This window comes from Ictidomys tridecemlineatus, chromosome 5, assembly GCF_052094955.1.
Source record: "Ictidomys tridecemlineatus isolate mIctTri1 chromosome 5, mIctTri1.hap1, whole genome shotgun sequence".
In the NCBI taxonomy this organism is placed as follows: Eukaryota; Metazoa; Chordata; class Mammalia; order Rodentia; family Sciuridae; genus Ictidomys; species Ictidomys tridecemlineatus.
Genome location: NC_135481.1, coordinates 170,671,469 through 170,814,648, shown reverse-complemented (window position 1 = coordinate 170,814,648; position 143,180 = coordinate 170,671,469). Strand labels below are relative to the sequence as shown.

Genomic DNA, 143,180 nt, shown 5'->3' with positions numbered 1-143,180 from the left:
CTCTGAGTTTGAACCCAGCACTGCAAAAATAAAAGTACACATTGATAGGGTTCAAGACTATATATATATATATACACATACACACACACACACACACACACACACACACTGCGGATTGAACCCCAGGGACACTCAACCACTGAGCCACATCCTCTATTTTGCATTTATTTAGAGATAGGGTCTCACTGAGTTGCTTGGCACCTCACTGTTGCTGAGGCTGGCTTTGAACTTGAGATGTTCCTGCCTCAGCCTCCAGAGCCGCTGGGATTATGGGTGTATGTCACTGCACCTAGCCAGAATTTATTAATTCTTTTTTTTTTAAGAGAGAGAGAGAGAGAATTTTTAATATTTATTTTTTAGATTTTGGTGGACACAACATCTTTGTTTTGTATGTGGTGCTGAGGATCGAACCCGGGCCGCACTCATGCCAGGCGAGCGGGCTACCGCTTGAGCCACATCCCCAGCCCCCAGAATTTATTAATTCTAACAGTATTTTTGTGAGTGTGAAATCTTGATAGTTTTCAAGATTTCATAAGATCATATCATCAGCCAGATGCAAAGCAACAGGACACAAAAATCAATGCCTAAAATTATGTTATCATTTTATTTATTTATTTTGCAGTACTGGAGATGGATCCCAGGGTTGCTCTACCACTGAGCAACATCCCCAGCCCCCGCCCTTTTTTTTTTTTTTTTTTTTTTTTTAAGAAAGGGCCTTGCTAAATTGCTGAGGCCTAAATTAATGAGATTGGCTTTGAACTTGTGATCCTCCAGCCTCAGCCTCTAAGAGTAACTGGGATTACAGTTGTGCACCATTACACTTGTTTTTATATAATAACAAACAAGAATCTGAAAAAGAAATTTAAAAACCAATTCTATTTATAATAGCATAAAAGGAATAAAATAATTAGGAATTAACCTAACTAAGGAGGCGAAAGATTTGTACAATAAAAACTATAAGATATTGCTGAAAGAAATTTAAAAAGCCATAAATAAATGTATAGACAGCCCAGGTGCCTGGGCTGAAAGGCTTAAAATTGTTAATACTGAAAATGAATAAAGTTATCCCGGCGACTCAGGAGGCTGAGGCAGGAGGATCACAAGTTCAAAGCCAGCCTCAGCAAAAGTGAGATACTAAGCAACTCAGTGAGACCCTGTCTCTAAATGAAATATAAAATAGGGCTGGGATGTGACTCAGTGGTCCAGTGTCCCTGAGTTCAATCCTTGGTACCAAAAAAAAAAAAAAAAAAAAAAGAAAGAAAGTACAAAATGAATAAAGTTGAAGGACTTAACATTTTCTGATTTCAAAAGCTTATCACAAATCTACCATAATTAAAACAGTGTGGTATTGGCCTGAAAGTAGACATATATCTCTGAGCAGAGAGCCCAGAAACAAACCCTTGCCTATATGATAAACGACTTTTGATGAAGTTCTGAAGAACATTTAGTGGGGAGGGACTGTCTTTTGATGTTGAGAAAACTGGGTATCCATGTGTGAAAAAAAATGAAGATGGACCCTTATCTATCACCATACATAAAAATTAAGTCCAAGTGGATCCAAGAACTCTCCAAATGTAAGAGTCACAACTACAAAACTCTTAGAAGAAAACATAAGGGAAAATTTCACATTAGTTGTGGCAATTCTTTCTTGGATATGACACCAAAACCACAGGCAGCAAAAAAAAAAAAAAAAAAAGCAAATTGAACTTCATCAAAATTTAGGGGCTACTGGGCATGGTGGCACATGCCTGTAATCCCAGGGGCTCTGGAGGCTGAGGAAGGAGGATAGGGAGTTCAAAGCCAGTCTCAGCAATGGCAAGACACTAAGCAACTCAATGAGACCCTGTCTCTAAATAAAATACAAAATAGGGCTGGGGATGTGGCTCAGTGGTCAAGTGCCCCTGAGTTTAATCCCTGGTACCAAAAAAAAAAAAAAAAAAAAAAAAAAAATTAGGAGCTGAGGCCAGGTCACACCTGTAATCCCAGTAACTTCAGTGGCTGAGACAGGAGGATTGCAAGTTGGGGCCAGCCCCAACAATTTAGCAAGACCTTGTCTCAAAATGAAAAATTAAAAGGGCTGGGGATGTAGCTCAGTGGTACACTAGCCTTATTTGTCCAAGCCATTAGGCTCCATCCCCAGCACTATAAAAAGAGTTGGTAAGAGCCAGCTCCAATACACTGCTGGTAACCATTTTCTGCCAAAAAGCTGGGAAGCTCGACATGGTGATGTCCGTCTATAATCCTAGTGGAGCCTGAAGTAGGAGAATCACAAGTTCAAGACCAGCCTCAGCAACTTAGTGGGGCCCTAAACAACTTAGTGAAACCGTGTCTCAAAATTTAAAAAAAAAAAATAAAAAGGTGTTGGGGATTGTGGCTCAGTAGTAGAGCGTCTCTGGGCTCCATCCTTGGGTACAAAAAAAAAAAAAAAAGCTGGAGAAACAGAAGAAGCCATTTTACAGAGAGAAAAAGTGAGGGAGAAAGAGGAACAGAAGGATCAAAAGAGGAGGATCAGAAGAAAGCAAGAATACAAAGAAAGGCAAAGACACAGAGACAGAGGGACTGTTGTATGAATTTCTGACTTGTCCAATTTTGGTTCCACTCTGTCTAACAACCTAACTGCATTTTTCCATTTCTGTATTGTAAAGATGTACCCACATCCTTATAAAAAAATTCTACTCTTTTCATCTTGAATACATTTTTATTTTTAATGGATACATAGAAAACTATACATATTTATGGGGTACAATATGACATTTCAAAACATGTATACCATTTATAAGGATCAGATCAAGGTAATGGGCATCTATTTCTGTCCTTTCCTTGTTCAAGCTGTTTGAGTTTGCAAGCAGAAGACCTGGGTGATACAAATGTAGTTTCTTGTGGTAGGCCATTTTGGGTTAGGCCCATTCTGTCTCCTAAATATCCTTTTTCCACTTTTATTTTTCCTTAGTCCTAGTTTTTTTTTTCCTCTTTACTACTTTTTTGAGGGATAGGGGTTGCTGAGAATTTAACCCCAGGGCACTTTACCACTGAGCTACATCCCCAGTCCTTTTTATTTTTTATTTTGGGACAGGGTCTTGATAAATTCTGAGGCTCTTGCTAAATTGCTGAGGCTGACCTCGAATCCTCCTGCCTCAGCCTCTAAAGTCACTGGGATTACAGGTGTGCACCACCACACCCAGATACCTCATTGCTAGTTTCTGTAACCAGGTACAGGGTGATTTCAAAGTCTTTAATTTTACTATCTAAGTAATGTTTTTATATGTGGTACTGGGGATTAACCTACACCCATTTGTGCTCTACCACTGAGCTGCATCCTCAGCCTTTTTTATATATTTTAAGGCAGGGTCTCACTATTGCCCAGGCTAGACTCAAATTTGCCATCCTCCTGCCTCAGCCTCTCAAGTTCCTGGGATTACAGGCAGGAGCCATAATACCCTGCAATATCGGAGTAATTCTTGCCATCTAAGTTTGAAAACTACTGAGGTGGGATGTCTTTAGGTATCTGACCAGACATACAAACTCACCCTCTCACAGCCTTCTGAAAGACTCTTGAAGTTCTTTCTCTCACACTGTCATTATCACATTCAGTCAATTGGCAAATCATCTCAATTCTATCTTCAAAATATATTCAGAATCCAATGTCCTCTCACAATCTCCACTGTTATTCCCTCAATCACCCTACGCCTTGGATGATTGCAGTCATCTATCTCCTGATAGGGCCCTTTCTTCCCCTATCCATTTTCTACAGCCAGACTGACTCTTTAAAAAATGCCAGGTAAGACTTTACAGTCTTTCTTCTGTCTACGGAATTATATCCTCCAAATACACATATTAAAGTTCTAACTCCCAGTACCTCACAATGTGACTATATTTGGAGTTAGAGTCTTCAAAAAGGCAATTAATTTAAAATGAGGTTATTAGGGTGGGGGCCTAATACCATATGACTGGTGCATTTATAAGGAAAAGAAAATTGGACACAGACATTTAAGGTGGGAAGACAAGGGAGAAAGTGACCATCCATAAACCAAGGAGAGCCAGGCACAGCATATACCTATAATCCCAGGATTTAGGAGGTTGAAGCAGGAAGATTGCAAGTTCAAGGCCAGCCTCAGCACAGACCCTGTCTTAAAAAAAAAGAAAGAAAAAGAAAGAAAGAAAGGAAGGAAGGAAGGAAGGAAGGAAGGAAGGAAGGAAGGAAGGAAGGAAGGAAGGAAGGAAGGAAGGAAGGAAAGAAAAGAAAGAAAAGGGCTGGGGATGTGGCTCAGTGGTAAAGCATCCCTGGGTTCAATCCCCAGTAATAAAAACAAAAATTAAGCCAAAGAGAGAGGTCTCAGAACAAACCAACCTTGTTGATACCTCAATCTTGGACTCCAGAATGTTGAGAGAATAAGCTTCAATGCAGTGTTATGGCAGCGTGACTAAACTAAACTAATATTCTCAACAACAGCTCCCGATTTCATCCAGAGAAAAAGCCAAAGTTCTCACTTAATCGTGCAAACTAAAATAAATGAATACATACATAAACTTACCAGACGGTTGAAAACTCATTGTTTCAGCAAATCAGAAGGTTGAAGAATTACCATTGTTAATGGAAACTAGATTAACAAAGTCTTTGTTACAACAGGAAAAAGAAAATCTAGCATTGGAAGGGAAATTTTGTCATCAGTAAATATTAACTTTAATGATTGTCGTATAAATTAAAATCTCTTCTCAGAAAGTCTAGCCAATTTGGACTCCCTCCTTTCTGATTGCTCTGTCCTTCCATGGACATCATGGAAACAATTTTTTTTTAGTACCTTGTAGTTATATATGATAACAGGGTTCATTTTGACATATTCATAAATGCATATGACATAGTTTTCTCCATCATGGAAATAATTCTTAAGCTCTTTGTCGACAAGACAAGTCCACGCAGATCCCCTCGGTCATTAGAACTGGTTATCTATGGTAGGTTAAGAGCTGAAATACAGCAACACATGCAATTACCTGATGATTTATTGCTGAAGGATCATAAACCTCTAGGCGGTTGCACTGTTTCCACTGAGATATCAAAACTGCTGATGGAAGTTGGGAAAGCTGGTTGGCTTCTGTCCAGGGCAGGCAGCTGGTATTCCATCCAGGAAATTAGCTGGTTCTTATAATTGATACTGTAGGTCCCAATGAAGAAAGAGCCAAGACAGATTTAAATGAGCAGAGCGTGAGAGGTATGGTGAAGCAAAGGAGAGCTAGCTGGTTTGGGTGAAGAGCCTCTTTGAAGATATAGTGATGCCTTGTAGATCTTGTGTACCTGCTAGCTAAGTTCACCAAGGATGTTGTAACAAAATACCCACAGTCTGGGTAGGTAGCTTAAATAACAAGCTTATTTTTTCACCATTCTGGAAGCTGGAAGTTCAAGATTAAGGCTTCAGTAGGATTGGTTTCTTCTGAGGCCTCTCTCCTGGGTTTGCAGAGGGCCATCTTCTCTCTGTGTCCTCACGGAGTCCTTCCTCTGTGTGTGCACACCTTGCTGTCTCTCTGTGTGTTCTGGTTTCCTCTCCTTATAAGAAGACCAGTCAGATTGGAGTAGGGGGCCACCCTACTCCATTTTAATGGCCCCATTTTAATTTACTCTCTTCGTTATAGTTCCTATATCTCAATTGAGTCGCATTCTGAGATGCTGGGGTTTGAGCTTCAACATATGAACTTTTCAGGGGGACAAAATTCATCCCCTTCTACCTAGTACATGCTCTCCCAGCTGCTGTGAGTGTTGGTTGCTACAATGACTCACAACTTTTGCCTTCTCCAGAGAATGGATCTTGGCTAACCTGGGGCACCTTGCCTTGGAGGTTAATCATTCTTCAGCAGCCTGTAACCAAGGCTGCCTGGCTCTATGCTACCCAGGCTGGTCCTCTTGCCTCAGGGTGAGACTGACACTGTGGTGCTATTCCTGCTCCTAAGTTCACTGTGGGATCATGCTAAGACTAGATTCCAGAAGAAAATCACATCTTTGCTCAGTTTCTACCTTTGTCCCACCCAGCCTACCTTCTCCCAGGAGCTGTACCCCACCAAAATCATGTGCATCTGAATCCCTGTCTCAGGTTCTACTTCTAGGGAACTTGACTTCAAACAGTGTTACTTTAGAACTCCTTTAGGATTCTCTTTTTTCTTTTTTAATGTAAAGACCACTTCACAAAGTGAACCTGCAAAAACATTTCAAACATTTCAGACAACTCCTTTGTCCCAGAGCTGTGCTAAAAGGGAGGTAAGACAGACCTAAACATAGGCTAAGACTCAAGGACTAACCAATAGCCTTAACACTTTTCCAAGACCTGTTTAGCATAATTTTTTTCCAATAACCCTGGTACGTTTCCAAGACCTGATTAACATAAATTTCAATCAATGGCCATTTAACATAAATTTCAATCAGCGCCCCTATCCAGTGGCTGTAAACTCATAAACTAATACACTTAAATGGCAATTGCCCTGTCAGGTCCCCTTTCCCCTCTGTGGGAGATCTGTCTCTTTTCTTCTCACTTGAATAAATCCTACTGTTTTTCTCTTCCTTGTCCATGGATTTCATTCTTTAAATATGTGAGACAAGAACCTGAAAAGAAGTCACTGGCAGACAGCTGGGGTCTGGCCCACCTTTGAGAGCTGCAGAGTGCTAGTAGGTAGTAGTGGAGAAGAATCTGGCATGGCTGCAACTCTCAGAGCTAATGCCAGCAGGCAGCCCTCTGTTGTGATTATGTGCTAACACTGAAATGGGTTTTCTCTGCTGTAGAAACCTGCAACTCATGCGGACACTCCACCTCCACTCCTACCCCTCACCCCACAAGCAGAAGAGAGAAGCTGGTTTCTCCTGGAACTCTTGTTTCAGTACCCGAGATTGAACCCAGGGGTGCTTTAAGACGGAGCTACATCTGCAGTCCAGGTCTCGCTAAATTGCTAAGGCTGGCCTTGACTTTATGATCCTCCTGCCCCAGCCTCCCAAGTCACTGGGCTAACAGGAATGCACCACTGTGCCTAGTGAATAATTTTAATTTTACCCCTAGAATCTAAGAACAGAAGGTGAAAAGTGATTCTGTCATTATATTTTGTCTCGTCTCTCTTTGAAATAGCCCTCAACTCTCTGCCGTCCTCTCTATTCCTATAAGCCCTGTCTTCACTCAGGGCATTGTCAACTAAAGCCTGAAAATGACCTGTTTTCCTGCCTTCGTTTATATAGGGTGGCTTTATGTAATACTCTTAGGATATATTTTGTTCTGGCTTAAAACCTTCTACCATATTAGTCTATTTTCTTTTGCTGGAACAAGACATAAGGCTTGACACTTTGTAAAGAAAATAGATCTTTAAAAATTTTTTTTAATTTGTTCTTTTTAGTTCTATATGACAGTAGAATGTATTTTGACATACCAAACATACATAGGGTATAACTTCCCATTTTTGTGACTGTACACAATGTGGAGTTAAACTAGTGGTGTATTCATGTATGAACATAGGAAAGCTATGGCAGATTCATTCTACTGTTTTTCTTATTCTCACACCCCTCCCTTCCATTAATTTCCCTTTGTCTAATCCAGTGAACTTCTATTTCCTTCGAGAACATTTGGCCTTTGGTTTTTTGGGATTGGCTTATTTCAGTTAGCATGATAGTCATCAGTTCTATCCATTTACTAGCAAATGCCATAATTTCATTCTTCTTTATGGCTAAGTATTATTCCATTGTGTGTGTGTGTGTGTGTGTGTGTGTGTATCACATTTTCTTTATCCATTCATCTGTTGAAGGGCACCTAGGTTGGTTCTATTACTCAGCTATTGTGAATTGAGCTGCTGTAAACATTGATGTGGTCCTCTCACTATAGTATGCTGAATTTAAGTTCTTTGGGTATATGCTGAGGTGTGGGATAACTAGGTCAAAGGGTGGTTCCATTCCAAGTCTTCTGAGGAATCTCCATACTTCTTTCCAGAGTGGTTGCATCAATTTTCAATCCCACCAGCAATGTATGAGTGTGCCTTTTCCCCCACATTCTCACCAACATTTATTGTTATTTGAATTCTTTTTTTTAATATTTATTTTTTAGTTGTATCTATGTTATGCTCGAATTCGAGACCCCCAAAAGACCACCAGAGACCAAGATTGATGTAAGCAGCAAAGAGGTGTTTATTGTGAGCTAGCTCGGTCCTCCGTGCACACAGCAACTGGTGACACTGAGAGGCCCCAAGCCCAGGGTTTGCAGCAGTTTTATACACTCTTTGGGGAAGGCAGGGACTTCACATACATCATAGCATCTCTTAGCAAATCATCACACACCGCAGGAAAATCATAAAACAACTCTAAAACATGATTAGCACATTCACTGGTGGGAACAAGTTGGGTAGGGGTGATTGGTTAGTACAAGAGGGGAATTTGTTTGAACTGATTGCTTTAAACCATGAGGGGAGTAGTGCTGATCTACATGGTTTCCCACCATGTTATCAACCACCATAAACTACTGGGAGGGTCATCTAGCATCCCAGGTATTTCCCTGTCTCATGCTGATTGGTGGCTGCTGGGGGGTTGCTATGGGTCAGGGATACCTGGTGCAGCAGATCTCTCCTGTTATTTGTAGATAAACAACTCAGCAGGGTGGGTATGTGCCTAGGAGCGCTCTGTGGGTTTTTCCAAGGACAAAGGTCATGCCCTTCCTTGGACAGTCTTTGCTCTGAGGTAGAGGCTGGTTTTTCAGCTGGACACAATACCTTTATTTTATTTATGTATTTTTATGTGGTGCTGAGGATTGAGCCCAGGGCCTTGCACGCACTAGGCAAGCACTCTACCACTGAGCCACAACCCTAGCCCCAGTTACTTGTATTCTTGATAATTGCCATTCTAACTGGAGTGAGATGAAATCTCAATGTACTTGTAATTTGCATTTCTTTAATTTCTAGAGATGTTGAACCTTTTTTCATATATTTGTTGACCAATTGTATTTCTTCTTCTGTGAAGTGTCTGTTCAGTTCCTTTGTCCATTTATTGAGGGTTTTTGTTATTGTTGTTGTTGTTGTTTGGTGTTAAAGTTTTTGAGTTCCTTATATATCCTGGAGATTGATGCTCTGAGGGGCGTGCGGTAAAGATTTTCTCCCATTCTGCAGGTTCTCTCTTCACATCCTTGATTGTTTCCTTTGCTAAGAAAAAGCTTTTTAGTTTGATCCCACCCCATTTATTGATGCTTGATATTGCTTCTTGAGCTTTAGGAGACTTGTTGAGGAATTTGGTTTGTAAAGTGACATGATAGAGATTTGGGCCTACTTTTTCTTCTAGTAGGTACAGGGTCTCTGGTCTAATGCCTAGGTCTTTGACCCAGTTTGAGTTGAGTTTTGTGCAAGGTAAGAGATAGGGGTCTAATTTCATTTTGCTACATGTGAATTTCCAGTTTTCCCAGCACCATTTGTTGAAGAGGCCATCTTTTCTCCAGTGTATGTTTATAGCACCTTTTGGAGGCTGAACATCCAAGATTGGGCAGCACCATTGGTTTGGCCTCTGGTGATGGCCTTGTAGTGGATAGCATCACAGTGGCAGCAGTGTTTGAGAAAGGGAGAGATCATATGATAAGATAGGAAGCCAGAGAGAAGCCCATAACCTTATGTAATATCCTCCTGGTACAAGTCAAATTCTAATTCCCTTGTATGGTGGACTGAATTTGAAATACCCTCATGTATATAATGAAGAATTTGTGTATATATTTTGCTAAAGGAGTCTTCCATTCTCTTTTTAAAAAGTGTCCTATAGGGGACTGTCTTTAACCCTAAACATGTCCTATTCAACATGTTTATCAGTGAATAAACATGTTGAATTAAAACAGGGAAGAAATGTTCATTAAACTATAAAAAGACTCAAAGCTTGAAGGAATAGTTAGTACACTGGATGGTATCATCAGGCTTTGCAGCAATCTCCATAAGCCAGAATGGAAGACTGCACATGGAAAATCATATTTAACAGGAATATGTGAAAAGGCCTATATTCAGATTCACCTACTCAATTATTTAAGTCTTATTAGTCTTCAGTCCACCAGTCCTTCCTATTAGAAAGCACAAATAAATGGTCCTGCTGTTTTTGCTCCTTCTGATACCCCATTTTGGCAGTCATACCCTACTCAAGATCCTCCCTTCAGGATTTGGAGGAGGAGGTTCAGAGAAACCAGGCCAAAAAAAAAAAAAAAAAGAAGCCCACATGTGAGGCAACTGGTCAACCACTGAGCCATATCCCCAACCATCTGGGTGGGTTTCATAATATCCTTTGTCCCTCTCCTAATTTCCACCATTTTTCTCCTCACCAGGAGCCACACTAATCCTCATTTCAGAGTCTATCTGTAGGTAAATGAGCAAGAAAGTCCTCTTCTGTGAAGGACTCAAAGTTTGGATTTTACTTTATTTTTTTTCTTGAAGAAATAAACCACCTAAATGAACGTATTGGTTTCAAAGATACTAGTTAATAAACCCCAAAAGGAAAAATTAAATCATTACTAAAAGCACATGAAAGAATACAAAAAGAAAAAGAAAATGGAGGCAGACATCATGGGCCAGCAATGCTTTATTAAGCACCAGAGGGGCACATCTTTGGGGAGAAAATGGCGGTGGGCCACCACAGGGTCTGGGTTTTATAGGGCCTTAGCAGAGCCAGGTCATGGAGGAGTTTTGGGGCTGGAGTGGGGGGCAGGTAGAGTAACAGGAAGGTAATTTCCTTGGGGCCTATTTTCCATATCCTTCATTCCAGACTCTGTATAATGAGTTGAGGTGACATCATCATATCTGGCTATTTCCTGCTGAGAAGGGGTGGAGTAGGGGATCCCCTCTCAGAGATCTGGAAGAGGATAAGGAGGTAGGAGTTACTTTAGGCTCCTATAAGAGGCCAGTCCAATTTTTGGTTGTGGCTTGAGGGATTATAGACGGAGGGAACTTTGACTTACTGTGGGTGATTCCTTCCTTATGGGGCTCAGGAGAGTCACGTTGTGAATGTAGGAGGAGAATGGCTTTTGCATGCTCTTGGGAAGTGTCCTGGGCTAGATGGGTCACCTGGTCAAGAAGTTGCTTCTGTATAAAGTTAACAAAGCAGGGGGGAAATGTTATTACAAGAAAAAAAATGATTATTAGAAGAGTTAAAAAGGGAGAAGCCAGAAGTTCACCATTTTAGGAATGGGCTAATTCTCATCTCTGCTGTTCCAACTGGTCCTGTAGTATGTATTTATCCCTAACCAGTCCTGATTGATTGACATGAATCCAACATTCTTCCCTGAGGAAGAGGCAGAGGGCACCTTATTCTGCAGTTAGGAGATCTAGGCCTCCAAAATTTTGCAGGATGACAGACACCGGGAATCCAATTGATTTTATAAAGTCAGTACTGAACTGGCGAGCTTTTGGATATCTTTAATAACCTTTACCGACTATTTTTATAGCAGTGAGGAGAGGTTCCCAATCCTGCTATTCCTGTGCCAATCCTGGCAGATATCTCAAGTCCTATGAGTAAAAAAATAAACAAAGGGCTCTCTTGTGTCTGGCGTGCGCTGTTATTGGGACAGGAAAACTTTTGGTTGTTAGGTAAAATGTCAATTTGAGGAGTCAGGAAGATCAAGGACAGAGGCCAGTCCAATTTTTGGTAGGCAGGGGGTAAACATGAGCCTTGCAAAGAGAAAAATGCCTCAGAATTTGGGGGACACCAGGGCTGTGGGTCTAACACAACTGTACATCTTAAGCTCAACTAAAAGAACTAGTATCTTTTTTAAAAAAAAAAAATATTTATTTAGTCGTAGATGAACACACAGTATCTATTTATTTTCATGTAGTGCTGAGGATCGAACCCACTTTACCACTGATCTATAGCTTCAGCCCCACTTTTTTTTTTTTTTAATGCCCAGTTATGGCTGTACTTTGGTTATAACTGTTTTTGTTAGGTGTTCAGGACGAAGCTGGTGAAATTGATCTTGTTCCAATCTATTGTTAAGAGTCAGCTGAGTTCCCTAAGGGGGTCACTCTTGGAGAACTTAAGAAGCCCCTTAGCTCTTTTAGTGCCATCTTCCAGGATGGGTCAGGTCTCCTTGACCATGTGGCTTTCCTTGGAAGCATCAGGGGTGTCTCCCTTCTCCAATGACCCTCTTCTTTTTTGCAGCATGTGTACTGGATGGCTTTCTGTTCTTCGGGGCTCATGGATCCCCTTGATCAGGAGGTCATGTGACCCAGAGTTGCAACCCTTTAGTGAAGTTTCCTTGTTTCCTGGGTTCAAGCTGACTCAGAGGGCAAGAGTCAAATATTGGCTATTTTCTTTCTCAGCCCTTTTACTTCCTTAAACTTTAATCTCTAAACCTTGGTCTTAAACATCCAGCAAGCCAGTTTCATCAGTCTTAAAGTAAAAGTACTGGATTTTGACTTTAATGTCTATAACTTTACAGTCCTCCATACCTTCTATGTAATGGGGGTCACTATTAGTACTGGAAGTTAGGGTTACATCCTGTCTGCCTATATTTGATGGCCTACTATTTCCAATTAGCTCAGGTTGTTATAGTGAAAGTTGTACTTCTTTAAGGCACTAACAGACAACAGTTAAAGTTTATAAGGAGAATACAAAATGAAATTAACAAGAGTAAAAACATGTTGAGTTTGTATGATAACTATGAACTAAGAAACATAATTTTTATAATCTTAAACCTTAGTTATACATTACATCTCCTGTTTATTTTGAGATCACAGCAATCTTTTTTTAAATATTTTTTAGTTGTTGATGGACCTTTATTTTATTTATTTGTAAGTGGTGCTGAGAATCGAAACCTGAGCCTCACGCATGCCAAGCCAAGTGTATTACCATTGAGCCACAATCCCTGCCCTTTTTTCTCCTCCTCCTCCTCCTTCTTCTTCTTTTAATATTTTTTAGTTGTTGATGGATCTTTATTTTATTTATTTGAGATCACAGTAATCTTTATAACAAAAATTTATCCTTTAAACATAACTTCAAATGAGATTAATCTAGCCTACTTTTAAATTATCTTAATATGGAGTAAGGCAAGAGGCAGAGTCTTAACTCAGGTGAGGTAGGGCTCTTGGCAAATCTAAAGTAAAATGTTATATTTCTGAAGCTGATCTTTGCCTCTTTTTTAAATGCCATTGTATAAAGTTTATATACATTGTTTCCTGAGTCTATATGAATGTTAGCTAACATAATATAGTCTTACATCTGAAACATGAATCAAACAAAAGCTAAGAGAGCTTTTTAATTCCTTTTGTGGGAAAGTGGCAAAATGTTTTTGTTTCACAATAATGACCTTTAAACAGATCAGACTCTCATTATCTTTTAAAAACACATTTAAATTTCTACCTCAGTGTAAAAAGTAACATAAAATATTACATATATCTTATTGATAACAGATCCAGTTACAGAACATTAAATGATATAAATAAATCACAAATAAAATTTGTTAATTTTATAAGTCTAAAATTACCATTACAGACAACTTTAGTTTGGAGAACACCAGCTTGATAAAATGCTCTTATAAACCACCTACTTAAAAGACTTGTTTACCTGGAAGATCTGAACACATTTAATATACAAAGAAGATGGTAACAGCACCACAATTACATTGATGTTTTTGTATTAACCAAGTTTAGCTTTTAAAGAAAAATTTAGACGCTGTAATGTAGTGTAATACTCTAAAATAACAGTTGTTGTTTAACCCCAGAGTTGTATAAACCCTAAATTCCTTTAAGACCAATTGCACTAACATATTAAACTTAGTTTATATCAGTTTAATTAATATTTGCATTAATATTTGACCTTAGGGAAAAGCCTTGAATAGCTTTAATTGATTATGCTAATTATATACATGACCAATTTAGTTACACACACTTTTGAAATTTACCTTTCACGAACCCTTTTGTAACTTGGTTAGGCATTCTACAACTTTACCTCACAAAGAGTTTCTCACCCAGAACATTTTTTTTTCTTTGACTTTCCATACCAAAATATATTTCTATACCAGAACCTTCTTATTATTCCACTTTAATAAGATGAAATACTTTTATATCTTTTACAGAACTTTAACTGTAACACAGCTACAACTTTTGGACTCTTTGCACATAGAATTACACCTGTTAGAACTTTAATCTTAGTAAGCTTGTTTTCAGTGAAGACACAGACAAAGCAATCTTAAACCATTTTCCATTTAACAATTTATGAAAAAACACATAATGTCTAAGTACATTACCCTTTGGAATTCAAGAAGTCAAGAGTACTTATTTATATATATTTAGAAGTTAGCACTTTAACTTTGTAAATTAATCAGATGTCTCTAACAAGCACATTTATGATTAATCCCATTTATGTTAAATCTAACTTACTTATTTTTAACTGTAATAACCAGGATATCAGCAAGTGTAGTTAACAGTACTAGCCATCTCTTTCCTGTTAAAGAAAAAATCCTAGAAGCAATGATATTACATTCTAGACATTTTATAGAAATTAACATTCTATTGTCTGACCACCTAGAAAAACTTGTGAGTTAGTAATTTTAAGGACGTCTTTATTCTCATCTCTTCACCTAATTTACCCAAATGAAAGTACATGAAAGAGAATTCAAAAAGAAAAATAAAAATGGAGGCCGACCCCATGGACCAGCAATGCTTTTTTATTCAGCACCAGAGGGGCACACCTTTGGGGGGAAAATGGCAGTGGGCAACCACAGGGTCTGGATTTCATAGGGCCTTAGCAGAGCCAGGTCATGGAGGAGTTAGTTACTTTCAATGGGCCCTTTTGGTGGGCAGGGTCAGGTCATGAAAGGAGTTTGGGGGCTGGGGTGGAAGGACAGGTAGGGTAACAGGAAGGAAGCTTCCTTGGGGCCTATTTTCCGTATCCTTCAATGACTTTTTGCCCATGGTAATGGGAATCTAGAAAATGCAACGGTAAGTCTTTGAGATGTGGAACCATCAAGTTCTATCAAAATTTCAGTTGAGATTATTAGATTTGATGTGAACTTCCCTCAGAAGACTAAGGGTTCTGCAAAGATTTGTTGGTTTGCAGACCACTCCCATTCATGGTCACGGGATGGCTACTGATGACTCCATGCTCCGATCTGGTCTAGTCTACTGTACTTTTTACCTCAGCTAGAAGCATTTTAATGGAATTGTTTGCTTCAAGTTCCCTAGGCAAGCTTTTGGTTGGCTGAAAACTAGAAAAGTGGTCTACATTTTGGTGGAGCACTCTATCCAATTACTGCTGAAAATATGACTTGCCTTGTTCTTAGTAGAATCAGAGTTTTCTGGAAGCATTTCCAGTAGTTCGAGGTTGTTCATTTTCCTCTTCATCAGCCAAAAAAAATTTTGCTCTGGGAGCAAAATGGTGAGGAACCTTGGCTGTCACATCTTATGTTTAAGGGAGGCCAAAGGTTATGGCTGGTGAAACAAAGGCCAGAAGGAAGATCCAGTCCAGGTTGTGGGTAAGCAATGAACCGAATTCTCTGGAGGGCCTGAATCAGGAGGTGACTTGAATAAAGTAGAAAAGGAAGATGTTCCCTTAGAGTTGGAAATTTGTCTGCAGAAATTTTTTTTTTTCCCCTGAGGGAGCTGGCATAGCATCTCCATCCCAGAGATTGGAAACTTCTGCTTGTCCTTCTGACAACCAAGTAGTTGAAGAAATAATGGAAGGAGGTACTGTTGGCAAAAGTGGCTTTGGATCCTCATCATAAAATAGTATCGAGCCTTCTGTTGATTTCCAAGCATGTATCCTGAGTAGTAGAATCTCCTGGGACAGGGCTGGGGATGTGGCTCAAGCAGTAGCGTGTTCGCCTGGCATGCATGCGGCCCGGGTTTGATCGTCAGCACCACATACAAACAAAGATGTTGTGTCCGCCGAAAACTAAAAACTAAAAATAAATAAATAAATAAAAAGTAAAAAATAAATCTCCTGGGACAACACAGTGCCAGCAGGTAACTAACTGCATGTCTTGATGCCGCTCTTATTTTAATCCTGCTTTTTTTTTTTTTTTTTTTTTTTTTTTGCTATGTAGTCTTGCTACCTTAAGAAACTAGTGCTGGAATTATTGTTGTAGGACAGATGAACATGCTGTTGGTGAATTACCTGTACCAGGTAATCCTTTAGGAAATGTCATGGAGTAGGAGGTACATAGTCTAGTCTGCCATGCCACTTCCCTCTTTATACAGCATCTATCTGTTCATCCATTAGCGATGTTATGACTGGCTTAGAGTTTTCCCAGATATGATAACCTTGATCTTTTCCAGATTCATCTATGTGTTGAAAGTCTTTTAGTATTTGAAGATTACAGAACCCCTCTCTGCAATGATGAATAACTTTCTTTGATCCATTCTTGATGAGATAATCTGCTAGGGTAAGGGATTTTTACACATGGCCCAGTTCTTCCTATGGTCACGGAGTCTGCCACAGCATATTCATAATCCCCAAGAGAGAAATTGTGTTGAAAGTCAAATCACTGGTATTCAACATCAGAGGACTAGAGGGACCCCAAGAATCATGAGAACTTCCTTCCCTGACTTTTACTTCAGCATCTGAGTAATTTTTCACGAAGCTTTCCACTTGCCTCCTGAATGCAGGTAGGACACATTTGAAGGTGTAAAGGGGCATGAGAGCAAAGGAACAGGAATTGATGTTTCTGGTTTATAAAACTTGACAGGTAGTTTTCTGCTCCCAAATACAAATGATTAATCTCCATGTTGATAAAGTGTCAATTTCCTGATGGAATGTGCCAGCCATGGCCCAGGGCCTTTTCCCCCTGCTCAAATTCAAACCCTCTGAATTTGTGCTGGGGATGTGGCTCAAGCAGTAGCGCACTTGCCTGGGTTCGATCCTCAGCATCACATACAAACAAAGATGTTGTGTCCGCCGAGAACTAAAAAATAAATATTAAAATTCTCTCTCTCTCTCAAAAACAAAATTCTCTCTCTCTCTCTCTTTCTCTTTAAAAAAAAAACCCTCTGAATTTTTACTTTAATCTGAATTTCATCCTTTGGATGCCTAAAGATCTATCATGATCACTCATGGTTAATTACTTTTTCTTCGAATAGGTTAAGAAGCAGGTATGAACCAGGTGTGCTGGCATATTACTAGGGAAGCTAAAATGGGAGGATCACTTGAGACCAGCCTGGGCAACACAGTGAGACCTCACCTCAATAAACCAAAAACCAAGCTGGGCACAGTGGCACATACCTTTAATCCCAGTTGCTTTGGAGGCTGAGGCAAGAGGATTGCAAGTTCAAAGCCAGCCTCAGAAATTTAGTGAGGCCTTAAACAACTCAATGAGAATCTGTCTCAAAATAAAGGGGTGGGGATATGACTCAGTGGTTAAGTGCCCCTGGGTTCAATCTGTGGTACCAAAAAGCAAACAAACAATGTGGATGGTCATCAAAGGTAAAATTGACTTGGAACTCAAACCCTCATGAATTTGTGTGCTTTGAAAAACAATGTCTTAGTTGGTGTAGGTCTTAATGCTTTAATACCAAACAACTCCAAAATCTAAGTAGCTCCAAACTACGTACATTTATTTATACAGACTGACAGGAGCTTCACACATCAGTTGGCATCACAATGGGAAAGGAAGATGGATAACATGCACTGACAGTTTATAGCTTCTCACCCGATATGACACATGCCACCTCTGTTTATATTGTTAGACAAAATAAGTTACATGGTCATGTAAAACTTCAAAGGAACAAGGGAATTGGAATCCTTTCCTATCCATTAGTCTATTTATATTACTAAAATGAGATTCCTGAGGCCAGATACTTTGTAAAGAAAAGAAGTTAGCTGGATGTGGTGGGCCACACCTGTAATTCCAGAGACTTGGGAGACTGAGGAAGAAGGATGCAAGTTTGAGACCCCCCTCAGCAACTTATCAGAGGCCCTAAGCTAGGGAGATCCTATCTCAAAATACAAAAGAACAGGGGCTGAACTTGTGACCCTTCTGCTTCAGTTTCCTCTCCCCCCCCACCAAAAAAAAAAAGAAAGAAAGAAAGAAAGAAAAGGTTTATTTAGATCACGGTTCTGGAAGTTCAAGGGATTGGCACCAGCATCTGCTCAGCTCTGGTGAAGGCCTCATGAGAGATGGTATCACTTGAGACAGCAGGAGATCATATAGTGAGACAGGAAACCAAATGGCCCAGGAGTTGCCAGGATTGTTCTTTTATAACTCTTGGGAGAACTAGCTTGGGGTCCTATGAAAATTACCACAATGTGTCCCAAGGACAGTGCCTCAAGCAAGACCTAAAGACCACCCACTTGCCCACCTCTTACCATCAGCACACTGAAACCAAGCTTCCAACACAGGGTGGGGACACAAACCACACCCAAATCTCAGCACCCAGGTTGAGGGAATTCAGCTGTCCGTGAATGTCAGTTTTATGTGTGTGTAGTGTATTGTGAGGGTCTGCATACCAACAGAATGACGCTAATTTTAATTTCTGGAACAAGTGTAACATTTTAAAAAATAACTCTTCCTTCCTTCCTTCCTTCCTTCCTTCCTTCCTTCCTTCCTTCCTTTCTTTCTTTCTTTCTTTCTTTCTTTCTTTCTTTCTTTCTTTCTTTCTTTCTTTCTTTCTTTCTTTCTTTCTTTCTTTCTTCTTTCAGATTGAACCTGGGCCCTTGGTGCATGCTAGGCAAGCAATCTGCCATTGAACTCTATCTCCAACCCTGCTCCTTTTATGTAAAAAAACATTTATTCCATTATAAAAGCACTTACTGTTAGTTGTGGAGAGTAACAGACCTACTGGTGAAATAGGTCACCCAAAATGGTGAAGGCATAAAATTGTAGTCAAGGACTAGTCCTAAAATAAGCAAACAACCAAATTAAGTGGTTTTTATCAAGGATTAATTTGAGAACATATATCAATTTGCTCTTCTCAACTTGATAGTCCACCTGCGGTACCACTGTCAGGTAAAAATATCTTTATAACTTGGTGGTCCCAAGTTTAAATAAAAAACACAACAGAAGGGCTGGAGATTGGCTTAAGCGGTAGCACGCTTGCCTGGCATGCGTGCGGCCCGGGTTCGATCCTCAGCACCACATACAAACAAAGGTGTTGTGTCCGCCGAAAAACTAAAAAATAAATATTAAAATATTCTCTCTCTCTCTCTCTCTCTCTCTCTCTCTCTCTCTTAAAAAAATTATTTAAAAAAAACAACAACAGAAAACATTTCACACAAGGAAAGAAATTGCCAGCACAGTGATGCAGCCTGTAATCCCAGATACTCTGGAGGCTGAGGCAGGAGAATCACAAGTTTCAGGACAGCCTCTGCAATTCAGTGAGGAGGCCCTCAGCAACTTAGTGAGACCCTGACTCAAAATTAAAAATTAAGAAAAAAAAAAAAGACTGGGGGTGTCGCTCAGTAGTAAAGTGCTCCTGGGTTCAATCCTCAGTACAAAAGAAAAGGAAAGGTACAAAACGAAAACAGCTCAAGAAATACACTAGTGAGTTGGGTGGTGGCGCACACCTGGAATCCCAGCGACTCAGGAGGCTAAGACAGGAGGACAGTTCCAGGGCAGCCTCAGCAACTTAGTGAGACCCTGTCTCTAAAAAAAAAATAATAATAATAAAAAGGGCTGAGTGAGGATGTAATTCAGTGGTAAAGTGCCCCTGGGTTCAATCCCCAGTAATGAAAGAGAAAGAAGAAGAAGAAAAGAAAAGAAAAAAGAAAAGAAGAAATATACTATATGAGCAAAAATCCATGAGGAAGGAGGAACATATAGTTTTTCACTTAATTGAAGAAACCAAGAGGAAAACGGTCTAGAAAAATGTGCATCCTGGAATGTCAAGTGTGAAGATTTTAGAGAAGAATCTAAATGACTTGAATCTCCCTGAATGAAAATGATATCTTGCAGTATTTATATTTCAGCCCCTCCCCCCTTTTTTAAAGTTTTATTTTGGAATATTCTCACTAAATTGCCCAGTCTGGCCTCCTGCCTCAACCTCCAGAGTAGCAGGGATTATAGGCATGCGCCCTTCCATCCAACTAATTAACTACTTCTAATAGAAAGAATTGGTAAAAATATTCAAACTGCGGAAGTGGGAGTGTAGCTCAGTGGTAGAACACACGCTTAACATGTGTGAGGCCTTAGGTTCAATTCCAGTAAACACACACACACACACACACACATATATACACACAGACAGACACACACACACACATGCACACAATCAAATTGAGCTAGAAAGAAAGAAAGAAAGAAAGAAAGAAAGAAAGAAAGAAAGAAAGAAAGAAAGAAAGAAAGAAAGAAAGAAAGAAAGAAAGAAAGAAAAAACTGGGTGCTGGGCATGGTGACACACACCTATAATCCCAGCTGCTCGAGAGGCTGAGGCAGGAGGATCAGGAGTTCAAAGCCAGCCTCAGCAATGGCGAGGCACTAAGCAACTCAGTGAGGCCCTGTCTCTAAATAAAATACAAAGCAGGGCTGGAGTTGTGGCTCAGTGATGGAGTGCCCCTGGGTTCAATCCCTGGTACAAAAAAAAAAAAAAAAAATTGGAATGTAAATTTTTTCCTTTCCAATGGTGACAAGTTTCCCATAAGAAACATGTTTCCTGCAGAGGATCTCCTTCATCCGTCTCCAGGAGAGAAGAGGAAACTTGTGAAAAAGCCCCTGGCCCAGAGCCCCAGTTCCTCCTCGATGGATGTGAAATCCCCAGGATGTGCTGCAATCATCTCTGTCATTGGCCATGTACAAATGGGGGACCTTTGTTTATTGTCTGCTTTACTGTTCTCTGCCAGGCCTCAGGAGGAAAGTCAAGGCTTCCAGAAGGACACTTCTTTACAGGAGCAACACCAAAAGCACGCTGAATCAAGACGAGTGGAAACCATCCCAACACACAGAGTTTGGATGAAAAAAAAAAGAAAGAAAAAGGAAAGCGTTTGTCCTCTAGATACCTCACTTCCCAGCCTCCTCTATGAAGTTAATCATGATGACCAGTTTCCTGCGTCTCTGCCCCACCAGGGTGGTCTACAACACACACGTTTAGATACCTGAGTTTGTTTTGTTGCATATCATATATGTTGTATATAGTTCATAGAAAATGCAAAAACGGGGCTGGGGTTGTGGCTCAGCGGTAGAGGGCTTGCCTGGCATGTGTGAGGCCCTGGGTTTAACTACATAAAAATATAGGTATTGTGTCCATCTACAACTAAAAATAATAATAATAGAAAAAATCTTGCAGGTAGAATTTTAAAAATAACTCCAGGATTCAGGTTAAGGAATAGAAATGAGAAGCTCCTCCTGCCCATGCTCCCATGTGTGCCTCTCCGATCATGACTGTCTCATTGCTGTAGATGCTCATGATTCTGACTTTTTTTTTTTACTGATTTAAAAAAAATGACAACGGAATACATTACAATTCTTATTACACATATACAGCACAATTTTTCATATTTCTGGTTGTATATAAAGTATGTTGACACCAATTCCTGACTTCATACATGTACTTTGAATAATCATATCTAATCCTTACTAATCCTCTGCCCACTCCCTTTCCCTTCTGCCCTATCTAGAATTCATCTCTTCCTCCTATGCTCCCCCTCCCTACCCCACTATGAGCCAGCCTCTTTATATTAGAGAAAACATTCGGCATTTGTTTTTTGGGATTGGCTAACTTCACTTAGCATTATCTTCTCCATTTAACTGCAAATGCCATGATTTTATTCTCTTTTATTGCTGAGTAATATTCCATTGTGTATATAGGTCACATTTATTTTATCCATTCATCCACTGAAGGGCATCTAGGTTGGCTCCACAGTTTAGCTCTTGTGAATTGTGCTGCTATAAACATTGATGTGGCTGTGTCCCTATAGTCTACTGTTTTTAAGTCTTTTGGGTATAAACAAAGGAGAGGGATAGCTGGGTCAAAAGGTGGTTCCATTCCCAGTTTTCCAAGGAATCTCCATACTGCTTTCCATATTGGCTACACCAATTTGCAGTCCCACCAGCAGTTTATGAGTGTACCTTATGCCCACATCCTCGACAATACTTATTGTTGTTTGTCTTCATAATAGCTGACTGGAGTGAGATGATATCATGATTCTGACTTTTATAATGGTAAATTACTCACCTTTAAAAAAAATAGCTTGGGGCTTGGGGCTCAATCGGTAGCATGCTCGCCTGGCATGCGTGCGGCCCGGGTTCGATCCTCAGCACCACATACTAAAACAAAGATGTTGTGTCCGGCGAAAACTAATAAAATAAAATAAAATTCTCTCTCTCTCTCTCTCTCTCTCTCTCTCTCTCTCTCTCTCTCTGTCTCTCTCTCTTTAAAAAAAATAGCTTTAGCCCTTGCAAATATCCCCACAAATGATATGAAATTTATGGACTTGAATCATAAGTGAATTATCTTCTGTGTATTGCTTCTTTCAATTAACATTTTGTCTCTGAGATTCATCCACACATAGCTATAGTTTTGTCATTTCCATGATTGTATAGTATTTTACCACTAATGTATCATAATTTATTCCATTTCTCTTTGAAGGACATTTGAGTTTTTAATTTATTACATGAAATGCTGCTGTCCACGGGTCTTGGTGCATGTGTGCACAAGTTTCTCTCATATGTGTACCAGGAGGAGAATTACTAGATTATAGAGTATAAATGTTTTTGGTTTTAATAGTAATACCAGACGGTTCTCCACAGTCACATACCAATTTACATTTCCACCAGCAGTGTAAGAATACTCCCATCCGCAATAGTTTTATCAATGCTTGTTTTATCATTGTTAAAGTATATAATTATTGATTATTTTACACAAGTTGGAGAGTAGTGTACATTCTCCTTACCTTTTTTTGTTTTGTTTTGTTTTCCTTTTGGTGCTAGGAACCAGGGACTTGCACATGCTAAGCACACACTCTACCACTGAGCTATACTTCTAGCCCCTCAATCTTACTTTTTTTTTCTTTTTTGAACTCAGGGGTGCCTAACTACTAAACCACACCTCCAGCCCTTTTTCTTTTGAGACAGGTCTCACCAAGTTGCTGAGGCTGGCTTTGAACTTGTGATCTTCCTGCCTTGGCCTCCTGAGTCACTGGAATTATAGATGTGCACCATCATGCCCAGCCAACCTTACCTTTGTAACGACATGACACCTCTTGGAATTTATGTTACTTAGAATATATAGAACATACTGACATTAAATTCTCAGCTTACAAAACATTTCATGGTGTGAAGAATTTATTCTTTTTCTCTGCTGTCTTGAATAGCCCATCATTTTCAACATAAGGAAACACTTGCACGACAACAATGGCATCTGTCCACAGCTCATTTCTTGACCCATAGTAGGTATCATCAATTAATCGGCACTCTTTCCTGCTGAGCACAGATGCAGCCTCAGATTCCTCTCAACACAGTGCTCTAGTACCTTGCTGCTCACAATGGAGTCTCAGGATTGGCAACACGGGCATAATCTGGGAGCTTATGAGAAATGCAGAATCTCAGATCCCACCCCAAACTCACTGAATCTGATTCTGCGTTTTAGTAACATTACATTTCCAGGTGATTTATCTCTGCAAGGAAGTCTGAGAAGTGCTGGTGTAGGCAGCCCCTACCAATCAATCAAGGTCATTCCATGGGATGAAATGCGTGTGTCCTCCCTATTTCAGACGCACATTACAAGACTCTGACCTTCGTCCTGTCCTTTTCCAAGCAGTTATCTGTGCATTGAATGAGGATCAGGGGGCAGGCTGATCTGATTTGGCCAACAGTAAGCATCTCAAAGTGGGCAGCGTGGGCACTGAATTGTAGAACTGGGATACAAAACACTGAAAGGATGGACTGAAGAACTGACTGACAATTGGAGTAAATAATTTTTTTTTTTTTTTTTGGTTCTGGGAATTAAACTCAGGGAGCACTTGACCACTGAGCCACATCCTCAGCCCTATTTTGTATTTTATTTAGAGACAGGGTCTCACTGAGTTGCTTAGTACCTGGCTTTTGCTGAGGCTGCCTTTGAACTCATGATCCTCCTGCCTCAGCCTCCTGAGCTGCTGGGATTACAGGCATGCGCCACTGCATCTGGCATGAGATTAATAAAATCTGACCAAGACAAACAGAATCCTTTTGAAAATAGGATCTTAGAAAGTCTGGCACATGGTCTTACTTCTAGAACACGGACCTTGTGTTCCACAGAAGGGTTCCATTCCAGATTAATTAGGGAAGCCTTCCTTTGCTTTTTCCTCCTCTTTGAAAGTCACTGCATGCCCTAGAAAATATAGATTCTCCTTAGTGTCCAGTAAGGATGCCAGGTTCTCTTTGTTTAATTCAGCAGTTCCCAAACAAATCACTTTCTGTACACTATCTATTAATGTACTACGAGAACACAGCATGGGAAATACTGGCTAGGGACTTTTAGTTTGGGGTGTGGTTCATGAAAAAGACAACACTAGCTTTGAAACACTTTAAGAGAGTGTAGTGTTCATGGCCAAAAGGAGGAGGCACACCACTCCCTGCATCTTGATGGGCACTAAGTTGACTTCATAGGTAACTGTGTGGCAGGGCACGTGGAGATAGTCACAGGTGTGTGGAGACGGACGGAGAAGACAGTCCACACCACGTAGAGAGGCTCTTTCTTTCTTGTCTCAATGCATGATGACAACAATGGGGAGGAAAGGGATGGGAAGGGCATTTCAATCCTGAAGTCCCCAGAGGATTGAAAAGTCTTCTTGGGAGGACTTCACACTCCCCTCCCTCCACAGGGATCATTAAGTCACTGCTATGGAATATTCGTTGGGGGCTGGGAAGATAGCTCAGTTGGTAGAGTACTTGCCTTGCATGCACAAGGCCCTGATTCAATTCCCAGCTCCACCAAAAAAAAAAAAAAAAAAAAAAGTGATAAAATATTTATGGGAACATTCTGGAAGGAGGACCTAAAATTTCTCAGAGGGAGACCACAAAACAGACTTGAAGAAGTGGATTAAAGGCTCAGCGGTAGAGTCCCTGCCACACATGCACAGGCTCACAAAATAATAATACTAATTAACAAAATTTTAAATTAGCTGGGTGTGGTGGTGCACACCATAATCCCAGTGACTTGGAAGGCTGAGGCAGGAGGATTGAAAGTTTGAGGCCAGCCTCACTAATTTAGCAAGATTCTGACTCAAAATAAAAGAAAAACATTTGGGGATGTAGCTCAGTGCTTACCAAGCATGCACAAGGCCCCGGTTGAATACCCAGTACAGCAAAACACATTTCTAACTGAATAAATAAATAAATAAAGTTACAGAGGTAGGAAAAAATCTCATCACAATGCAATAGAATTAAAAATTAATAACAAAAATTTAAACCCCAAGTTTAACCTGAAAATTTTTGTAAAAGCTTTCTAAATAATTTTGGGTTTCAGAAGGAATAACACAAATTATAAACTACTCAGAAATAGGCCATAATTAAAGAATTACGTGTCAAAATCCGGGAGATGAGGTCAAAGATGTACTCAGGAAAATGAACGCTCATATGTGTGTGTGTGTGTGTGTGTGTGTGTGTGTGTGTGTGTGTGTGTGCATGGTGACAGCACGAGAGACTAATGTTAGGTGAATTAGGTTTCCAACCTAAGGAGCTAGCAAGTGAATGGCAAATCAAATCTAAAGCAAGCATATCCAGAGTGACTAGAGGTAAAGGCAGTGATCAAAAAAAGAAAGACAAAACCTAATGATACAGTTGATCAAACCAGTTCATCAAAAGAAAAATAATAAACATTTTTTGAAAAGTGTGATTAAAGAAAAAAAAAGGAAGAAAACAAAAATAATATCCATAGTAAGAAAGAAGACCAAAGCACAAGTATTTGAACATATGTTTTTTTTAAAAACTGTAGGCCCAACTTTATAGCAATAAGTTTTGAAAAGGTTAGGGGAAAAAAAAGGCATGATTTCTTTTTTCCCCTTTCTCCTTCTCCTTCTTCTTCTTTGAGATGGGGTCTTGCAGTGTTGCCCAGACTTGCCATGAACTCCTGGGCTAAAGCAATCCTCCTGCCTCAGACTCCTGAGTAGCTGGGACTATAACACACGGCAACAGCTCAGGTATGATGAGGGTGCGTGTCTGTGGGTGTGAATGGAAAGCAAATGTCCAATAAATGTATGAAAAGATTAAAAACTGGTATAGGAAGATAGGTTTGTTCTCATTATAAGGAAGACTTGGCTAACACATCAGAATGATCCGTGAATGGCATGAATCACAACATGAGAGACACGGCAGGCTCTGCTGCTGGCTGATAAATGGACTGTTTGCAGGAGAAGAGGACTGATTCCTGAGGGATTGGAGCAGAGAAATTCGTTTCTAAGGTTTTCGTGATCCACCTCCCTTAACTGTGTGTTACCTTCTACCGATGGCCCTTGTCATTAGGGTCCATGAAGTTGCTCTAACGATCTCTTCAAGGTCAGCAGGCAGGAGAGAAGCAGCAATGAGCAAGGCTTGCTTTCCTGGACTTGGAAGAGGCCAGGAGACTAGAGCAGAGCCTGTCGCCGCTCCTCGCCTTCACCAGCTTCCCAGATCCCCTGGATAAATGTGAGGCTATTTCTGAAATGATTAGGATAAAGCCAGGGCCTGTTTAATGACTGGGCTCCGGAGCAGAGCTCTGGTTCTGGGGACACACCAAGGTCAGGAAGTGACTAGCCCATGAACCGAATCTGACTCACTGGCTGTGTCGGGTGCAAGTCATGCCCCTGCCATACCAGAGACCACAACTGTAGCTCACATGGGAGCTGCACTGGAGACAGGCAATGCCATCACGGGTGGTGAGTTGTACTGGGGACCCCCGTCCCCATCCCTGGGATGACCAGAGAAGCAGGGGCTGACCTGAGCAAGGCTGGATGGGACCCGCCATGTAGTAGAATTTGCCTACAGAGCTCCCAGCTCGGGCAATCTGCTCCGGCCTCACTTTTCCCTCTGGCTCTCTTCTGCCCACACATCCATGTTGGCGCAGGCTGGAAAACCTCACAGCCTTGCTCAGTCATGGTCAGGCCAGCCAAGGCCAGTAAACCAGTAAGCAGGTGACACATCCTTGCCACACTGGCTTGCCTCCTTCTGGACTGGACTGGGACTGGCCAGCCAAGTCCCATGGCCTGGCCTCGGGCCACTCCACCGGCCAGGCAGGGTGAGTCACTCTTGTTTGGAGGACACTGTCTTTCTCTGATGGAGAACGTGGAGTGCTTCTTTCTCCTCCCAGAGTTCCAGAGCATCCCAGAAAAAAAATATAATAATAAGGCTGGGGAGCAGAGCAAAAAGAGCATTTCTTTTAAGACGCAAACATCGGAACCCCAAACACACTCAGGGGAACTCCTTTGGTGCTACTCACACCTGATTCAGGAGGATAAACCTCGAATGTCTCTGGGAAAAGACAGAATGTCACTGACATGGGTCAGCTCCTGACACCCATCACGGACATGAATATGTTCATCTCCCTGCTGACTTCTTTGTTTCCAATCCTTTGCCTCCATCTCTAGGCCCCGCTGCTGCCAACTCATATACATGCAAGTCCCGATTTAAAAACCTCAAAATGCTTCCATGGACTTCAAGATGAAGCTGATATTGCTCACTGTCCCGGCTTGGGTTTCTGCAAAAGTGTATTCTGGATGCAGGTAGTTTGTTCAGAAGCGATTCCAAGTGGAGAATGAGACAGGGAAGAAGGGGTACTGGTAGATCTAGACTAGCACTGTTCCTGAGCTGGATAAGTGCCTGTGGTGCTAGAGAAAATCTGGAGGTTTTTGAACTGGGGATATGTCAGATGTCTAGAAACTGTCCACCATACTGTGGATGAATTTGCCACAGAGTCAACAGTACTCAGGTTCTTAACATTTTTGCCCCAGCATCCATCATCAAAACTTCTTCATGGGCTGGAGTTGTGGCTCAGTGCTCGTCTAGCATGCGTGAGGCACTGGGCTCGAAGCTCAGCATCACATAACAAATAAAATAGATACTGTGTCCACCTACAACTAAAAAACAAATTTAAAAAATTCTTCATGATTGCAAAACCCATACCACAGCGCCAATGATTACATTTGCATCCCAGGTAGGCAGAAAGGTTAAAAAAAAAAAACAAAAAAAAAACTAGGGATGTAGCTCAGTGATAAAGCTTAGCAAATGTGAGGCCCTGAGTTCCATCCCCAGCACCTGAGGGTGGGCATCTTACAGCTGACAATCTCTTTTTAAGGAACTTTCCCATACAACTTTCACCTACATCCTGTAGGCCAGGACTTAGTCGCGTGACCATACTTACAAGGGATGGTGGGAAACATTTTTATATTGGTGGCCATATTCAGCTAAGATTGGGGATTGGTTCTGTTACTAAGGAAGTGGGGAGAGTAGACGCAGGACTGAGCCTCCAGGCATGTGTACCACATGGCAGTCCTTTTGGGAGACTATAAACATCCTGTTTTCTTCAGCATTCCTGTCAACAGCAAAGATGGTAAGAGGAAGAGACTCACCTGCCCACAGGAACCATGGGGCCTGCAACATTCTCATCATTCATGGGAGAAGATGCATCGGGGTGAGAGGAAAGATGGGAATCCCTTTACCTGCTCTCCAGGCATCTATGACATTCCCTCCACATATCCTGTTCTCAGAAGGGGAAGCTTCTCTGCTACAGTTTCCAACAGAATCATTCGTATTTTATTCAGAGACAGGGTCTCACTGAGTTGCTCAGCGCCTCTCAAATACTTATTCCTAGGACAGTGGTAGGTTAGCCCCTTTAACATAATCGGAGGCACTACCACCCCCAGGCACCACATCAGGTGATGTCCTTGTTCCTCTTCTCTCTGGGAGCCTTGAGCTGAGTCCTCTCTTGGGACTCCTTCCTGTGGGGTATCTAATCATGTGCAGAATGGCCACAGGATCCTGGTAGGTGATATAGCCAGCCTGTAAGTGGCTTTGATCCCTGAGAGAAACTACCTCTTAATTCCACCATAAGATTTGCCTCTTCAACCCACAAGGGAAAATTTTTTTTGGGGGGTGGGTACTGGGGATTTAACTCAAGGGCACTTGACCACTGAGCCACATCCCCAGCCCTATTTTGTATTTTATTTAGAGACAGGGTCTCACTGAGTTGCTTAGTGCCTCTGTGTTGCAGAGACTGGCTTTGAACTTGCAATCCTCCTGCCTCAACCTCTGGAGCCTTTGGGGTTACAGGTATGTGCCACCACTCCTGTCCCCACAAGGGATCTTAATTGTTAGGAAACCATGTCTTATGTATTTGGGTGCCTCCATAGTATCTCCCAAAGTTCTGTATGAGGTAGGAGTTTAAGGTAGATCTACTTGTTTACTGCTTGGTTGCTGATGATCTGTCAATTATCTTTGAAGAGGACTGCTGCTGCCTTTTTCTTCCTTCCCTATATGTTAATGTTGCAATCTGCCTCAAGAGGTACCGTCTAATTCCCCTTCCTTTCAATCAGGGCTGGCTCAGTGATTTAGAGTGGAGGGACATTTTGGATACTCAAGACTCAGTCTCAAGTGTAAGGAAAGAAGTGAATGAAGGAAATAAAGAAGAGAGAAGGGAGGCAGCTCAACAGAGGTTTATTTGGGACAAACCTGTGGAGGGGACCCAGTGGAGACTGAGACCCATCTTCTGCTTACAGCCTGGGTAGCTGAAGGAGCACAAGGGAGTGAGGGGATATTTTATGGTTTAGGCATTGCCAGAGGGTTGTCACGGAAGGATCCTTTTGGTCGTCATTTCTATTCTTTGAGGTTGTCACTGTTCCATGTGGAACCATTCGTTTTCGAGATTTTAGTCCCAGATAGCAATTTCCTTTCTTTGCGTGACAATGGGGTACTGTCTAGAGTTTAAGGTCAGGCTGAGTCAGAGTGAGGCAACTCTTATTCTATTATGGGGTATATTTCAAAATGGTGTTGCCTGTGTCAAGTTCCACCTAATATTAAGATGCCTTACGGCTCTCATGTGGCCATCTTGAAACATTCACTGCTGAGATTCTCCCTCTCAGACCTCAGCCACCATGCCAAGAGGATGCCCACATCACCTGGGAAGGCTTCTCAGTTCATTGCCTTAGCTAAGTTCTCAGTAGAGTTAGCATCAAGTACCAGCCATGTAAGAAGCTCTCTGAAATTTGGATCCCATCAAGTCTTCAGATGACCTGCATCCCTAAACAACATCCGAACACACAAAAGATCCCAAGTGAAATCTGCTAAGCTGAGCTCAGTCAACTCACACAACCATAAGAACAAAACCAATCATTTAGTCACTAAGTGCTAGGGTCATTTGCAATGCAGAAATAGATAACCAGAGGACTGACAAAAAGAGAAGCCCCAAGAAGTTGTCTTGGTCATGGCAGGAATCTTGCTTGAGAGAAAGCATAGCTCAGCTCGCCTTCTGGGCCCCTCTCCTATTTCAGATTGTGCTAAGGACTGTGGCAGATGACATCTGGCACCTTCCACTGCAGTGCTTCCATTCATCCAGATATAAGTGGAAAGCAGTATTTAATTATGGAGTGGGTAAAGATTCAACAAATATTTGCTTGAAACCATTTTTGTTCACTCTGTGCAAATAACCTGGTAGGTTTCATTTATTGGTTGGTTCTCTTTCTTTGTTTTGTTTTTCTTTTTGTCGTTGTTGTTGCTGCTGCTGCTATGGAGCAAATGTGGCAAAAGAAAACAAACAGGCTTCTCAGAAGATGTATGCACTTTTTATTTGTTTTTCCTTGTTTTCCAGGGGCCCCATTTCCAGGTGAATGGCAATGAAGTGGTTGTCGGGAGATACTGGAAAGTCAGATGATCGCATTCTAAATGCCCAGGAAATGATGAAACTTGAGAGTGGGAATATATTTGATCCAGTCATGAGTGAATGCCTCAGCTCAGGAAGTATGCTTTGCTGGCCTATATGTGGCCTAATGCAGGGCAGGGGCAATCAAGAGCACAAAATACACAGGCAGATGCAGAAATGGGTGTGGCTGGGTGCAGCTGGAGAAAGACGGGGACTTGAATGTACATACTGGGAAATCTGTATTGATAATTACAGTGATATAAACATGTACATAGCAAGCCAAATATAGACACCAATATGTGCATTTAGAAAAAGAGATGTACAGAAAATATAGAGATTGTGTGTATGGTTATTTATTTGCCTATGTGTGGTAAATGCAAGTATTTGCATTATAGGTAGATGTTTTTTTCCTAGTGAGACAAAGATGAGACAAAATGTTGAGAGGAACAGTAATTTTTTTAAAAGTATTTATAAAACCTTTTTTATTTATCTTTTCAATAATTATGGTTATGGAAACTGCCAAGCAAACTAGGGATTTCCCCCCCCCCCCAGCCTTTTTGTACTGCGGATTAAACCTGGAGCACTTTACCACTGAGCCACATCCCATCCTTCTTATTTTTTAATTTTATTTTTAAAATAACTTTATTGTTTAGTTGTAGATGAACAATACATTTATTTATCTTTATGTGGTGCTGAGGCTCAAACCCAGTGCCTCACACATGCTAGGTGAGTGCTCTACCACTGAGCCACAGTCCTAACCTTTTTATTTTGAGACAGGATCTTGCTAAGTTGCTGAGTCTGGCCTCAAACTTGTGATCCTCCTGCCTCAACCTCCTGACTGGCTGGGATTATAAGAGTGTACCACCACACCCAGAAATCTGGGATATAATTTTTTGTTGTTGTTTTGTTTTGTTTTTGAGGTGCTGGAAACTGAACATATATCTGAGAATATTCTTAATGTCAAATTTAAAAATTGTTAGGCAGAGCTGGATATGGTAATGCACAACTGTAGTCCTAGTGGCTTCGGAGGCTGAGGCAAGAGAATCATATGCTCAAAACCAGCCTCAACAATTTAGCAACGCTCTAAGCAACTTAGCAAGGCCCTGTCTCAAAATAAAATAGAAAGGGTTGCAGATGTGTTTAGTAGTTAAACACCCCTTGGTTCCATCATTGGTACCAAAAATAAAAGTAAATAAATAAATAAAAAGTATTGTCTAGCACATGGTGAGGCCCAGGGTTCAATCCCCAGGATTGGAAAAAAAAAAATGAGGGCTAGGTAGAGTGCTTGCCCACATGCACAAGGCCCTGGGTTCAATCCCCAGCATCCCCCCCCCCAAAAAAAAAACGATATGCAGAATAGCCTGTGTACTGTGAGTCTGACTATGTTCAAAAAATATGTTCCCGGGCTGGGGATTTGGCTCAAGCGGTAGCGCGCTCGCCTGGCATGCGTGCGGCCCGGGTTCGATCCTTAGTACCACATACCAACAAAGATGTTGTGTCCGCCGAGAACTAAAAAAAATAAATATTAAAAATTCTCTCTCTCTCTCTCTCTCTCTCTCTCTCTCTCCCCTCTCTAACTCTCTCTTTAAAAAAAAAAATGTTCCCATGACAAAAACTAAGATACAATATGTGAAATATGCATCAAATGTGTTAGAAGAGTAAATTTGGGATGATTAATTTTATGTATAAATTTTTATTGTTTTTGCAATGTTTAAGTAAAAGTTGAATTCCAGCTACTTGGGACGCTGATGCAGGAGAATCATTGAGCCCAGGAGTTCCAGGTCAGCCTGGGCAACATATAAGACCCTATCTCTTAAAAAAAAAAAAGTAAAAGTTGGGAAGAAAATGAAGAGAAAATTAAGCACCAAAAATGTAAAAACTGGGTCACCCAAGTAGGGACAGTGGTTTGCCTCAATGCTGTTGTGATTATCTCAAGACCCAGGAAATACTAGGTTTCGCCTCTAAGTTCACTAAAACAACATACAGCATTGGGATGGGGAGATGCTGACCTGGAGGTTTTCAAGTCCCGTCTATAGGAAATCAGGCCAGAAATTAAACACCAGAAAGCACTGACTCATCCATGCTCTTCCTTCCTCATTTAAGAACTGACAGTCCCACGCTTGCGCTGAACAAAGCCAACCGGCCTTGGCCCTCTACTGGTCTGCACTAGAACCACCTACATGCCCAGAATGCCCCTTAGACTACTCATCCTCATGTGGCTCTGTGATATTCTCAAAGACAGCTTAACCCAGGTCCAGCAGTCAGGGAAAGGATCATGGACGATCTAGGGGTTCCCACAGAAATAGTTGTGAATGGAAACTGAGACTAAGAAATAACTGGAGGAAAAAATAATGAGGTATCCACATTGCAGAGACCCTGGAGGGTCCACCTTAATTATAGAATAGATGTTTATTGTCTAAGGTTGTTTTTAAAGGACTGTGACCATACTCACTGACAGGTACTGCCATGCATTTTTTTTAATACCTTTATTTATTTATGTTTAATTTTTACATGGTACCAGGATGGAACCCAGTTCCTCATACATGCTCTGCAGGAGTTCTACCACTGAGCCATGGCCACGGCCTGCCACACGTGTTTTTAAGGTCCCTCCTAACCTGCCAAATATGAAAATGTAAAGAGAACATTTTGACCTCAGCACCACTTGGCTGGTCACTAAAATGACTTTCATTGATTTTGTACATCATCTCTACATTCCCAATCTGTCATACCAACCACTAGAAATAATCTTTCTATAAATTTTAATTTTATTGCTTCCCTGCTCAAAAACCTAAGAATTCCCGAGCGTCTGTTGAATGGTTAGATTTCTTTTCCTAGCCCATCAGCATCTGAAATAAACCAACTCTCCAGCATATTGACTTCAGTCAAATCAATTTAGTCCGCAGCCATGCAGAGGCAGCTCTGTGGCTGCTGTTACTTCCTCCAACACATTTGGGCCCTCCAACACATTTTTTTTTTTTTTTGGGTAGAAACACACTGAAAAAAAAAAAAGACCAAATGTATAGCAGATCCCCTTAGATATAGGAAAACTGCCAAGGCGAGGGCAGGAGAAGGTAACATTTTTAAACTGGTTTTCTGTAAACACTCAGCTAGAAGCTGTCAGTAGGTGTGAATCAATCTGTATCCTACCTAGGAGAGTGTGATGTACACAAATACATTTACAGTTCTGAAAAATTTCATGTTTAAAACAGTTTCTATCTTAAGCTAGTATTATTTTTGGCCTCTGCACATGCAGCTGACCCTATGCAAGTGCAGTCACCATTTACTGTTTTGTCTGATCAGAACCGTGCCGCTATCATTTGGGAAATGCTTACCCACTTTCTAATGGCATAGTGCTTGAGGATTCTGCAGGACCCCATTTCTGCCACAGAAATGTTCTAGGAAAGGACACACAAACCCTGTTGACCTGAAGCTGGTAGGAGAGAGCCTTTGTCCTCATTGGTCACAACACTATAAGAACATAAGCTTAGAGCATCCTGAGGATCTATTCTAGCTTCTTTGCATTGTCTGATGAAAAACAGGGGCAAAGCAGCATAGTAACTTTAACTGGGTTCCCACAAAACAGACTCAGTCCTCTGGCTGTTATGACCAGGAAACCCAAACAGATCCAGCAGAGATCTAAGAAGGCATGTGATTGGGTTTCCAGGGGGGAAAAAAGTCATAGTGGTGGGGGAACTCCTTCATAGAAGCCCCCAAAAGAGAAGTTTGTGAAAGAGGAAGGACCTAGCCCATAGCCACTGGTGCTATTCCCAACTTGCACAGGAAAGGAGAAAACATCTGTAGTCAGCTGAGTCATAATGAGAAGCTGGGCCCGGTGACAACATTTGAGCCCTGGATAGGACTATTCAGGTATAGGAGTCTCCAAATTCTCTTAAACTCTCTAGCTGACTTGAGTGGAATTTTTTTTTTTTAATTTGCACTCTTCAGAGTTCTGAATGATTCATAGGCCCTTTTTGGAAGTGGCCCTATTTTGAGGTCATTTTAAGGAGTTCTTTAAATATCCTGAATGCTCCATTTATAAGGATGAATCAAAAAGAAACTCTTCCTCTGGGGGTGGGGAGAAGAGGGAATTAATGTTTCCTGAGTACAGAGCTTGTTTTGCAAGATTAAAAAGTTTTGAAGATGCTGCACAACAATTTGAATATAGTTAACACTACTGGTCTATATACTAAAAATACTTAAGTTTAATGTTATGTTTTCTTAACAATAATTTTTTTTAAATCATGTGGAATGTAGATTATAAAGGTATCTAAATGCATCAAGTGGTAGAGTTAAATGAATGCATTTTATGGTTACATAAATTGTGCTGGGTAAAGTTGATTTAAAAAATAAAAGAGCTGGGTGCGGTGGCACATGCCTGTAATCCCAGTGGCTCAGGAGGCTGAGACTGTAGGATTGAGAATTCAAAGCCAGCCTCAGCAATTTAGTGAGACTCTCTCTCAAAATAAAAAATAAAAAGGGCTGGGGATGTTGTTCAGTGCCTAACACCCCTGAGTTCAATCCCCAGTATCATATATAAATAAATAAATAAATTATAAATAAATAAAAAGAAAAAGAATACTTTCCTTATGGGGCCCAACTTCATGACATCCTCTGATATCATGTTTCAGAATTGCTGTCAGGATTTCAGGCATTGCCCAAGCTCCCTTTACTGGACAGGGAGTGTCCTGGGGGCAGATCCTGTACTCTGGTTTTTAAACCCCAGAGGGTAGTATGAGGCAATGACTGGGGAGACAACCATGAAATACTGTTGGATGGATGGAACTGCCAATGTGTAGATGCCTGACATATTCTCTGACATTCTTTATTTATTTTTAATAAATTTATTTTGTTTTTATTTTTAATGTGGTGCTGAGGATCAAACCCAGTGCCACATGTGTGCTAGGCAAGAGCTCTACCACTGAGTCACAACCCAAGCCCTATTTTTAATTTTTATTTATTTATTTAGGTGCCAGGGATTGAATCCAAGGATGCCTAACCACTGAGTCACATCCCCAGCCCTTTTTATTTTGAGATAGGGTCTCACTAGCTTGCTTATGGTCTAAGTTGCTGAGGCAGGCTTTGAATCTGTGATCCTCCTGCCTCAGCCTCCCACACCACTGGGATTATAGGTGTGAGCCACTATGCCTCATGCCTGGCTGACTGACGTTCTTTAAATTCATTTATTCATTCTCTCAACAAACATTTACTTATCAGCTGGTGTCTGACAGGCACACACAGTGACCAAACAGGCACAAATCTGTGTCCTTGTGGATTACAATCTAGTAGAGAGAATATTCATAAATAATATAAATGAGGAAGATATGATAGATGTTAGTAGGAATTAGGGAAGAAAAAAATCAGAATCAGGTTAAAGAGATTGGGGGATAATATTTGAGCAATGACATTATGAGGGGACCACAGGCATCAATCAACCTCACCATGCTGGGGAAGGAAAATCTGGGCTGATTAGTAAGGAAATTACTAATCTTTTGACACAGATGAAAAGAAAAGATGCCAACATATCAATTGGTCACAGTCAGGGCCAGTATCAGTACTGTGTGGCCTGTGTAGTCACATAGGGACCTATACTTTGGAGGTTTAATGTTCTGTCGCCATCTTGAAATTTTACCCAATCTTTTAAAAAGAGACCTATTTTTAATTTTTATTTATTTATTGTTTTATTTATTTTTTATTTACTTATTGTTTTATTTATTTATTTATTATATAAGTAAATGTTTGTTGAGAGAATGAATAAATGAATTTAAAGAACGTCAGTCAGCCAGGCATGAGACATGGTGGCACACACCTAAAATCCCAGTGGTGTGGGAGGCTGAGGCAGGAGGATCACAGTTTCAAAGCCTGGTTCTTACCATTTCTTCCTACGGAAGTACATTTTTTCATCAGTTATTCCAACACCACCTATTGAACAATCCACCATTTTCCTGGTGATTTTTTTCCCTAGTGATTTCAATTGTCTAATTATAATATGCTGTTATTATTGATATTTGGGCTTCTTATTGGATACTCTTTCTGTTCCTCTGAATCACTGTTTTGTCTTCTGTGACTTCATAATGCCATTTACTATCAGAGTAACCTTAAGAATCTCCTTTGAGGGGCTGGGGATGTGGCTCAAGCAGTAGCTCGATAGCCTAGCATGCATGCGACCCGGGCTCGATCCTCACCACATACAAACAAAGATGTTGTGTCCACCCAAAACTAAAGAATAAATATTAAAAATTCTCTCTCTCTCTTAAAAAAAATCTCCTTTGAAATCTTTTCTGGCAATTATATTCTTAATCTCTAGGTAGATTCCAGATTCACTTTGTTAAGTCCCTCCTACTCCTCCTATGTGAATTGCTTTAAGTGGAATTGAATTTTAGATGAATTTATATTTCTTTTTTTAAATTATTTTTTGGTTGGACACAATATCTTTATTTTACTTATTTACTTTTATGTGGTATTGAGGATCGAACCCAAGGCCTCACCCATGTTAGGGGAGCGCTCTACCTCTGAGCCACAACCCCAGTGCCAAATTTATATTTTTTTACAATAGAGGCTTACTAGTTCAATAAAATATTTCTTTACATACAAGGTTTTAAGATTTTAATCAAATATATTCAGTAACTTCCTAGTAGTTTAATCCCTAAGTACTTTGTTTTATAGCTATTATGAATGAGATTTTTTTAAACATTAAGATAAATACATGTTAACTAAATGTTATTCTACTATAGTAGAAACATTCAAATTTGATGTTCTTTGTAATGATGCATCCCACTAAATTCTCTTTTTGGTTTTAATAGTAGAAACACTCAAATTTGATGTTCTTTGTAATGATGCATCCCACTAAATTCTCTTTTTGGTTTTAACTGCTTTTAAAAAACATCTTTTTGGAGTTGGGTATGGTGGTGCATACCTGTAATCCCCGCTACTCAGGATTCTGAGGTAGAAGAACCACAAGTTGGAGAACAGTCTGGGCAATTTAGTATGACCTTGTCTCAAAATAAAAAGTAAAAACAGCTGCAGATGTAGTTCAGTAGTAGAATGCCCCTGATTCAATCCTTAGTATCATGAAAAAAGAAAATGGAAAATTAAAAAAAATAAAAGAAAATGAAAAACTGGCTAAAAAATAGAGACCAATAATAATTTGTAAATAGATTGCACCCTGAAATAAATAAGAATTTATTTTGTGATACTATTAAACCCAAGAGCATTCTAGCACTGTTAGATCCCCAGCCTTTTAATTTTTCATTTTGAGACAGGGTCTGCTAAATTGCTGATGCTGACTCGAATTTATGAGCCTTCTGCCTCCTCCTCCTGAGTAGCTGGGATTACAGGCACAAACCACTGAGTGCATGACTTAGTCAATTTTGTACTTCTCATTTCTGTAGTAACAGTGAAACTTGCCATGTTAGCTGATAAGCTTTTCATTTCCACCATTTCCTAGTACTTCATGACTCCTCTCCAGCCTGGCAGCAGCTAGGGTTCTGTGTCTACTGGCTTAGGAACAGGATGACACAGCAGAATGGAGGAAAAGGAGTCAAGTTCCAAAGTCTTTATCAGATTTGGTACAGTAGATGAGGAGGTGACCGAATCCATATACCAGTTTACTCTGTGGACCACTGCTAATCCCTGAACTGTTTGTTAATTATCAAAAATAAACACTTAGATGTTTTTCTAGATGATGCACAATATCCAAGGTCATGATTGGCAAACTCGGGTCACCAAACAGTATATAGGCTAAAAATATTAATCCATGACAACTAGAAGCAAACAGAACTGGTCCATCACCACAGATTGCTTGATAAATGCTACTTTAGTCTAACTAGAAGTCTCAGAGAGAAACAAGCGGGCTCAAAATTACAATGTGAGTCAGGCAAGGTTCTGCACACCTATAATCCCAGCTATTTGGGAGGCTGAGGCAGGAGGATCCCAAATTCTAGGCCAGCCTGGGCAACTTAGCAGATCCCTGCTCAATAAGAGCTAAGCACATAGAAAAATCAGGGGCAGAATGTTCCTGGGTTCAATTTGCAGTATCCCCATGCCCCAAGGAAAAAAAAACAAACCAAAATAACAAGAAACCTGTGCGGTGTCCCTGCATCTTGTCCCTATGCCCTGGAAGTCCAAGCACTGCCATGAATAGGGGTTGGGAGGGCAGAGTTGCAAGCAGGAGGACAAGATATATCCTTGACAGGCTGGGAAACTGGAATCTAAAAAAACCCATACCCTTATTCTAAGTATAATCTGGGAAGCAGCAAGATCCTACCAATTCTTTGGAAAATAAAAAGGGTATGGGCATAACTAGACAGCCCCCACAGCATGGGAACAGCAGAATGATTTAACATGTGTCCATAAGGAGCCCAAAGGCAGTGAACATCTCACATGTCCAAATGGACTGAGACATAGACCTGCAGAAAATTCACAGCTGAGATAAGCAACAACATTACAGGCTGCTATAGTGCAGCTACCTGTATGCACCAACACCTGAGGTCTAGATGAGACAAATTAGCAAATGCCAGTGTGGGCAATTAAGGGTCAGATGTTTTCCCTCTGTAGAGTCCTTGATGCCATGTGACACCATTGTCACCAAATGAGATTGCAAAGCTGTCAGGAAGAGAAACACTCCCATAATGACCAAGAGTAAATTTCCATTACCTGGGAAAATGGTGACTCATGATTCAAATTCAATGGAATTTTTTAAAAAGTATTCACCATTTTTTTCAAACTTGAGTCTGGGATGAGATTCATACCTACTCTGGGTTTCTTTATCCAGAATGATAGATGTATGTCTGAACTTTTACTTTCTTCTGATTTTAATGGGAATGTATATGGTATTTTTTGTTATGATATTTGCTATTAATTCCTCCTATTCTCAATGATGTTAAGGCCTATCAATTTTAAGTTGCCTAGGGCTTTATTTTTTTAATTGATTTTTAAAGTACATGACAGTAGAATGCATTACAATTCTTATTACACATATAGAGCACAATTTTTCATGTGTTTGTATATAAAGTATGTTCACACCAATTCATATCTTTTTTCTTATTTATTTTGCATCACGATTCTTAATACACCATTATATAATAATTTGTCATATCTCTGATTATATATAAGGTATGTTGACACCAAATTCACATCTTCATACATGTATTTTGTATAATGATGAGGGTCTCCTTTCACCATCCATGCTACTCCCCTTCTCCCTCCCTTTCTCTCCCACCAATTCATGTCTTCATACATATACTTTGGATAATGATGTCCATCACATTCCACCATCATTGCTAACCCCCTGCCTAGGGCTTTATTTTTAATAAATATTAGACACTGAATTTCATCTAGATGGTCTTATGATTTTTCTCTGTCACCTATTCAGTAATGAAGTACACAGCAGATTTTCTTTTTACCATAACATCAGGGATTTATTTATAGATTCTAAATTCTGTTCCTTTGATCTATATGATATTCTTATGCCAGTACCACAATGTCTTGATTATTGTTCCTTTGTGAAAGCTTTGAAATCTGGACATGTGAGTCAACTCTGTTCTTCTTAAGATTGTTTTGGCATTGGTGGTCTCTTGCATTTCCATATTTGATTTAAGGTTGGTTTATCAGTTTCCAAAGATACAATAGCAAATGGTGGCACTAGGACTCAGTTCTTTTTATTTCCAATCTATATATTCTGTCTTATATGTGTAGAAAATTTCTTCTGATTAAACAGGATTATTTCAACACAGCTGTTGCTTTCTCTAGATCTATCCTCAGTTTCAGAGGTTCAGTCCATGGTCAGCATAGCTCTGGGTCCAAGATGAGGTTTTATGGCAGAAGGTGTAGCTGAGGAAAGCAGCTCAAGACATGGAAACCAGGAAGCCCAGAAACAGATTTTCTTAATATACCTTTAATTTTGCCTATTTGTTTTAATTCACAGCTAAGTTTTATTGTTTTATTATTTACAATCTTAAAAATCAAAATATATAGGTGTTTGGTGGGTATGTTTTTTGCACACTTATTTGGATAAGCTTTGATATGGGGATTACGCTAGGCTTGTAAAATGAATGATAATGCCACTAAATTTTTTTTCACACTTCAGATTCTAGAATGTAAGACTACTACAAGATTTCTTCAAGGTGTATTAGAAATTTTCCACAATATTTTCCAATTGGGACTGAAAATTTGGGGGCAGTAAAATTTTCAGTGTCCCATTTCCTATCCACCAGAGTTGATCTATCTGAATAGTTGATCTTTTCAGATTTTCCATTTCTTTCTGAGTCAGTTTTATTATTTTATTTTTTGAAAACATACATTTTCTCCTTTTGTACTGGGGATTGAATCCAGGAGTGCACTACCCCTGAGCTACATCCCCAGCACTTGCTTTATGTTTTGAGACAGGGCCTCACTGAATTGCCAAGACTGTCCTGGAACTTGCAATACTCCTGCCTTAGACCCCCAAGTCACTGGGATTACCCTGTACATAGCCAAAAAAGTTTTTTAAAATATAAACTACAAATTGCTAAAATTGACTCATCAGAGGAGTCAGATGTGGTTGTGCATGCCTATAATCCCAGAAACTCAGGAGGCTGAGCAGGAGGATTGCAAATTCGAAGCCAGCCTTGATAACTTAGAGATATTCTCAACAAATTAGCAAGACCCTGTCTCAAAATTCAGCAAATAAAAAAGGACTGGAGATATATCTCAGTGGTAAAAGCACCCCTGAGTTCAATCCTCAGTACCAACAAACAAATGGTAGAACACTTATCCCGAGTGTGTGTGAGGCCCTGGATCCAATGCCCAGAACAACAATAAAAAAATAATTAATTTCAATTTGTAAACACTATCACATGAAGTTATTTTTTTAAAATATTTTTAGTTGTGGATGGACACAATACCTTATTTTTTTTTTTAAATATGGTGCTGAGGATTGAACTCAGTGCCTCACACATGCTAGGCAAGCACTCTACCACTGAGCCACAACCTCAGCTTAACACATAAAGTTATTCTTGATAGTCTGTTATCAGAGCATCTCCCCCTGAATCCTGGAAGTATTCTTTAAGACCAGATTGCCCCCTCCAATGTCCTAATGTCCCACAAATAGCCATCTTCTTTTTGTGCAAGTTTCCCCAGTTATTGGTAGCAACTCTTCTCCAATTATCTTGCTCCACTTCCTTTTGTGCTCCTCCAGTCTTTTCAGGAGCTGCTTCTAATCTTTACCTAAAGGAGCCTGTTTTTGTATAGTGTCAGAAGTCGAGACAGGGGTTTCCTGTTCTAATCTTCTAGTGTTAGAGAAGAAATGTGATACTTTTTCTGGTCTCATTTATTAGATTTAAAGGATGAGCTGAGAGTGAAGAGAAGGGCAGGACCTCCAACTGGGGAAGAGGTCTAGAAGCCAGACTCTTGCCCATGATACAAAGGGCTCTCCAAGATCACACCTGCCTGTATCCTCTCCCAAGATTCCTCCTGTGATAACCTCCCAGCTATAAGGAAGTCAGGCAGTTCTCAGGGCACATTAACTATGTCACCTTTCACTAAGCTGCCAATGCTATTCTATCTGCCCAGGACACTCAAGTTAGATTTCTTGACTTGGACAGTACCTCTTAAGTTTCATGTTTTTTGTTTGTTTTTAATATTAGGAATTGAACCCAGGGGTGTTCTACCACAGGGCTATATCCCTGGCCCCTTTTATTGGTTCTTTTTAGTTATACATGATAGTAGAATCCATTTTGATATAATTATACAAGCATGAAATATATCTTATTCTAATTAAGACCTCATTCTTATGAATAAACATAATGGTGGGATTCACTCTAATGTATTCATATATGCACATAGGAAAATAATGTCAGATTCATTCCACAGTCTTTCCTTTTCCTATACCCCTTCCCTTCCCTTGATTCCCCTTTGTCTGATCCAGTGAACTTCTCTCCCCCTCCTTTATTGTGGTTTAGCTTCCATATATCAGCAAAAACATTCAATCTTTAGCTTGGGGGACTGACTTATTTCACTAAGCATGAGTCTTTAGAGCCATCCATTTGCCAGCAAATGTCATAAAACCATTCTTCTTAATGGCTGAGTAATAATCCACTATGTATATATACCACATTTTCTTTTTTTTTGCAGTTTATTTTTTAATTTTTTTTAAAGAGAGAGAGAAAGAGAGAATTTAATATTTATTTTTTAGTTTTCGGCGGACACAACATCTTTGTTTGTATGTAGTGCTGAGGATCGAACCCGGGCCGCACGCATGCCAGGTGAGTGCGTTACCGCTTGAGCTACAACCCCAGCCCTATATACCACATTTTCTTTATCCATTCATCTGTTGAAGGGCACCTAAGTTTGCTCCATAGCCTAGCTATTGTGAATTGAGCTGCTACAAACCCATGGCCCTTTTTTATCTTTTGAGACGAGGTCTTGCTAAGTTGCTCAGGCTGGCCTCAAACTTGTGATCTTCTTGCTTCAGTCTCCTGTCTGAGATTATAGGCATGCACTACTCTGCCCAGCTAAGAGAAAAAAAATTTTTTAAAAAAAGCCACACAATTTATATTTGTCAGTTATACCTCAATAAAGTCAAAGAAAGACAGAAATGAAGGAAGGGAGAAAGGGAGGGAGGAAGGAAGGGAGGGAGGGAGGAAGGGAACATGTTTGCCCTTGTAAATTCATATTCTAACTGGAGTAAAGATGGAAAAGGAAGTAAGTAAATTAAGTAGTATGTTACAAAGTGACATACTATTAATGGATAAGGAGGAGATGAGCAAAAGGAAGACAGAGTGCTGGTGCTAGGGATGGATGTGATGGATGTGAGGGAAGGTTGCAGTATAAAAGAGGTCAGGGCAGGCCTTAACTGAGAATAAGCAATTTGAACAAAATCTTAAAGAAGGGAAGAATTCTTGAGAGAAGGAACAACTAAAACTGAAGTCCTAGGATGGGAATAGGTCAGAAGTTAGGGATCACAGACGAGGATGGCTAGAACAGAGTGTTGAGGAGGCAGCACAGCAGATAATGCCAGAGAAGTGAGGGTGGAGAGAGCCCAGTGGGCCCTGTCTACCACTGTGGGATGCAGGCTTATCCTCTGAGCTCAGTGTGGAGTCACTGCAAAACTTTTAGAAAAGAATGACATGACATATTTTAAGGGATCACTCTGACTGCTGTGCTGATAAGTGAATATTTTATGTTGATAAGAGAACATACTGAGATAATAAAAGATGTTAAGGTTACAAAGTAAAAACTGATTGGTATAAAATGTAAGAGAGTCCTTGGACATTAGAAGAGTTGGAAGGAAAAACAGAAAAATTTCTCACAAAGAACAAAAATATGGGGAAAAAGACCAAAATATAGAAAACAGGAGATAAAATGACCAACATCTTTTTAAAAATTCCAAAAACAGGAAACAGAGACATGTGAAAGAATAAAATTATCAAAGAAATTAATTTCAAAAAATTCCTTAAAAGTAAACGACATGTTTCCAGCCTGAAATGGACAATAGCATGATGTACAATGGGTGCCAGATAATAACAGGTCAATAAGACACGTTTGTGAAATTTTAGAACACCGAAAACACAATAGAAGCTAAATAACAAAGGAAGAGCCAAAATTCAGAGTGGCTGACTTCTCCACAGAAGTCACACAAGAAGCTGGAAGGCAATGCAAGCACATTCTCACCTCAGGTAAAGGACAGGGCAGCAGGTTTCCTCATGGACAGTTCTTTAAGAGGAAATGGGGGCTGGGGCTGCGGCTCAGTGGCAGAGCGCTTGCCTTGTACATGTGAGGTACTGGGTTCGATCCTCAGCACCACATTAAAATAAAATAAACAAAATGAAAATATCATGTCCATGTAAAACTAAAAAAAAATTTTAAAAAAAGAGGAAATGGATGGAATACTAGGAGATGTGTACAGATGGGAGTCAGTCTGGGCTTCTATCAGAAAAATCATGTGAACTAACAAGACTTATAACTCCATGGAAAATTAATTTGTGCCAGAAGAGGAAAGTAAGTCATCACATACAGCCCGGCTCAGTTTGAATAGGGTGCATACATTCTTACAAATGTCAGAAAAGATATTAATCCAACTCAATGACACATGATATGGACAAAACAGAGGGACTGGAAGCATCTATAATGGGGGATGATCAGAGAACACCTAAATCTCCATCTTCCACCAGATAAAGTCAATTGATAAGGCTTAACAGAAAAATCGTGAAGTGGCAATATAAATATTTCATGTGGAGAGATCAAAGTCAATACTAACAAATTTAGCTGGAGGAGCTGAGAGGGAAGAGGGACTGAATGTGATAACTGATTTTCAGGATAAGCCTCATGGAACTTTAAAAAAAATGAACATTGATAATTTTGGGAAAAACAAAACATTTAAAAGGAAAACTACCATAGCTCCTCATTCCTTAGTAGGTCACAACCTAGTCCACTGTCAGTTAGCCAAACTCAAGTCCCCAACTCTTCCCATGCCAGCCTAGCCTATAGGCTTCAGATCACAGCGCCCATTACCAGCTTTGGGCTAGCCTAAGTCCATTTGGTCTAGTTCAAGTGAGACCTTTGCAGATCTTTTCAGACCCTGCTGAACCTCATTTCCTCTCCAATCCACTTATCAGAGCAACCATTTTAAGAATTAATCTTTTGTTAAAGCTAATATTGGGGGCTAGAGATGTAACTCAGTAGTAGGGTACTTGCCTTGCATGAGCAAGGCCCTAGGTTTGATCCTTGGTACATATTTTTTTAAAATATATTTGTTCATTTAGTTCAAAAATGGATCTCATTTTCCTGAAGTATGCTGCAAACTCCTGGAGGATGGCATAGTGGACAATTCCTTTTTGATGCCTACAAAGTGCGATTTGTCTATAACAGGCAATCAAAAAATACTTCATAGAAGTATTAAAGGAAAGATACAAGGTGAATTAATACACAACTTTAAATCAAAGTTTAGAGATAAAATCAAGGTTAGATTAAAGCTGTGACTGATAATAGTTAAGACATGTGAGGGATCTAATTGTGTCAAGGCAGAGCTACTTTCAAAGTTCTGTGATCTACTTTTTTTAGTTAATGTTTAAGTTGAATTGTTTTAATAAAGATATATTTTGTTCTCATAGTACTCCAGTTCCAAGTTTCAGTGACCTGGGGCTTGATATGTAAATGTAGTCCACTCTGCTAACATCTGATATGACTTTATAGACTTTGTGCTTCCCTCATTTGTTTTTCTAGATTGCAAAATCCTAATCTCTGCACAGAGACAAGTTATCTTCTTTTACTGTGAATCTGATAAGACTATTGGAGAGAGATTACTTTTTTACCTCTTATTAGAGGTAGAAAGATGGAAATATCCAGGACAGCAACCCAGTAGAAGGTCTTCATGAGTCAATGTTCAGAATGAGCAGGAGTTTTGAAATTGTGTCAAAATAATTCCACGAGGGCTGGGGATGTGGCTCAAGCGGTAGCGCGCTCGCCTGGCATGCGTGCGGCCCAGGTTCAATCCTCAGCACCACATACCAACAAAGATGTTGTGTCTGCCGAGAACTAAAAATAAATATTAAAATAATAATAATAATAATAATAATAATTCCACGATTCTTTTGGTCTCAGTGTGGTTTCATTTCTCAATAAATAGAAAAACTATTTGGCATTCTCTGACATTCCTCATTCGACATAAGCAAGCAATAAATGTGATACACCACATTAACAGGAAAAGGGACAAAAATTATGATTATCTCAAAAGATAGAAAAAGGGACTTGACAAAATTCAATATCATAGGAAAAAATCTTAAGTTTCAGAAGAAATGTATCTCAACACAATAAAGGTCATGTACAATAAGTCACAGTTAACATCATACTCAATGGGGGTTAGTTGAAAGCCTTTACTCTTAAGATCTAGATCAAAACAAGGATGTCCCTTCTCATATTCCTGCAGGTCTTAGCCAGAGCAATGAGGCAAGGGAAAAAAAAAAAAAAGATGCCAGGCACACTGGCACACACCTATAATCCCAGAGACTCAAGCAGGAGGATCCCAAGTTCAAGGCCAGTTTTAGCAATTTAGCAAGACCCTGTCTTCAAATTAAAAAACAAAAAGATCTAGGGATGCAGCCAGGCACGGTAGCCCATGCCTGTAATCCCAGCGGCTTGGGAGGCTGAGACAGGAGAATCATGAGTTCAATGCCAGCCTCAGCAACTTCGAGGTGCTAAGCAATTCAGTGAGACTCTGTCTCTAAATAAAATACAAAACAGGGCTGGGGATGTGGCTCAGTGGTCAAGTACTCCTGAATTCAATCCCTGGTACAAAAAAAAAAAAAAAAAGATATAAGAATGCAGTTCGGTGGTAAAGCACCCCTGGATTCAATCCCAATATGAAGAAAAGGAACAAGAGAAAAAAGAGGAGGAGGAGGAAGAAGAATTGCAAGAGGAAGAGAGTAAGATGACAATGATAAAAATAATAAATACTGGAGTAAATGTGAAGAAAAAAGAACCACTTGTTCACCGTTGGTGGATCTGTAAATTAGCACAGCCACCATGGAAATCAGTATGCAGTTTCCCCAAAAGACTAGGAATGTCACCCATCATATGACCCAACCACACCACTCCTCAGTATTTAGCCTAAAGAATTAAAGTCATCATACTATAGTGATACATGCATACCCAGGTTTACAGCAGCACAATTCACAATAGTCAAACCACATAACCAGCCTAGGAGTCTACCAGTGGATAAATGGATTTAAAAATATGGTATATATACACAGTGGAGTTTTATTCAGCAATAAAGAAATATGAAATTATGTAATTTGTAGGAAAATGGATGATGCAACAGAGCATTACCTTAAGCAAAATAAGCCAAACTCAGAATTTCAAGGGTTATATGTTCTCTGTCATATCTGGAAGCTAGAGCAGAAAAGGAAAAAGAGGTAGGGTGGATCTCATGAAAATCAAAGGGAGATCAAGAGAAAAAAGGGAGGAGGGGAATGGAAAAGGAAATACTTGAGAATGATACTAATCAAATTATATTGTTATATCATGTACAAGTACACTTATGTAACAAGTCCAACTATTATGATTATGCATACTCATAATACAAATTATAATGTAAAATATGGAAAAGAACAAATTTAGAAAAGTTGTAGGTAAATAATAATAATAATAATAATATAAACCAAGAAAACAATCCAATTTCTTAAAAAAACAACAACTCAGGAATAAATCTGACAACCCCAAGAATGGGAAACCTTGACTCTCAACAAGCTCCTTTGTGCTAGTCTTAAAATCTTAGATCACAGGGCTGGGAGTGTGGCTCAACGGTAGAGCACTTGCTTAGCATGCATAAAGTCCTGGGTTTGATTCCCAGCACCATTAAATAAATAAATATCTCAAATATGAAAATACATGGCCTGACTTGCTCCAGGTTCCTTCTGGTTGCTCTTTTTTTTGGTACTAGGAATTGAACTCAAGGGTGCTAAACCACTGAGCCACATCCCCAGCCCTCTTTTATTTAGACAGGATCTCACTGAGTCGTAAGTGCCTTACTAAGTTGCTGAGTTTGGTTTTGAACTTAGCACAGGAATGCACCACCACGCCTGGAGCTCCTATGCTCACTATGGTCCACTAGGCCACAAACTCTCCCAGCCTGTTCATAATAAGGCTGCTGCCATTGTTTTAGCTGTAGGGAGATTTCAACCCCAGGGCCTCAGGGCAAACTCTGAAGATACTATTAATCCCAGAGAAAACCCTCTCAAGGGCTTAAAATCTTGGCCAAAAAACTTCATCCTTCATATTGAAGCATTTTCTAGCTAGCTGGCTATTCTCAAGATACTGATAATGAAAGAATGGAGACAGAAAGGGACACCAAGGATTAGGGTTAACTCTAGAGCTAACAGGCTGCCTTCTACAGAAACCAGAGGAAAAAATCTGTTCCGCCTCTGATTGGGTCATAAATTGCACACTATTCATTTTGGTAGGTCTTTGGGGTACCAAAGCTCCACTCCTGCCATGGACCTACTGCCTCTTTAGGCCTTGTTTGGTTTCTCAGTGCTCACAAAAGTTTGTTTACGAAATATTCCTGCATTGTTTCCGTGCCCTTTCTACAAAGCTTCCTTAGGCCCCTGGGTGTTATTGTCTAGCTAGAGAATAATGATGGATCTAGAAGGACTATACCTTCTGAGTGTTCTACAACCACTGGAACTGTTGGAGGAGGTCCAGTCTCAAAGAAAGAAAATGGTGTTGGTGGCACAGGGTACTCTGGCCAGCACTTCTGATACTGGCAGTGAATATCTTAGGGCATCATTACAACATGGGGTCCGATTTAGTCAGCAGGCCCAAGATACTGCATTTCTAATAAGTCCCCAAGTGATATCCATGCCATTGATCCAGAGACCAGCCCCTGAGCAGCAAAGGACAAGTGTGGGAGTACTGAGGGAGGAATGGTGAAAACGGAAGAATAAGCTCCTCTGAACCACCTCATTTTCAAGTTCTTCTCCACAGGGCCTTCTCTGCCTTGATGCACAGAGGGACCCAGGCCCAGCAACATGCTATCAAAAGGCCAGGGGCTGAGGTATCTTCACAACCTCCAGTAGGCAGTTCTGTCAATGAAGGGAGCTGGGTTAGCTCCTGCCCTTGGTTCTGGGGTAGATCTGTCAATAGAATGGCATGTTCCTCAGGATGGCCCCAGGAACAGCAGATGGGCCCACATCCTTTATCGCAGACCAAGGGAGTGATCTCTGTCTCCATGTACCCGGTGCTTACTATGTGTAAATTCTCTGTACAAACTGTTTCATTTCACCCCCCCACCTCCACCGTTGTGCTCCAAAGGTAATTAGTCCAATAACCCATGCACTAAACTGATTTAACTACATACCTTTGGGACTGAATCTAGGAAAAAAGTATCAGGATAAGAATTTAGATGACAGGTCAAGCCAACCAATGGACACTGACTTTGTATAACCCTTAGTAGAAACTCAACATAAGGGCTGGGGATATAGCTCTGTGGTGGAGCACTTGCCCAATATGCGCAAGTCATAGGTTCAATCCCCAGGACGGTGCAAGTAAGTCAGCACTGTTAATTCTCCCTGGTATGTAACTCCCTGGGTATGTAACACTAATGGGACGCTTCCTATGCCAGCTAGTGTGTGTAGTCTATGAACTGGGCCTGCTGGCTTGAGCAGAAAGCCAAGAGGCTTTCACTCACCTGGGAGCACCGTTTGCAGAGCAGCTGGCCTGCAGAACAGTTGGCAGAGGGCCATTTAGTAAAGTCTGAATTAAGTAGAGTCAGTCCACCTGCTTACACAATGGAACAAAGTACAGCCTGCACAGTGGGCCACACCTGTAATCCCAGCAACAGGGCCAGTGGGTGGGTGCTTGAAAGAGGAAGATCAAGTTCAAGGTCAGGCTCAGTCACTGGAATTACAGGTGCCACACCAGCCAGAATGAAGGTTTAAAAAGTAGTCCTGGACATGACTAGTAAGAAGTGTAATAGTTGTCACAAATTTAGAACACCTGGTTTAACCAGACTTAAAATGGGAGGAGCTGCTTTTATATGATATCCATTTGACACTTGACTTTGGTCCCCATTACTCTTATCTATCCCTCTACTTTGATTTTATTTGCCCAGTGCCTAAAGTTATTCATTCAGGTTTGGCCTAAGTAAGAATCGTACCTAATTCAGGATTTTCTCAAGGATTAAAATGATGATGAAGAGTACTTAGCACAATATCTGGGAAAGGGTTCAAGAAATGTTCACCATTATTATGGAGGTTTAGACCTCCTCTAATAAGCACCAGTATAGTTACTGTCAATGCAAAGAAGTTACGTGTATAATAAGGTCATTCCTTCAGGGGGCCACTAGAGAGGGATTCCTATTCCAGGTAGGAAGTCTTGGGGCCCCCAAACTACATACATATAATGGAAAATTACAATAATGTGGCCAGGGGTGGATACGTGGCTCAGTGATGGTGTGCCTCCCTAGCACATGTGAGGCCCTGGATTTGGTCCCCAACACTTGGGTTGGGGGAAACTGATCTTTCCAAAACAAATCATGGAAACCTATACAAAACAGAAGAGAAAAAAAAATAGGGCCATACAATTGAAGCTCAAATTAAAAAAATAAAAAGGTATCCATGTTTATGTGCTTAGAACATTTCTGTAAATTATATAAGGAACTTAATTGGACAACCTTTGGAGGTGAATTTGGAGAGCAAATGTTTACTCTTGACTTTATACCTTTCTGTTCCATCTTGATTTCCCCCTTACAAGAAAAAAAAGACCAAATAATTTAATTTGGCTGAAACTACTATGTGTGAGCTTTGCAAGCATTGCCCAACATAAAGTTTTACAAATATTATCTCATATTTTCACTGACAAGGCCCAACAACTTTAGAATACCAGATTCCCTAGGTTCCTTTCCCATTTCTAAATGCACCCAAACTTGGAGGCTGCCCTCATTCCCGAGTCTTCTCTCTGTACACTCACTCCACCTGTGATCTCATCCAACCCCAGGTTCTGAAGATAATGTCTAAACACAGAGTCCTACATTTCTATCTCTAGCTTAAATGCTCTCTTGTGAACTCCACACTGTACTGCAACTAATGTCTCCACAGCACCACCTGGATGTCAAGGAGACATCTACATTTACATATCCAAAAACAAACTCATCTTTCCCCCCAAAATTGCCCTATCACAGCCTTCAAAATTTCAGTTGATGGTACATCCATGCTTATAGTTGTTCAAATCTATTAACCTCAGAGTAAATGAATGACTAGAAAGTAGAGTCTAACTCATGATGCCAGTTACCCCAAAACAGCTATTCCTGGGTACTTTATAAAATCATTAAACCATGTTTTCTGAATTATGTCTAAAGTTAACTCATGTTTAGTCCAGGATTTGGATTTTGACATTTTAATTTCTTTTGAATATAAGTCACTTTTTCAAGCAAAGAAATAGAATCAACCTAAGGAATGTGGTCCTCTAGGGATCTAAGCCAAGTCTTGAGATCTTCAGCAGAATGACACTATAGTACCAGGTGCTACCAATAGAGTTATACACTCTAAATAGTAACCACTTATCTTCATTTTTTTTCATTAGGGAACAGCCAAAAGTTCAGTCTTTAAAGGCATAATATATAGAACATCTTGATCTACAAAGGATAGAATGACACAAATTATATGCAGGCCATCCTATTGCGAAACAAGATCAGAGGTGGTCAAGGATTGGTTATCAGAGACAGTGCTTATACTCTGAAAACTTACTCTGTGGCTCAAAAAATTCCTGGTTCCTATCACTAAGAAACAAAGTAAAAAATATTACAGATGGATCCACATTAACATGTGGTTTTAGGGAGGTCTTCCACCAGAATGTGAAAGTAGAGTTAAGTGTAGGGGATAATATCTTTTGATATTTTAAAAATAAATTACTTAGTAACTAAGAAATTAGACATACCACACTCTTCCATTTGCTACAATAACAAATTGACAAAGAAGACTATTTAAAAGAAATGCTCAATATAAAGAGGGTGGGAATGGTAACACTTTCCACTGCAGGATAATCTCCTGTTTTCCCAATTAGCATTGCTATTCTTCCATGATACAAATTCATGTGGAAAAACTTGAGTTTTGCCACGGCCAGATGAAAAACATAGCGTTTCCTAATTAGCTAATTAAGCTCAATGAACATTTTTGGAATGGAACCATAAACTCTGGCCATTGTTTTGTCAAACATCTGCAAACTGCATAATTCCTCAGCCCTTAGCCATAGTTTCTGTTCAATATCTTAAAGCTGAGTTTAGTTCCACTGTGACTTGTCTCAGGGCTGAAGTGAGTGTTAGTCATCAAAGTCTGGAATGTCATCATAGGAGTAACCCCGGTAGCCTTTAGACGCATAGTAGGCGATGCGCAGATGGTAAAATCCTGGCAGGAACACCAGAATGCCAATAATCAGGACAGGAACGGCCCGGTCTGCCCCCTGGTGGCAGAAGAAGGAAAACATCAGAATTATACAAGTTAATAAATTTTCCTGAACATTTTCTTTGAATAGTACACAAGGGAAAAGATTTACATTTATTTTCTTCCTGTTTATAAAGTGAAGGAAAGGCAGGGCATACTTGTAATCCTAGCTGCTCAGAAGGCTGAGGTAACTCAAGGACAACCTAGGCTACATCAAGACCCCTTCTCAGTCACTCAATCAACTGAAGGAAAACTGCAAAGTACCAAAAACTATAAAAGAAAAATTATCCATTCTATTCCAGATATACGGCTCATTTCTTTTTTTAAAAAATATTTTTGTAGTTGTTGATAGACCTTTATTTTATTTATTCATATGCAGTGCTGAGAATTGAACCCAGTGCTTCACATATGCCAGGCAAGTGTGCTACCACTGAGCCCCAGCCCCTCCTTCTCCTTTTTAAAAGTTCTTAATTGTGGACACATCATATCCTCTGTCCTATTGTCTGTTAATAATAAGTATTTGTTATTATTATAACTCTTCATATATTTAAATGTGTTAACACTCCACCGAAATGGACATATCATACTTTTACTCTGCTGTGCCTTTCTTTTTATAATTGTACAGAATACAATAAACCCATGCTTTTCTGTGTGTTAACAGAATGAATGTGAATAATAGAATGTTCAGGACATCTATGTATTGAGGACAGCCTGAGAGAAAGAGCTACTAAATATCACTTTAGGTTTCTAAGGTATACTGAAACTTAATATGAACTCCAACCAAACCCAACATAAAAAGGAACTAAACTGATGTATGGCTCAGTGGTACCAGACCTATACATTAACTGCTTCTCCCCACTCACCAGTAAGTCTGTACTGCTGCAAAGCTACAATGACAGAATACTGCTCTAGCTAGAGCCCCTTATCAAAAATGAATCTTGGAAGCTAGGTTCAGCTATGCATAATTTGTTATAGTTCCAAACTATGACAATGGGCAAATTGTTCAATATTTCAGTGACCAAGTTTGCCTACCCACCTCACAGGAAATATAGGAAAACTTTGTTGCTCAGAGGAAAACATGTTTTATTATTTTATATACATGTTACACACACACACACACACACACACACACACACACGGATGTATGTATTTTTTTAATATTTTTTTTAACATGTCCCTCAGGTTTCCATTTGAGAAGTTTTGTTAAACTCACTGGCACCCAAACCAGGGCAATACTGCCCTATCTGGTGGCTCAGTATTAGCATGGCAACTCATCATTGGGACTAAAAGAAAATCTTTTTCTTCTTTCTGCTGGAAACTACAGCTGTGGCTCTTGTCTTAAAGATCTCATGACACATTCCCACATGCCCATCAGCTTACCCCTTTGCTAATGTAGCCTGACAGCAGGAGGGAGCCTATGATAATGAGAAAGGCGCCAATCAAAAACAGCACAGTGGCAAGTGCAATGGCCTTATAAGGGATCTTAGGAGGGCTTTTCTTAAACTGGAAGAGAAAACAAAAACAAAAAAGACAAAGAACATCATTATGAAAATACCAGTGCTACCAGGGCAAAAACACTTTAAAGCAGGGAGGATAATTAAGAACCAAACTGGATACTTCAAGTGTGTTGAAATATGTCCTACCATCCAGTGCAACTCTGGGAGAGAAAGGGAAAGGACAGGTTACTCAAAGGAATTCCAATGAAATGTCATATTTTCTAGTTTTAACTAATTCCACACACCATTCACTGTACCTTAATTTTTTTTTCCAAGAAATAAAAACAGGAACTACTTTATGGTTATTTGTTCATTATACATTTATTAAATGCCTTGCACAGGTACTAACTTATAACATGCTAAGGAAAAGTAAAGAAGTTAAGAGATTTTTGGCATCCAAAGTTAAGTCTGTACACCCTGGAAGGTTTTTAGAAACAGAAAATTCCAATTTTTTTTGTAAGGCATTACCACTCAAACAGTTCAATTCAAGCTTAAGATTCACACACAAACTTTCTAATGTTTGGCTCACAGTTGAATCTGAGCTAAATGGCTGAAAGCTTCCCAGATCTATTTTTATCTGTCCTTTAAGTATGGGTCCAGAGAGTACAAACAATAATTGATTTATTTATATTTAAAAGGATGGGTTCCTGTTATTTCTAGTTTTATCTAGAATATTCTACTTTAAGTGGAAGTGGGCAAAAAGAGATGATATGCTACTATTTTGTAGATAATGGTCAAGGTAGAATATAAACTTATCAATATTCTGTTTTACTTACTGTTTATCAAAGAATACCTTTAATAAATTGGATCTCATGACATCAGGAAAGAATGAAGATTCCCACAATCTGCTGGCTTCAGCAGTTAGTTTCTCCCTTAAAAGATGAACTGACTTTGACTAAAGAGTAAATAAACAATCCTTAACACAAATCCACTTAAAATCTGATTATTTTTGGACACTAAATAAAGTACAACTATAGGACTCTGGCACTACAATTACATTTTTTTTTTTCCAAGAAATAGATAATATTGGAATTGGTTTGAAACTGCCCTGACAAGGTTTGCTTCAGCAAGCTAGGGCTAAGAGTCTCAGAAATGAGTTTACTTCTCACTGTTCATTCCAATCCTCAGGGACAATTAGCAAAACTTCCACCATGAAGGTCTTCCTGCTAATTCATCAGAATAGTCACCAATCTTGTCACTTCCCTTCTGCATTTACCTGAAGGTCAATGTAGCCATCATCTGTGCTGGAGAGCCTTGAGTATTTTACTTTACTACTGGGGATTCCAGTAGCCAGATTAGTACGAGACGGCATCATAACACACGGACACAGCTACAGTCTAAAACAACAATGAAAAAAAGTGTTACTGTCTGTATGTGATGATAATACATTAGAGCCAACTTCAGATTCTATCTACTGGAATTCTGGGCTGCCATATCATATTGCAACTGATGATTTAGGCTTCATTGCTCTTAAAACCTGATATTCAATTTGACACAGTGCAAAAAACCTCAGTACATATTTAATTTGGTTTGTCCTCATAGAATGAGAACCAGGACATTCACCAAGAATCAAATTCCAGTTTACCTTACCACCAGTGTTCCCTAATTCTTCCAAAGTCACCAGAGAGTAACTGGAAGAGGGACTTAAATTCAGGTGCACTTGATGCTAAAGAAGTACTTCTTGCCCCCTACCCCGGCTTAGAAACATACACTCAAGTGATTTTCTTATTTACCAAGGAAGGAAAAGAGAGTGGGAAATGGAATACACTCACATCAGCATTTTGCTTATTTCCCCTTGTTGGATGATATCACGCTTTTAAGTCATTCTTATAAATTTTGATAACCTCTTGGCTATTAGTACTACACCAATGCCTTTAATATACCCCTCTCTGTTCTACTCCAAACACTGATAAGTTTTGATTCCATTTTCTGGGCTGTGTGGCTACCTAAAAATACTGAATTAAACAAACAAACCTGAATTAAAAGTCTGGCTTATTGTTCAAAATATTTGAAGATGGCAGTAATGAAATCATTCCTATATTGTCTGTTTGAAAGTGGGTAAGACTTAAAAGCAATGACATTTAAATTTTAAAAATCTAAAATATGTACACTTTTCCTGCATATAGTCACCAAGGTATGTGAACAAGTAAATTTAAATTCAAAAGCATCTGAGATACTTACGTATTTCAACAAGGGCAACAGAACAGACTGTTTCTCCATGTGACATTTAGTAAATCATGACTATAAGTTATCATGTGGCAGTTACCATTTACTTAGCCTTGGTTAGGTGTCAGGCTCATCTCTAAATGCTGTATACATATTTGACCAAAACTTGACTAATTATTACAGTCTACTTAAAGTAACAGCATTATGAAAGAACTGGTGCTAATCCTGTCATTTTTATTAACACTAGTCCAGTAATCAAGTATTGAAAAAAATACAAGTAATGCTAACCCATATGCTTTTCTAAAAGGGTCAGAGGGATGGGGATGTACCTCAGTGTTAGCATGCCCACCTATCACATACTGGGCCCTGGATTCAATCCCAAGTAAGGGGGGTTGGAGTAATCAGGGGAGTTAGAACAAGGTGCATTAAATATTAGGTTATTAGTGTAGCGATTAATTAAAGTTAATTCTATAAAACTTAAAGTTCAAACTACCAATGTGTGTTAGTTTTGAGGGCATTTGACTATACCCGATTTGTATAATCCTTAAAAAAAAATTATCCTCCATTAATTATTCACACACTTGCATATAACAAAAACACTCAAGGTGTGAGAAGGAGAGGGGAGACAAATGCTTATGAAACCAGAGTTTTGAGATGAGACTAAATTGCCCACTTCACCAATTTCTTCTGGGTTCTTGTCTCCCAAATTTTGAAGACTAAAATCCACAATCACGGAAGGGAAGGGTAAACAGAGTAGGATCTATTTAAGCAATAAGAGATAGAACTCCCGCCAAGGCGGAGGGGGACTGATAACAGAAAAACATTTTGGTGTGCCAGCTTAGGAGTTTATATATTGTTTTGGGCAGAGCGTGGAACAAAATCTATGTAAAATAGACCATCCAGTTCACTTCCATTGTCCTTCCCATGAGCCATCCTTCTTCCTATTAACTTCATCTGTGCTCACCCCCATCTTCCATTCTCCACCTCTGGGACAAAGGAATTAGCTGGAGGTGTTCCCACCGATGAGCCTCAAGGTCTTTTACTTTTGAAACAGGCTTTGAAGGTGCTGCTCATTAATAGGTCTACCAGTTAGCCTCCAGGTGTGGTTGAATGGGGCCCATCTTGGTCAGTTTACTATCTATTTTTGCATATTTTCATTCACTTATTCATAGTAAAGATAAAAAGAAAATTCAAAGTTTCTAACAGGCTTTTAACCATCTCCACCGCAACCTCCAAATTCCCTCAGCCCCTGAAGTGTTAATAAGAGCATCAGTAAAGCCCAGTGCCTGACATTACGCTCCTTTATATCATTATTTTCCTGCCCGTCTCCGGACGTCCCCACGCAAGGAAAAGCCGACCCACATTTAGACCAAAAGCAAACAAAACTAGTTTCTGGAAAGAGGCCAACCGTGCGAAGCAAGCCAACGCTTCACATCTAGGACTCCGGCAGAGAAATCCAGTTTGCTTCAGGCGGGAACACTGGCTTGTAGCGAGGGGGTGCACCGAAGCTCCCGCCCCGCCCCAACCCACGCATGTCTTACCGGAGCACCGCGCTAAGACTGGAGCTAGAGAGGAACTCGCCCACGGCTACCAGACGAGGCGTCCCAGGCCTCATGGCACAGCCAACCTAACCGCCGACCTAGCAAGTACCAGCTCGCCGCCGGAAGTTGCGTGCGGATAAAGGCGCGCCGGAAGTTGCGTCACCAAGAGCGACTTCTCACCCGCTTCCTGGGCGCGCCCAGGATAGCCCTTGGCGGGAGAAGTCATCTTGCAGCAAGCGCTGGGGCTTGTCCGGGCGTATCGTGGTGGTGTTGGAAGCTGCTGCGACCTGGTCAGCCCGCGGCCACCGTCAGAGTGGCAGGCGAGAGTACATAGGGCCCCGCCCACCTGGGTCATAGTAGGGGCCCAGATAAGGCTGCAGTGATTCCTTTCTTGACCCTCGGAGCCAGTGGAGTCTCCTGGGGGGCGTAAGCCCAGGACTTCAGTGTACCCAGATCTCAATTCAGTGCTCAAGGGACACAGACTACCACTGCACTCTAAGCAGATCTATTCTTGTGCCTTCCCTCCACTGGCCAGTAGCGTTTCGCCCTGGTAAATGGCTGGCCCACAAGGGACTTTTGCACCATGTGAAGCTTTTTGAAATAAGGCCTACTAACGTACACATGGTGAAGTACAATTGGATGAATTCATACAAATTTTACAGTTCTGGAACTGTGACCAGTCTAGTTAAATATTTCCAGCCCCCCACCCCCGCCAAAGTTCCAGACACCTTTGCAACCTATTTCCTTCCCCATGTACTGGCAGAGTAGGCAGTGAATACCAACTAAATATGATGAGTTATTAACATCCAGAAAATGAACTCAATGCAAGTACGATAGAAACTAGCCACTGAATCTACTAAACATAAAAGAAATATTTATTGCCATTTTCTTAATGTAATTATACCAGGATGCTGTAGACTAAAAAAAAAAGCAAAGACCTCACATTTACATAAAATGGTAAGATATTTGCAGCCCATCATGGTTCATATGAAGACACTTTTCTGTGACATCTGAAATTCAGATAACTTTATTTATCAAAAAACAATTCTTAAAACTGCATTTAAAGACAAGACCTTTTTGTTATAAAAATTACCAGAAGTATTTCTACGTAAGGCAGAAAGAAGTATTTCTAGGTTAACAAAACCAGATTTGACTTTGGATTTTATTCTTAAGCTGTAAAGGAAGGGGAAAAATAGGTTATTTACAGAAAACATTATCTACATATGTACTCAGTTACAAATTTGGTGACAGAAAAGACTTTCAGTACATGATGGCATTTTAGAAGCAGTTCTCAAAGAGCTTAGTTTTATTTCCTCAGATTTTAAGAATGCCTAAGATCCTTCTTCATCCTCAATCTTGGGAGCCAAATAATACTTTAAATGTCCCATGTCAGCAATTTTATACTCTACAACTGAAAGACAAGAAAATAGTGAATTACTGAAGGACAGTATCAAATATACTACTTACAAAACAAAGTTCAAATTCATTATCATCTTACCAAGGGGTACATCTGCAGACATACTGAGTGTTACTGTAGGAGAGAGTGGAGTGGCTTTCGTAAAGAAGTTCAGGTACCTCAGTGCAAAAGTTAGCTGAACTGGCTCATTCATCTCTATGGTAACCTACAGGAGAAAACAAGATTTGTCATGTTGAAAAACACCAAGAAAGTTGTAGGCCATAACAAACACCTCTATTGGTAACTTTGAAGAGTACTCTGAAGTGAATTTAAGGACTCCCCCAAAAAAGTATTTGGCTTATCTTTCCTATATAAACCATCAACTAAAATGTAATAATGGGAAAACTTCTTTTAATGAAAATACTCCTAATAAATAAATCAGCTAATAAAGAAATAGGAGGAATGAAATAAACTATTATATTTCAGCTTTGCAAACCCTAATGATAACAGCTCTGGATGATAGCTAACATTACAAAAAAGACATCCATTCGCCTTCTGTCTCCTACTGAAGATACATACCATCATCTAAAGTATTCTGGCTCTCCCAACCTCAAAACAAACAAGAGAACACTTTGAATGTCATCAAGCTTGAGAGCTGTAGCTACCGATTTACAGAAAATACAGGGTGCACATACATATTAACTGACACACAGGGATACAACTGGCAAAATTCACACTTAAGAAAACTCTAAAACAAATAATCTAGTTTTAACTAAAAGATTGTAAATGGAGTGGGAAAAAAAGCTCAAGAGTTAACCAATAGGTAAAATGAAAGTTAAGGGCAATGTCAACAAATTTCAATGTATGAACCTTATTAAAATCCTGATTTGGGGCTGGGGCTCAGTGGTAGAGCACCTGCCTTGCATGTGTGAGGCCCTGAAATATAGTGTGTCCATCTACAACTAAAAAAATACTTAAAATTCCAATTTAAACAAACTGTTCTGAAATAACCAGGGGAAGGTAAATGCTTAAAAATTCCTTATAATTATTTTCTTGAATATGATATGTAAGGGTTTTAAAAATGTTGGGGTGTGTGTGTAAACACACAGACATACATTTTTTTTTCCTTTTTGTGGTGCTAGGAATTGATCCCAGAACTTGGTACATATCAGGAAATTGCTGTACCACTGGACTAAGCCCTCAGACCTAGAGTTCTTTATGTTTTGGTTAAATGAGGCTTCTCTAGGCACTCTCTCAAACTGGAAAAAAAAAAAAGCTTAAGTATTCAACGCTAATCAATATTCAGCATTTAACGCAGTTCTTTCCAAGTTTTATGAAGTGTATGTTCTGGCCTTAATGAGAAAAATACTCTCATTTAAGTTTGATTCTGATACCAGGTCACTTAGTCTAAATTGTCTCTAACAGCTGGACTTTCATCCCAATCCATCCTTCTGTTGAGTTGCTATCCCAGCCTAATTTGAGAAATGCAGAGTAAGCATCTCCAGAAAGCTAAAGGTTGTATCAATCCTAACTGTAGAGAATGTATGGGTTTTATCCACACCCCGTTATTTTGTGGTTTGTAAAAGTGCTGAATTTGCACTCCCTTTTCACAGGTGTAATTTTAAATTAAATGGCACTTGCCAATTTCAACAGTATCTTTCAGTTTTCACGAGCTATTTACAGTTTTTTTTTCTTTAATTTTGGCAAATAAACTAGTGGTAAACAGTAAAACTGTCTTCAAAAATTTCTATTTACTTAAACAGAAATTTAATTTTATTACTTACAGCTTCCTCTTCTTTATCAACGTTACTTGTTTGAGACAACTTAATGTTTCCATTTCCAAGTTCTCCACTTGCAGAAAATTTCACTCCATCTTTTGCACAGGATATTACAACAGCATCTCCAATATGACTGAGGTCTCGGCATATACGTGCAAATTCACCAGAAGGCATCTTTACTACACAACTGTACTCTTGTTCCTATGAGCAAAACAAAAAAATCTCAAAGTTAGGGCTGAGACCTGGCTCAATGTTAGAGCACCTGCCTAGCACATTTGAGGTTCTGGGTTTGATCCCCAGGCACTGCCAAAAAAAAAAAAAAGATAACATTAACTGCTGTAAATGTAAAGACCTGGCATCCTCACTTTAAGATGTGATATTTTAAGAAAAGCTAAAGACTTTCTGATTACTCTGAAATATTACTCATTGTATAATTCCCATACCTGCCCCCAGTGCTAGGAACTGAACTCAGGTGTGTTCTGCCAATGGGTCATATCCCTAGCCTTTTTATTAATGCTCAAAAATTTTTGAGACAATCTCACTTAAGTTGCTCAGGCTGGCCTAAAATTTGTAATCCTCTTGCCTCAGCTTCCTGATTAGCTGGGATTATAGGAGGCTGCTGTGCCCAGCTCATTGTAATTTCCTAATATATTCCATTATCCAATGAACAAGAACCCCCTCATGATCATCTTCCAGGCCTAAATCAAGAGAACATTACAAATCAGGATGCAGTGGCACATGCCTGTAATCCCAGCTAGGTTAAGGCAGGAGGTATGCAAGTTTAAAAAAAAAAAAAGACATTATTTTATGACACAGAATTTAGTTGTATTCTAAAAGAAAGGAGAAAATAGTATATTAGACATTATTAATAAGGTTAATCCTAAAATCTGGTTTGGACCATGAACCAGCAGATATGCTTCTATAAAAAGTTGTTAGGAAATAGGCTTTAAATTATTATATTCACATTTTTACATTAATTATCACGACTATATGGTACTCCATAATCAGAAACTGATACTCACTGGAATTCCAAGTTGTTCAACATCTAAGTCCATTAACTTCATTTCATAATCTGAAACTTTCTCTTGATCTAACAAAAGACAGCAAATGTTACTGAAAAAAGTGTTCATGACTAGGATGTTACACTTTATCACAGCTTTGAGAATTACTGACATAACTGACAGTAATTTTGTATAATTCAGTAAAAAGGTACAACTTACTCGGTGCTTCAAACACTAGCGCCAATGTATCCGCATTATCTTCAGCCCTTAATGTAATAATGTCTTCATTGCCAGCACATTTTAGTATTTTGGACATGCTACAACAAGACAAAAGACACAGGATTTAAAATCAATAACACCTGCTCAAGAATCAGATTTCTTGTCTAGATATACCGCTTTGTAGTGGAGACTTGTCTAACATGCATTAGGTGCTGTGTTTGACCCCAGTGCCTTAAACATCTTAACACCAGCAATCTCATCCAGTATAAATCAGAGCATTTTCTGAATTATAAATCCTTTCAGTGGGTAAACTGTCAGACCACAATGATCATTAAAAATGATCTAGGGCCAGGTGTGGTGGTACATGCCTGCAATTCCAGCAACTTAGGCGTCCAAAACAGGAGGATCACAAATTCTAGGCCTCCTGTCTCAAAAATATAATAGGGCTCGAGATGTAGCTCAATGGCAGTGCACCGGAGTTCAATCCTCAGAAGGGAGGAATGGGGATTAGCGTTAGGGGTGTAACTCACTAAGAATGCTTGCCTAGCACACGGCAAAGCCCTGTGTTTGATCCTCAACACAGCAAGGGAGGAAAAAAATCTAACAGACCTATTAAAATACTGCTTGTATTATAAGTCAATATTTCTCATAAATCTTCTAAATGAAAACATACATGTGTACTAGATAGGCACTACTCTGGATAAATTTTCCCACAAGTTCTAGAGCTGAAAATAGTCACTGCGACTTTAATAATAAATAAAGAGTAGAAACAACCTATTGCCCCTATACAGAGTGACACATTTTCAGTAGGGCATGTTATAGGCATTTAAAGTCAATCAAGACCTTAAATGTTCCATTCAAGGTTGCGGGAATTTAGTGAGCAGAGAACTCTGAAACAGTCTTTTTTTCAGGCAATGGGGCAAAGATTGTCATTTTCCCGCCACCACCATGGCTTTGTGACTTTGGCGCGGAAAAAAGCCGGCTCGCTCGGCTGCCAGCGCGGGCTTTTCTGAACCGCGCGCTCCAGTGGGTCCCGCCTCCGGCATCACCGGCCAATGAGAAGTCGCAGACGGCCAACGCCATCCAATGAGGGCCCGACTTGGAGGCGCTCCCGCCAAGAGCAGGGGCTGCAGGAGAGCCAGGGCCCGATTCCCCGCGGCCCGGAGACTCACCTGGTGAGGTTCACACCCATGGCCAGGTTGCGATCACAGCGGTAGGTGTCGAAGCCCTCGGAGCGCAGGGTGAGCTGCACCAAGGAGACATGGGACGAGTCCATACTCTGAAGGTTTACACCGCCAGAGCTGATGTCCCAGCAGGCCTCGTTGATGAGGTCCTTGAGCGCTTCGAGCACCTTCTTCAGGATGGACCCCTGGACCAGACGCGCCTCGAACATGGTGACGAAGTCTACGACGCAGCTACAACTGGGTGAAAACCAGTAAGGTCTAGTCGGAGTTTAGGCTTCCCGAGGCCCAGAGAGAGCGGGCAAACACGGCGGCGACTGAGACTAGAGAAGACGACGACGAGTGCGCGGCGTCTGCAACCGTTTAATGCCGCCGCGTCCGCAAGCGCGCGCTCTCTGCCCCTGCGCCCCGCGTTGCGACGTCACCACGCTGCTCCGCCCAACTTCTGGGCGGGGAGACCCTAGGACCAATTGTAGCTCAGAAACGCTCAAACCCCACCCTCCCTAACCTCTATTGGACGACATATATGCAAGGGCGGGACAGGAATGCTGCTCCCCTTTCGAGCGTCCTTTTGGAGGTTGGCAGAGCAGTCTAGCCTTTCTCTGTGCGTTTTGCCTGGTTCCTGAACTTGGGCACGGGACTAGTCCATGCGTCCTGAGGGCCAGGTCTGGGTCCGGATCAACCTAAGTCTCCCAACCCCCAAAGAGTGCACTTTAATTTTGCTACTACAATAGTGATGCTGTTCTTAAAATGTCAAACAATAAACAGATGCACAGTTATCTTCATTATCCTGAGTTCCTAGGCTTCATATCTACCACTTCTCACTACCAACCACATATAGTCAATCAGTTGTTTACACAGTCTGGTTTTTTTTCTATATATTTTTTTTAAAAAATACGTTTATATATGGAGATTCCTGGGAAAGCTGGGAATGGAACCACCATTTGACCCAGCTATTGCCCTTCTTGGACTATTCTCTGAAGACCTTAAAAGAGCATACTACAGGGATACTGCCACATCGATGTTCATAGCAGCACAATTCACAATAGCTAGACTGTGGAACCAACCCAGATGCCCTTCAATAGATGAATGGATAAAAAAAAAAATGTGGCATTTATACACAATGGAGTATTACGCAGCACTAAAAATGACAAAATCATGGAATTTGCAGGGAAATGGATGGCATTAGAGCAGATTATGCTAAGTGAAGCTAGCCAATCCCTAAAAAACAAATGCCAAATGTCTTCTTTGATATAATGAGAGCAACTAAGAACAGAGCAGGGAGGAAGAACAGGAGGAAAAGATTAACATTAAACAGAGACATGAGGTGGGAGGGAAAAGGAGAGAAAAGAGAAATTGCATGGAAATGGAAGGAGACCCTCATTGTTCTACAAACTTACATATAAGAGGTTGTGAGGGGAATGGGAAAAAAGGAGAGAAATGAATTACAGTAGATGGGGTAGAGAGAGAAGATGGGAGGGGAGGGGAGGGGGATAGTAGAGGATAGGAAAGGTAGCAGAATACAACAGTTACTAATATGGCATTATGTAAAAATGTGGATGTGTAACCGGTGTGATTCTGCAATATGTATACAGGGTAAAAATGGGAGTTCATAACCCACTTGAATCTAATGTATGAAATATGATATGTCAAGAGCTTTGTAGTTTTGAACAACCAATAATAAAAAAATACGTTTATACTATAAACACTTCTGCAAAGTACTTAATTCATGTCATGTACATATTCTCTATATTAGTATCTCTTTTTTTAATATTTATTTTGTAGTTGTCATTGCACACAACACCTTTATTTATTTCTATGTGGTGCTGAGGATCGAACTCAGGGCTTCGCACATGCTAAGCGAGCGCTCTGCCACTGAACCACACCACAGCCCCTATATTAGTATCTCTATATCCCAGTATTATGTATTCCATTCATAATACATTCCATACATAAAAGATACATAATATTCCATATATGTAACCTAATTTATTTAAAGATCCTGTCTCTAAATAAAATACAAAATAGGGCTGGGGATTTGGTTCAGTGGTAGAGTGTCTCTGAGTTCAATCCTCGGTACACACCACCCCCCAAAAAAGATTGCATTGTGGGGCTTAGGATGTAGTTAGTGCTGGAGTACTTGTATAGTACGCACAAGGTACCAGACTCATCCCAAACAAACACCTTGAGCATGTAAATACCTTTAATGAGATTAATACCTTAAAGTAGTATTGCTGAATGGAAGAACATAATTTTTTTTGGGGGGGGGCAATATTGGAGATGGAACCTAGGGTCTTCTGAATGCTAGGCAAGCACTCTACCATTGAGCTATATTCCCAGCCCTATTTATTTATTTATTTATTTATTTATTTTTATAACAACTGTTTTTAAAACTTCCAAAACTTGAAGGCAAACTGGATGCCCACTGATAGGCAAATATATAACCGTGGTACACCTAGATAATAGAATATTATTCAGCTCTAAAAGGAATTGATTTGGGACATAGATGTAGATCAGTGGTAGAGCATTTGTCCAGAGTGTCCAAGGCCCTGGGTTGTATCATCTGAACCGCCTCCCCCCAAAAAATATTATCAGATATTGTTATAACAATAGCTGCGCACCATGGTTTATGCCTATAATCCCAGTGAGTAGGGAGGCTGAAGCAGGAGAATCACAAATTCAAAGTCAACCTCAGCAATTTAGGGAGGCAACTAAGCAAGATCCTGTCTCAAAACAAAGCATAAAAAGGGCTGTGTATATGGCTCGGCAGTGAAGTACTCCTGAATTAAAAAAAAATTAAAAATAAAAATAAAAAATAAAGAAAAAGAAAAAAATAAAAGAACTTTATGAAATAAAATATGAAGACAGCACTTTCAAATACTCAAAGTAACCAAATCTGATCTGAAAAGTCTGTGTTTCATTGGATTCCATATACAGGCAAGACCTTTATAAAATTTTATGTTAAGTCAGGGTTTTGCTAAATTGCCCAATCTGGCCTCCAACTTGCTATCCACCTGCCTCAGTCTCCTGAGTAGCTAGACTTCTAGTCAGGTGTGCATTACCACACCCAGCTAAACTGATGGGTAACTAAATTGACCTTTATTTTTATTTTATTTTATTTTTTTAAAGAGAGAGTGAGAGAGAGAATTTTTAATATTTATTTATTTTTTAGTTCTTGGCGGACACAACATCTTTGTTGGTATGTGGTGCTGAGGATAGAACCCCGGCCGCACGCATGCCAGGCGAGCACACTACCGCTAGAGCCACATCCCCAGCCCACTAAATTGACCTTTAAAAGATCATTATAGGAGCCCGGTGCAGCAGCTTGGAAGACTGAGATAAGAGAATTGCGAGTTCAAATCCAGCCTCAGCAAAAGGGAGGCACTAAGCAACTCGGTGAGATCCTGTCTCTAAATAAAATACCAAATAGGGCTGGGGATTTGGTTCGGTGGTCGAGTGCCTCTGAGTTCAATCCTCGGTACACCCCACCCCCCAAAAAAAGATTGTGTTGTAGGGCTTAGGATGTAGTTAGTGCTGGGGCACTTGTATAGGATAAACAAGGTACCAGACTCAATTCCCAATATTGAGGGCAAAAAAAGATTTTAATTTGTAGTCCAGTCAATACTGTGTGTATGGGCATGCCTATTTCCCCTTATCTTCCTAACTTTTAAGTATTAGTGATCTTGTTTTTATTTTAGTTGGTTTTTTTTTTCTGTGTTGCTAGGGATTGAACTCAGGGCCTTGCTAATGCTAGATGAGTAGTCTAACCACTGAGTGATGCCCCCCCCCAACCAAAGTTGGGCATCTTTCATTCATATATATATAATATATGTAGTATATATACATATTATATATATATATATACATATATATGTACATATTGTATCCCTACTCTATTCTGTCCCTCTGGCATGTATCTATTTATATCACACATATCTATTTCACTGACTTTTGTTAGATGTACCATTATTTTATGTAGCACAAGATATAAAACACCACCAAACTATGATCTAGTGCTTTATCATTTAAAATTTATATTTTATAAGTACTAAAAGAATGTTTATACTTTAAAAAACATTATTGTCTTATAGCACTGTTGTGCATACATTTAAAAGATACATGGGGGCAAAAGGTGTGCTCAATGGTAGAATGCTTGCCTAGCATGTGTGAGGGTCTGGGTTTGATCTCTAACATCATAAATAGGTTAAGGCATTCATACTATTTATTTACATTCAGAACTTCCTATCCAGTTGCTTATACTGTTGTTTTTCTTTTTTAAATGTTTAGTTTTTAGTTTTTTAGGTGGATACAATGTCTTTATTTTATTTTTATGTGGTGCTGAGGATCAAACCCAGTGCCTCACCCATGCTAGGAGAGCACTCTACCACTTGAGCCACAACTCCAGCCCTGTTGTTTTTCTATATACTATCATGCTCTCTGTTGTCAAGGGTGTTGATGATATGGCATTTCTGAAAAGTGCTACTCTTTTGTCTCTTGAATTTCTTCCAAGACCCTGCCACTCATTTGTAAGTTTTGATGCTGGCATTTTCTTGCTTTATGTGTGATCAATTATTCTTTGTGATAGAATGAAAGTTTAGCATGGGCAAGGCCCTGGGTTTAATCCTTAGCAACAAAATCAACCCCTTCACAATAACATCATAAAACAGTTTCATCTATTTGTGGGAATTTTCCTTTTTTGGGTCCCTTAAAATAGCAATTCCTCCAACCTAGGTGCCTTAAACAGATGAATGGTTAAAGAAAATGTGGTATTTATACACAATGGGAATATTACTCAGCCATAAAGAAGAATGAAATTATGGCATTTGCCTGCAAGTGAATGGAACTGGAGACTATCAAGCTAAGTGAAATAAGCCAGTCCCAAAACACCAAAGGCTGAATTTCTCTCTGATATGTGGATGCTAACACACAATAAGGGGGATGGGGAGGGAAGAACAGAAGTTCATTGGATTAGACAAAGGGGAATGAAGTTAAGGGGGGGGGGATGGGAATAGAAAAGACAGGAATGAATCAGACATAACTTTCCTATGTTCATATATGAATATATGACCAGTGTAACTGCATGTCATGTACAACCATAAGAAAGGGATCCTAGTTAGAACAAGTTATATTAGATGTATATAGAATATGTCAAAATACACTCTACTATCTAAAAAGAACAATTTTAAAAGAAAAATGAATAGCCACAGTTATTAAAAACAATATTAAACACATTCCTCCTACCAAAAAAAAAACAAAAAAAAAACCCAGTAGCTTCTTCTTTGGAATACGTTCATTCTTCTAGGGAGAAACATTTGTTTCACTCATAATGAATTTATATTCTTTTGTTATTCTGTTTCAAGTGTTCCAGATTTACACAATGTTTTGGTTTAATGCCATAATGCCATATCACAATCAGTCTGAATATTTTTTCTTTTTTTTTTTAATGCTGAGAACTGAGCCCAGGGACTCACACATGCTGAACCCATGTTTTACCACTGAACTACACCTGATCCCTGAAGACATTTTAAGTGACAAACTCCACTGGCATTGTACCAACGATGCATATGAGTCTATTAAAATGAGGACTTAACAATGGCTATGACCTGTGGTCAAAGAAGGCCTCTCCGAGAAAGTAGATTTTATCAGAGAAGCTAGGAGAGTAAGAACAAGCATTCTAGGCAGAGAGAAAATCATGATTAAAAGGTGGATATTAAGGCTAGGAGTATAATATAGAGCCCTTGCCTAGCATAAACTTAGGCCATAGGTTTAATCTCTAGCACTGAAAGAAAAAAAAAGAAAGAAAAAGAAAAATGTAGGCATGCTTAGAAGGCATGCAGTCAGTGGTGTGTTGTAGATTACAGAGGTTGAAGTATTCAGAGCATATTGAAACACAGGGAAGTAATGAAGGTGAGGTTGGCAAAGAAAAGCAGGATAGAGATCACATAGGACTTTGTAGGCTCTCTGTAAGTACAAGAAAAAAGTTCTCAAAAGCAGGTCTTTTACATGATCCCATTTGCATTTTAAAGGGGTCACTTTACTTTAACATTTAGTAAAAGTACTATTCAGTCAATGGGAGAATGGATTAAGTACATTTTATCAAATGATGAGTTAAAATTTTAGAAAAGAATAATAACGATTCATCAAATTCAAGTTAGTTTAAAAAAATTCAAATAAATATAAGCCGAATAAGAATTGAAGTTGTATATTTAGTAAATATTTATGAGACCTTACAGTGAGTTTCTAAATGTAAAAGGAAAAACTCCATCAAACATAAGGAATGGATACAGAAGTTCAGTGTGCCTAGGAACACAGCACTGATGAATAGATGTTAGGTTTCAGTGTTAGAGGACACAACTCAAACTGATAAAAATATTAAGATTTTGAGCTGGGCCTGTGCTGCATCCCTGTAATCCCAGTGACTAGGGGAACTGAGACAGGAAAATCTTAAGTTTGAAGCCAGCCTAAGCAACCTAGTGAGACCCTGTGTCAAAAATCAAAACAAAACAAAAAACAAACATACAAAACTAAAATAAAACAAAAAAAAACTGGATTTTGTAAGAGGCCATGTATTTGGACCAGGCACCTGCTCAGGGCCCAACAAACCAAACCAATATAAAGTTTAATCATAGTAAGTAAGTTTTGGTTGGTTGCAGAAGATCAATGATCTTATAATAAGCTGTAAACAATTAACTAGTTAAGTTATGTCCAATTAAGTGATTGACTGACCAGGCCATAGTTAAGTACAAACCTGTGATCTTCCTGCTTTAGTCTTTTGAGTTGCTGGGATTATAGGTGAGTACCACCATGCCTGGCAGAAATGGGCACTTTTATTCAATGTGAGTAGGAATACAAATTGATGCAATTTTTCTGTTAGGAATTTGAAAATGTGTATCAAAAGTCTTAGAATTGTATTTTAAGATTTTATTCTTTTTTAATGTCGATGGACCTTTATTCATTTTTTATATGTGGTGTTGAGAATTGAACCCAGTGCCTCACATGTGCTAGGCAAGTGCTCCACTACTGAGCCCTAGCCCTAACCCCAGAAGATTTTATTCTTTTATGTAAATGTACACTTGTGTCTATTTTTTTTTTGATATAGAAATTAAATCTCTAGGACTTTTTCCTAAGGAAGTGATCAGAGGTAGTTCCCAAGATCAAGCATGTTTAATAACGTTTCTTACACGATCATTAATCCGTCCAAATTGGAGATATCTTTAAAGATTAACAATTTCTTCTTCTCTCCCTCCTCCTCCCCCTCCTCCCCCTCCTCCCCACCTCCAGCCCCAATACTGGGGATTGAACCCACAGGTGCTTTACCACTGAGCTACATCCAAAACCCTTTTTTTTTTTTTTTTGAGATAGGGTCTTGCTAAATTTTTGAGGCTGACCTTGTGCAATCATCCTGCCTCAGAATCCAAGTATCTGTGATTAGATGTAGGTGCCCCTGCACCCACATATATTTGCTTTTGTTAGCAGGTAAATCTGTAAGACGGAGTATTACCCAGCCTTTAAATTACCATTCTTAAAAAGCATTTAAGGATAAAGAGAAAATTCATGTTATAAAACAACATAAATAAAGGTTTTCTAATTTTCTGAAACTGTTATTATCTCTATATATGTGCATAGAAAATGGAATGGAAAGGTAAGAATATAAATATTCAAAAAAAATTTTAGTTGTAGATGGACACAATAGCTTTATTTATTTTTATGTGGTGCTGAGGATCAAACCCAGTGCCTCACACGTCAAGGCAGATGCTCTACCACTGTGGTACAGCTCCAGCTCCAAGAATATAAATATTGACAGCAATTATCTGTGGCTGATGATACTACGAGTAATTTTGGTTTTTCCCATTATGCTTTTCTGTATTTTCTACACTTTTTAAGTTTTATTTATTTGTTATTATTATTATTATTGGTACTAGGGATTGAACCTAGGGGTACTTTACCACTGAGTGACATCTGAAGCCTTTCTTATGATTTCTTATTATTTATTTATTTTTGGTACTGGGGATTGAGCCAGGGATGCTTAACTACCGAACATGCTTAGGGCCTTGGTAAATTGCTGAAGTTTGCCTGGAACCTATAATCCTTCTGCTTCAGACTCCCAAGCCACTGAGATCACAGTCGTGTGCCACTAAACCTGGCATATTTTCTACACTGTGGAAATATTAATGAATTTTGGGAGAAAAATGCTGTAAAATATTTTATGTAGTTTCTTTCAAATTTCTTTTCTTTTTAAATTTTTTTTTAGGTGGACACAGTATCTTTATTTTTATGTGGTGCTGAGGATGGAACCCAGTGCCTCATGCATGCTAGGGGAGCACTCTACCACTGAGCCACATCCCCAGCCCCTGTCAAATTTCTTCAAAAATTAAGATCATATAGTAGTCATTCTCAATCCTTATTGCACATTAGACTTACCTAGGGGTGTTTTTCAAAAAGTCTATTCCCCTTTGGTCTCCAGAAATTCTCAAATTGAGCTGGGGTGGTCCTTCCAACAGTAATTTTTAGAAGCTGCCCAGGTAATCCTAATGAATAATCAGGATTAAAAAACTACTATTATAGCCAGGCACTGTGGTGCATGCCTGTAATACCTGCAATTCAGGAGGCTGAAGCAGAAGAATGACAAGTTTAAGACCAGACTTGGCAATTTAGCAAGTCCCTGTCTCAAAACTTTAAAAAGTAGCTGGATGCCATGGCAAACACATATAATCCCAGTGGCTGGGGAGGTTGAGGCAGGAGGATTTTGAGTTCAAGGTCAACCTCAGCAACTTAGTGAGGCCCTAAGCAACTTTGAGAAACCCTGTCTCTAAACAAAATATAAAAATGGCTGGGGATGTGGCTCAGTGGTTAAGTACCTCTGGGATCAATCCCTGGTAACACACACACACACACACACACAAAAAAAAAAAAAAAAAAAGAGAAAAGAAAATTTAAAAAATAAAACAGACTGGGGGTGTAGCTCAGTAATAAAGTACTCCTGGGTTTAATTGCCAGTACCCCCCGCAAAAAGTACTCTTACAGCATTTGTGATAAATAGGTAAATATTTGTGCTTAGAGCCTCTAGACTTATTGGTTAGAAAAAGTAAAAGCTTGCTTATTAGAGAGAAGACTAATACATAATATACAGTTACTTAATAATCTAGTAGGCTTGTAAGATCATGGAAGTACAGGATTTGTATTTTTTGAAGATTATTTTTTTCAGTGTTGTGAATGAACCCAGGGCCTTGAACATGCTAGATAAGTGCTCTACCACTGAACCACATCCCCAGTCCTGAAGCCTTGACAATTCTGCCTATTCTCAATTCAATGTTGCATGTCATTTTATTAAATTGGATAAGTTTTAGTTATCTGAGAACACTTGTCAAACTGTGATAAATAAAAAGGCAATATGATAAGCTAGAAAAAGCAGGTTAAGGCTGTTTTGTTTTTCAACTTTTTTTTTTTTTTGAGTTGGTGGGGGACCTTGTGCATGTTAGAGAAGCGCTCTATTACTGAGTTATATCAATAGCCCTTTCCACAATTTTTAAATAAATGTACAGTTTAAAGAAATTATTTTTGATAAGTTTTCCCCTCTAAGAGAAAGGATATCATTATTCTTGAAACTGAAGAATTTTCATGTCACTTGTACCATTGCAGTTTTCAGATATTAAGATGAGGGGAGTTGTTTTTATCATGAAATAAAATTAATTATAGCAGTAGCTACCCATTTACAATCAGTCTGAACATTCTGGGGATTAAGAATCCCATGCTAGTTATTTTTGTTAACACAGTATTTAACAGTAATGGAACTAAACAAGGAGTATAATGAAATCACTGTGTACAAGATATGCCACAAACCTGGAAGAAACAACTTTCAAGAAAAGAGTTAATTTAAGGAACAGAAAAGAAATCAAATTTGGGGTATGTTGGTGTATGTTGTAGTCTCAAGTATTGGGGAGGCTAAGGCACAAGTGTCCAAATTCAAGCCAGTCTGGACAAATTAGCAAGACCTGTCTCAAAATAAACTTTTTTTTTTTTTGTACTGGGGAGTGAACCCAGGAGTGGTTTACCGCTGAGCTGTATCCCCAGTCCTTTAATTTTTTTAAATTTGGAGACAAGGTCTTGCTAAATTGCTTTGGGCCTCACTAAACTGCTGAGCCTAACTTCGAACTTGGAAATCTCCTGCTTCAGCCTCATGAGTCTCAAAACAAAACTTTTACAAAAAGGACTGAGGATGTAGCTCAGTGGAAGAGTGGACCTGGGTTTGATCCCAGTATAATAAACAAACAAAACACTATTCTAGTAGTTGTGCAACGTTTTAAAATAGAAAACAAAGTTCAGAGTTCAGGGCACCTTCAAATTTGTTAAAAGCACTGTTTCAAAAATTGGGGGAATATAGTCTTTTTTAAAAAAATATTAATTTTGTTGTAGATGAATATACAATATCTTTATTTATTTTGATGTGGTGCTGAGGGTCGAAGCACTTTACCACTGAGCTATAGCCCCAGCCCCTGGGGAATATACTCTTATGGAGATCAGGAATATGTGATGGTTTTGGTGGCTCATGCCTGTAATACCAACTATGTGGGAGGCTGAGGCAGGAGGATTGCAAGTTGGAGGCCACTCTGGGCAATTCTGGAGCCCCTTTGTCAAAAAGTGAAAGGTAGTAGGGGAGGAGGGCTAGGGAAGGGGGAAGTAGCTCAGTGGTAGGGCTTTTGCCTGGTTTAATCTCCAGGAGGCAGAATGGGGGCAGAGGGGAAAGAAATCAGGATTTTATAATGCCTTTTTCAGAATTCTCATTTTGGTTTCTTTTTTAATATTTATTTTTTAGTTATCCGCGGACACAACATCTTTGTTGGTATGTGGTGCTGAGGATTGAACCTGGGCCGCCAGCATGCTAGAGGAGCGCGCTACCACTTGAGCCACATCCCCAGCCCCAGAATTCTCATTTTGTTACTGAAAATATGGAAAATCTTTATGGCATTGGAAAGAGACAAGTGGCCCTTGGAAGTATATAGAAGTGCAAGGTTTATTCAGCACTGGTGTGGGCTCAGTGGAGTCTTTTTCAAGGCTGAAGACAGTTCTTTGTTCTCATTATCTTTTTTACAGTACATCCTACCAGGTTTCAAGACTTCCCCATGCAAGTAGCCTTGATTTCTTTCACTCTTTCAAGTAGCTGTGGTTCCTGCCACAGCTGCTGAGCAAGCATGAATACAGAAGTAAACTAGCAGGTTGCAGTTATTAACAGAGATAAAAAAGAAACATCTAGGAAGGAGTTACCACTTCAATTTCTTTCCCCAAATGCCACACAGCTCAGGTCAAAATTATAAACAGAAAATTGAAACTTCTCTAAGGCAAGTTTTTCCTCATTGTTAGATTACAATACGATTAAGGATAGAGAACTCGTGTTTTGCGTTGTTTGCAAAGAAGCAAGTAGGAAGCATAGAAGGTGATGCCCAAGCAACACAGCTATTTATGAATTCAGGCAGGCAGTATGTACATTGGTTAGCTTGTATTCTGAATTGTATTTCTTACTAGGCATTTTCTACCAGGTAGGCCTTGGTTAAGTCATTTTCCTTCATAAGTTTTAATTCCACTCAAAAAATATTTAGGGGGCTGGGGTTGTGGCTCAGCGGTAGAGGACTTGCCTTGCATATGTAAGGTACTGGGTTCGATTCTCAACACCGGATATAAATAAATGAATTAAATAAGGGTCCATCAACAATTAAAAAAAATTTAAAAGTATTTGGGATGTGTCAGGTACATAGGGGACCCTCAGTTAAAAAAAAAAAAAAAAGGCAAACTGGTCTTAACAACAATCCAGTGGCTGAGGGGATAGCTCAACAATATAGCCTAAGTTTAACATTCAGTAGGCCCTGTGTTCATTCCCCAGGACCAAAACCAAGACCAAAACCTCATTACAAATTTGAAACACTGAAGATGATCTTACTTGTAAAATGAAAATCACATCCATTGCCAAGTGACGTGTGGCTTAAACAAGATAAACCAACTATAGCCCACTCAGCTCAGTGCATACCTAGAGACTGCTTAGCAATGCACGACAGACTTCAGTTTGGGTTTCACTTTATTTTCACGTGATTCCCTCCTCGAAACCAGGTTGGCTCACGAAGCCTCACCACTTAAGGTTTGACAAATGGGTTCTGAAGTAAGCCAGGAACCCCCGCGCAGAGAATTCTTGCGGGCTAGACCCTCTGGGGGGCGCTTCTTGCCCTCAATAACCATTTACTTTCAGGACCTAGAACGCCGGAACAGGTACATTCGCGGTTAGGCGGGAGTTTCCATTGGCTAATCTCGCTCTGAAAGGCACGTTTTCTCCGCCCCCTTATGGTGCTGTCCAATGCGCGTCTCTCTGCTCCGTTCCGCTCCGCCCCGCCCCGTTGCCCCGCTGCCCCGCCTGCCTAGTGTGTTCCCGCTATTGGCGGATCTCCCGGGCCGAGATGGCGGCTGTGCGCGTGCGCGCTCTCTCCGAAACTCTTCCCTGGAGGAGGAGCGATCGGGAAGGCCGGGTCCTCTCGGCTCCGGTGGAAGAGCCGCGGAGAAGCTGGGCGGAGCTCCAGGGCTGGCGACCGGGCTGCGGAGGGGCCTGCGAGCCGCTGCTGAGCTGCGGACCGCTCGGGCCGGCGAGCGAGCGAGCTTGGCCGAAGGAGTCCGCGCGTGCTCGAGCTGAGCTGCACGCTCCGGCGGCTGCGCTGCTCGCCAGTGGCTACGTCGCGCCGGGATCTCCAGCATGACGGAGCTGAGGCAGAGAGCGGTTCGCGAGCCGGACGCACCGCCTGAGGACAAGGTAGCGGCAGCGTCCGGGTGGGCGCGGCCCGGGCAGCGGAGGCCCGCGGGGAGCGCGCGCAGCGGGGTGGTCCGGCTCTCTGACCCTTTGTCGCGGCCGAGAGCATTGGGCCTGGGCAGCACTGAAGGTCCTCCAGGGCCATTGCAGGGCACGGCTGTGGATCGGGATGGGGATGGTATCCTGGGGGCGTAAGGAGGAGCGCGCAGAGATTGCGCACGGCTGCCTGCTTCGCAGGGCTGGTTGGGGCATCCCCCACCTCCCTGAGGCCTTCCTGGGTGAGGAGACTCGAGACCCCGCAGAGCCTTCTCCGACAGGAGGCTCCTTTCTGCACGACTTGAGGCTCATTGCGCTTGTTAAAAATGTTATTTGGGGTGGGGAAATCGAGACAAGGCCATAGGATTTGTCTTCTGGGGGATTTAAATCCCTTCTTGAAAGTTAAATCCTGTTGGCTTTGATCAGAGAGGTGTCTTGACTCACGCAGTTGAACCAGCCGGTTAGCAGGTGTTGGAGGGTCTACTTCCAAAAGGTTGTTTCCTGAGCCAAATGTGGGCTTTGATGGGGTAAAGAAGGAGGCCATCTTGGTGGGGATACAACCGGTTGGGGGGTGAGATGGAAGAGGGGTGGACTCCTTTGATTTAAATGTGAGGTTTGCGTAGGGAAGTTGAAGGTGAAGGTGGTTGTGTTACTGTGAACGTTGAATGACGACATGAAGATTTGGGATTTTTGCGGTAATATTTATGCTTTTCAAGTTAGTAGTGGTCAGGAGCAAAAAGAAATTATTATTGTTTCCCTCCAGTGTCTGGGGATGGAACCCAGGACTTTACACGTTAGGCAAGCACTCTACCACTGGGCTACATCCCCAGCCCAGGAGCAGTGTGCTTGGAAAATGATCATTCAGTGATGTGTAGAATAGACGGGGAGCCTGAATCAGAATGATGGAGACTGCTTAAGTGGGGGGTCAGGGATTGTCTGTGGGTGACCTGCAGATGTTTTCTTTGACCAACATGTTCTCTTAAAAATCAGAAGATCTCTCCTAACAATCAGAATTTCTTTCTCTTTTTGGATTATTGGAGAATGGGCTATCACGTTCTCACCTGATTAATTGTTGTCTGGAGCTGAGGGTCATCTATTCCTTAGCAATCCCTGTTGCCTTAAACTAGCTCCATAGCACCCACTCATGTAGCCTGTACTTTTTGATTACTGAAGGAAAGGGAAATCAGGAAGGAAGTGATTACATGATTTGTTGACAGGATGTCAATAGAATAGTTTTACAAGGAGGAATGCTCTCATGAAAAAAAATTTTTAAAAACGGCTCTCTTGTTATTGTGTAGAGTGGATCATCCAAGGAGACTGTCCATTTTGATGTTTAGGATATATTGGAGAAAATTTAGGGCTCGGGATACAGATTCAGGAGTTCATTGCAAAGATAAGGTACTTTGTAGTTTACTCCTTCAGATGAATATCCTGGTTTAGTCCCAAACAACTCTGTACTCATCCTGGTTGGTGAGTGTTCATGTTCATGTTGGTGAGTGTTTGAAGGTGCTGAACCCTTGTTTAAGGATGAGCTCATGCTTGGTGTTAAAGGGATTCTGTGGACCAAGAAGGTGTGAGAAGAGGGAGAAGGATGATAGCTGGTGAGGCTGTATTTTTGAAAAGCTAACTGTAATAACAAGATATGGTAAAGCAAAACAAAAACAGTCCAGGGATTATGAGGTGAAACAAAAATTTTACCCTCTCCACTCCTTGGATCCATCCTCCAAAGATAAAGTGCCAGTTGATTCTTAATTTTTCACATTCATGTTTTAGGTAGGGAGGACTCCAGGAGCTGTCCAGCTAAAGGTGCCTTAATAATTACAACTGTACTTGGAACTACTTATACAATGAAAGGACGCATGGGTCATGAGGTCCACTAGGTGCTTACCATTCTCTAAAATGCAGCAGCAGCAGTTATGCCTTCTGTTAAAAGCCGGATGTAGTGCTGGGGCTATAGCTGAGTGGAAGAGTGCTTGCCTAGCATGTGTGAGGTACTGGGTTTGATCCACAGCACCACATAAAAATAAACAAATAAAGTAAAAGTATTCTGTCCATCTACAATTACGAAAGAAAGAAAGAAAAGCTAGTCCATTACCCAGAGCAAAACAGTTTCTCTCCCCATCATTATTTCTGAATTATCACATATGGGATTTTAAAATAAGGGTACATTTATTTGACTTTGAGTGTATAAAGTGTTTTTAAAAGTTGCATTTGTTCTGTTTCATAACTTGGAAAAAAACCCTACCAATATCCTTGTGTTATAATCCAAGGACATTAGAAATAACAAAATAAGGGTGTCTTTCTAGAGAAATGAATTGGGAAATCGGAACTTTCTTATTTCATAGAAAAATCCAGAGAACAATTTTTCAGGTCACTTCTTTAAAAGAGCTAGAACAAGTTTGAAAGATTCCTCAAAATGCTACAGTTGCTTAATTGTTGTGGCAAAGCTGTCTTGTAAATAGAAAATCACTAGTATCAAAATAATCTGAAGAATGTGTTTATAAAAGTCAGGAGGGGTATTGTTATATTTAGCATCCTAGAATGGAATTTTCAAAGCCAATTGCTAATAAAGGAAATGTTCTCCTCTGAGATCTGTGCTTATAATTTTAAGGTCCCAAAGCACAGTATAGTTATAGTTGCCAAGCACAGAAACTTGGAATTTAAGCTTTGGGAATGATTTTTTTCCTCTCCAACTGTTCCCCCACGCCCCCCCGCCCTTGCCAGTGGAGCTTAGGGAAAAAAAAAAGGATGAAATATGGGGCAAAAAATTGACATCATAAAATTTATTGTTGGATTGGCATTTCAGGAGATTTTGAAATTAAACTTTTATGTTTTCTTTTTTAAGTAGATGTTGAAATGCTATTAAAATGAGAACTTTACATGTTTCAAGTCTTCCTTTCTCAATAAAGGAAACCAGTATGAAGTAAATGACATCATGTAGAAAGGGAGTTTATACTTTAGCTGAAGATAGTGGTTAAGAGCAGGGGATTCTAAAGGATGAAATTGTGGCATTTGCTGGTAAATGAATGGAACTGGAAAGTATCACATAAGTGAAATAAGCCAGACTCAGAAAGCCAAAGGTTGAATGTTTTCTTTGATATGTGGAGGCTAGTACAAAATAAGGAGTAAGGGTGGGGGAGAGGGAATGGGGTGGAGAATTCCATCAAAAAAGAAGGAAGACCAGTGGACTAAATGAAAGGGACTGAGGGGGAGGAAGAAGAGATGAGATAAGAAAAGAACAGAGGAATGAATTAATCTAACCTTTTTGTATACTGTGAATATGCCACAGTAAATCTCACCATCATCTATACCCATAAGACACTAACAAAAAAGAAAAAAAGTCTAGAAGTAAATATCAGAAAGATCAGTAGAGTTGAGGAAAGGGAACAAGGAAAGGGAAGAGGGGAGAGAAAGGGGATATAATGGGGACTGAATTTGAGCAAATTATATTCCATGCTTTTTAAATTATGTCAAAATGAATTCGAATGTTATGTATAACCAAAAAGAAACAAAAAAGAGCAGGGGCTTAAATGTCAGCTAGATCTATCTTGAGCCTGGACCCTGCCACTTAGCAGCTGTGTAACTTTGAGCTAATCATTGAACTTGTAAAAGTGTCAAATTTGTTCATCCCTAAAATGGGAGTGGTAAAATTTCCCATGCTCATAGAACAATTGAATGGAATTCAGTGAGTAATTATGTTTCATACCCAGGGCAGAGCTTGACACATTGTAATGACATGTCAGCTATTGTTGCTGCCGGGGGAAAAATAGTTTTTTAATAGGAAAAAAACTTTCAGTCTTAGAAGGTGATTAAATCTTAAAGTTATTAGTGTTTGGAATAATCTACTTACAGTCATCACTTTCAAGTTTTATAGAAAGAGTTTGGACTGCTGGGCATGGAGGTGCTTGCTGTAATCCCAGTGACTTGAGAGGCTGAGGCAGGAGGATTGCAAGTTCAAAGTCAGTCTCAGCAATTTAGTGAGACCCTGTCTCAAAAAGGACTGGGGATGTGACTCAGTGATTAAGTGCCCCTGGATTCAATCCCTGGTTATCCCTCCCAACCCCTGTGCTTCCCCCAAAAGGAGTTTTTGGTACTCATATCATAGTCAGGCCTTAAGTATAGAAGAAGTACTGAGCATTGCTGTATGTGGTTGTTTTCTTTCTTTCAGAACTAGTGAGGACTTTAGTGAGTAATTAAAATGGTTTTCTGGTGGATTTTGAGAATGAACTATTGAAATCAAATTTAAGAGCTATAACCTATTTTAGATGTAGGAGGATTCTCCCCCCCCCCCATATCAGGGATTGAATTCAGGGGCACTTAACCTCAAAGCCACATCCCCAGCCTTTTTATTTTTTATTTAAAGATAGGGTCTCGCTAGGTTGCTTAGTCTGGCTTTGAACTTGCAATCCTCCTGCCTCAGCCTCCCAAACTGCTGGGATTTTGGGCATGTGCCGCCGTGCCCAGGGAGAAATGCATTCTTTAAATATATATTTGTACATACAGACGTGTGTGTGTGTGTGTGTGTGTGTGTGTGTGTGTGTATGTATGTATGTGTGTATATGTGTATTTGTTTATTTTTTTGGTGCTGGGGAACCAGCCCAGGGCTTCACATGCAAGCTAAGCAAGCACTCTTCCACTAAGCTAAACCTTCAGCCCTTTGAAACTTTTTTATTTTTCTTTTTTACATTGGAAAGTGATTTGGGATTCGGAAAAGCAATCTCTGGTGCACTGTGGTACTACACCTGTAATTCCAGCTGCTTGGGAAGCTGAGGCAGGAGGATCACAAGTTTGAGGCTGTCCTCAGTAATTTAATGAGACCTTGTCTCTAAGTTAAAAATTAAAAGGACAGGGGATATAGCTTGGTGGTAAAGTGCCCCTGAGTTCAATCCCTTGTACCAAAAATAAATAAGAAAGAAAGAGAAAAAGGAAAAATAAAAATAGAAAAAGAAAAAGTTAAGTAAACTTTAACTATGGTTTCTAAGCCTCACTAGGGAAAAGAGGTGAAAGATTGCTTTGTCATATCACCCGTTATTCCAGGTTTCTAGTTTATGTTGATCAAACAGTATAATTTTATTTTAAAATTTCGATTACTTCTCAATTTACAACTGTTAAAATTCATTTTTTTTCAAAAACCTAATTTTGTTTAAAATGTTTTGTGATTGCACAGGTTAATATATTTTATTAGAAGAATTAGTATCTTTTAAAAATGTTAAATCGCTCATCATATGTTATTAGAAAGGACCTTAGAGGTTATTATTTTATAGGAGAGAATACCATAACCCATAGAATTGAAGTTTTTATTCAAGTTTATATAGTTGATTTGATACAGAGTTGTTAATAATATGAAAGGCTTCTAATTCCTTTTTATTTCCCCTGCATTATGCTATATAATGCTTTCTTCAAGAATATAGAATTAATTTATAGACTTTAAAAGCATCTCCATTAACTTTGAAAAGATGCCTTAATATCACCTATTTTTCTTATGTGACTTTAAATCAGAAAAATAGCCAAATAAGTCTTTGTAAAGGACATATATAAAAATAAAAGTAAGCTGGATGTGGTGGCACACACCTGCAATCTCAGCAACTCAGGAGACTGAGGCAGGAGGATTGCAAGTTCAAAGTTAGCTAGCTTTAGCAACTTAGCAAGACTGTGTCTTAAAATAAAAATAATAAAAGGACAAGGGAATATGGCTGTGGGTTCAATCTTCAGTACCTAAATAAATAAATAAAGGTCTCAGTAAATGGAGATTTTATAGAAAAGCATTTTTTTTTTTTTGGATAGAGAATGTTGATTAGATTAGGTTTTCCCAGTTATTGGGCGACTGGTGATTTATATATTTTGAAGCCCTTTCCTGGGTGTGGCCACTGGAATTCTTGAAAGGAACTCCCAGAGTGATGCTCAGAGACCACAAGACTCCACTCAGAACAACTTAGGTGAGGCTGCCTGGAAGAGTACTTTCTGGTTGATAGCTTTTAGTACCAGAACCATTTGTTCTGGCAACATTCAGTCTTTCAGTATTCAGCACTTCTCATTTGCTGGCTCCAGTCTGCTGTATGCAGTGTCAGTGCTCATGAGGATGCTACCCAGGATTTTATACTAATTTTGATTCTCAATAATCCATTCTTTTTCTTTTTTTGCTTATTTATTTATTTATTGCTTATTTAAAGGAATCATTTATTTTGCTTGGTACTGGGATTGAATCCACACATACCAGTGTAAGTGCTCTATCACTGAGTTGCCTTTCACCCATCAAGTAGAAATAATGAGAAGATCTTTATTTATGTTATTGGTACTGGGGATTAAATCCAGGGATGTTGAGCTACATCCCCAGTTCTTTTTTTTTGTTTTTTATTTTGAGACAGGATTTCACTAAGTTGCTGAGTAACTGTTTGAAAAAGTTTGTGTCAGTGTTTTCAATTTTCCCATCTTTTCTGGGATCTACATAGGGAGAATGTATTTCTCCACCTGGTGTTAACTTAATACATGTGTTGTAGAGTCTCGCAGACCTTTACTGGTGCTGGAAGCTGTTGGGAAAAAGTACAACCATTCCTCTGGTTTATAAGAGAACAGACACCGACTCTCAACTATTAATTTTGCCAGGGTCTTGTTGAATGAATACTGATTGGATCCTGGCATTGAGCAGAGTTCCTGCCTTCCAAGTTTTGTCACATGGTGACCAGTTGGTTGGGGGAGTAATGAGATACCCCTACAGAATCCCTATTAGCCAGCTTTTCATGCCAGTCACTGATCTTTGTCCTATGTTGTTTGCCTGGTAGTGGGAATGGCATCGGGCCTGCTAAGTTGAGTGACCTTCTAAAGAAAGTTTAACTTTGTTATGTTATTTTAACTAGGCAGTGCCTGGTTCAGAATTTGAAAGGAATGAAGAGTACTCCTTCCTCACTCACTTTTCCCCAGAGACATCCCCATGCCAGGTAGTAGTCCTTATGAGTGCTATTGCCTGTGTGGAAGGACCTGACCTGTCCTGCCAACATCAGACATCCTTTTGATTTGCTGCTTCTGGCATTAGCTCCTTTGTATCAGGTTCCCCCAAGCACTAGTTTGGGGCTTCTTTGTGAAGACTTTGCTGTGTTTTTTTTTTTTTTTTTGGGTGGGGTGGGGTGGGGTGGGTGCGGTGGGTGAGTACTAGGGATTAAACATGTGGGCGCCTAACCACTAAGCCACATCCCCTGCCCTTTTTTGTATTTTATATAGAAACACGGTCTCACTGAATTACTGAGTGCCTTGCTAAGTTGCTGAGGCTGGCTTTGAACTTGCAATCTTCCTGCCTCAGCCTCCCAAGCATCTGGGATTACAGGCATGTGCCACTGTGGCTCTTGGCTGAGTTTTTGAAAGAGCAACACTTTCTGTTCTTGAGTTTCTGGCATTGAGAGGATGTTTGTCATGAATCCTGGACCCCTCAGTGGGTGACTTTTGGAGTTTTGGCCCCACAGTCTTATGTCCTGCTGGTCTGGTCCTATACTTTCGGTGGTCTACAAGCATTATGTTCCTTAGTCACCACAGACGGACTTCCTCACAAGTTTGACTTCTATTGCTCTCCACACTGACCTTCATTCTCCAGTATCCTCTGTAAATAGAACCACAGATTCTTTAGTTACTTTGGCTTTAAATCTGTTAGTCCTGTGTGTTTCCTCTGCTTCCTGCCTAGTCCTGAATATAGGTTCTAACCAGGTGTTAACTGTATTCCTTTTCCTTGCTTTTGCACATTTCATATAGTTTCAGACTTGATGCCTGCCTGGTAGTTAAACTTTCCTATTGAGCATTCTCTGCACTTCAGGATTTGCTCTCAGCACCTTCCATTCATGTGCATGCCTTCTATGAAGTCTGTATATTAATCCCTGTGTGTCTACCAGGAAAGCGTTATCTGGGCAGGGCTTGCATTAGCATGTGGACTTGATCTCATTCTCTCCCCTTCTGTCTTGTAGAACACATCACCTCCTCCCCAAGGGACCAGCAGGAAGCCCAGGTCATTAGCCATTGTGTACAACTCAAGTTCAGCATCACAGTTTGATGCCAGTAGTCTCCTTCAGGTGATTGTGGATCAGGTGATTGTGCACTACAGGGTTATCTGTTCGTTCTCTCCGTTCCAAGTGGAATTGTAGAAGAGGGACAGGATGGAGGGGGCAGGATAACCTTTTCTGACTAGGAATGGGAGACACACAGCAGTGTCTTGGCTTACTTCTCCCCTTAGTGGAAATTTAACTTGTTTATGTTTAGGTAGAGTCTATTGCCTGAGAGGCTTCATTTTAGGTTGAGTAGATGGGGGCAGAATCCTCCAAATCCCAGAATGAGAATTCTCTGTGCTGTAGCCATTAATTCACACAATAAGCTTAAATTAACCCATATGGTATATTTGGTTTACTGAAACCTTCTGGGTTTTTAGACTTGGGGGATGGCCAGGTTCTCTGTAGATGAGTCTGGGGGTGGAGCAGTTGTTTCAGGTATACAGACCTTCAGTTTCTCTTACAGTCCCTACTTGCTCTGTCTGTCATTCCATATGTCAAACATTGGTCCAGGTCTTCTAGGTTTCAGAGGGCAGAACGTTTCCATTTCCCCTTGAGCTTTCCTGAAGCGCTTAGTTGGCCACATGTTATTTCATCCATCTTAGCTCTTTCAGTACCAGGGATTTAACCCAGGGGTGCTTTACCATTGAGCCACATCCCCAGCCCTTTTTATTTTTTATTTTGACTCAGGTTCTCATTAGGTTGCTTAGGGCCTCGATAAGTTGCTGAGGCTGGCCTTGAACTCATTCTCCTGCCTCAGCCTCCAGTTGCTGGGATTACAGGCGTGTACCACTATGCCCGGCTCTTTAGTCTTTTTTGTTATCTGAAAATTTGTACAACTCTCATATCCACTGATGATCCCTTGTCCCTACCATTTCTGTCCAAAGTCATATTTTCATTTCTTACTGTACTCATTAACGTTTATTTTAGTGGGTTATTGGGGCCAAAGGTGTGTGTATGCGGGTGGGGGGGTCGTTTACTTTCTTCAACAGGAAATTGAATTTAGAGAAATTGAGCTGGTATGACAACAGAGAAGCAGGTAGTTGCAACACTTTTTATCTTTTTTGGGGGGTTTAGTTTTGTTGTGAAGGATAAAGGTGGTTCCTGTTGACTGATGACACTTGTGAATTCTGGGCTTGGTCAAGAACAAGTGCCTGTGTTTGGTTGGAGGTGGGTGATGGAAGAGGAGAAGCCAGGCGAGTGTTGTATGCTTTGAAGTTTGAAGGAAGCTTTTGAGAGATGGAAAAGGACAGTGCCAAGTGCCATGGATATGTCAAGTAGAATAGGAGTAGACACGATTAACCTCACTCGTGTGTTTTTCACAGTGGCTCAGTATTCATTTTACAGAAGACGCTGTCCATCTCAGAAGATAATGGGACCTAAGTTATTTTTTTAGATTTTTTTGTAGATGAATACGTTTATTGTTTTTTAATATTTATTTTTAGTTGTAGTTGGACGTAATACCTTTATTTTATTTATTTATTTTTATGTGGTGCTGAGGATCAAATCTAGGGCCTTGCACATGCTAGACGAGCGCACTACTGCTGAGCCACAACCCCAGCCTAATACCTTTATTTTTACTTACTTATTCTTATGTGGTGCTGAGGATTGAACCCAGTGCCTTACCAGTTATTAGGAAAGTGCTTCACCACTGGGACCTAAGTTTTTTGAGCAGCAAACCTTTGTACATGCATTTGCCTTTTTGTGTGTGTGTGGTGCTGAGGATTGAACCCAGGACTTCATACGTGCCAGGCAATCACTCTACCACTGAGCTGCGTTGCCAGCCCATGCATTTGCCAATTTATGGATTTTGCTAAGCTCTTATTTATATTTCTTAGCTTCTATTCCCTTATGAAATAACTAGTCCTATGTGTTAATAGCATGTTTCTTTAAACATTGCAGCAAAATCTCAGGCTTCTATACCAAAAGTAGTCCATGCCCTGTTTAACCGCAAGTAATTAAAAACTCAAAATCATAAACAAGTTAGAAGTATGTTTTGTTTTGTTTTTTCAAGTAAAAGAAGTCCTGGAGGTTGGCATTCTGGCATTTTTACAGTGTGAAGGATTCGGATTTCCCTAACTTTTTCTCCTACCATTCTGTGATGTGGCTTTTACCTTAAGTTTCAGGTGGCTGCTGGAATTCCTACCATTGACATCCATAGTTCAGTAAGTAGGAATAAGGAGAAAGAAACCTATTGTTTTCCTGTAAGGATACTTCCTAAAAATGCACTATCTCTACCCATAATTTTGTAACCTAAAATGATAATCTTGAATTCTTAAGAAATTATGTGGAAATGCTCTGTTGAAGAGAACCAGAGATGGTTCTGCTTTAACAGGTTGACTTGTGATACAAGTTATCCACAGGCACCTCCTTCCTGGCTTGCAGAAGAAATATGTGTTTCCTGGATGATGAAACAGAAACTTGATAAAGATTTTACAGGTACCTTCAGGGTTGGGTTTGAAACCCTGGTGTCCTGCTTGCTATCTGAGGGTCTAATGTGGATGCCACCATGGCTAGCTCTTAACGGCTTGCTGGGACAGTTCTCTCTGGGAAATGAACCAGTTACGCATAAATGCATCTTAGTAGACAGCCTTCAAAATAAGAGGTTTTTCATGGAAAAATAGTGAAAGGATAAGGTTCAGAAATAGATCTGGCCTCATTTTGTTGTGTATGGAAACTGACTCAAGGGGACAGGCCAGCCAGCTAGAGTGCTGATTGTCTCTGGCCATTTTTTCCCCATGGGATTAACTCTGAAGGCATAAATCATAAACTGTCTCTGTTCCCTTCAACTATAGGTTGATATTGTCCCATGCTACTTTGAGTGTGAAGACAGCTTGAGGATGAACAACGGCCCTCTTGATTGCTAATCTTTTGGCTCCTTTGAGTACAGTCTCTCCTTACAGTCTGGTCTGTGCTGTGTTTGGGCCGCTGTCTGTCTTCTGTCATCTTGGGAGAGCAAAAACCTTGTGAGTTTTGTTATCACATATGCATGTCAGCCAGACACTCAGATTTCTCTTGGAACAGTTGCCATTTCTATCTTCTCCATTCTTTGGAATTCTCTGTATAGAGAATTTTCAATTTGCACATAGTGGTTTTTTGAAAATGTGTCACTGGGGAAAAGCTATTTTGAGAACTTCTGACCAAGAACCATTTCTTTCAGAGATGGCAGCATCTCCTAGGGACTTTTCCTCTGGCAAGTGAAATCTTATTGTTATGGGAGTCCTGTTTAGTTATTGGGAGCAGGGCTTTAAAGACATATTGTTTCTTAGATTTCAGGGAAGAATTATCTGAGTTATTGGAATTAGTGACTAACGTATGACTCTTATATTTCTCAGTGGTCTCTAAATATCCAAACGCTAGAACGAACCAGCAATTTAGCAACCCCTTGTCTCAATATAAAAGTTAAAAAGACTGGAGGTGTAGCTCAGTGGTAAAAATGCAATCCTTAGTGTCAAAAAAACAAACAAACAAACAAACAACAACAACAACAACAACAACAAACTTTTTCAAAAGATCCAAAAAGGGGCTGGTGTTGTTGCTCAGTGGTTGAGTGCTTGCCTCGTATGTATGAGGCACTGGGTTCAATCCGCAGCACCACATAAAAAAATAAATAAAAGATATGGTGTCTCTCTGCAACTAAATAAAAAAAGGATCAAAAAGGGGGTGCTGGTGTGAGCATTCTTCATGGGTATTACTAAAAAATAAATATTTAAAAAAAGAACCTAGGGCCTTACACATGCTAGGCAAGCGCTCCACTGCTGAGCCACAACCCCAGCCCCTCATGGCCCTTTATTTTCAGGGAAATTTGGCTCAGAATTTCCAGCTTTCATCACTTTACTTTATCACTAATCTCTCATCAGTTAGATGAATTTGTTCAGTGTTGCTCATGTGGTTGTGGAAGTTGTCCTTGGGGACTTATTTTTCTGGTTGCTTTGAAGAATGTCATGTTGCCTCACTATTCATTTGTATGTGACTGACTTTAAGGCCTACCTGGGGTTGTATTAAGCTGGAGGATAAGAATGAATATGATTTGAAGAGTGGACAGAGAATGAGACAGACGTCCTGAAATGTGATGGGGGACCTTGAAGACTATGTCAGTACCTACAAAGGTGTCTGCATTGAGGATGATATTTTGTCTTCCTTAAAATTATGAAAGTTTTGAAATTATTAAATTTCATGGAAATATATGTATATATTTTTTAGTACAGGGATTTAACCCTGAGGCACTTTACTACTGAGCTACATCCAAACCCTTTTTTAAAAAAAATATGTTTTTAGTTGTAGTTGGACACAGTATCTTTATTTATTTTTGTGTAGTGCTGAGGATTGAACCCAGTGCCTTACATGTGCACGGCGGGAGCTCAACCACTGAGCTATAGCCCCAGCTCCATCCAAGCCCTTTTTATTTTTTATTTTAAGACAAGATCTCACTAAGTTGCTTAGGGCTTAACTAAAGTTGCTGAGGCTGGCCTTGAATTTGTTTGTGGTCCTTCTGCCTCAACCTCTAGGTCCGCTGAGATTATAGGTGTGGTTCACTGAGCCTGGCTAGAAATAAATTTTTGTGGAAAATAATGGAGGTGAAAGGAAAGTATAGAAAAAATTTAAATTACCTTTAATTTCACTATCCAGAATGTAACTACTGTTAATTTCTTTTTGGTGCATGTCCTAGATAATCTTTTTTTTATGATTCAAAAATGGCTGTTTGGTGTTTTCCCTATATTTGAATGATGTGAGTATTTGTTAAATTGATCATGGCAGAATTGTTGGATTGCAGGTTGTTTCCTTTACGTATTGCTATGATGGACATTCTCACATATATTATATTTCTCTGGATGTTCACTTAAGGTATTTTTGTTAACATGGAATGACTAAATTAGAGATATAAGCCCTTAAATAAAGGCTTTTAAGCCAGGCTTGGTGGTACCTGCCTGTAATTCCAGCAACTTGGAAGACTGAGGTAGAAGGACTGCAAGTTCAAGGTCAGCTTAGGCAATTTAGTGAGATCCAGTCTTAAAATAAAAGACTTCGGATGAAAAAGGACACTAATGGGATAAAACTTCTGAGACCTGGAAAAAAAAAATTGCAAATGTAGCTCATTGGTAGAGTGCCCTGAGATGAGGATCCCGTTCCATACACATACAGAAACACACACATCCCCAGCCCTTTTTATATTTTATTTAGAGACAGGGTCTTGCTGAGTTGCTAAGGGCCTCACTAAGTTGCTGAATTTGTGATCCTCCTGCCTCAGTCTTCCGAGTCTCTGGGATTATAGGCGTGTGCCTCTACACTCGGCTATAAACAAAGATTTTTAATATATAACTTCTAAATTACCTTTTAGAAAGATGGTGCTTATTTATAGTTTTTTAAATTTATGTATTTTTTTAGTTGTAGGTGAACACACAGTATATTTATTTTTATGTGGTGCTGAGGATCAAATGCGAGGTAAGCGCTTTTCCACTGAGCTACAACCCCAGCCCCTTATTTACAGTTAAAAAAAAAATTTTTTTTAGTTGTAGATGGCCATAATACCTTCATTTATTTATTTTTATGTGATGCCTAGGATCAAACCCAGTGCTTCACACATGCTAAGCAAGCACTTTACCAGTGAACCAACCCCAGCTTGTTATTTATAGTTTTGTGGAGTACTGTGTGAGTATACTGATTATCTTTAGCTCTGGCCCACAGTGAATATTAATCTTTTCATGTATTCATTCAATCTGATGTGAGAAAAATGCCTATTGGCTGTTTTTCTTTTTCTGTTGGCATTGACATGTTCACATTTTTCTTGATTCCTAAGAGGATTTTTGGTTTTGGTGTTGGGGATTGAACCCAGGGCCTTTCTCACACACTTTACCACTGAGTTTTGCCCCTAACCCCTGCCAGTCATCTTTTGTTTTCCTGTGTCTATATGCTTGAAAAGGCCTCGCTTCCCTTCTCATGGAGGTATTTAACTTAGTATTAAATTGTATGTCCTCTTAGTATTTATATAGTTTGCTTTTTTTGGTGCGTGAGTACTGGGGATTGAACCCAGGGGTGCTTTCCACAGAGCTACATTGGTAGCTTTTTCTTTTTTTTTTTTTTTTTTAATATTTTTTAGTTGTAATTGGACACAATACCTTTTTTTTGTTTATTTATTTTTATGTGGTGCTGGGGGTCAAACCCAGGGCCTTGCACATGCTAGACAGAAAGCTCTAATGCTGAGCCACAACCCCAGCCCTACATTGGTAGCTTTTTAAATTTTATTTTGATACATGGTTCTGCCATATTGCCTAGGCTGCCTTTGAACTTGTCATCCTCCTGAGTAGCTGGGATTACAGTTGTGTGTCACCTTGCCCAACTAGCTGGAATATATTTTAATGAGTGGTGCAGAGAGATCCGAATTGTAGATTTGTTTTCATAGGGTTTTAGAAAATGATCATTCATTTTTCATAGTTATTCCTCTGTGGTAGCCAGGGAATATTTAGGGCAGGATACGGCTGTTTGTAGGCTGGTGCTTTAGTAGAACTGTGATATTACTACTATTTCTTGGCCACCCAGTGACCACTTTGCTGTGTGAATCCATTTCTAGAAGTGGTCTTGCTTCATTATCAGAAATATTTTCTGTTTTTTATATTTATTCTAGTTGTAGTTGGACACAATATCTTTAATTTTATTTGTTTTTATTTTTATGTGGTGCTGAGGATCAAATCCAGGGCCTCGCACGTGCTAGGCAAGCGCTTTACCTCTGAGCCACAACCTCAGCCCAATTATCAGAAATATTAAATCCTTAGCCAAGAATAGTGGCACACACAATCCCAGCGACTTGGGAGGCTGAGGCAAGAGATTGTAAATTCAAGACCAGCCTTAGCAATTTAGTGAGATCTGGTCTAAAAAAAAAAGAAAAAGGGGGATGTAGCTCAGTGGTAAAGTGCCACTGGGTTCAATCCCCAGTACAAAAACAAAAACAAAAAACATAGACAAACAAAACAAACTGCAAAACAACAACAATGAAAACCCCTCCCAAAACAAAAACAGGCTCCTATTTTATAGGGATGAATAAACGGCTCTTCTGAAGCTCAATAACTTGAGAAGTTGGAAATTTGAACCCAGGCAAGCTGAATCTGAATCCATGTTCTTTGCCTTAGGTATTCTGCTTCCTTGGCATTCTGGTCTCCCAAGTCATTTTGACCCAAAGTTTTGCCAGTGGGCTCCTAAAACAAGGAGGATATGTGGGCTTCTCAGAGTCAGCTCTTGCCTTCTCTGTACAGAGTTCCTTGTGGCGGCATGCTGGAAGCAAGTATATCTTGAAGAAATGCAAGTCCTGTGTGCACAGAGCTCTTATCCTCTAAGACCTGGCTCAGCTTCTTATGTAAAATCCTCCCAACTCCTCCATCCCATTTCTTCATCTCCCTCCCTTCCCTGGGCTTCTGTGGAAATTGGCTGTCCAACCCTCATTAGGTGTGGTCTCCTGCTGTCTTCTCAGCAGATGGTCTCTGGAGTCTGACCCTTTTGTCCTGCATTTCTGTAGCTCCCTCATGATTCAAAAGGCATTTTGTTTCATGGCAGTTCCTGGCAGGGTGGCAAAACTGTCCTTGGGGAACATAGTCAGAGCTCACAGTTTCAGCTTTCCTGTTGAATTGGTCATGCACTTCTGTTTGGTAGACTTGGCTTATTCCTGGCACCTAACAGTTGTCAGGAGGTTGAGTTGGTGCTAAGTTAGCTGTGAAGATTAGGAACTGCCTGGGCAATGAGTACCAGGTCTCTGGTTTCAGGAGAGATATGTTGTGTTTAGTGACTAGTGTTAGGTAGCAAAAATAAAATAATGTCATTTTAGTATTTATTTTTGGTATTGAAGTACCACATTAATATATGTGTTAATGCTTCATTAACCTATTTGTTTTGAATTAATCCCAATATTTTATTAAAAATTGCTTAGGATTTATGAAACTAAAAAGTAAAACGGCACAAAATTTGGACAAACTATATAGTAGCATGTAAATATCTAAATTCACAAAAATTTATTGCTAAACATGAATTACTCTTCCTATATAGGTTACTAGATAAAGTAATAAAATTTAAATTTTAATCACTCGACTGGGGATATAGCTCAGTTGGTTGAGTGCTTATCTCACATGCATAAGACCCCTGGGTTCAATCCCCAGCACCACCAAAACAAAATAAAACAAAACAAAAAAACCCAACTAAAATGCACTAAATTACTAAATTCAGGATTAAGATTTAAAATTCAGTCCTCTTTTAAAATATGTATCAATGGTGACATTGATTTAAGATTTTGTTTTTTCTCTGTGCTGGAAAACTCTAGAAGGAGGGGAATGATAAAACCACTCAACTGGAAGTCTTCCTCTTTATCTTCATCTTTTAAAGAATTTCACCTGTTGTGTGGTAACTTTTAGGCTACTCTGGTGTGGGTATGTAGAGACTGCTGCCTTTTAATTACTGATATGCTGTGGTTTTTGTCTCAAAGACTGTATTTCCTGTTTGTCTTGGTGTGCTTCAGTCTCATCATTAGTATGGAAAGTCTTAAAACTGGACTAAGAATTAGTCTTCAAGTAGAGGCTCTGCTTTTATTGACTGATTTTCTTCCTCTTCCTGAGGATTATGGAAGGAAAGAAAAAGGCTTCTAAATGAGGACACTGGTAGGAAAGTCGTAAAGTTTAGATGGGACAAGGAGAAAAGCATGTCATTTAGGATGTGTACCACACAGGAGTTATTTCTTTATGTTTTAGGTTGTCATTGTGTGTTGCCCTCCCCACCCTTCCCATTGTGGCTTAACAACTGAGTCACATCCCCAGCTCTTTATTTTTTTGAATTTTGAGACAGGGTCTTGCTGAGTTGCTTAGAGCCTTGCTAAATTGCTGAGGGTCTTGCTTTGAACTGGTCATCCTCCTGCGTCAGCCTCCTGAGTTGCTGGGATTATAGGTATGCACCACCACAGCTGGCTCCATTTTCCTTTTGATCCTGAGTAATAACTAGTGTTTGTATGCTGATTTAGTTCACAACATATTTTCCTGCATTGTCTCCAGACTTTTCAAGCTTTTTTAGTCCTGTGTCCACAGAAATATACTTTATACTGCATCCCTGTACCAGCTTGCATGTGGGAATTACTTGGAAACAGAAAAGTTTCATGAACAGGTACATACTTTTACTATCTGAACATACACAAGTTTCTGTTCTGCTTGATTCTGTCTTATTCTCCTTTTTAAAAATATTAGTTGTAGATGGACACAATACCTTTATTTTATTCGTTCATTTTTATGTGATGCTGGGGATCGAACCCAGTGCCTCATGCATGCTAGGCAAGCACTCCACCACTGAGCCACAACCCCAGCCCTTATTCTATTTTTTGATAAGCTATTTTTTAGAATAACATACATGCAGAAATGTGTACATACCATAATTTTTCAGTGATTTTTTTCATAAAGCATTCACTTCCTGCCACCAGCACCCAGATCAAACAAAATGTTCCAGTTCTCATGAAGGCTTCCACATGATGGTATGTATTTTTTTTTTTTTTTTTTTGTGGTGCTGGCAATCAAACTCAGGGCCTTAAACATTAGGCAGGTGCTCTACCACTGAGCTCTATCCCCAGCCCTGCACAGTGTCTTCTAGTCACTGCCTTCTTTCATAAATGGCTTCTAGCTCGACTTAATATGGCAACATATTCTTTTTCTTTTTGCTTATTGTGACCTACTGAATTGATTTCAAGGCCCATTAGGTCCCCAACTCATAGTTTGAACAACATGGCCTTATTTTTATCCTGCCAATAATCCTGAGAATTTTTTTAAATGAAAAAGCTGAGGCCCTGAAATGATTTGATTTCTCCCAAGCTCATACATTTTAGTGTGCTGTTTGCCTTTTCCCTGTGCATTTGCTTGTCCCTGAGATGAGGAGTTGCTTTGGAAAGTCAGTTATGTAACTGTTTTTGTTTTATCTAGTTTATCACTTCCTCTTAATATGTTTACAGAATCAGTATTCATTATTAATGTAGCTCTAGTGAATTTCTGATATTACCATTCTTAAGTACTCAGAATACTTTTGGTTTGTGTTTTTGTGAAGATGAGTCAGGTATATTGTTCATGACTTTGAAGGTATGTGACTTGGAGGCTTTCATGGTATTCATCTTCTGGCCTCCCTGATGAATGAAACTCTTCAGAGGCGTAGATGACATGCAGATGTGACAAATGATGAATGTGTACAGATCCTTGTCCTTCCTGGACAGTAAAGCTCTGCTGACTTGCCTGTAGGCTTCACCTGTGGAGATATTTCTGTCTATTCCAAATCTCAGACCCCAGAAGAATTAGCTGGAGGCTCAGTGGTTGAGCTGTCCTGTTATCCCCAACCTTTTCTGGTTGAAAGGTCACTGATCCTAGCCAGCATTTAGACACTCTTGAGAGCAGCTAGGGCTGGTCCCACAGTCCATGCCCACAAATTCTTAATCTAGTCCTGAGCCCGAGGACTCTCTCAGAAGGTGAAATGCTTGCTGACTTCAGTTAATTCTTACCTAAGGCTTAATTTTAGGAGCCCCAGTGTCTGTGTTTTCCACTCTTGGTAAAGTTCTCTGGAAGAGAGGCAGCTTGGAAACTTTCTCAAGGCAGGTGTGTGCCAGGCAGAGTGGTTGGTGGCTATGAGGAAACAGCAGTGAACAAAATCTCTTCACTATGGATTTTGTATTCTAGTGCGGGAGACAAATGTCTAATACTGTCAGGTGCTAGTGATGGTATACACAATAAAACTGGTGTTTCTTAATATGAGGGTAGCATTTTCAAATGTTAGCATCTGAAGGGACCTACCTTCCAGAATATGTTCCAGATGGCTTAGATGTGGACAGATGTTTCTGGCCTTGCCTAGAGCATCTCCATTATTGAAGAGAAACAAGTGGATATATACCCAAACCTATACATTGTGTAGGGCAGGATCAAACCATTTAGGACTCTAAAAGCTTTCATATCCCTGTCAATATATTAGCTGCTGCTGGGAAATACAGCTCATTACTACCCTGGATTTTATGGTTATCCCCAGGGCTACTTCCACTCCATATCCTTTAACCTCTGGAGGGCTGAATCGTGGTACCTTGTCTTCATGAGTTGCATTTATATAGTTGTAGCACTAGGGTTGCTTTTTACATACAAATGCTGACAAGCCAGTATGTTAGGCCTTGTTGTGGATAGATAAGAGTTGATGAATTTGATTCATTAAAAAAAATAACTTATTGAGCTATTAAGGTATACAGAGATGAATGGGGCAGTCTCTACTTTTGATGATCTTTAAATCTAAATTATGGAAAGTGCCTCTTTTTTTTTTTTAATTACTCCAGTATTTTTATTTATTTATTTTATGTGGTGCTGAGGATCGAACCCAGGGCCTCGCACGTGCTAGGTGAGCACTCTACCTCTGAGCCATAGCCCCGGCGAAAGTGCCTCTTAATACAAATATGAAGCATAACAAATTCTATGGGGGAGGCACAGAGGACATTTTCTGGGGACTTTATCAGAAGAGAGGAAGTTGGTGAGAAGGATGGTGTATTAGTTTCTTGGAGCTGCTATAACAAATAATCACAAATTGGGTGGTTTAAAACAACAAATTTGGGGCTGGGATTGTGGCTCAGTGGTAGAACACTAGTCTTGCACACACAAGACCCTGGGTTCAATCCTCAGCACCACATTAAAAAAAAAAAAATTGAGTGAAGTAAAGTTATAATGTTTAACTACAACTAACCCCCCCCCCCCAAAAAAAAAAAACAGTACAAAACAAAACAAAACAAAAACGACAACAAATTTTATTTTTCACGGTTCTGGAGGCGGAGAAGTCAGAGGTCAGGTATCTGCAGATTTGGTGGCTTTTCACTGTGTTTTCACATGGGGAAAGAGGAGTCTCTCTGGCGCCTTTTTTTGTTTTAAATAATGACACTAATCTCATGCTGGGCATGATGTACATGCCTGTAGTCCAACCTATTTGGAAGGCAGAGGCAGGAGGATTGCAAGTTTGAGTCACTTAGTGAGACCCTGACTTGAAATAAAAATTAAAAAGATTGAGATGCAGTTTAGTGCTTCCCTAGTATGTGGGAGGCCCTATGTTCAATGCCCAGTAAACCCCTCTCTCCCTATAAAAGGCATTAATGCCATCATGAGGTCTTTGCTCTAGTGACCTAATCATCTTCTCTGGCCCCATCTAATACTAATACCTTGGGGATTAGGATTTTAGCATATGAATTTTGGGGTCACCATAGCAGGTCAAGATTTCAGACAGGGTGGAGGGCTTGGACTGAACCAACCAGGGTCATGTGCTTGGACTGAACCAACCATTTCACATGTCTCTGAAAGAGCTTATTACTCACAGCCTTTAGGTCATTATTTTAAAAAGAAACCTGAAATATCTCACAAGGATTTTTCAGTTGTTTCCAGGTTATAATAGAATATGCATAATTTCTATTTGAACTGTAGTCTCCAGATTATCAGATCAAATATTTTCAGGCTGCCAACCTATAGGTAGACTTTTCTGTTAACAATTAAGTTTGTGAATCTTAGGTGGAGTGTACAAACAGAATCATCAGTGTATTTCCAAATTTCTTGTTTTATAATGCAATGAGAACACAGCTAGTTTCTGAGCAGCTTTGTTGGGCACAGTGAGAATTTCGTACCTGAATGATCCTCCTATCTGATAAGGTGCATCCATGAATGATAATGACTTTTTAGAATTATTTTTAGAAATAATAATTATTTTTAGAAAATAAAACGTTCATGTAGGCAAACTTAAGCAATCTCTGACAGAGAGATATGGTGGTATTGGACAGTGGTTTTCAAAGTCTATTCTCTTTAGATATGTTAGGGTTCTTCAACAAAATTTAAATCTGACAATGAAGATGGTTTAAGACTTTCATTTCCACTGTTGCCTCAGCTTAGATGAGGCATTTATCTGATGTGGGAGAAGCCTAACTTTAACCTGTGTTACTGCAGTGGTCCAGAGTGATAAGCAGGTTGTTTTGAAGATTTGATAGATATTTTGTGTCAGATAATATAGAACAGAAATTAATTAAATAATAACACTTTAATATTCTTTTAAAAAATTTGTTCTAATTATATGGGATAGCAGAATGCATTTTGATTCATTGTATACAAGTGGAGCACAACTTTTACTTAATATTCTTTTTTTTTAAGTTTTTTGTAGTTATAGATGGACAACATGCCTTTATTTGTTTATTTTTATGTGGTCCTGAGGAGTGAACCCAGTGCCTCACTCTGCCACTGAGCTACAGCCCCAGCCCTACTTACTTAATATTCTTTTTTTTAACACTCTTTTTAAAAATATTTATTTTTTAGATAAATATTGGACATAATATTTTATTTATTTTTATGTGGTGTTGAGGATCAAACCCAGGGCCTCGCATGTGCTAGGCGAGCGCTCTTCCACTGAGCCACAATCCTAGCCCCTACTTACTTAATATTCTTAACAAATTTATTTGAAGGAGAAATTATGTGTTTTTTTTTTTTTTTTTTTTTGTACCAAGGTGAAGGGTGATTGAATCTAGAGTGGTGTTTAACCACTGAGCCACATCTCTAGTTTCCCTGCCTCCCCCCTTTTTTGTATTTTATTTAGAGACAGGGTCTTGCTGAGTTGCTTAAGGACTTGCTAAATTGCTGACTTAGAATTTACAATCCCCTTGCCTCAGCCTCCAGAGCTGCTGGGATTACAGGTATGTTTCACCATTTCTGGCCAGAAATTATGTTTGATTTGTATAGTTCAATAAATCAAAAAGTAGAACTATTATATGTGTGTATTTATTTATTTAATTTTTGTACTGGGGATTGAACCTAGGGGCACTGAACCACCCCTTTTTATTTTTTATTTTGAGACAGGTCTCACTAAGTTACTTAGGGCCTTGGTAAATTACAGAGGCTGGCTTTGATCTTTTGATCCTCCTGCCTCAGCTGCCTTCTTTTTTTTTTTTTTCTGCCTGAGCCTTCTGAGCTACTAAGATTATAAGCATGTGCCACAGCACTATGCTTTTTTATTTTTCCTTTTTAGAAAATAACGTTCATGTAGGCAAACTTAAGGAATCTCTGTAAAGCAGAAGAAAATTTCAGGTGTTTTTTTTTTTTTTTAATTTATTTTATTTTTTTAAGAGAGAGAGAGAGAGAATTTTTTTAATATTTAGTTTTTTAGTTTTCAGCAGACACAACATCTTCGTTTGCATGTGGTGCTGAGGATCGAACCCGGGCCGCACGTATGCTAGGCGAGCGTACTATCGCTTGAGTCACATCCCCAGCCCTGTTTTGATTCTTGATTAACAGATTACTAGCACTTTATCTGAAGGATTGGTGATGTCTTTCTGTACAGACAGGTAGCCAGCTTTGTTTTCTTTTTTTTTTTTTTTCAATCCCAAAACAGATTTGTGAAAATTGTATTTGTTACACTGTGCAAACTTTTTACACATATAAAACTACCCTTTTCTGGAGGATGTTTCTAGTATTTCTTAGGTCATTTCCCCATACATATGTACATTGAAACCAGTATTAAAACCAACCCTACTTGGTTAAACCTTTTTCCCTTTTTTAGTTAAAAATCATGGAATTGTGTTTCTGAACAAAATTTGTATATCCAGCAATGTAAAATATACATATACAAGAATAAAGTAAAAAATCAGAATCCTTTTGAGGCTCTTATGTTTTAAAAATAATTTAAGTCTCAGAAGTTTGGAGTGGTTAGTGGTGTGCCTCTTCATTTACTTTTTGACTGGCTGTCTGTGATGATTGTGATGATGATAAAACTAAGTTGTTTGTGTTGCTGCTGTTGCCACCATAACCATGGGATAGTGCAAACATTGTAGCAGTTGTATTTGTTGTAGCTATCATTCAAGAAAAAGGAGAGCTGGAATCTCTGCTTGGAAGGTTTTGCTCATGTCTGTTCTCAAGCTTGCAACTCCATAAATTTCCTGGGGATCCGCCTGTTTTTGACTGACTGAACCTTGCTTAGAACCCCATTCCCATGGCTAGTGAGGATTACATTCTCCTGAAGTATCAGCATCCCCATTTTCTCTCCCTGTGCCAGAACCATATTTCCAGCCACTTACTGACATCTCCGTGAGAAAGTTCTCACAGGCATCTAAACAGAAATTTTTACCTTGCCCCCAAAACTTGATCTTGAAGTCTTGCAAGGGCCAACCAGTTGACAGCCTTACAGTCTATATCCTACATAAGCCAGAAACTTGGGAGTCATGCTGAATGCTTCTTTCCTTATTTTTTTCCTCTGTATTGGACACTTCTGTTGGCTTCCTCCTAAAATCCACTCTACTTTTTCATGGTTTATAGTAGTCTGCATAGGTTAGTTGATTTTAATCCTTGTCTGTCTGCCACAGTGACAGTTTCATGAATAGGCAGGCATTAAACCACAACCAAAGCTAATGTTCACCTTGACTATTATAGAAGTAGGCACTTGACCTAGGATGGTAAAATCAAACGAGAGCTCTAGAATCTGGTTGGAAGGGTGCGGGGAGAGAAAGTTCTTCCCCCATCAGCTTGAGGAAAAAGGGACTGGGAGAAAACATAACCAGGGTGCTATGGCGCTGGCTTGCACTTTCATGGGAGCTGTTAGATGACACCAACACCTGGAAGGCAGAATGGTGTGACCAGAGACCCATGTAAGCCTGTGAGTTGTGTAATCTATTACTGGTTCACTTCTGACCTGAGACCTTCATGCCAACTGAATCTCACAGTTCAGTCATCTACCTCACTCCATCTTAGTTCATATGGACGCTTTTCAGAGGGTTTTTTTTCTCACCATCATATTTAAAATAATGCACAAATCCTGTCACCATTCCTCATACTCATACCCATAGAAAGCTTTCTGTGGTTGTTGATCCTCTTCTTTGTCTTCCTTCTCCTTCTGTAGAACCCAGGGATCTCACACATGCCAGGCTGGTGCTCCAGCACTGAGCTATATCCTGGCCCTCTGGTTTTTTTTTTTTGGGGGGGGGGCGGGGGGAGTACCAGGGATTGAACTCAGGGGCCCTTGATTACTGAGTAACATCTCCAGCCCATTTTTGTATTTTATTTATAGACAGAGTCTCACTGAGTGCTTAGCACCTCCCTTTGGCTGAGGATAGCTTTGAACTTGTGATCCTCCAGCCACAGCCTTATAAGCTGCTGGGATTACAGGCGTGAGCCACTGCACCGGCCTTCTGTTCTTTCTAGCACACATCATTGCCTGAAATTTATGATCAATATCAACTTAGGGAAAGGCCTTAGGGGACTGAGTAGGGTAGGGCACCACCCTCATCTGTTCTTGGTAAACATTTCTCTTAAAGTAATCACATTCCTTAATAACAAATATATGTCTTTAAAACCTCCCATAGTCCCAATACCCCCAAATAACAAACTTTCCGCTGTATTTTCTATTCTGTTTTCTATGTTACATGTTTTGGGGGCAAGAGGGGATAACTATTGTAATCGTATCATATACCAGTTCCTGTTGTTTTCTTTTTCATTTCCATTATTGGTGTCTTGGATGAAGCTACTGATGATACACTGATAAAGCATGCAGGAAACATGAAGCTTAGCTGGATGAGTACACAAGAAGTCAGAAAAATAAGCATTTAAAATATCAGTGGGCTGGAAAGGTGGGCTAAGCCTACAAATATGAAATTTAGCAGTTAGCATTAGACTTCACTTATCAATTCAGAAGTATGAATTAAGGAAGACATATTTTAGGCATATAAAGATCTAAGAACTTTGTCAAGAAACAAAGTTCACAAGTCAAATAACAAAAATAGGGCTGGGGATGTGGCTCAAGCTGTAGCGCGCTCGCCTGGCATGCGAGCGGCCCGGGTTCGATCCTCAGCACCACATACAAACAAAGATGTTGTGTCCGCCGAGAACTAAAAAATAAATATTAAAAATTCTCTGTCTCTCTCTCTCTCTCACCTCTCTTTTAAAAAAAAAAAACCTAATGGAATTTTCGACTGCATCAATACAGGTATAGGTCTGGTTATGGTTAATATTGGTTAGTTTTTACCTAAGAATTCAGTATAGTGGTAAAATAAATAAGGAGACACTGAAGGAGGAAGACTGGTGTCTAAAGTGTTTTTTTTTTTTTTAATTTACTGTCAGAATTATTATCTCAGAGTTCTTTTTTTTTTTTTTTTTTTTTTTGTGGTAATGGCAATTAAACCCCAGGGATACTCTACCACTGAGCTATATCCATTCCTACCCTGTTTTTTGGTACTGGGGATTGAAAAAAAAAAATCATACCACTGGCTGGGGAAGTGGCTCAGTGGCTCAGTGGCTAAGCACCGCTGGGTTCAATTTGTGATACAAAAAAAAAAAAAAATCAGAGGCACTTTATCACTGAACTACACCTCTAGTACTTTTTATAAAGTTATTATAAATTGTTATAAAATTATAAAATGTCTTTGTAGATTATTGTGAAATTGAGGTACCCTTTTGTGCTGTGGAACATTAGAATTTATTCTTCCTGGGTTGGGGCTGTAGCTCAGTGGCAGAATGCTTGCCTAGCATGCCTGAGGCACTGGGTTCGATTCTCAGCACCACATAAAAAATAAAATAAATAAAGGCATTCTGTCCATCTACAACTACCAAAAAAAAAAAAAAAAAAAAAAAAAAAAGAAATTCCTGTTAAGTCTGTTTTGGTAGTCATCATTGAGGCTAGCCTGGAACTTGGGATTCTCCTGCCTTAGCCTCCCAAGTTGCTAGGATTACAGGCATGTGCCACCAGGCCTGGCTGTCACATATGTAGGTTCTTTATTTAATATATGAGATTGGCAATTATGTGGAGATTGAGACCTAACACCAGAATTATTTGAATTAGAAATCCCTGCATTCCTGAAAACTGATTTCAAATAGCCTTCCTCTTTTTTCTTTTTAATTGACAGAATTGTCCATATTGTAGAATACAGTGTGATAATTTAATATGTGCATATAATATGTAATAATTAGAATTTCCATCTCAAATATTTGTCATTTCATTGGGTTGGGAACTTTCTTTGCTTTTTTTTTTTTTGTGGTGCTAGGGATAGGCAAGCGCTACCACTGAGCTGCATCCCAAGCCCTGGGTTGAGAACTTTCAAATTCCTGTCTTTTAGTTTATTATAAAAAGATAGAGGCAGAGGCAGGAGAATAGCAAGTTCAAAGACACCCTCAGCAACTTAGTGAGACCCTGTTTCAAAATAAACACTAAAAAGGGCTGGGGAAGTGACTCAGTGGCTAAGCACCCCTGGGTTCATTTTGTGGTACAAAAAAGAAAAAAAATCTTAAATTGTTGTGAAATCTAGGCACCCTTTTGTGCTGTGGAACATTAGAATTTATTCCTCCTATCTAAATCTATTTTGGTACCCGTTGCCCAACTTCTTTCTTTTCTTCCAGCCCCCTACCCTAACCCTAACTCTACTGATCATGATTCTCGTCTCTCTTATGAAATAAGATTTTTAAGCTTCCATATAGGTGAGAGCATGTACCTGTCTTTCTAGTCTGGCTTATTTCATATAACATAATGGCCTTTTGTTCCATCCATGTTGTTGTGAATAACAGGATTTCATTTTTTTATTCTGAATAATTTTCCTTTGTGTATGTATGCCACATTTTCTATATCCATTTACCTATGAGGGACAATTGGTTCCATATCCTTTGTTTGGTCCTGGTATTTTACTCAGGACCATATTACCACTGAGCTACATCCTTAGTGATTTTTAAAATTTTGAGACAGGGTCTTACTAATTGCTGAGACTGGCCTCCAATTTGTGATCTACCTGCCTCAGCCTCCCAAGTTGCTGGGATTTCAGGTGTACACCAAGTTTCATACTTTAACTATTGTGAATAGTATTTCCATTGTAAATAGTGCTGCAGTAAATATGGAAATGCAGGTATTACCCACAATTTTTTACTCTAAAACTGGGCCCTTTGTCCCTTGAAATTATGGAACCATTACTGGAACTAAGTACTGATTGAGCAACAAATGTGTATTCTTGGCCAAGAATAGGAGAAGTGGGAGCAAACTTGCAAATGGACTTTTTCACCCATTGGGTGTCAGGAGGTTATAGATATGGAGAAGAAAAAAAAGGAGGAAATAAGATAATATGGGTATTTATGTCTTTTCTGGGAATGGGTAGAGATTGGAGGAATTTTGTGAACCTACAAATCCTGCACTTAAATTCTCCTCTTTTTTCTTCTTTTATGGTTCTCTCTGGTTGTCATTTTCATAGCTTTTGTCAGCAGCTGTCCTGGAGCTAGGAGGGTGTCATTTAGCATGTAGATGAGATTATAATGAAGTTAGAAGTTGTCTGGAGGGCACTCTGGCAGCCATTTTCGATTCAGCCAGTTGACAGCATCCCTTCTGGAGGCGAGCTTCCGGTCAACAGGCATCCTGCTGTCAAAGATGAGGAAAATTGGGGCAGGGTAGGAATACTGTTCGGCTACCTAGGCAATACATTTAATTTCTTTTGGATAAGTACCCAGAAATGGGATAGCTGGATCATGTGGTAGTTCTGGTCCTCTTTTTTTGAACTCTTTTGTGGACCTCCAGATCCTGCACTTAAATTCCCTTCTATCACATAGGATACATTTGGCCACAATAGCTAATAGAGAAGGGGAGATGAAGGTAGGAATACCAGCCACAATCCTGTAATGTCTTGTATAGAATGCAAAAATTTAAGAATACAAAAATCGTTGAATATGCTAAAATGTCGCCCATCTATAACTGCCATTTAAAAAAACCCTGGGATTCTCTCTGAATGTTTGTCTGTGTTTGCTTGTACAAATGTGGTGACCTACTTAGTGGCTTTGTTCCAGGTGCTGGAGCTGCAGTGGTGAGGAAGTCAACATGGCTGCCCACTCAAAGATGCTGGTCTAGAGGAGGAGAGTACACAGTGAGGCGAGCACTTGAGGGAAGATTGAGACACCCAGGCATTAGGGAGGGTTTGGTGAGAAAGGAGTTTCTTTCTTTCTTTCTTTTTTTTTTTTTTTTTTTTATTTTTATTTTTTAGTGTTGATGGACCTTTATTTTATTCATTCATTTATATAAGGTACTGAGAATCAAACCCAGTGCCCACACATGTGAGGCAAGCACTCTACTGTTGAGCCACAACCCCAGCCCCAAGAAAGGGGTTTCTTAAAGGATAGATCAGAATTAGCCAGAAGAGGTGGGTTTCAGAAAAATGTGGTTTGCAGAGTGTTCTAGGTAGGAACCCATGAGCAAAAGGCCTAAAAGTAAGAAACTTTTCTAGGTACCTACTCTCAGAATGATTTCAGGAGACAAGGCTGGAAGGGTACACAAGATTCCCATTCCAGAGTGGCTTACAGGCCATTTGAAAAAGTTTAGACATATTCTGTGAGCATAGGGTATCTCTGGTAGAAGTTCATGACAAGGAATTAGACAGATTTTTTATTTTTTAATGGGAAGGTGGATTTGCTACTGTGTCAAGAGTGGGATGGGAGTGGATTTTATGGCAACATCTGGTAAGCATTTGAATATATGGGTCTGCAGTTCAAGAATGGTTGAGGACTGGGAATGTAGTTCAGTGGTAGAATGCTTGCCCAGGATGTGTGAGGCCCTGTGTTTGATCCTTATCACTGCAAAATAAACCCCCAAACATTTGAGGCTTGAGAGCGGGTGGTAGAAGGAGAAGAGGAAAGCTTGGGACCAGTCCCTGAGGACAGGCCGAGGAGGAGAAAACTGCTAAAGAGAAGCCCATCTACAGATGGCCAGGCCAGAGAGGCAGGTGGGGAACCAGGAGGATGTGCTATTTAGAAGCCAAAGGAAGAATGTTGTTTGTTTGATAATAGCATTGAAAGCTGCTGAGAAATTCAGCCAGAAGAAAACAGAGTTCCCAGAGGGTTTAGTGATGAGGTCATTGTTGACCTGGGAGAGTCACTTCAGTGGAATGAGTGGGGATGAAGTTGTGTTGCTGTGGTTTGAGAAATGATGCACTCAGGGAGGGGATGTGATATGTCGGCTCTTCACAAAGGTTTCCCCACACCGCTCTGGTACTGGGGATTGAACCCAGGGCCTCACCCATGCTAGGCAAGCATTCTACCCCTGAGCTATACCCCCATACTTCCCAAAGATTTCTTTCTAAAGTGAGGAAGAAGGTGTATTATCAGTTAGATGTGCTGTCAGAAGTTGTTTGTTATTGAACCTGTATAGGTTGTGTAAGTAAGGGCTGTGGAGAGGAAGCAGTGAGAACAGGGAAGGTAATCAGTGGAGTGAGTCCCTGAGAGGTGGGAGTATGGGCATGGCGAGCGAGCTTATGGCCATCTCCCTGTGGCTTTCCAGGGAACAAGTACTCTTCTGTGGAAGGCTTTCTGGGCCCATGGCAGTCAGTGCTGCATCCTCTGCAGAGGCCCCTGTGGCTCTTTGTAAATGGTATTGTCTGAGGCAAAATAGTCCACAGCCAGTTAGTTCTTATTAAAGAAAAAAGGGGGGCTGGCTGGGGTGGTGGCTCAGTGGTACAGTGCTTGCCTAGCATGCATGAGGCACTGGGTTTGATCCTTGGCACCACATTAAAAAAAACAAAAAACCAAAACTAATGTATCCACATAAAACTAAAGATACATAAATAAATAAATATTTTAAAAAAATTTTTAAATTGTTCTTTTTAGTTACACATGACAGTAGAATGTATTGTGTCATATCATGCATACATGGAATATAACTTCCTATTCTTGTGGTTATATATGATGTGGAGTTATACTGGTTGTATATTCATATATGAACATAGGAAAGTTATATTTGATTCATTCTACTATCTTTCCCATTCCCATCCCATTCTCCTCTGTCCAATCCAGTAAATCAGTCCACCCTGTCCTGCCTATTGTGAGTCAGCATCCGCTTATCAGAGAAAAAATTCAACCTTTGTTTTTTTGGGATTGGCTTATTTCACTTAGCATTATAGTCTCCAGTTCCATCCACTTATCAGCAAATGCCATAATTTCATTCTTCTTTATGATGAGTAAAATTCTCATTGTGTATATATACCACTCTGTTGGATTTTAAAAAGGTGAATCTGCTGCAAATTTGTCTTCTTGTATCCTGGCTTAACTAAATTTACTTTCTATATATCCCAGTATTGATGTGAGGCTTTAGAGGACAGGATGGCCATATTGGGAATGATTCTGTTGGGACTCAGAAAACAGTATCCTAAAGTATGGTACTGACAAGAAATCTCAGGATACAGAAAAGGAAAGGTAGACTGTTTCACAAGAGAAGTGCCCAGGAGCTATTGGGATGCAGGAAATGCCCAGGAGACTTTGCAGAGAAAAACATGCATTCCTGAGCATGATAGTCCAGGTCCTTAATCTGCACCTTTGGCCTGTGCTCTTGACCTATGCCCTTGCCTGTAAAAAGTAACTTGAGGGTAGTGTGCAAGCACTGGAAAACTGGTGCCAACTGTGTAGCTCCACCCTGGATTCACCTTAGTTTAGCTACTAGCAACTGTCCCTCTATAAATATTGATAACTCCACACCAAAGAGTTGCTATCTCTCCCTCTGGAGATGGCCCACATTCTCCCTTGCATGTGTATTGTTTTACCCCCAGAAGCTTTTCATTCTCAAGATAGCCCACATTCTCCCTTGAATGTGTCTCTGCTTTCCTAAGTAAACCTTTGTGCCTCTAACACATGCTGAAATTGTTTTCCATTATGTAAGCCAAGGACCCTGCTTGTCCTGAGTCAAGGTCCCCCTTGGACCTAACGTGACATATCTTATTCTGGCAACCTAGATGAGGTGGTTCATGAGGCACTGACTTTGGTAAGTTTTCCTCAATACTTTCTTTCTATCTTGGCTGTGACTTATTCTGTGTAAGCTCTGGTACTTCTAATTTCTTCCTCTGCTTCTTTCACTTTCAAAGGCCAAAGAGCATAAGCTCTATTCACCTTTATGCCATGGTCCCATTTTGGGTGACTGGGGAAACCTGGAGCTGTGTAGATGCAAGTGACAGTGGGGTGCCAGCCTTGATATCTCTGTGTCTTCAAACTCGTTTAAAACTGAAGGAGCTTAATGATCTCCCTTAAAATCCTGTCTTCTCCTGTTCTTACACTGTATTGCAGGATTACTTGTAGGTTTCTCAGGTGTCTTGCTAAACCTGTCTCTCCTTTTCTTGGCGGAAAGCCCTTTTCTCCCTTAGAAGATGAGTGCTTATTCATGAAACTGCCAAAGATAGGAGACGCCTTGGCCAGCATACCTGGTTCATGGGCAAGAGGGAACACAAGTTGCTGATCTGGAAGCCACTGGGATGGTCTTCCAGTGTCTTGAGTGTCCCCTTGTTTTGTCAAACATGAGATTCACCTGAGGCCTTGTTGCAGGGACCTGGCCAATCAAGGATGCTACCTCCATTAATCACCACATTCAGACCCTATACAGTAAGTGGCCAATCTCTTAATTCTTTATAAACTTCTGCTATGAATCTAAGTTCTGAGAAGGAACTCTTGTGCTAGCTTTCCTTATTCCCTTCTCTAAGCTGCCTTTGCGGTCTCATGTTTCATGCCTCAGCTAGTCCGGTCTGCAGTACAACTGCTGTTGGCTAGGAAACACTCTGAGTCCTTTGTTTTAACTAAAACCATGTGATTCTTGAGTTTATTTTATATTCTCTACTTGTTTTGGAGAAATAAATTATTCTAATCTTAACCTGTTGCTTTAGTAGATATAGCCCTGAAGAAACTGTCCTCCTCTCTATCTGACCTCTTATATTTTTTAAATATTTTTTTAGTGGTCGGTGGACGCAGTATCTTTATTTATTTATTTTTATGTGGTGCTGGGGATTAAACCCAGTGCCAGGCATGTGTTCTACCACTGAGCCATGACTCCGGCCCCCTGACCTCTTATTTTAGTCAAGATAAATAAACCTACTCTGCTGGTACTATCTAACAGAAATGGCAGCCTCACCTTCAGGGGACAGCAATTGCTATACTTTAGAAATGATTGCCACAAGGCCTTTGAAGTCCTTCTTGGTCATGAGATAAAATGTCAGCTATAAACAAATCTTTCTATTGTCACTTACTTGACTTTGTCCTATCCCAAAATACCTCAGAAACTAAGAGTTTACAGGGCTAAAAGTTAACAGGGCTTTCTTTCCATAGACTGGGTTTTTGTGTCCTCACTGTTTAAAAAACAAACATCAGCAGCAACAAAATTCTCAAGTACACCTAGATTACTTGAGATCATAGGGGTCTTCTTCTCAGGATATTCTTTTCATAAAGAACCTCTTTTCTTGGGGCTGATAGGGGCTATAAAGCACCCTGAGAACTGCTTATAGGATGAGAATGCTTCTATTGCTGATAAATTTGCAGACCTAAAACCTGGAGGCTACAGTGTGGGACAGATTTCAAAGTTTGATTCCCATAGGGAATTTAAGTACCCAAGACCGATTTTTTTGTTTTCCCTTCTTTTCAGAAAACCACAAGAAAACCTTTGAAGCATGCCAATTTCAAGATTATGGGTAATTCAGTGTCTGTCCCTAAGAACTCACCACTCAGGTGTATAATAAATAATTAGAGTTATTTTGAAATGGAGGATTTAAAAAGAAATTGGTCCCCCCTACCCCGTAACATGTCTTGTCCTCTATATAAATTAGATCTCTGTTCATTTTCTTTTCCTGTCTACAGAACAAGTCTGTCTGTGCACCCCTCCCCCACCCCAGTCTGCTGTCTCTTTTTTTTTTTTTTAATATTTTTTAGTTGTCAGTGGACCTTTATTTTATATATTTATATTCGGTGCTGAGAATCAAACCCAGTGTCTCACACATGCTGGGCAAGTGCTCTACCACTGAGCCACAACCCCGGCCTCCCTGGTCTGTTGTGTTTAAAAACAAAAACCTTGGTTATTCAAATTGTTTTCTTAAGCAGTTATTCAAGGGCTAACTCTCAGACTCATTTGGGATTAAAGGAAAGAGAAGAAGTCTTCCCCTTTAGAGGATCCTAAAGAGTGGGATAAACAGTGGTGATGGTGGACATGGATCTACCTCATAGATGGACAAATGACCACCAGAACTATTGATTCACTGTGTGCCATGATTGGTAGACCTTGCCTTGTTCACCAACTGCATGGCCTTCCCCTGTCTGTGTCCTCTATTTTATAATCTATTGTTCATTGTGTCACATGATAGAGATCTGTGAAAGAACTGTTTTGGTTTCTGGAATTCCAAATTTGGGGTGTACTCCAAGTGAGCTTTAGCTTCTTTGCCCTCTGTCTTTGGGTACCCAACAGCTGGCAAACTGTAAAAACAGAGGTTCTGTCTTTATTTCTGTTCCTTTGCCTGTCTCGTGAGACATTTTCTTTTCTGCTACTTGGTTAAAGGGGATATCTGACTCATTGGTGAGTCTATGGAAAGAAAGCTCTGTAAACCCTTAGCTTTGACTTTTGTGCAGCCAGCATACAAGCTTCTAACAAAGAGTTCTAAAAATCACAATAGGCAGAAATTATATTAACATCAAGTTTTAGAAATCTTAAAGGAGACTTTTCAGGTTAGATGAGTATTGAAAGTGCTTTTTGTTGTCATTGAAGGTCTACATCTGATTAAAAAACAAATTGGCTTACAAGGACTTATCAACTAGATTTTCAAAATATGATTTTCCAAACCCTGAGATGCTCTTGTACATCAGGTAATAAGTCTGTGTCCTTAGACCAGACTTCTGTTTGTAAGGATCTCTCCCTGATAATTAGCTTTTGTTTTTTTAGTTGAAGATGGACACAAAACCTTTATTTTATTTATTTATTTTCATGTGATGCTGAGGATCAAATCCAGTGCCTCACATGTGCTAGGCAAACACTCCACCACTGAGCTACAATTCCAGTCCCTTGATTAGCTCTTAAAATAGGAAAAGATATTAATTTAAGACTGTATAACAAGCCTCACTTTTAAACCTTTTGCTTTCAGCTCGGTGAAGTGGCACATGCCTGTAATCTCAGTGACTCTGGAGGCTGAAGCCGAAGGATCTCAAGTTCAAAGCCAGTCTCAGCGATTTATTAAGGCCCTCAGCAACTTAGCTAGACCACCCTCTCAAAATAAAACATAAAACTGGGTGTGATGGCTCTTGCCTATAATCTCAATGACTTGGGAGGCTGAGGCAGGAGGACTGTGAGTTCAAAGCCAGCTTCAGCAACAGTGAGGCGTTAAGCAACTCAGTGAGACATTGTCTCTTAATAAAATACAAATAGGGCTGGGAATGTGGCTTAGTGGTCCAGTACCCTGAGTTCAATCCCCAGTACCCCCAACCCCTGAAAAAAAAACATTAAAAATGGGCTAGAATGTATCTTAGTGCCCTTTGGGTTCAGTCCCCCATTACCGCCCTCCCCCCAAAAAAACCCCTACAAAAACACAACCAAAAAAATCTTTTGCTTTCACTGGGCCTTTGCCTATACCCTTCTCAGGGACATTTAAACTAAGTACTGTGTATCTTTGAGAGGTGAATTTTCTACTGTGTTTCATCTAAGTCATACCTTTAAAAGTGCAGATTTGAGATAAAGACTGCTTAGGACTGTGGTAATCATATCAACAGATTAGTTTTAAAAAACTGGCAAATGGTAAATCTAAATGAAAGCTATAAAATCTTTGTTTTCTTTCTCTCTATATATATTTAAAATATTTTTTAGTTTTAGTTGGATACAATATCTTTACATTTAATGTGGTGCTGAGGGTTGAACCTAGTGCCTTGTGCATGCTAGGTGAGCACTCTATCACTGAGCTACTACTACCCCAGCCCCTTCTTACTATATTTTATATACATTTGTGTATGTGTGTATTGTATGTTGTGTCTGTATGGTACCAAATTTACTTATAAACAAGTGCTCATAAAATTTAAAAAATGGATCCAAATACCTTTTAGTTCAGAACTGCCTTAAAAAACAAAGATTTTTTTGTGTTTTATCAAGATAATTCTTGTGTCTCTTAGGTTTTCATTACTCAAAAGCAAGAATTAGCATTTATTTAGTCTTAAATGATACCTATATTTCTAATTAAACATTACTTTAGCTTATTTTGATATATTTGACACCCTACATATCTGAGTGGAGATGTGTATACATCTGAAGGCTAAACGTGGTATATCTGAGCTTTGTCTAATATTATAGAAATTTGTAAAGTTAAAGATATATAGGTAACTGACAAGTGCTCTCTTTTATGAAGTGCTTTGTTATTGTATCTATGAGATGCTCTTGTACATCAGGTAATAATTCTGTGTCCTTAGACCAGGTTCCTAAGCTTGTAAGAGGTCTACAGCTATTTTTGATCTTTGTCAGTGCTGTTAACCTATACAAACCTGTTAGATGCACATAATTATAGTTGTCCTATGGAAACAGATTCCAAATGTAAAAACTAAGTTCACACACACACACACACACACACACACACACACAGAGACACACACAGGTCTTTTGTGTAGCTGTTCCACCAATTATTACTGCCTTCTTGGTATGTTAAATGTATTTGTTTCCCATGGATATAGTAAGCTTTCTAAAATGGAAAATAGGAAAACACTTTACCAAGCTGGTGTCCTTCAAACTAAAATTGTTAGTAGGCACAACCTTTTTTAGGTTTATGTTTGATTGATTGATTAGGAAAGATTGATTATCATATCACAGAAGGGAAGATTGGAGTTGACACCACATCCAGAATACATAATACAAATTGTGTTATGACTATCATCTTTGAGAAAAGATATATTGGATGTGCCCAAACTTGGCATTCCAAATTGTTTCACTCTGATAATTAAAAAGATTGGACATTGGTCCTCTAGGGAAGTACATCTATAAACAAGTATGTTCTACTTTATTTTTAAAACATTTTATTTATTAAATGGGGATTTATTTTGTCATTTAATATTTTGTAATTAGATAAAAGTAACCTGTTGTCAGTAAGTTACATGGAGAATTACGTTATTCTTTACATTGGGGTGGAAACTTACGTAAATTTTTGAAAAGATAATAACCTGTTTGACTTAAAGGTTAGTAATAGAAAACATAAAAAACATTTTGTTGCTTTTTCCATAAAGAAAGGTCCTCTCTCTAGGAATTCCTGAACCTCTGGTGATAGCATTTTGACATGCTGAGTATTGTGAACTCAAGATCAGACCTGTGACATCTCTGACCCTCTCCCACCCTTGTGAAGAGCAGGGAGACACTTTCCGTGAAATTCCTCTAACTACCTAAAGACTCCTGAAGATAGTCAGTTGTTTTCAGTCACTTCCCAGACATCTCATCAGCTAGGAGAGAGGGACTTGTATCACAGAAGGGAAGATTGGAATTGACACCACATCCAGAGCCTGGATGGATTTTGTTCTCTTGAATTCATTCATCATTTCCTTTCTCAAATTATTTACATCCTTCCACACTTCCCTATCCCCTGGGAAGAGGGTATATAAGCTTCTAAATCTTGGGGGTTAATGGATACTCATTCTCCTGTAATTGCCCCCTTTCCCCTATAGGTAATAAATATGTATGCCTTTTCTCTTGGTCTGTCTTGTCAGTTTTTTCCCAGCAGGTTCAATCATGAAACTTCCTAGGGTAGAGAGGAATTTGCCTTTGCCCCTTTAATTCTAAATTTTTTCAGAGAAGGGCACTTCCTCTTTGGTCTTTTGTTTAGATAGTTGACTTTATCAAATGGAGGTTAGCATTAGAAAGGCTAGAAATATTTATTATTCCTACTAGTGTGTGTATGTGAATGTCCCCCGCGCCCCCCCCCCCCTTCCTGTAATGAGTCAGAGGAAAACCTGCTTGGCTTTCTCATTGAGAGGGACACATAAGCATCCGTGGTACTTCTTAAAAATCCTCTGCTTTTAGCAGTTTCTTTCCCAGAGACCTGTCTGCGTAAGTGGGGGAGTTATCCTAGCAGATGGCCACAGGCTTGTTGAAGATGGCAGAGTTGGTATTTAGCAGAAAGGTTAGGCTCACACTAATGACTTTGTTCCGGGAGAAGGCTTGCAATTTGCATATAAAATAGTGTTAAAAACCACCTTTTAAGTTATGGAGTCACTCAGTAAGTGAAACATGAATTTGAATGCAGTGCCAGTGGTAAGGATAGAAAGATTAGAAGCATAAATACCTAGTGCATTAAACTCCAATTAAAAGTGAAATTTCCTTGAACATGAAAGAAGGAAGAAATAAAAGCCTAATGGATGCTTTACCCAGGTTTTAGCTTCTCTTAGGCAGACATAAATATTTTCTAAAGTGAGATAGAAAATGGAGTATGCATCTTGTAAAGAAATGGGTGTGAGCAGGGTATGTTTAGCTTGTTTAGTTAGGAGAGTGCTTTACCACTGAGCTACATCGCCAACCACACTCTTTCAGGTCAGGCTCTGACTGTTGCCATTTGTGGCATCATTACAGAATCTGGAGAAATATTGAGGCAGGATGGTGACACTGTCGATGTCCAAAGGGGAGCTTCAAAAGACTGCTGCCCAGGAAGCTTTTGTGAGTCCTCAGGCAATCTTGAGAATTAAGAGGGAGTGAGAAGGTAGGAGCCAAACAGGGTTTCCGCCTAGAGAGTAATAGTGAAAATAAGTTCTACCTAGCTGTGTGGACTGAGCTAGGTCCCTCCCCAGGAAGACTCAGACCTTGACACAGGAACTTCCTCTCCAACCGCTGCCTCTCTATGTGCAGTGCCCTCCATGCTCCCAGCCTCCTGTTGAAGGCAGACTTCTGTGCACTTCTGAGCCCATATGGGGCTAAGTTGGTGGAGGCATGAGGGCCCCTGGAACACTACTCAAGGAGCTTTTTGAGTATGAATTTCTCCCCAAATGCTGATGACTCTTACTGGGCCCTTGTTCCCCAGAACTCTCCATATGTCATCACCCCAAGTGCTTCCTCCTTTCCCTACAGGGCTTCTGTGAGCCAAAAGGAGGGAGGCCTCAGTCCCCCCAACCCCCACCCCAACCCTGCCGTTTGAGCAGCACTCTTATTTCCTGTTTATAACAGCATTGCTACCCTCTTGGGAAATGGCTTAGGAATTGTGGGAGGATGGGCGGTGGTTGAGGTGGAATCTGAGAGGGTCCGCCCTGCTTAGCCACTGCTCTGGGCCCTTGAGATTGAAAAGGAAGGAAGGAGGAAGCAGTTTCCCCGCTGCACTGTGCTGGTTCTAGAGCTCCATCCGGGGCAGGAGTGGGCACCAGTTTGGTCCTGTATCAGGGGCCTCTGTGGAGCAGGGGAGGGCATGTGTTGGGTATGTGAGCTGGAAGTTGGAGTGGATGCTGTCATTCTCAGTGCAGTCTGGACACTTGGGTCCATGGTAGGTCAAATAGAATTAATTAGCTCATTTAGTGTAACAAATCTTTGGGCACTGCTTGGTATGGGACTGGTGGACAAGTGACCCTTGGCCCCTGACAGATCATTGCAGCCAACATATATATGATGTTTTTGCCACTTGCCCTAGTTGACCTACAGGTAGTTATTAAGATGTGCATGTGTGCTGACTTGTCCATCACAGAGATACAAGGGGAAGACAATGAGGATAAGATAAGTGGAAATTAGGTCTAATGTTTCTTTTACCTGCTCAGCATTGTGCTGAGTGAATCCCACTTGAGAGTGCTAGCATGTATTGTTGCTTTCACAGGTAACTTGCATGGTTCAGACACCACTTCATATGTTAGCTCTGGGGAGGGATTGTTTTTGAGTTAGGACTATCTATGTGAAAAGAGGAAGCCAGGCAGATAAATGCTGTCCTTGAATAATTAGTATATGAGCCCCAGCCAGGCCAGACCAGAGTTCTTTGCCTTACCTGCCCTCTTTGTAAAGGCTACCCAGTTTGCCTGGGGTGGTATTTAAGGTTCTTCATGTTCCTGTGCCGTGGCAGGTTACTGAGAAGTAGGGACATGGGAGGCCTGTGCACACCAGGCACCTGCTGTTATTCAGGTGGCTTTCTTTTATTCTTTTTTTAATTTTTTTTTTTTTTAGTTGTTGACAGAGCTTTATTGTATTTATTTTTATGTGGTGCTGAGAATCGAACCCAGTGCCTCACAAATGTTGGGCAAGTGCGCTTCCGCTGAGCCCAGGCCCCAGCCCCTCTTTGTGGCTTTCATAGACTTCTATCCATGTTGCATTTGATCCTGTCAACAGCATCTGAGGACAGAAAGTTCTTTCCCTACCAGGAAGACCAGAGATGGAGGTCTCTGTTGAGTGATGAGTGTCAGAGCAGACCCTGGGGCTTGCTTCCCGGAATGGCTGCTGCTACCTCCTAGAAAGTTTGCCTAGACTGGGCTGGAATGTATTTCTAAATGAGATAGAAAATGGCAAAGCATGTGCAAAGCCCTGTTTACCCCCAGTTCCAAAAAAGAAACAAACAACAACAAAACAAAACAAAAGATCCCAACTGAAAGTTTGCCTGAGTATCTGCCTGTCTTGCCATCCCCTGGTAAGGGGCCTGGAGGTCAAAACCTGAAGAGTAGGATGACTTGCCCTTCTCCTTGGCTTTGCCCCTTGCTCCACACAGGGATTCACCCTTTCCTTCTGTTTGGTCCTGCCTCAGCTTGTTGGAGAGTGGTGGTCTGTGTAGGTGCTAGTCTCTTGCCCAGAAGGTGCCTCCAGGAATGGGCTTGCTCTGAAGTCTTACAGTAGGTCGGGGGGGAGGCCTGAGAACCTGAAGTTACTTGCTTAGAGGCAGGTAAAATCTAGGAAGTTAATCTTTCAAGCTCATTGCTTCAGAGCTTTTATTTCATTTCTTAGGTGTTCATCTCAGTCACCCTGAAGTCTCGATAATAACAACTGTGTGTCCTTGTGTGAATTCTGTATCTCCTTTTACTCTTTTGTGACTGGTTTATCCTTCCTATCAGGAGTGAGGAGTCAGTTTTGACAGGGTTTGGTGCTAGGCTTACGGTTAATAAAAGAGACCTGGAAGTTTCAGAGAGACTCTTAGCTTGGAGCTGGAGCTGTCCTTCCCTGCCTGGGGACCCAGTAGCTTTGGTGAGTTTCCTTGACAACAGGCGAGATAAGCTAAAAATAACCTTATGTAGGGCCTTCAGTGCATGTGAGAGTGCTCTCGTGCCTGTTGTGCTTGGGCTTAGTTCCTGTGGCTTCTGGATGCTACTGGAACACATTTGTGGCAACTTTGTGTGTGTGTGTGTGTGGGGGGGGGCTTAGGTGCTCTCATTTTGAAGGCCCGAAGTTTAGAGGTCAGAGTTAGGTAATCACACAGCATAATTACCTTGGAGTATTAGTGATTGCAGGTGGGGTGTGAGTATAAATTTTAAGAATGGAAATTGGGGGCTGGGGATGTAGTTAGTAGAGCTCTTGCCTAGCATGTGCAATGCCCTGGGTTTGATCCCCAATATTGCAAAATAGAAAAGAGAATTATAAGACCAGGAAGCCATTTTCAATGTCTGGTTTCCCTTTTGCCTACCTGGAGAGGGACAATCCTGGAGGTGTTGTTGTGTTTCAGAACCTCTGGAGCTGTGGAGTTTTGTTCTCTCTCTTTAGAGAATCCCTCCACCTAAGGAGAGCCTTTAACTAGGTTTCTTTCCTAAGATAAAGACACCAAAGTACAAAGGAATATGGATCACTTGTCCAGAGCCACCTGGCTCTAGTTTGCAGAACCTGTGGCTCCCTCCCTTCTGAAGAGGACATATCTAAAGCCAAAGCCAGCTTTCTGTTTTGTAACAGCACTCTGCTTTAGCTAAGGCCCTCTATGGTATAAATTAACTTAGAAGTAGCTTTGTCAGGGCAGGAACTGAATCTCTCTTTACCATACCTGGAATTGATTCCTGTCTTTCTCCATCCTTCCATCCATTAGTAAACATTTGGCTGTGGGCCAGGGTTGAGGAAATAATGAGAACAAAATGTTGTGTTCCAGTCTTAAGAGAGCTTATGGTTATCTGGGGGAGACAGTTACAAAGAAGTTTGCATTGTGGCCAGCTCTGATAGGCAAGAGGTCTGAGGGTTAGGAGAACATCAGGTTAAATCAACAAATTGACAGAAAGTACTGAAGTCTGAGATCAGAAACAAATTCTACAAATTAATATAAAAAAAGAGGCAGAAAATTCAGCAGAAAAAACTGACCAGTAGTTTGATGAACACTTCAAAAAAGCAGATATCCAAATGACCAATATACATTCAAATAGTGCTAATATCATGTGTTAGTCACTGGGGAAATTCAAATTTAGTTCTTCGGGGCCAGGTGTGGTGGTGGTGCATGCCTGTAATCCCAGCAGCTTGGGAGACTGAGGCAGGATGATCACAAATTCAAAGTCAGCCTCAGCAGTTTAGCAAGGTTCTAAACAACTTAGTGAGACCCTGTCTCTAAAATAAATAAAAAGGACTAGGGATATGACTCAGTAGTTGAATGCTCCTGGGTTCAGTCCCCACATAAAAGAAAAAAAAAAAGTTACTGACCAGGCATGGTGGTACATGTCTGCAATCCTAGCAACTCAGGAGGCTGAGGCAGGAGGATTGCAAGTTCAAGGCCAGCCTCAGCAACTTAGTGAAGCCTTAAGCAACTTAGCGAGACCTTGTCTCAAAAACATAAAAAAAGAGCTGGGGATGTAGCTCTGTGGTTAAGTGCCCCTGGGTTCAATTCCTGGTGCAAATCAAAAACAAACAAACAAACAAATCCCCAAAATCTCTCTAAAGTAGGATGGTTCAGAGTAGCCTGATATTCGGTGGAGTTTGTGATTGGCATGGCTCTGGCCCTTTCCCCATGGGGGGCAGGGTCAGTCCCTGAAGGTGTTTCATTTGTGGTGGGGCTTGTCTGGCAGCTCTGTGTGAGTGACATTGCAGAGTCTGCTGATGCTCAGGGTCTGTTGGCAGGCAGAAGACAGAGCTGCACCAATCTAGCCAAGCTTTGATTTGAGTGAGCCAGTAGGTGTGGCTTCCACACTGGTGGTCTTCTCACAGGATGTTCTTGCCAAGTCCAGAGGTCACACTCTGGACTTTGAGGCATTGTGTATCCCTGGGGGAAAAAGCCCACACACTGGGTTTCCTCTGAGAGAATCTAGTCAGTGCTGCTGGCCACTGTGGCAGTCCTGAGAGTCTATAGGGTGCCATGGCAGAGCAGAGGTGGTGCCCTGTGAAAGTCAGGTCTTGGTGGAGAGGATTTTTCAGAGATGGATGGATTTTCCTGAGCGCCTAGAGCCCAGTGCTTTTGGGGATACACTTGGGCCACCTATGCCAGTGCAGGCTCGGGGATAAGCTCCCAGGAAATATATCACGGCCTCTTTTTTGCCTTCTTTGACTACAATTGATCTCTCTTGTATCCCCCACCCAGGGGGCTTAAACAGATTGCATGTGGTGTAGATGCATGCTTCTCTTCTAACAGAGTGCGGCCACCTTGGCATATATCAGAACACTGTTGAGATTGCTGTGTGTCCCATCTGTTCTTTTACTTGACTGCCAGGCCCTGTTTGGGGTCTTTTCACACAGCTCTCTTAGGAGAGGTACACACGTCTCAATAGTCTGGCATTTTTGATGGTTTCCTCTTCTGTGTTTCTGCCACGTAGGAATCAGAGTCAGAAGCAAAGGTAGATGGAGAGACTGCATCAGACAGTGAGAGCCGAGCGGAACCAGCTCCCCCGCCAACCTCCGTAGATGACACCCCAGAGGTCCTCAACAGAGCCCTTTCCAATTTGTCTTCAAGGTAATGTGGCTCAGTGAGGCAGGTATTTATGGGGTCTTTGTACTATGTTTAATATGCACTATGTTTAGTATGCCATGGAATACTTTAGGTCTTAGGATTTCTGGTTCAAGGTTTCGTTTTCTCTCTTTCATATACTTCCACTATGAACAGTTCCTTAAGTTCTCCAGGAAAAGGTGGGAAACATTTCAACTTATTTGAATCCTTGGGTAAAATTTTTGGCTCTTGAGAAGTTGGTCCTTCTAAAAACAGTTTTGTGAATAGATGAAAAACACAAATTATATGACCCCCAAAGTATTATCTAAAAGCATTCCTATGCAGGCCTGCCACCTTGTCCCTTGGAGAAGCTGTATTATGCAGTGGTTAAGGGCATGGAGCCTGGATCCAGACCCCTGGACTCTAGTCCTAGCCTCACCATTTGCTGGCTATGTGACCTGTTCCTCTCATTTCTTCAGTAAAATATGTATGAATATTATGTGTCAATTAAAAAAAATACCATTTGGATTAAAATCTATTTTAAAATTGTAAAAAGCTAGTTGTGTTGAGGATTGAATTAATAATATATGTAAAATTCTTATAAAAATGCCTTGTGCAGGTTGAGCATGGTGACATACATCTGTTAATCTCAGCTACTGGGGAAGCTGAGTTGGGAGGGTCACAAGTTTAAGGTCAGCCTCAGCAACTTAGTGAGACTTTATCTCAAAAAATGAAAAGAGCTGAGTATGTAGTTCAATGGCAAAGCATCTCTGTTCAGTCCAAAGTACCAAAAAACCCAAAACAAAACAAAAAACCCAAGTTTATTAGTGTGTTTATTAGTCATAGCTGTTATTGTCTTTGCCTAATATTATTACCATCAGTGTGATAATACAGGGAAGTGCAGTGTGGAATTGTGGAATTCTGTTGCAAGAAAATGCCCAGAGGTTTTTCTTTAGCTAGATGGCCATAGAAGTCATCCAAGTAGATGCAGAAGCTGTGGGCATTACATCTCTGTTTTTTGCCTGATCTTTACTTCAGACGAAAGCTGGGCATATTTTCTGTAGGCCCTGGAGCACCTGCTGAGTTTGGTTGTGGGTGAGATGCATTAGTACTAATGCTCTGCTCCACCAGCCTGTGACAATGCCTGTCAAGGTAAAGGAGATAGCCTGATAATAGTTAAGCCCAGGGCCCACCAGACTCAGAAAGAGCCGTTTCCCTTAGGTTTGTGCTGTAATTCTTTCTGGGCTCCTAACTGGTGTTTTCTCCTTCCCCTGTTTCTCACCTAGATGGAAGAACTGGTGGGTGAGAGGCATCCTGTCTTTGGCCATGATTGCATTTTTCTTCATCATCATTTACCTGGGACCAATGGTTTTAATGATGATTGTAAGTGCCATTTGCATGTCATTTTAGTTTTACATTCTGTTTGTTCTACAGGATTATTGTCTTTAGTGTCAGATATTGGATTGGCTCTGGAACTCAGTGAGGCTCCAGGCTCCTCAGAATACTTCTAAGCCTTAGACCATCTGTGACTTCTCATCTTTCAGTAGCTAACTGGAGGTTACTGGCATAGGCCAGTTATTTGTAGTTAAAGATGTTGCTTTGTTGTCTTTTTTTAAATTATTTTATTTTTATTTTTTTAACATTTATTTTTTAATTTTCAGTGGACACAACATCTTTATTTTATTTTTATGTGGTGCTGAGGATTAAACCCAGTGCCCCGCGCATGCCAGGCGAGCACGCTACCCCTTGAGCCCCCCAGCCCTCGCTTTGTTTTTAATATTGAATTTATTATTACAGTTTAACTGTGACCCTGGCTGTGTGTTTCTGTGATTCCTGGTTTTGTTTCCTGCTCTTCTGGAACCTCACTTGAGTGCTTAGAGCTTTTGTTAAAACGTCGCAGTCCACAGCGCTGCTCTTGGTCTTCCTGCTGTTATGGAAAGGGCCAGATGATGACAGTTGGCTGCTGAGCAGAGCAGTTGGGGTTTTTCAAATATTTATTACCAAAATCAAATGGGGACACAATTGTTTGAGTCCTGGGAGGTTCTAGAATAAAAAGTTAATCTGAACATCAGCCATGTGAAGCTACTTCCTCTGACAGAGCATTGCCTTGTGGAATAGTGTTGAGGAGGAGGGGAGTGGGATCATCCTGGAAACTGAAGTTTTTATTTAGTGGTTTTGCTTAGGACCTGTGACCTGTTGTTTTTTGTTTCTGAAGATAATAAGAAGAGTGTTCTAATTCTTCTGTGTTTTGCAGGTAATGTGTGTTCAGATTAAGTGTTTCCATGAGATAATCACTATTGGCTACAATGTCTACCACTCCTATGACCTGCCCTGGTTCAGGACCCTCAGCTGGTAAGATCTCTGACCCAGAGGGCCCCTTACCTGATTTAGATGATGTGTTTTGTGGCATGTATTTACATTGATGGTGGGACACGATAGAGTGCCCACCTTAGACTTGTACAAAACCTTTGAGCCTTTCACAGACCAAACTTTGTGGCTGTTTTGAGTCTTCAGTAGCTACTAGGAGTCTGGAATCTTCCTCAGAAGAAATCAGATGGCTGTCTGAGAGGATTTGCAGTGGTATTGGGGTTCCTAGACTTTAGGGACAGGGATAGTATTTGGCCCCTCCAGCTTTCTAGCTCAGTATATTTTTCATGCTGTAGCATCCCAGCATTCCCCTCGGGTCTTTGGGGTTGTCAGGTTGCATATATTGCTGTCTTGGGAACTTGGTTTCACCATCACTAAAACAGATGGTTAAGACTCTTTCCTCAGTTGTTTTCAAATGGTGGGATTGGAGTCCTACTTCCTTGGAGGTACTCAGGGTGCTAGTATGAGCAGGATGAAACTGAAAGCACAGGATCTGGACTCTTCCAGAGAAACTCTGCTTTTTCCTTCTCTAGGAAAGGACTTGGCTGCTATAAAGCAAAAACAAAATAAAGAACTGTACTGCAGATGATATCTGAGACTCCTTTCTGATTAGAAACTTTGCTTTCTTGACCACACTCTTTTCAAGTGGTGACATTTGAGCAGAGCATCACATAGTTCTGAGAAGACTGATAGCAAACATAGACTCTTCTACCCCACTATGCTGGAACCCCAGTTTATTTGTGACTTAGTGGGCTGGACAGTAGGGTTTTGTGCCCCGCAACTTGGTCATGACTGTGGGAGTTGATGTGCTCAGAATTAGGCTGGACATATCCTTCCATGATGTCTCCCTATCACCCAACAATACACACTGCCTCCCAGCCTCCAGATGAATCTGTGATTGCTCCCTGGCTTAGGATGTAGGTCTCCATTGTGGCAGTTAAGATGTAGGTCTCTGTTGTGGCTGTTCTATAGGAGGACAGCTGTATTTTGAATTTTGTTAATATACTCAGGAGGCCTAACCTCTAGCTGTGGTCACTTTCCAAAAGACTTTTTCATGAACAAAAAATAAACTAAATATGAGGGTTTTTTTTTTTAAATTTTAAGTTGTATATGGACTCAGTGCCTTTATTTGTTTTTATGTGGTGCTAGGATTGAACCCAGCACCTCACACTTGCGAGGCAAGTGCTCTACCACTGAGCTACAATTCCATCCCTAAATATGAGTTTTTGAACTTCACAATTTAAAAAAGAAGGAAAGAGAAAATGTCTCTTCCCTTCTCTCCCTTGAATCCTCAGGCTTGGGGTGGTTCTGCCTGGTCCCATACTCAGAATCATCATGGAGGCTACTACACGAGATGTGAGCCATGACTTCTTGCCTCACAGAACTCCCTTGAAAGAGGATGTAAACAAGTGCAGAGTTAATCTAGTGAAAGCGTGTGTGTCAGAGCCAGGCTTCCAAGTGGGAGATGCCCTGAGATGGAGTATAACTAACTGCCTAGTGAAATGAGCAAAGCTAGACTACTTGCTTTAGAAATGAATGGAGAGGTAAATAGCTTGTTAGACCATGTAAGGTTTTATGAAGAAAATGGTGTTTGAGCAATGAATGAATAAATGAATAAGTGAAGAGGATGTTCCAGGTGAGGAAGGGGGAGGATGGACCTTTTTGATAGAAGAGGAATTTTTGTGTGGGTAGAGCAGGATAGTGTCTGGGGAGGCAGAGTGAGGCACGTTTTAGAGGATTCTCAGGTTAGATATGGGAATGCCACAAGAGGGGCAAAAACCAAAGCCTAAGTTTGTGAAAAGGGAAAGTCAATAAAAGCTGCCACAAGTTTTTAGATGAACTGCTCACCTACAGTGTTAGCAGAGAGCAGGGAACCGTAATCTGCTCGTCCCTCTGTGAGCTATCTCTGGGTCTCCAGGCAGATCGGGCTGCTGCTCTCTGTCCTTTCTTCTGTGCTTTCTGAGGGCTTCGCTATAAAGGAGAGGCTGCATGTGCTCCTGCGGCACTGCCCTGTCTTCATTTCTAGGTACTTTCTACTGTGTGTAAACTATTTCTTCTATGGCGAGACAGTGACGGATTACTTCTTCACCCTGGTCCAGAGAGAGGAGCCTTTGCGGATTCTCAGTAAATACCATCGATTCATTTCTTTTACCCTCTATCTAACAGGTATGCATTAATTGCTTCACTAGTTCTTGTGTCTGTATTGTTTTCATCTGTCTGTGGAGAAGGAGTTGGGAAATTCTTTTTTTTCTTTTTAAATTATTTATATATATATTTTTAGTTGTTGATGGACCTTTATTTTTTATTTATTTATTTATATAAGGTGCTGAGAATCAAACCCAGTGCCTCACACATGCTAGGCAAGCCCTCTACCCACCGAGCCACAACCCCAATCCCGAGTTGGGGAATTCTTGTTTAAAGTTTTATAACTGGGACTGTGCTGGGGAGCAAGCTGAGGTTGTACATTGAGCTGTTATAGCGCTATGAGAAATTGAGACCCAGGGAGTTGCGGTTATGGGGATGGCCATGGCTGTCTGTTCCACCTGCTTGAGTATCAGCCTCCTTATGAGGACCAGTGGAGCATGTGTGGCCTTGTCTCAACTCTCTTGTTGGCTGAAATTCTGCAGTGTGACAAACAAAAATCATTCAGTCAGTGACTCTCTTTTAGGGAAGTCATCATAGGAGCAACCTGGAGAAACATTGCAGTGTGGTGGAAGTTTCACTAGATTTACCTTTGAAAAGACTCCATAACCTCAGTGGGCAAGGAATTTAATCTTTCTTTTTCTCTTGTGACACTGGGGATTGAACCCAGGGCCTTGAACATGCTAGGCAAGTGCCCTTACCACTGAACTTACATCACTTTTTATTTTTTAGTTGTATTTATTTTTTGGTACCAGGGATTGAACCCAGGGATGCTTAGCTACTGGACTACATCCTCAGCCCCCGCCTGAGTGTGTGTGTGTGTGTGTGTGTGTGTGTGTGGTTTGTTTGTTTGTTTTAATATTTGAAATAGGTCTTGCTGAGTTGCTTAAGGCCTCACTAAGTTACTAAGGCTGACCTTGAACGTGTTCTACCTCAGCCTTCTGGGGTGCTGGGTTTACAGGCATGCACCACCACGCCCAGCCCTTGTAATTTTTTGAGACAGGGTCTTGTTCAGTTGCCAAGGATGGCCTTGAACTTGAGATTCTCTTGCCTCATCTCCCAAGTTCCTGGAATTACAGTTGGCAATACAGTCTCAGTTACCTCTTCTGTGATCTAGAATTAAAACTGCAGGGCTATTGCAGTAGTTTTTCTGCTCTTGTCTTTGAAATTATGCACTGGTTAACTCCTGTGAAAAAATTAAAGGGCCATTTAACACAGCTAAATGAAATGACTAGAAGAAAGGTAAACATAGAGTGTGATTTATTTAACTCATTTCTCTTCCTCCAAACTAGGATTCTGCATGTTTGTACTGAGTCTGGTCAAGAAGCATTACCGACTGCAGTTCTACATGGTAAGGGGAGAGAGAGAGAGAGGGAGGGAGGGAGGGAGGAAGAAGGAGGGAGGAAGGGAAAGAAGGGAAGAGAGAGAGGGAGGGAGAAGGAGAGAGAAAATGAATTCTTGTTTTAATTGAAGAGCTGCAGAAACTCAACAGGTTTTTCATGCTTTCTGTGACATATCAAAATTCTGGAATGTGATCTATTCTGTATGTATCTGGAACCTTGAGACCATCTCTCTGAGTGCCTTAAGAGTTTAATAAATACTATGAAAAAAAAAGTACCCATGCGTCAGAGCATAGGCTCACTATTGGTCTATCCAGTCCCTACTTTTTTTAGTATTGGGGATTGAATCTAGGGTGCTTTATTGCTGAGCTATATTTTTATTTTTTATTTTGAGACAGGGACTCACTAAATTGCTGAGGCTGTTTTCTAACTTGTGATCCTCATACCTTGGCCTCTTGAGGTGCTGGGATTTCAGGCATGCTCCGCTGTGCCCAGCCACTCCCTGCTTTTTTTTTTAATATTTATTTTTTAGTTATAGGTGGACACAATACCTTTATTTTAATTTATGTGGTGCTGAGGATCAATCCCAGTGCCTCATGCATGCTAGGCAGGCACTCTACCTCTGAGCCACAACCCCACTCCTAGTACTTGCTTTTGATGGGACTCTTATTGGGAGGGACAAAGTGTTACTCTCAGCAGCTTGTTCTGTATTTTTTTACTTCCAGTAAGTCAGGTACAGAAGCAGATCTTTTTTCTGTTTGTCATCAGTTTTCTGTTCTTTAAAGTTATTTCTAAGGTAAACTTGATAGTTTTTCTTCTTTTGCAGTTTGGGTGGACCCATGTAACATTACTGATTGTTGTAACTCAGTCGCATCTCGTTATCCACAATCTGTTTGAAGGAATGATCTGGTGAGTGATGGCAGCAGGAAGCATTTTCCCTCTTATTTTGTGGGTGTTTCTTACATACACCTAGGCTGAGAACCCTGCCTTCCCTTCCAAGCCAGTAGTTCTCACCTTGAGCTATTCAGAATAGCCTTCAAGCTAGTTACAACACAGATGGCTGGTTCAGTAGATCTGGGGTAGGGCCTGAAATTTTGGATTTTCTAGTACATTCCCAGGTGATGCTGATGCTGCCGGTCAGTGCCTAAATTCTAAAAATCTGTTCTAGACTAACAGGTACAGGGATATTTGATCAAAATTTATAACTGTACAGCAACCTGAAATTTGAAAACCTAGAGGGAATATTCAGGAGTTCCTAGAAAATTGTGAACTGCTCATAGTTATAAACAAACTTGAATATATCAGTGACTATAGAAGAGCTTTGAAAATTGTGTAAATTCAACACCTTGGAAGAAAGAAATGGGACCAATCAGGTTAATAGCTGAATGTTATCTAACATGCCAAAGCTGATGAGGAAGAAGCAAGAACCATCCTAAATAAAATATTAGCAGGTAGGATCTGGCAGTTTGTCAGAAGAACATTATACTGTTAATGAGTAGATTTAATTTTAGAAGCATAGTGGTTTTATCAGGAAATGTGTCAGCATTGATAGGAATCAGCAGAATGACTAAGAAGGTAGGTGATCTTAGTGGAAAGGTAAAGGCACATCTTCAGGTAATGAGAGACATGCTTAAGTATTGTGGGTCACATCCAGACTGTCTCTCTCTTCAAATGTTAGAGTTAGAATGTAGTTACATTCACCTCCTGAGGAATTGACAAGTCAGCAAATCTAAAGAGATTAATTAGCTCATGTAAATGTTAGCTTTGGGCATTATTATATTTAAAACAATTATAAAGGCCTGAGTAGGCACTATTTCCTTTTCAAATTTCAGTGTTCTTATTATGCATTTCTTTTTTTTAATATTTATTTTTTAGTTGGACACAATATCTTTATTTATTTTTATGTGGTGCTGAGGATCGAACCTAGGGCTAGCTAGCACTCTACCACTGAGCCACAACCCCAGCCCCCTTATTATGCATTTCTTAAGAGTAGCATGTGCTAAGTCCTCAGATTCATGGCTAAACAAGTCAGTTGAGTCTATAGTGACTAATATTAAATTCTCCAGTGAAGGCTGGGTGTGGTGGTGCACACTGTAATCCCAGTGGCTCATGAGGTGGAGGCAGGAGGATCGTGAGTTCAAAGCCAGCCTCAACAATTTAGTGAGGAACTAAGCAACTCAGTGAGACCCTGTCTCCAAATAAAATTCAAAATAGGACTGGGGATATGACTCAGTGTTTGAGTGCCCCTGAGTTCAATCCCCAGTACCATCCCCACCCCAAAAAAGTTTCCAGCGAAGGTTTAATTATTGTTATAGTGCATTGTTATAGAGACTGTTCTACAAGCCTTGACAAAGTAAATAATGTGGAGTCTGGAAGATAGAGTGAGAAAGGTTCACACACTCCAAATTTCTCCCTCAAGCAGGAAGTTAGGGAATTGTGCCCACAGTTGCTGGGCCAGGAAATCAAGATTTATTTCTATCATGTTAAATTAATAGAAAAACTTTAAAAAGTGTCTTGAGGGTGGAGAGTGAGGAAAGAGATGGTATGAGTATAAACACCACCTGTCTTCATGGTGGGGGTGATTGGTTTAGCAAGAGGAGGGCAAAGAAGAAATATAGGTGTGCATATTGAGGTTTTGTTCCAAGGGTAGTCCTAGGGAAAAGTAGGGCACACGAGTGCTAGAAATAAGCAGTGAAAAAAGTAAGTTAGCTACCAAATATATATATATTGTTCTAGAAATGTACAGGTAACTACTCAAAAAAAATTAGGTAAGAGTAAAAGTGGTTATTTTAGAGACTGGAGATAGGGATGGGGGGGAAGAAGGAAAAAAATTTTCTCCTTTTACAATTTATATCTGTATTATGTGTATATATTACTGTATATTGAAAAAAGAATAGAATGACATTTATAGATACTCTCTATTTATTCAGCAGTCATTCAGTAAACATTTCAATGCCTGCTATGTGTCAAGTATTATGTATGGATTTTGATGTTTACTTTCTTTGTATTTTATACCACAATAGGTTACAAATGCACTATCAGCTTTTTGGTTCTGGAATTTATCAATGGCATTGTTGGTGGACTACTGAGGTACTATCATCTTGGTAGAGTTGATTCTCACTTTGTTTTGTTTCCTAGGTTCATTGTCCCCATTTCTTGTGTGATCTGTAATGACATCATGGCCTATATGTTTGGCTTTTTCTTTGGTCGGACTCCACTCATCAAGGTAAACGATCACCCTAACATAAAATATCACCATGAGGGTAGGATGGTACTTTCTATATGAGTAGGTTAATGTGGCAGACAGAAGGAAATCTAGCTGGTGTGCACTGTGGCTGTGTAACCATGTGCCCCTGGGGGTAGACTGGTAGTAAATTAATTGTAAGGGAAAAGCCAAAAGAAAACATTGACAACTACTCATTAAAAAAAAAAAAAAAAATAACGAAATGTTTCTATAGACTTAAAGCACACTCTCAGAGCTTTGATCTGATTTGTGTGTTGTGATTAAATTAGTACGTAGTTTAATAATAAGAATATTTGAAACAGAAAGGAAACTGAAGGGTATAATTTAGGGAAAAAGGAAGCCATGTTTTGGAAATTTTAGAAGGTAATGTGGTTAAAAGAATAGGGTTTCTTTTTCTTTTTTTTAAATTGATTTAAAAAAAAATATAGCGGAATGCATTACAATTCTTATTACACAGATACAGCACAATTTTTCATATCTCTGGTTAAGAATAATGGTTTTATGACAGAGATATTTTTCACAAGTAATCTTTCTAAAGCCTGAGTCACTGACATCCTTTGCTAAGAATGTGCTCTCTGTCCACAGCTTTCTCCAAAGAAGACCTGGGAAGGCTTCATTGGGGGTTTCTTTGCTACTGTGGTGTTCGGCCTTCTGGTAGGTGGAGGTTCCTAGCCGGGTGGCAAAGAGGACAGAGGCCTCACTCCACACTTCAAAGGCCTGTGCAGGGCTGGGGAGTGTGTCTCACTAGACAAGGAACTCTGTCCTGCTGATTACCTTGCCCCAAAGAGATGCATGAGCATGGAACACTCTGTGAGGGGTACAGTAGTGCTGGCTGTTCTTTACCCACCAGTTTCCAGGCAGGGTTTTGGCAGTCGTGAGATAAGGAACCTTGTAAACCCTCTCATCCCTAGGCATGGTGATACTTCTCATCCCTAGGCATGGTGATACTTGAGCAGACAATGTTCTTGTCCAGGCATTTGGTATTTCAAGATCAGGGTGAGTGACACCCAAGAGTAAGGGCTGAGGTGAGATAAGCTTCTCCAGCCCTGAATTTTTCCTACTTATAACCTGCCAGAGGTAGATGATCTTTCAGCCCTTTCAAGGACACCACTTCCTGCCTCGGACCTTGAGGCCAGTCTCTCCCTTTTTTAGTGTTGCCTGACTGTCCCTTAGTGCTGCTCTCCCCTGGCTTTATTACGTCTAGCCTTCTTTCTCCTGGCTGGCTGCTGTCATTGTACCATACTCCCATGACCTCCCTCCAGTTGTCATTGAGTTTAGAGATCCTGAGAAAAATAGATTAGAGCTCCCCCAAATGGGAAGAAATGTCTTGTAGTTAAATTCCTTTTCAGGGTCCATGTGTTTGGGCACATCTGAGTGAGACCTCAGTGAGCATAAACCTCTTTTATTAAAAAAATTCAGGTAAAATGCACATGTGGTAAAACATGAACCTCTGACTTTGTACATAGCTTGCAGAGAGCAGGATGGTGGACACGGAGGAACAAACGTGTCCAAGCCAGATGTCGGCCATCCTGATGAACGCAGCTCGTCTTCATGCCTGTGTCTCTCTCCCTCATTCTCAGCTGTCCTACGTGATGTCTGGGTACAGGTGCTTTGTCTGCCCTGTGGAGTACAACAACGACACCAACAGCTTCACTGTGGACTGTGAGCCCTCGGACCTGTTCCGCCTGCAGGAGTACAACATTCCTGGAGTGATCCAGTCAGTCATTGGCTGGGTATGTGCCACTCACAGGGGGTGAATGGGTGGGACATGACTGCAAAGAGGAGCCCCCTCCACCACCTACCCTCCAGAGCCACTAGCTTCGGGGTGAGGGCAGGAGACCTTTCTCTTCACTTTACATTTAGGGCAGTGGTTCTCAAAAAGTGTGTTTTGTGGGTTCCTTTAGAGGGATCCTTCAGGTACCAACTATTTTCATAATATTACAATGAATTTATGTGCCTTTTCCACTCTGCTCACATTCTCTATGATGGTACAAAAACAGCAGGTGGGAAAACGGCCAGCATCTAGGCATGAGTTAAGGCAGCGGCACAAATAGGGCTGGCAGGCAGTACCCTCTTCATGCTACCCCCTTACAATGCAGACAAGCCAGTTGCTCTTACACCTTTGATGAAATGGTAAAATTGCTAATTTTATTAAAGTTTGACCTTGAGTGCACACGATTTTAATACTCTGCCGAAATGGAAAATGTGCATAAAACGTTCCCTGCTAAATATTGCTGTGTGCCTGAAGGAAAAGCATGTGCAGTTGTTTGGGTTGTGGAATGAACAATCTGTTTTTTTCTAGGAACATAATTTTTATTTGAAAAGAATATGGCAAAAATATCTTTTCAGATTGGGTATTTAGCAGACATTTTTCTGAGAAGGAACAAAATGAGCCTGTCACTCAAGGAAAATGACAGCAAATGCTAACCAATGATAGAACTTGGCTTCTAAGTGAAAGTTTGTATTTTGGAAACATGTACCTGCCACTGTAGGCATGACAGCCTCCTACTTCTTAAAGACTTTTCTGATGAGATCCATAGTGATTTTAGTAGGTGACATTTTGACATTGGATAATGAAATGTATCTACATTTGGAAGACTTATATAACTTAGCAAACCTGTATTTTCTAGATGGTCAATGTATGGTTCCACAGTCACACATGGGCAAAAGATTTCATTCAGAGTGTGAGACGGATGATGTGAGAGAGCACGAAAAATTAATCTGTAGGATTTCAGATTCCACATTGCATCCAATTTTTAAGAAACAGCCTCTGTCACATTCTGTTGTAGTGTTAATATGCATTATTATTTGAGAAGACTACTAAAATATGCTTCATTTTTGAACTGTGTAAGGCTGGATTTTCTTTATATACTTTCGCCAAAATATTGCAGCAGGTTGAATGCAGAATATTTTTGGGGGGATGGGGGGACTGGGAATTGAACCTCGGGGATGCTTTACATTTGAGCTATACCCCCAACCCTTTTTATTTATATTTTGAGATGTTCTTGCTAAATTGCTGAGGCTGGCCTTGAACTTAAGGTCCTCCTACCTTAGCCTCTTGTAGCTGGGATTATGGGCATGCACCACCATGACTGACCTGAATACAGAATATATTAATGTCTTCCATTAAGCCAGATGTTAGAAATTTATAACAATGTAAAGGAAAAAATCTACTCTTCTTCTTGATTTAAAAAAGTGTAATTAGTTTCATCAAGAGTTATTTCTCTTCACATGTAATAAGGCTGGATTTGTATGCATCTTGACTTTTATTTCACTTATTTTTTTCTAGAAAACAGTCCGGATGTATCCCTTCCAGATTCACAGTATTGCCCTCTCCACCTTTGCCTCACTCATCGGCCCCTTTGGCGGGTTCTTTGCAAGTGGATTCAAACGAGCCTTTAAAATCAAAGTAGGCAGAGGTTTCCTCTTTATTCCTTTCATCTCACTCTCCTTGCCCACCTTCTGCCTTCCTCCCCTCTTTCCTACCCCATCAGCCATCGACATAGCACCAGACTCTGGCACCCTGGTGATTAATACATGCTCTTCTTGACCCAGGTGCTGCATTCATGTGGGTTAAACAAAAGTATATTTTTTCTAAGAAAATTCTATAGTTGGTTTTCAGTTTGTTAATTTTGTTATCTCTTTAAAAGAACATTTTGTAATTTATTAAGCTTGTATTCTATAATTGCCTTATCATTTGATTTAGTTCTTTCTCTTGCCCTTGACTACCTAACACAGCAAGAGTTATTTCTCTTCACATGTAATAAGGCTGGATTTGTATGCATATTGACTTTTATTTCACTTACTTTTTCTAGAATAAAAAATTGGGGTGGAACATTGGGGTGGGACTGTCAGTCTTGTGTTTGGTTGTTGACTGAAGCCAGGCTTGCCTGTCCTTCTCTGCCTTAAACAGGACTTTGCCAATACCATTCCTGGCCATGGAGGCATCATGGATCGCTTTGACTGCCAGTACCTGATGGCCACCTTTGTCAATGTATACATTGCCAGTTTTATCAGGTATAGTGCCTTTCCATCTGAACCAAGTTGGCAGCTTTGTAAGTATGGTGCTTTTCTAGAATTTTGGCTACATCTAAGTTCCAGTGAAAAACCATCTCAAATATGAACTCAGTTTCAGTTGTCATTGTGCATGAGGCCCCATTCTGCCCTTAGAAGAGAATCTGCAGATCAGAGCAGTAGTTTTCTAGTAGCCCTAGAAGCAGCTGGGCCTACTCAGGGCTGTTTCTTCATGTTCTGTTGCAGAGGCCCTAACCCAAGCAAATTGATTCAGCAGTTCCTGACCTTGCGACCAGATCAGCAGCTCCACATCTTCAACACGCTCAAGTCTCATCTGACTGACAAGGGGATTCTGACAGCCACCACAGAGGACGAGTAGGGGCCCCCCAGGGCCAGGAGAGCAGGAGCAGAACTGAGTGCAGGGCAGGTCTCCAAGACAAGCCCAGCTGCTGTGACTTAGACAATGACAAGCTTCAACTCACTGTCTTTTTTTTTTTTTTGGTTGGGGGGGGAGGCAGGTTTTTTTTTTTTTTTAATTTGTGGGTTAAAAAAATATGTATATACTGTCTTTGTGTTTATGATTTGGATTGTGAGTAAACTGTAGTTGAGTTGGAAAGAAGTCATGAGGGCAAAACCATTTGGGTATATTAAACAGAAGAATTGAGCAACCCGGAAGACAGTGTTGCCCAGCTCAGGATGTGATCCCTGTCAAGCTGTTACTGGACCCAGTGAGAGTGGCATTCATCTGTGTGAACCCATTTAGGTGGCTCTCCCACTAGTGCTGGGCACACAGCTTGGACACCTGCTGTTCTTGACAGCATTCACTGGCTCTTCTCTACCAGTGCCTGCCTGGGAGCTGTGGAGGGTTGCCCTCTCCAGGCTAAAGGAATGCAGGCTTGTTGATCAGAGGAGCATTCTGTCCACACTGAAGCCCTGCAGAGGCTCAAAGAAGCTCTGCTTTATGTATGGTTTCACTTCATTTCAGACTGAAAGAAGGTTTTAGTTTTTATTTTTATTTTTGAAAGCATGAAAAATTATTTATGATAGTCTGGAAAAACCCCACACTGTAATATTTCAAGTGTATGCAGTAGAAGCACTGAGTAACTGAGCCCCCCTTCCTATGATTTAGGCTCCAGTGTCTCCTGGAGGACAGTCCAGTGAACTTTGTCTTTTCAGGGCTGAGGCCGTTGGCATTTGTGCTGTAGACTTGCTGCTGAGTCCTTCCTGGGGGCCCTCACTGGGGACCCTAACCAGAGGCAGGGAGAGAGGGCTTTTGGTTTGCACGCCCCTCGCTGAACACCATGTAGCTGCTGTGTTGTGTATATATTACTCTTGAGGCAAGTGTGTATCTATGTTTGTTCTAAAACACCCTTATTTCTTACCATGATTTCAATTATACCATGACTTGTTCATTGAATCCATAAAGTCCTGCTAAAAACTATGGCATAACTAACCTATGAGAGGCCTGGCTATTCTGAAGATTAAATGTATACTTTTTATATAATGTGACCAGTTTAAATGTAGTGTGTATTTTACTGGGGACCTTTTGTTGTAGTTACTGTTTGTGTAAACTGATTTATTTTTCCCCTTCCCTACTCATTAGGGTGAGATGGGCTTTGGGAAAATGATTAGTTCTTTGGCCAATGCACAGTCAAGCACAGGGGAGAGAACCTGGTGTACAGATGTGTTAAAATTATTCCATGGCATGGTTGCTTTCATTGCTAGTGACAGCAGGACTTGCTTCAGCACCTTGGTCTGGTTTGATTTATGCTGTGAGTAAACTACAGCTCTGAGTTGGAAAGTCACTGGGGTAAAACCATTGGGTTTTTAACACAAAGTATTGAAGAACCTGGAAGACGGTGTTGCCCCTTTTTGGAAGTCTGGTTGGTTCTGGCCCTAAGTGTGTGTGTGTGTGTGTGTGTGTGTGTGTGTTTAATGTTGGCCTTCCTGCCTCCTGAAGGCTCATAATCAGCCAGGTGACTGAAGCATCCACAGGGGACTCTAGAGCCCTCACAGAGTTTGAACTCACATATCTGTGTGATCCCTCCTCGTGGGTGTGAAGCATCTGTTTTTCACTGAACTGTCATTTTAGTTTCAGCTTCATGGCTTTTCTTTTTTGGGCCCAAGGTCCTCTTAAGAACAAAACATGTTATGCTGGAGGTTTATATTCTGGCTGTGTGTCCCTGGGCAGGAAGCCTCACTCTAGGGTCCTCATTTTCTGAGCTTCTTTTACACTGTTCTGTGATTCCCCAGAGCAAGTTCTTATTACTCCTGGGCACCCGAAAAGGAAATGCTTTCAGGTATTTTCTAAATGCTTGTCCTCAGGATGTGTCAGTGTCTTAGCAACTAATCTTCAACAGAGATTAGGAGTGAAACTAGTTTTCTGATTGAAGAATGAACTTGGATCACCAAACTAGACATAGAAGGGTACCTCCTTTGTCTCTTGTGATCTCATTGTGGGCAAGTGGTGGGGTCCTTATGAACGGAGGGGGGAGAGGGTATCTCAGTGGGGGCCCAGGAGCAGGGACTCACTCTGAAACCAGGCTGCCTTTGGATGGGGGAGTCTGGGGCCAGCAGCTGAGGCTTACCCTCCTTTGTGGAAGTGGTCACTGACGGAGGATCCTGGGGAACTAAAGCTGGATACTCACTAGAGCTGTCAGCAAGAGGCTAGAGTGGCAGCTGGGGTTTTATTTTTTTTCTGATTTCCCTAAGTGCTTTCTAGTGGAGGAGGAATTTCCCAGTCAGGTGGAGAGGAGAGCAATGCCACCTTGTGTCTGTATGACAGTGTTTCTTTCTCCCACTTTCAGACAAGCTCCAGAGACTATTTTAACATGCTCCCAAGCAGATCCTAGTGACTTGCACAACCTGCTTTAGACCCATTTTTTTTTTTTGTCAGACATAAAATGTGACTGGAACTGTGTGCCCTCCCTTGTCATGAATCCAGTATTTGTCACCTCCACGCTTAGTTAATGTGTGTCCCACTTGTTTATGTATTCATAAGTAGTATGTAGTCCTGATTCAGAGATTTTTGCTATGTTTTGCCATTTGTATCCCATACATTCCCAGCAGCCTTCTGAGGTAACCGAGAGAGCCACGAACACCTTCCCAGGAGAGAGCTTCCGCAGGGTAGTAAGGTGGAGTCGGGACTATCTCCATCTCACACTGTGAGCCCCACAGGACAAGGATGGCTGGTGCCTCAGCCAGCTCCACCTGAAATGTTACAGCATTCTCCCCCTGAGGCTCAGGAGGCCTGGCCCCTGCCAGGTTGGAGCTTCAGTTGCTGTTCGCTCACCCTGGTGAAATAAGGAGATGACCAACTAACCAGGGCTGACATGGAGGCCTGGGCCTGGGCATCCCTGGTGAGTTCCACTCGGGCTGCTCACCGTGCTCGTGGGGTTGTGAAGTTTCCCTTTGCTGGTGTGCACCACCCTCTTAAATGCTTCCAACACCGAAAAAGCACACAATTGTGTTTACTCCTGAAAGTGAAGCCTTGAAGACAGCTGGGCCTTATTGTGTTTATTCCTTTTTTGCCTGTTTCATATTTGGAACCATTTAGTAGCTATAGTGTCATCACATTGACAAAAGTATTTATTCTTAATGTTGTATAGTTCTACAGTGGATGTGGGGGGTGAAGTGTACCTTTAAACTGTATACAGGTGAACTTGGACATGGACTTTTATCCTATAACTTGATCTGCATTATTCAAGAAAATTCCAGAAAATATATTTTAAGGGAAACTACACAGACCCTGTGACTTGTGTGTAGGCTAGTTGTAGAATTGGCAGGGGGCTTATTTGAACGGATCTCCAAGTTCAGCTCCCCACCGTGGGTCTCAGTAAGCTCAGGTCCATCCGCTGTTGAGTGTAGGGTGCGGAGAAGGTGAAAAACTCATGGCGCAGAGCGTCCTTTGTAGGAAGACTGTAGCGTCCTCCCTATGAAGCCAGCCCAGGTGGATGTCCAAGGGAAATTTCATCACTCTGCCAAATGTGGTATGTCACTGTCCAAATCTCTCCCTGTTCTAGTAATATCTTAGGTACCTTTGTCTTCTGTCTTTCAGAGGAACTCCACCTTGGCGTATGGTTGTGCACACTGTGCTTACATGTGGAAAAAGGGGTGAAGTCAGGGTGGGGGTGTGATTTTTTTTTTTTGAATCCAGGGTTCCTTTTCTTCTCAGGTAAGGGTGGGGAAGATGTCCGGATGAACTTCATAGACACATCACAAGACAGTAAGCTGGTTATGGACTCTATACTTGTCTGGAACACAGGAATCCACAAAGGGCAGCAGGGTCTCACTGTCAGCAAATTCTTGGTCAGAACCTCATATTCCTTTTTTAATCATGGTCAAAACCAACTTCCTTTCCCCTTTATCTCTGTCCTCAGGGCTGCCCAGCTTCCAGTTTTTAAGGAGTTGAACAGCTGTGACTTCCTGACTCAGTTTGTGGGGTTGGATGGGGGCCTTATGGCACAGTCCATAGAGGGTGCTAGGGTTTGGATCCAGTAGTGATGAAGGGTCCTCATTTAAGGGCTCTGCTGGGCCTACTTCCCCTTGAGCCTGGGCTCTCCCAGTCCACATCCTTGGGAGGTGGCCCATCCTCACAGGCAGATGACTAGCCACTGTTTCCATTGGAGTGTGGCCCACCTTTCTGCCCCTTCCATTTCCCACACTCCTCACTTCAGGTTGACCATGGTGACGGCTCCTAGTCTCAAGTGGCTGTTCTCACCAGGGCTGCCCCCTTGATTGGGCAGAGCTCTTACTTTTTTGATGGAGATTGTATTTTCCAAGGCCAGACATTACCATTTTGAGGGCAATTTAGGAGGAATATTTTGGATGCTAGAGTGGTAGGGTTTTAGGACATGTGGGTGAGTTATGAGAATAAAGGAGTAGGATATGTGAAGTCTAGGGCTTTATGGCCAGTGGGTTTCAAATCCACTTGTTGTTCAAAGACCCTGCTCCCACTCCTCTGCCAGTGCCTATTCTCTGCTTCTCCTTATTCTCTAGCTAACGTGACATTATCAGTGTATTTATTAATGATTGTAATCATACAGTGCTTAATATGTGCCAAGCACAGTGCAGAAGGTTTGCGTACATTATTCCCTTAAAAACATAAACCAGCTTTGGATTAGGTTCCCATTTTGCAGATGCAGAAACTGAGGCTCTGTGAGGGAGGCTGAGAGCATTGGTTAAGACAGACTTCAATCTGGGATAGCATGAGCTGTGGGCAGATTGCTAGTCTACTGTCAGCCTCCACCTCTCTGACCCAGTTGGAACTGAAATTGATCAGGAAGATTTAATGGGATAATGTGGGCCAACATTTAGCTCGGTGTCTGGCACATAGTAAGCGCTCAATAAATAGTAATTTTTTTGAGCTCAGCTGGCAGTTTGACCCACACTGGTATAATGCCAGAGACTGGGTTCTTGGCTATCACACTGCCACTGCCCTGGACACAACCCGATGCTCACGGTTTGGAAAGTGACCACCCAGTCCTTCTGAGAGTAGTAGTCCAACTGTAGCACCCTACTTGAGCATCTTGGTGGTTTACACATTGTTTAGGAGGCACACCTGATCAAAGGAAAGAGGGCTTCAGGATGTTCAGAAATTCTCGGTTCTTAGCGGGAGTGGCTTGCTGAGAGTTGTCCGCTTGCTGTGGCCTTGGTCTGGACTGCCCATGGAGGAGAGGCCGTTTCCTCTAGCCTGGAGGTGCCTCTGCTCTGGACAGTGAGAGCTGTTTCTGACTCATTCTGGACTCCACTTCCTACCCTGGCTAAGCTCTGTGCACACAGCTCAGGAACCTGTAGTTTCCTGGATGGTTTCAGGGGCCAAGAAGAGTGAAGAAAACAAACTTGTGCTGAAGCAGGTTACGTCAGCTGGAAGCCTTGAAGCTCTGCCTGTATCCTTAAGCGGTAACAAGTTGGCCTTGTTTTTGTGTTTTCCTAAAGGCATTAGGATAGAGCAGGTGAGGACAGGTGGTGTGGATGATTTCTCTTGGATTCTGGGTTAGCAAAGGATTCAGTGGCTTATTCATGAACGAAGGGAGAACAGTCACTGGATTAAGTGAAAAATGTTTCTTTAACTTAGTTTCTGAATGGAGATAGGGGAGTTGGGGGATGTGTTGAAATGGAGGTGTCCTTACTCTGAAGGAATGATTCTGGCCAGTGGGATCCAGGGGATTCTTATGCTGGTTGAATGATCATGTAGAACTAATGGCTTCACTGGGGATTGTCTGTTGGGTTTGTAGTGAGCCCCTAAGGCCCATTGCTAGAATTTAAATATTGGTCTCTTCTCTTCAGTTCATGATTGAGGGTGACGATAATGACAGTGGTTGTGGAGGTTTTTAGTAAACAGCTACTGATCTGGGCTTGTCCTGGAGGCCCTCGTGTCTTTTCAGTATCCTACCCCTGACACTTCCTCCCTCCTTGTGCTATCTGCCAGGCCCAGGCAGCCTTTTATCTGGAGAGGGTGGCTGGATACCCGGTGAACTGTCCTGCAGTGCTCTCCCAGGCACTGGGCAGGCCTCGCTCTCAGCTCCTAGATGACTTCCCTTTTCTCCAAGTAAAATTGTGTTTGCTAGTGTGAGCCACACAGCCATCTCGTTCCTCAGTCCTGGAACACCTTCTCACCTCCATTAGGTTCATGCACAGGTTCTGCTGGGTTTTCTCGGAAGAACACCAGTATACAAAAGAGGTTAAGAACGAAAGTGGGCAGAACATGCAAACATTTTGAGTGTCCTTTGTGTGTGGGTTCCTTTGAAATCCTCTGTACACAGAGCTAGGAGCTTTAGTAAGCCCTGTTTCTGCCCTACAGTGTGCTGGCTGGGTATTTGGGGCTGATTACCAAGACAAAGAGCTGGGCAGACATTGGGCCTATGAAACCAAAGGACTTGGAAGTAGGAGAGATCAGGGACTTGGAGGCAGCAAATTGTTCTTGTCTAAGGGACTCCTGAGACACTGAGAGGGCAGAGCAGGGGCCTGGAGTTTTGCACGGAGGACAGACTCTTAACAGAGGCCAGCTGAGTACTGACAGGCCCCGGTGGCTTGTGGGTGTGGGGACCAGGAAACAACTCAGAAAACCCATCCATGGCGATTTGAAGCTCATGAATTATCTAGCACTGATACTGATACCAAATTTTAATATTTATTGATACTTAATACCTTCCAAAACAGGAGGGGTAGGTCAAAATGATAGAGACAGGGCGGAGCACCCCCAGGGCAGATTTTTGGCTCCCCCTTTGTATGGAGGGACCTAGTGGCATTGAGTTGTCTTGCACTGGATAGGCTGGGTGTTGACAGTGTTCATGTCCTCAGACACAGCAGCCTGAAAGCAGCTCTTGGGTGCGTGGAGCCCGATAGGAGTCCTTTGGTCTCCCAGATAGGCATGTGCTTGTGCGCTCCTACTGTGCCCTTTACCCACCTTGATGTTTCACTAAATCAGTGTTTTTGCCACAGCTGATCTTTCTCTGTGCACTTCTGATTAGTGTTGAACAATACATGTAGGTTCTTTTTGAACGAAGTGTACGAACATGATATACTGTACATTGAAAAGTATTTACCTTATTTATATACCTGAGTGTTCCTACCACACAAATAAACATATATTAAATTCTAGGTTGCCTGTGGTTTTTGATGGGGGGAGTACATTTTGGAGGCCAAGGGTACAGCAGGGCCGTGCCGTCCTGGTGGGGATTACTTCCCAGTGCTGCTGACCCCTCTTTGCCTCTGGAGTCACCTCTGTCCATGGCCTTCAAGCCTGCACCCCTGGTGTTCTTCCCACCTTCTTGGTTGCTCCTCCTTAGCTCTCCTCCTCTCTGGGTGGCTCTTCTGCTGGCCATCTCTTAGCACTCTGCCCAAGCTTCCTTTCCCCACTGAATTCTCTCCTGGGTGTCCCTGTTTACTCTGAGGTTTCTGATTATCACACTTCCACAAAGCCTGGGTCCCTGTCCCTAGCCCAGGGGGCCTGTGCAGCCTCTTCCTGTAGACCTTGCGTGCCAGAGCCATGGCCTTGAACACATCTGCCCTAGATCCAGTGTTCTTTCACTCACCATCTGTTCTGCCAGGAGTGATCTCATTAGTAGCCAAGGCCTGCCCATTGTATCTTCTACATGTCCTTCAGATTCATGCCTCTGGGGGAAATCCCCTTTCTCCTTCCAGAATTTCTGTGACAGTCTCCCTGCAGTATGGCCATCCCTACCAATCCTTCCCTTCCATCAGAGCTGGAATAAGCTTTCTCAGTTTGGGACCCCTTAAAATTCATACTCATTAATGCGGTTTCTAGGGCCTTCTACAAACTGGCTAGCACCAGACACATAGGCCCTGCCCTTGAACAACCCTGCATGGGGCTCACCCTTCATTATTCCAGGCGTGCTCTCATTTGCTGGGCTTAGCACCAGCCATTTCCTGCTTAATTTCTCCTCCCCAGCTCTCCCTCAGTCTGCCTAATTCCTGCTAACCTTGCAGGTCTCACCATCAGCAGCACTCCGAGAAGCCTTCTGTTCCTCTTCACCCTATGTTTCCTGCCTTGGGGATTTCTGGGGGTGGGGTGGGGGATCCCACGTCCAGTCCTGCCTCAATGGAAACCAAGCACGTCCCTCACTCTGCATCTTCCACCCTGGCCAGGGACCTGCTTGCTCACGGGTAGGAATACAGGGGAGGAATAAAGGCCCAGGGGCAAGGGATGGCCCAGGTCGCAGCTTTTCCGGGGCAGAACATGGCCAGAGGCAGACACATCACAAGCCGGTGTCCACTTTTGAAGAGTGTCTGGGATAAGAGGCAGCAGAATGGCTACGAGCAGGCAGATGTCCTGATAGCTCAGAAGCCCTGATTTTGCAGCTAACTGGGTGAGACTGGAGTCTTTCTCAGCAAGTTTTCTTATCTGTAAAACAGAGACACCTAGCCAGGCGTGCTGGTGTACACCTCTAGTCCCAGCAACTCAGGAGGCTGAGGCGGGAGGATCACAAGTTCAAAGCCAACCTTAGCAATTTAGCAAAGCCCTAAGCAAATTGGTGAGGCCCTATCTCAAAAAATAAATAAATAAAATAAAATAAACAGGGATGCCTAAGCCCTCTCCAGTGGGGCTAGTGAGGGGATTCACTGTGGTGGATACATATAGCACCCCCACAACTGGGGGCAGCTGTTAGTAAGACTGGCATGGGCCCTTCAAGCCCTAAGGCCACACAGTTCTCAGGAGTTGAGACTAGAACCAGGCCTACAAGTCCAATCAGGCCAGGGGATGTGATCTTGAATCCAGCCCTGCAGGGGGAGAGTCCAGAGCACAAAGCCCTTGGTCCAGGCTGAGGATCTGGGGCCCCTGAGGGAGAAGCAAGGAGCAGGGCCAATAGTCCCCTCTGTCCTTTGTTCTTTCCTGCTCAGCAAATGAACCAGCCATTCCAGGGCTAGCGCCTCAGGCCTGTGGGACCTTTAGTTTGTTTGCCTCTTGGGACTGTTTTTACCTAGAGGTATTAGGATTTCCAGAATGAATTGCTTGCCAATGCCCAAGGTAAAAAAATCACATTTACTTAACTTTCCTAAATCCAACAAAATCTGACTGCAAGCTACCAGTTTTCATAGTTGATGAGAAACAATGTTAGTCATTCCCCCCTTTGTTGTTGCATTACTGGGGATTGAACCCAGGAGCTTTTACCATGAGCCACCTCCCCAGACCTTTTTTATATTTTATTTTGAGATGGGGTCTTGCTAAGTTGCTCAGGCTGGCAGCAAGTTTGTAAGCCTGCCTTAGCCTCCTGAGTAGCCAAAATTATAGTTGTGCACCACTGGACCTAGGCACCCCCATCCTGTTTTTGAACTATAGGTATTGAACTGAGGGCTTCATGCTTGCTAGGCAAGCACTCTGTCTCTGAACTCCACCCCCAGCCCTCTTTAAAATTTATTTTGAGATGAGGTCTTGTTAAGTTGCCCAGGTTGGCCTTGAACTTGCTAACCTCATGCCTTGGGGATTACTCTGGAATAGTTGGCACCATCATGCCTGGCTGTGACTCTCTTTCAGACTGGGTTCAGGTGGTGCCAGAGAAGTGGAGAACCATGTGGTGTCTACTCTTGCTGAAGGTTCACTCACCCAGGCCTGGGAGGTTGTCCATTCACTCTGAGGAGCCCTGTGCTATGGTATCAGGGGACCTGTGTGGTACCTGCATCTTATGGTCTTCCACCCCAGAACTCCCAAACGTGGGCCTTGATTTCCAGACATTCAACAAACACTTTTTGAGGTGCTACTCTGCCAGGCCCCATTTAGACACAGGATGCAGCCACAAATAAAGCCCCTGTCCCCATGAAGTTCATTTTAGGGGAAGACAGCAAACATGTTGAAAAGGTGATAAAGAAAAATGTAGGCAGGAGAGGGAAATGGAATGCTGGTGGGGAGAGGCTGTAATTTTAAATAGGGTGATCGGGGAAGGTCTTGCTGCCAAGGTGGTGTTTGGGCAAACACCTGAGGGATGTGGGGAGGGAGTCATGTGGATACATGGGGAATGGTGTTTCAATCAGATCCACAGCAAGTCCCCAGGTAATTCCAGTGTGCAGCCAAGGCCAAGGAAAATCCTCTGACACCTCCACAGGTAGATGCCACCCTCTGCTGAAGCATCCTCTGAGGTGACCTGTTGTATTTTAACCATGAGCCGTGGTGTGAATGATGTGTGCCTGTCAGTCTCTCTGCCCATTACTCATCCTGTCGTTTTGCATCTCGTAGACTGAATCTGATTCCCCTTTTGCATGACAAATGTCTGTAATGTTCTTCATGTGCCCCTGTTCTACCTCCAGCCACTTAGCCTTCTCATCCCAAGTTTCCCATTTTATTTTTTTCACTCTTCCTCACAAGAAATGACAACCCAGTCCCTTAGCTGTGCTGACCAGCATCTGCATGCGTGGGCTTATCCTTTTGGGGGTGCCTGTTGCTACCTGTAGTTGTGTGTGTGCATGCTCATTGCAGAGGGTGTGTACAGGATCCTATGGGCATTGAAGCCACTGCTCAACAGGTAGCTGCTCCAGCCCATAGTTGCAAGGGACTCCTACTAATGTGGTAGTTATTATGGAGAGAAGCCAAGGAGAGAAATCTGTGAATGATAAACCTGTAGTGTCCTATACATGCCTCTGGTTGCCAGAGAATATCCCCTAAACCTGGGGAGCAATAGTTGGTAGCTTCCTGGAAATACAATTATTTAATTTTGAATAGTTTGACTTACAGAAGAGTTATTAAGGATTGTACATAAAGAATTCTCAACATCCTTCACCCAAACTCCCTAAATGTTTTACATTTTGCCACATTTTAAACTTGATGTGCTCCTTTGCTTACTTTCTTCACACATACATTTT

General features: G+C 40.8%; 4 protein-coding genes, 3 long non-coding RNA genes, 2 other non-coding genes and 1 pseudogene across 13 annotated transcripts; 3 read left to right on the top strand and 7 right to left on the bottom strand.

Annotated features, from left to right (window-relative positions):
• Positions 1–10,534: 10,534 nt before the first annotated feature.
• On the bottom strand, positions 10,535–27,005 carry LOC144378065 (uncharacterized). The gene is made up of 4 exons (XR_013439573.1): positions 26,787–27,005; positions 22,066–22,187; positions 10,929–11,052; positions 10,535–10,822 (listed from the first exon to the last, which is right to left on the bottom strand). It is a non-coding gene; the product is annotated as an uncharacterized LOC144378065 (long non-coding RNA).
• Positions 15,912–16,909, bottom strand: LOC101968105 (ENTH domain-containing protein 1 pseudogene; annotated as a pseudogene).
• Positions 25,774–26,543, bottom strand: LOC144378066 (uncharacterized). Its single transcript, XR_013439574.1, has 2 exons — positions 26,308–26,543; positions 25,774–26,030 (listed from the first exon to the last, which is right to left on the bottom strand). It is a non-coding gene; the product is annotated as an uncharacterized LOC144378066 (long non-coding RNA).
• Positions 26,136–32,234, top strand: LOC144378064 (uncharacterized). Of its 5 annotated transcripts, none has more exons than XM_078051450.1 (6): positions 26,136–26,495; positions 27,434–27,568; positions 28,373–28,476; positions 29,056–29,114; positions 30,332–30,491; positions 30,649–32,234. In XM_078051450.1, the coding sequence occupies exons 2-5, from the start codon at positions 27,495–27,497 to the stop codon at positions 30,485–30,487; spliced, it is 393 nt and encodes a 130-aa protein (XP_077907576.1). In that variant the 5' UTR covers positions 26,136–26,495; positions 27,434–27,494; the 3' UTR covers positions 30,488–30,491; positions 30,649–32,234. The 5 variants fall into 5 exon arrangements, 3 of the variants coding, with proteins under 3 accessions (XP_077907576.1, XP_077907575.1, XP_077907577.1); XR_013439571.1 differs by lacking the exon at positions 26,136–26,495 and adding an exon at positions 26,636–26,725 and having other exon boundaries at positions 29,014–29,114; XM_078051449.1 differs by lacking the exon at positions 26,136–26,495 and adding an exon at positions 26,636–26,725.
• Positions 32,235–51,548: 19,314 nt separating this feature from the next.
• Tmem230 (transmembrane protein 230) lies at positions 51,549–57,970 on the bottom strand. The gene is made up of 4 exons (XM_005320499.5): positions 57,811–57,970; positions 55,320–55,440; positions 53,988–54,110; positions 51,549–52,626 (listed from the first exon to the last, which is right to left on the bottom strand). The coding sequence occupies exons 2-4, from the start codon at positions 55,416–55,418 to the stop codon at positions 52,486–52,488; spliced, it is 363 nt and encodes a 120-aa protein (XP_005320556.1). The 5' UTR covers positions 55,419–55,440; positions 57,811–57,970; the 3' UTR covers positions 51,549–52,485.
• LOC120887049 (small nucleolar RNA U6-53/MBII-28) lies at positions 53,781–53,890 on the bottom strand. The gene has a single exon (XR_005730218.1). It is a non-coding gene; the product is annotated as a small nucleolar RNA U6-53/MBII-28 (small nucleolar RNA).
• Positions 57,971–58,662: 692 nt separating the features above from the next.
• On the bottom strand, positions 58,663–63,801 carry Pcna (proliferating cell nuclear antigen). Its single transcript, XM_005320498.4, has 6 exons — positions 63,377–63,801; positions 62,205–62,302; positions 62,007–62,074; positions 60,991–61,185; positions 59,309–59,432; positions 58,663–59,221 (listed from the first exon to the last, which is right to left on the bottom strand). The coding sequence occupies exons 1-6, from the start codon at positions 63,595–63,597 to the stop codon at positions 59,142–59,144; spliced, it is 786 nt and encodes a 261-aa protein (XP_005320555.1). The 5' UTR covers positions 63,598–63,801; the 3' UTR covers positions 58,663–59,141.
• A 1,402-nt stretch (positions 63,802–65,203) lies between these two features.
• On the bottom strand, positions 65,204–65,275 carry Trnaa-agc (transfer RNA alanine (anticodon AGC)). The gene has a single exon. It is a non-coding gene; the product is annotated as a tRNA-Ala (tRNA).
• A 10,540-nt stretch (positions 65,276–75,815) lies between these two features.
• Cds2 (CDP-diacylglycerol synthase 2) lies at positions 75,816–139,466 on the top strand. The gene is made up of 13 exons (XM_005320497.4): positions 75,816–76,172; positions 118,648–118,784; positions 120,044–120,140; positions 121,012–121,109; positions 123,151–123,290; positions 124,559–124,617; positions 125,433–125,515; positions 127,745–127,832; positions 128,436–128,504; positions 129,431–129,583; positions 131,140–131,259; positions 131,764–131,867; positions 132,111–139,466. Exons 1-13 carry the CDS (start codon positions 76,116–76,118, stop codon positions 132,241–132,243), a joined length of 1,338 nt encoding a protein of 445 aa, XP_005320554.1. The 5' UTR covers positions 75,816–76,115; the 3' UTR covers positions 132,244–139,466.
• On the top strand, positions 107,276–110,251 carry LOC144378063 (uncharacterized). The gene is made up of 2 exons (XR_013439569.1): positions 107,276–107,592; positions 110,106–110,251. It is a non-coding gene; the product is annotated as an uncharacterized LOC144378063 (long non-coding RNA).
• Positions 139,467–143,180: the final 3,714 nt, after the last annotated feature.

Bases quoted from the DNA above. Each gene is read 5' to 3' on its own strand.
- LOC144378064 (XM_078051450.1), top strand. From the start codon at position 27,495: ATGGACTTCAAGATGAAGCTGATATTGCTCACTGTCCCGGCTTGGGTT. The intron at 28,477-29,055 runs GTGAGAGGAAAG...TCTGTGTTGCAG, and splicing joins ATGGGAGAAGATGCATCGGG to AGACTGGCTTTGAACTTGCA. The intron at 29,115-30,331 runs GTATGTGCCACC...CTCCTATTTCAG, and splicing joins TGGAGCCTTTGGGGTTACAG to ATTGTGCTAAGGACTGTGGC.
- Tmem230 (XM_005320499.5), bottom strand. From the start codon at position 55,418: ATGATGCCGTCTCGTACTAATCTGGCTACTGGAATCCCCAGTAGTAAA. The intron at 54,111-55,319 runs GTAAATGCAGAA...TTTCTCTTCCAG, and splicing joins ATGGCTACATTGACCTTCAG to TTTAAGAAAAGCCCTCCTAA. The intron at 52,627-53,987 runs GTAAGCTGATGG...TTCTGCCACCAG, and splicing joins CAGGCTACATTAGCAAAGGG to GGGGCAGACCGGGCCGTTCC.
- Pcna (XM_005320498.4), bottom strand. From the start codon at position 63,597: ATGTTCGAGGCGCGTCTGGTCCAGGGGTCCATCCTGAAGAAGGTGCTC. The intron at 62,075-62,204 runs GTAAGTTGTACC...GTCTTTTGTTAG, and splicing joins GCTAGTGTTTGAAGCACCGA to ATCAAGAGAAAGTTTCAGAT. The intron at 59,433-60,990 runs GTAAGTAATAAA...TTTCTCCTGTAG, and splicing joins TTGATAAAGAAGAGGAAGCT to GTTACCATAGAGATGAATGA.
- Cds2 (XM_005320497.4), top strand. From the start codon at position 76,116: ATGACGGAGCTGAGGCAGAGAGCGGTTCGCGAGCCGGACGCACCGCCT. The intron at 127,833-128,435 runs GTAAACGATCAC...CTCTGTCCACAG, and splicing joins GTCGGACTCCACTCATCAAG to CTTTCTCCAAAGAAGACCTG. The intron at 131,868-132,110 runs GTATAGTGCCTT...GTTCTGTTGCAG, and splicing joins TACATTGCCAGTTTTATCAG to AGGCCCTAACCCAAGCAAAT.